This window comes from Typopeltis vanoorti, chromosome 7 (assembly GCF_054136105.1).
Source record: "Typopeltis vanoorti isolate ZY-2024b chromosome 7, IOZ_Tvanoo_1.0, whole genome shotgun sequence".
Taxonomy (NCBI): Eukaryota; Metazoa; Arthropoda; class Arachnida; order Uropygi; family Thelyphonidae; genus Typopeltis; species Typopeltis vanoorti.
The window spans coordinates 86,051,715-86,195,893 of NC_143555.1; the positions used below are offsets into that span (position 1 = coordinate 86,051,715).

At 35.4% G+C, this 144,179-nt stretch overlaps 1 protein-coding gene across 1 annotated transcript; it reads left to right on the forward strand.

Annotated features, from left to right (window-relative positions):
- The first annotated feature begins 292 nt into the window (after nt 1–292).
- LOC150104834 (transmembrane protein 185A) lies at nt 293–98,649 on the forward strand. The gene is made up of 7 exons (XM_090396003.1): nt 293–639; nt 8,703–8,879; nt 33,352–33,559; nt 42,998–43,081; nt 64,922–65,098; nt 82,744–82,867; nt 93,871–98,649. Exons 1-7 carry the CDS (start codon nt 602–604, stop codon nt 94,104–94,106), a joined length of 1,044 nt encoding a protein of 347 aa, XP_090252129.1. The 5' UTR covers nt 293–601; the 3' UTR covers nt 94,107–98,649.
- The last annotated feature ends 45,530 nt before the right edge of the window (nt 98,650–144,179 follow it).

A 144,179-nucleotide genomic window follows, 5' to 3' on the forward strand; every position in this document is an offset into this window, starting at 1 on the left:
CTAGCTTCTTCCGTTTCGGTGAGTCATACAGGACAATATATTTATATTTTTGCTTACTTGAAAGAATGTTTTTTATTCACTCTAGCTGAAACACTTTAAATACCATGATATATTCATTTTATTGAAATAATTTATTCAAGTATTATTAGATTTATGGTGCAGTAATTTATGCAAGTATGTATTATTAGTTTTGTTTCACTAGTATTTTATGATTTCCATAATGAACATATAGGGCGCTGCTATCGTTTTGTTATTGTGATTTTTATAGATGTTTGGCTTCGTGATACTCACGTTGAGCAAGTTAAGGAAAACAAAGTTTATTTCTTAATTTTTAAAGTAGTGCGCACAATTTGTTTCATGAATAAATAGTGATATGTATAATAACGGTATTAATGGGATAAAGTCTCGAAGTCAAGGCCAGTGGACAGCCCATAATCTTGCCGATATTTCAAAATCAGGCAATTTGTCCGACGAATATCGTTCTGAATTTCGCAAATCGTATTTGTTTATTGCATTATATTGTATATTGGCGATAACAGTGACATGATCTGTAAGCAGATATGCCTCCGTTATTGTAAAAGAAAAGGATACGTTTAGCACTATGAACCTCCAGAATCTTTTTCAGGATTTCAATCCGAGGTAATTCCACTAGTTTTCTTTGTGAATTTATGCTGTTGTGACTTGCATCATTAGTTCTGCATATTTTTATGCTGCAGATTTATGTAGTAATATGCAATTTATTGAACAATGAATATATAATATGAAAGCATCGCTGAGATTATTATTTTCTTTCGAATTATTTGACACTTGTATGTTGACCCCTGGACTGTTCACGGGATTCCACTACACTCGTTAAATGTTTTATTTAATCTGCTAATTTTATTTGTTCTTCGATGTCTATCTGCCTTGCGGGAAGAAAAGTTCTGCCGACTTATATGTCATAAGCTGACTGGCTTCGTTTGAAAAATACGGGAAAAAATTGAATATTTCTCACGCCATGCCTTGATTCAAACCTTGGTTACATCAAGTAATTATTTTAATATAGTTTGGTAAAACATATATAAATCAGCAATAATTGTATCTGGTGGTAGAATAATAGTTATATAGTTTAGAGCACATCTGTAAAGGTGGTGAAGGCAATTCAGAATATTGCTGCAATACTAAGATGGATTTTGACCAGTCTTGATAAGAGGTGGTGATTCCATTGTATAAAACTGATCAGGCCACATCTGGGTGTACCAGATCTGGTCACTGGGATTTACAGAGGATAGTTAATTGATAATAAATTAACCTTGCAGAGGATAGGATACAGAAGCAAATAACCAAAACAATATCAGGATTCTACAGTGTTAGTTATGAAGATAGACTGAGGGCATGCAGAGTTTGGTGATGGATAGAAGACAAAGGGGGGGGGTGACATGATTGAGACATTTAAACTTTTGACAGATATTTACAGATTGATACAAGGGAAGTTTTCATATAGTAGAACAAGGACAAGAGGCCATCCCCAGAAACTGCAAAAGGAGGTGGTGGTAGTATGAGGGTGAGAAGTGGCTTTTTTTTTCACAGAGTAATCATATTTTGTTGGATTGTGAAATTCATTGCTTGATAGAGGAGCGGTATAATACACTTTTTTTTTTTTTTTTTTTTTTTTTGTCTTAGATGAGCCTCCTAAGTGAACATTATGACTCCATGGAAGTCTGGAATGATAACTCCTGTATTAAGTAGATGTAAAGTAGTATTATGTAGAAGGAAGGGGAATGTGATAGAAACACAAATTTGCAAGATCAGCAGCAAGAATATTAACTCCTTTTCTCCTTCCCCCCCTAGCATGAAATAAATGAGTTATATAGGCAGTAATAAAATTAGAAAGTATGGTTTTTTTATTATAGTTTTAAACTTTATTTACAGTATTAAACCATTATATTAATTTTTAAAAGAAATCATTCTTATATTTTAAACATTCAAAGAGTTCATTAGTCTCTTCTTCTCCATTTAGTTGTTATCCTGATATGAAGTGGGTGGTTAGGAAACAGGTTTATAAACTTTTCCTTTTAAAAAAAAAATATTTTTTAAGCACTATAATCTGTTTCAAATCTTGTGTTATCTTAGCAGTTGTAGCTATATTTCAGTTCATGTTCCAGCTGAAAATATGGGAATGATCATTACAGAACTGAAACATTTTAGTTTGTCTACAACCTATATAAAAATGCATACATTTGTGGGATAGTGTACCAAAAGCCTCCTTAAAAATTCTTGGTACTGTTAAAAAAAGGTCAGGTTGATTAATTAATGATCTCTTTCTCATGACTTACTTCAGTCACTATTTCATAGGTAGAGGGGAAATATGTATATATATATATATATATATATATATATATATATATTGACTGAGCCAGGGAAGCATGTGGTGAAATGATCTTCAAGGGTAGAAAAATCTACCCTCATAGTGGTCTCAAGAAGTTAGAGACAGTCCTGGAAAAGGGGTATCTGTAGCTTATTTGGGTAATAGAAAATCATATTTATTAAAGACTTCTGTGAGTCAGGGATATATGTAGAATTATAAAGCTGGTGATTATGGAAAGTCCAGATGCTTTGGGCTATAGCATGACATAAGTTGAGTGGAAAGGAAATCAGTGCTGCTTGAGCATTGATCAAGAGCTATTTAACATCAACAGTGTCTGAATGTATTGCAAAAGTCAAAAGACTGAATAAAGTAGGTGTAAAAAGATTTAACATATGGTCTGGAAGAAGAAGAAGGTACTTCATGTTCCAGCTAAGCAGCAGCTAAGATTAATAATGGTAGTAATATGTTTGCATGAAGAGTTCAGAAATCAGGTTAGGAAGTGATGTGGTTAGGGTAACAGAAGTGCATTGTGAACAGAAATTTGCCATTCAGGCCAAGAAAAATTCCTGAAAGTTGTAAATGTAGCCAGTAAAAGAGTTATTTTTATTATTGTCATAAACACACCTTCCATGGAGTCAGCAGACTCATCACAAGACGTTCATTCAACTGACAACATATTTATCATATCAAATCTGAAGATCCTTAACACAACCTGCATTAACAACATCTTCCATTAATGCATTCCATTCATCTACAGTTCTCTATATAAAAAATCTATGCTTCACTACGCTCTTACATAACTTCCAGAAATGGCCTCTAGTTCTTCCTCTCTCCTTCTACTCTTTTTTTATAATTACTTCTGGATTAATCCAATAAAATACCCTCACTAACTGAAATGTCTCTATCATATCACTTCTTTCTCTCCTATTCACGAAATTCTGCAGTCTACATTCCTTGAACCCCCCCCCGCCCCTCAATAGCCAACATTCCAGAACCCTGATATTGTCTTTGTCACTCATCTCTGGACCCTCTCCAATGTTTCCACATCTTGATGAAAAACCAGGTGACCAAATCTGAGCACAATAATCGAAGTATAGTCTGACTACTGCTTTATACAGTGGCACAACCACCTCTTTATCCCCACATGTAAGTGTTCTTCTTATCATAGTGGCAGTACAATGTGTTGTCTTTGCAACACTTGCAATATTCCCTCTAAACTTCAGTCTACCATCACTCCCAGATCTTGAATCTCATCCACTTTCTGCAGTACAGTGCTATCAGTATAGTACACAGTCTTATATTTCTGTACTCCAAAATGCAACACCTTGCACTTAATAATATTAAAACTACAAGCTCACTCATTTGTCTAAGCCAGTGGTTCCCAACCTTTTTCCACTTGTGTGTACACCCTTTTAAATCCATTTCTATAAATTGTACCCCTTGTTTTTAAAATAGCTGTTTTTAAATACTGACACTTTTGTTCAGTGCCTATCTTAATGTAAAATAGCGGAAACGATTGTTTTTCCGCCATTACTGATTATTTTTCGTGTGCCCCTGAATGGCCCAGCATGTACCCCTGGGGGTATATGTACCACCAGTTGGGAACTGATGGTCTAAGCCAAAAGTCGATTCAAATCTTCATGAAGGGAATTAACATCAGCAGTGCTACTTTATAATTCTCCCCACTTTGCATCATCAGCAAACAACTGAACATTCCCCAGTCAGTCCACGTGATATATCATTTATAAACAAGTTAAATAGTGAGGACCAAAGAACAGAACCCTGGGGCACACCACTGGTTACCCTCCTTTTTTGAGATACTGCTCCATCATGCACAACCTGCTGATATCATTCAGAGAACCAATCTCCAATCCATCTAACCAATATACTGTACATTCCCATCCTTTGCAGCTTATAACACCATGCTTTTGCAAAGTACAAGAAGATCACTGTATATGATTCTCCCTTATCTAACACACTCATTACCTTATCATAAAATGCAAGTAAATTGCTAAAACAAGACCTACCATTTACAAATCCATTCTGACTATCATAAAGAATCCTTTGTCCTTAACCAACCCTCTCAAACCTTGGCTACAATTACAGTTATACAGGCTAGTCTATAATTGGTTGTAAGTAATGGAATCTCAAGACGTTATATAATCTATTTTCCAAATAAGCAAGGCAAGAGGGCAGCTGTAATGAGTGTTGTATTGTTTTCAATCTGTAACAGATGTCAGAGGTTAAAGATTTCCTTATACCAAGTTTTACTCTAACCGATAAGCTTAGGCGTTGCTGGTTATTCATGACTTATTTTTCACGGTATTAACAACACCACAAACACTTTTATCAACAAGGATGTTTTATTAACGCTAATATTTCGCTGATTTTCAACTCAGCATCATCAGAGCACAACACACATGTAAACGCGACAGTGAGTGAGTGAAACAATATAATTGCAGAAAGACAAAAGATTTAAAGTCCTATTTTTGGCGCCCTCTAACAAGAGGAAAAAAAAAAAAAAAAAAAAAAAAGCAGCAGTTATCCAGGAGTTTTTCTTAGGATAACCGTCTCCCAAATTTTTGGCAAATTAATGCAACCATATTTGTTAAGGTTGGGAGAATTCTTCAAAGCCATTGCTGACTCAAAAAATAGTCTTTCAGATCTATAACGACTCCTAAATAGCACATTCGTTTTCCTCCATCTAATCCTGTGTGAAGGAGTGTCCAAAGCGTGGTCTGCCAGTCTCGACTTGCCATAATAATAGTAGCGAATGTATCTTTCATGTTCTTTCAGGCGGATGTTCACTGATCTTCCTGTTTGCCCATAATAGGCCAAGTCACAGTCACATGGAACTTCATACACTCCTGGGTGTGCTAAAGGGTGAAGTTTATCCTTTGGTGAGCGGATCAGAGTTGCCAGCTTGACATGAGGCTTGAAGGTGGTGCGAAGGGCATGTTTCAACAATACTTTGGCTATCTTTTCCGATGTACCTCTGATATAGGGAATAGAAATGGTCATGTTGTATTCTTGTGTATTAGGGGGGGGGCAGAGTAATGGGCCTATGTAGTATTTTTTCTATTTTGTAGGGATTGTAGCCGTTGGCTAAGAACGTATGGTGCAGGTACTGGAGTTCAGTGGTCAGAGCTGTATCGTTAGAACAAATGGCTCTGGCTCTGTGTGTAAGTGTTTTTAAAATGCTGTACTGTTGGACTGGATGATGATGTGATTGTTTATGTAGGTATCTTCCTGTGTGTGTAGGCTTCCTGTAAATAGAAAAAGATAGTGATCCATCTGAAAGGCGGGTGACTAATGTGTCAAGAAATGGTAAACAGTTATTTGATTCTTTTTCTACTGTGAAGTGAATTTTAGGGTGTTGGCTGTTTAGGTAGGTGACAAAAGCATCCAAAGTGTCTTGTCTATGGGGCCAGATGGCAAACACATCATCTACATAGTGCAACCATACTGGTGGCTTGTATGTAGCTGTGGTAAGTACTTTGTTTTCAAAGTGTTCCATGTAAAAATTTGCTAACGGGGGGGAGAGGGGGGAACCCATAGCAGTACCATTAATCTGTTTGTAGAATTTCCCCCCCCCATGTAAAGTAACCTGCATTCATGGTAAATTGAAATAATTCAAAAATATCTGGGGGAAATTTAGACTTGATTAATTCAAGAGTGTCTCTAAGTGGTACATTGGTAAATAGGGAGGTGACATCGAAACTAACCATTATGTCTGAATTTTTTAGGATTAGATTTTTAACCAGTGTTTTGAAATGGATAGAATTTTTTACAAAAGTAGAGGAGTTGCCAGTAAGAGGGGCAAGCGACTTAGCTAAATGCCGGGCCAGTTTATATGTGGGACTATCTATGCTATCAACTATGGGGCGTAGGGGAACATTAGTTTTGTGGATTTTTGGTAATCCATAAATACGGGGTGTTTTAACATGAATTGGTTTTATTTTCCTGATGATTTCTTTGGGCCATGATGTCACTTTTTTTAGTAATTTTCGGACTTTTTTCTTTTGCGACATTGTAGGGTCTCGATGTATAATTTGATACGTAGAACTGTCACATATGAGATCTTGCATTTTTTTGTTATACTCTTCTTTATTCATGATAACTGTTGCATTTCCTTTATCGGCTTTTGTAATAATAATATTTTTATTATTGTATAACTTTTTTAGGGCAGTTATTTGCTTATGTGGTATATTACTTTTTGGAGGCTTAGCTTTGTTTATAATTCTTGCAATGTCTAGTCGCACGTTATTGGCCATTGCTGGCGGAAGATCGCGGATACCCCGTTCTACTTTCATCATAATTTCGAGTTTAGGAATTTGTTTGGGCGCGATGGCAAAGTTATGTCCTAAACTGAGGGCGTTCTTGGCTTCTTCAGTGAGTGTTTCCGACGATAGGTTTACGACCACGTGGTCTCGTCGAAGTTGCGGTCGGGACTTCGTATGTTGGCGCTGTTGTAGTAGTACAAATTTTTTTAGGTGCTTGCTTTTAACTTTTGTGAATTCTTTTTTTGCTGCAACTTCGGAGATCTGCTGTAGGACAGTCCATATTTCAAGATTTAACACGTTAGTTAGTTCTTGTTGTAGAGCTGTGATAGAGCTGTTTAGCTTACTAAGCTCTATGCGAGTAGCGACGATTTGTTCTCGAAGAAGCGCTAAACTCGCCCGTCGATAAATACGATGTGCCTTTGCCGATTGCAACTTTTCTTTGAATTTCAGAAAGGATGGAATAATATCGTTGTCGCGGCATCGTTTAAGGAAGGCTAACCGGTTCAATTTTCTGGACAATTTCAGTTTCAACTTACCGAACCGTCGCGCTTTGTAAACAATATCTTCCCCGTGCAGAATCATTAATCTAACCGATAAGCTTAGGCGTTGCTGGTTATTCATGACTTATTTTTCACGGTATTAACAACACCACAAACACTTTTATCAACAAGGATGTTTTATTAACGCTAATATTTCGCTGATTTTCAACTCAGCAACATGTGTGTTGTGCTCTGATGATGAGTGAAAAAAAGTAGAATTCATTTTCCAATTGTGTCCACATTCTATTTTCTGACTATTGTGGATGGCATGTTCCATGTGCATATGGGTTGCGGTATTTGCAACCTGCCTATGATATTACACAAAGGCCACACTTGGATAAAGTGTGTGCACCTAAGTGCTGCTGTATTCTTATTTTAAATTTTCTTTCTTCCTCTTGTTTCTGCCTTTCTATTTCTATGTTGATGTTTTTAATGATGTTGCTGCATTCTATATCATTGCATTGGTTTGTTATGAACTAGCTTCTTTTTCCTATTCCTTTTCCCCATGCAGTCATATTTTATTTTATTCTGCTTGTTTGAATTTTGACCATGTACCCTGGTTCCAGGTAATATTATTCTAGTTTGTGCTGAGGATTTGGAGTTTGGTTGAAAAGATTAACAGGGAAGGATTTACTCAGGAATTTTCCCAGAAATAATACCTAATTAACAGAAAATTTGGTGGAAGTCTCCATCATCTGGAACTAATCTCTTCTTGTTCCATGGAATGTAATTTAAGTAGAACTGGATTACAATCTGACATGCTGATTCCCAAGATGTTTTATCTGAATTACCTTAACCGTTTATAAGGTAAGAAGAGATATAAATTCCATCAAGGCAGGAATCAGTATCTTGATTCATGTGTAAACCTGGAATTATGGTCATGAATCCTTTATATGGCTGCTAGTTGAGTATTCTGAAGACTTTTTAGCTGTGCATATCCTACTTTTCCACTTCTTGGGGTTCTCTGTTTTGTCTAATGTGAGGTTTTCAGTATTATTCCAATCTTCACTTGCTGCTGTAATGGATGTAGTAGGCACCATATAAATATGACTACAATTCCTGGAAGAATTTTTGTTTAACTTTTCCATTGGATGGAGCATAAACATTTATAAACCTTATTACATGTCCACAGTATTTCCGGTCTATAGTTGAGATTTGGCCTTCTGCATTCCTTTGGTTATTACAAAATGGCCTATGGATGGGCAAGAATAAGAACTCCTACATCTCATTTATAGCTGCAGAAGTATTTTGGAGAAATGAAAACCTGATATTGTGGCATGGCATACTTCTGCCCAACATTACTCCCACCACTGTTGCATCCAGATGGTATCATTGCATTTTCATCCATAGAAAAAAAAAATTATAAAAATGTTGCCTGCATGTTAAAAATGCATAAAACAAAACTATTTTTTGCAATATATTTTAATCCATTCTTATCTAGTATATTTTTAATGGATTTATAAGATAGCGTAATTTGTTTCTAATTGCTTTTTCAGTTTAAAAAACAAAAAATCAATTGTTTCTCTTTTACAGCAAGTTCCTGGTTTACCTGTGCCTGTTAGTATTTACTCTTCTTTTTGCATTACGTATTGATGCTATCATTGTATGGAGTTTTTGGGCTGTATTTTTGCCTTTATGGCTCTGGAAAGCAATGGTGATTACTGGGGCAAGCATTGGAAGTTATGTGTGGTGGAAACATCCACAGTATAGGTAAGTATAATGAATGTAATTCTTATTAATATACAAGCAGAGCATCTCGTAATCAACAGGTTCTTATAATTTTATTGTCATATTTGTATGAAAACACCATTATCAGGTGTTTTCAATCAAATGGTGATTTAGCTAAGTTCGTCTCATATGGAGGTGGAGGGTTTTTCTCCCAGAAACTTGAGTTTTTCATCCTTAAAAAGAGGCAAACCAGCCAGAAGAATACACATATATATACAGACATAGAACACTTCAGAAATAAGGATTAACTAGCCTATTCCTTTTCTAATACGTGCATGGTGAAGTGTGGATCTATGTGTAAGTGTAAATCAGGAAGAAAGGAAGGATTTTTAAGTTCAGTAAATGTTTTTTTTTTTTTAATACATGTTCTATGGAGGTGCTAGGGATTTTTTTTTCTATTTTTTATCAATTTATATATATATATAGGGAGGCTGTTCAATAAGTTATAAGACTATATTTATACAGAAAACAGATTACCTTTAATCGTCATCATTTACATGGTCATTTTCAAAGTAACTACCATGAGACGTGATGCATTTGTCCCAGCATTGTGTCCAGGTAAACAATGGTAAACAATGCCTTCTTAAACACATGTGAAAGTCTGTTTTTTGAGAGTTCTTTCAAAACCGCCTCCGCAGCTTTTACACATGCTTTGTTGCTTTCGAAATGGCGGCCTCTTAGTGGTTTCTTGAGCTGAGGAAACAGCCAGAAATCGCACGGTGCGAGATCAGCAGGACTGTATGGAGGGTGTGGTAGGATACCTAGTTCTTCTGCAAAATCCACGACACCACCAGCAATATGTGGCCTTGCATTATCGTGGTGCAATAAGAAGCCATTCTTCAGCAATGGATGCTTCCTTTTGACGTGCTGTACTATTGTCCGTAAAACATCTGCATAGTATGAGCCGTTTACAATATTCCCGGGTTCTACAGCGTGTTGGTAAACAATGCCTTCATAGTCAAAAAAACATTATGGTCATAACTTTACCAGCCGATTTTACAGTTTTTGCTTTCTTGGGGGTAGGCGCAGACGGATGCTTCCATTCACTGCTTTGTTGTTTCGTTGTAGGGTCATAGTGATACAACCAAGCTTCATCTGCTGTAATGATGCGTTTTAAGAAGTTGTTACCTTCTTGTTCCAGTCTTTCTTTCCATTTTGTGCACGCATCCACTCGATCCTGCATTTGCTCCGGTGTCAAGAGTTTGGGAATCCATCGGGCGCAAACACGTTTCAGTCCTAAATGTTCAGCCATGATTGAGTGAACACTTCCCACAGAAATATTCAGGACAACATGCAGCTGGCGTACTGTAATTCTGTGATCCTCCTTGATGATAATCACTGTTGTGTTGATCATTGTCTCTGTGATGGACGTTGAAAGTCTTCCCTCACGTTCAAGATCTTCCTCATTTTGCCTTCCTTCCTTAAAAGTTTTATGCCAGTGAAAAACACTTGCCCTCGACATTGCTTCATCTTGGAAAGCTTCGCGTATCATGTTAAAAGTGTCCAATGCCGATTTTTGCAAACGCACACAAAATTTAATCGCATAATGTTGTTCCAAGGAAGCTTCCATTTCGACGACTGGTCGCGGTTCGAGGCGCGCCGAAACAAGCTTGCATTTAGTCACGTGACACTCTGGCATATTAGCCCGTATATGCCATCTATCAACCTCTTTTGTTAATACAAACAGCAAAATTTCTTTATTCCGCAGAAATTAATATTGTGATGAGTGATTTCACGACAGTAAAATTAGTCTTATTACTTATTGAACAGCCCTCGTATATATAAATTGGTAAAGTTAAATGGTGCCGTACCAGAATTTGGTTAATCTGCTGATTCATTTAAGGATTGGTCAACTGTGAGGGTTTGGTTATTTTTCATTTACATAATCTGGTGTAGCTCAGTGGATGTGGCGTTTGCCAACCACCGCGCTTGGCCGCACGAAGGAAGACTTGGTTTTGAGTCTAGTTGGCGACTAGAAGAAATTTTTCTAAGCCTTTTTTCGACCGGTTCCCGAGTTAGTCGATCTCTGGCACGGGCAAGCAGGTTTTTCCTCCCGGAAACTCGGGTTTTTCGTCCTGTAAACTCAAGAAAATCGACCGTAGAACCCACATTATTTCAGACATTAAATATATTGTGTTAGGGTCAGGGACCACGAGATGGCGGCACATTTGAGCCGTCTCTCTTCACTGAGCACCGCTTAATTAGTGATAGCCTTGGGCCATCTATCTCTGATTGGTACCAGTGGAGATTGAACTGCCCACTCAGTCTCCAAAAGTTAGATAGGGCTAAATGGCTTCGCCTACTCCCCGTATACGGGGAATAAAAAGGCGTTAGCTGATTTTTTTTTTTTATAATCTGGAAATCCTGTTAAGGAGAACAAACATGAAACTTTTCAAGCCACTTCAGGCCTCCAATAAGTGGGATGGTGGTCTCACATTGGGTGATGACATTCATCTCCCCCCCCCCCCCCCTAAAGGCAGTCACAAACATCCAGTGTCCACAGCAGGATTTGAGCCCGAAGCCTGTTGGTTGGAGAGTAGGTATGCTAACCACTCAGTTAATCAGACCAGCACTGTAATTTTAATTTATGGCAAATGCCATTCTTATTCATACAGTAATTCTTCAATTATCTGTTTGTAGTGGAAATTTGGGCTGATCTAGTAAAAGTATGATTAATCAAAGGTAAAGTTAAATGGTGCTGTACCAGAATTTGATTAATCTGCTAATTCATTTAAGGATTGGTCAACTGTGAGGGTTTGGTTATTTAAAAGTTGGATAATTGAGAGAACTGTATATTTTACACACCACTACAATACTGATTCAAAAAGGCCACCAGTAAAACTATTAATCATGCGCCACCAAATATTCTGTTACTGCCTGTCAGTGAAATAGTCAAGCAGATATTCGTAATTTATTGATGTCTTTGACCCATTTGAATGCCATCTAATAAACATTCTAAATATTAATTAATCTAAATCAGCTATATACAAATATATATAAATTTTAATATAGTACTTTACATAAGATAGCAAGGTATATATCTACAGTATAATAGCAACTACTACCAGTTTTGCCATTGAAACTAGTAGGCATCTAATGGTTTCAAAGGCTTTGTGGCCTGCTTCAGAATAAATCTAGCATAAACATACACTTAAAAGATGTTAAATCATTACAAAACATTAACTACATTATTCAAAATGTGATAAATTGTTCCAGATAGTTTGGCACTACATTTAAACTTTATGAATACAACCAGGTACAAGTACAAGTGTCATTGCTTCTGGTTGATATATTTTGTATTCCATCTCTTCTAAGTTAAACTTTTATAAGAACTGACAACCAGACACTTTTGTAGCTTAGTCAGTAAAAATTGGAAATACCTGGCTTTAAATTTCTATCAAGACATAAACCTTTCTAAGGGCTTTTCATCAGTAGATGAGTTAGCTGGGTTCATGTGGAATTGGCAGGATTTTTACCTCCAGAAGCTCATGTTTCTCATCCCAAAACTAACTCTGAGAATATATGCATTTGATAGATGTAGCACATTATGGCATATAGGATTAACTACCCTATCAAAGTATTAAATAGGTTGATGTGAAGCGACGTTACTTGTCATGACAGACCATTGAGCCTAACATGTTAAGAAGAAGATGAATGTAACCAGTAGCTGAGTATTAAAGCTTGATTCTTTTGCACTGCATGGGCGAATAAATCAATTCTTATCCTTCTTTCAATCTTTTCAATGTAACTGTTATATGAAATGCAAGGCATTTTGGTGTGCTACTAAATAATGCTATATCTCACCCTGGTTTCATTGGGGTAAAACAGATTTATGTGCTTTTTTGTATAAGTCAAAAATGTTCACCTATGTAGATTTCTTATAAGCAGCCTGTGGGTTTTTCTTAAACAGGGTATAACAAATACCCCAACCAAAGCATATCTTGTAAGCTGATGTCTTTAATGTTGGATGACATGGCATAGAATCACTTCTCTTATCAAAATTAATACATTGTTTGGAGGAGTGAAAGCAACTTTCATGTTTTTTTTTGTTTTTGTTTTTGGTATATAGGCTATTCCAGTGGTGGCGAACCTTTTTATGTCCGCATGCCAAAAGTTTACAAATCGAGTTGCTGACGGCCTGGCATGTCAGCAACTAATTAATACAACACTAATTAATTAATTAACATTAATTAATACAAAATTAATTGCAGAATTTTATTGAGACAAGTTTAAAAATTAATATAGAATTTCATAATAATAAACACATCATTTGACATACACATTGTCATATATAAATCAATATTAACCTATTATCAATTTATTAATTTATCAATATGAATATATCAATTTATTAATGAGATTTTTACTGTTGTACATTAGATGCCAAATGCTTTATATCAGGTTCATATTTTGTCACTTTTAGTAATACTCATGCGGAACTAGATTCATCAGTCATTCTATTTCTTAAACTGTCTTTTATAAAAATTCATTTAAAAAAATAATGACTCACAAGCATATGTAGAGGAGAAAATTGATAATATATCCATTGCAACAAAAGGTTTCAGGAATGGCATTCCAAGTTCTCAATATTTCCTCTTCTGCATTCTAAAAAGGGCAATTAAAAAATTGCCCCAATAATCGATCATTTTCCATTATTTTCAAGTCATTTCTCAAATCGACAAACTTTTGTTTCCATATAGAACTAGATTGAAAATCGATTAGTTGCATTTCTATGCAACTAATCGATTCCAAATTCAGCCACTCGAAAATCTCCGAATTGAGTTTATCTGTTGATGTTGTGTCCGGATGCAAAATAAATTTTCATGTCTCTGCAAATTGCCTGAACTGTGTAAATCTTGAAGAAAATTCATTGATTATCAACTGAATAACTGTAGAAAACTCTTTTGTCAATTTAACTTGATCTGTTTTTTCATGGGATTCTAGATCTGCAAAGACTTTTTTTGTATTTGGAAAATATCGGAAGGTATTGGAAATGACATCATGATTAAAAATTGGTAATTTAGCTTCGAGTGCTTTGATTAAATCAAACATGACAATAATTGTCTTGTTAACACCTTGCAGTTTAACATTTAATTCATTTAAATGTAAATACAAATCATTAAAAAACATTAACTTCAAAAGCCATTCGACGTTCATTAATTGATTGTATTTTTCAATGATTTTCTCATTATGTAAAAAAAGTCCGACTTCATCTAAACACTCAGCAAATCTTTGAAGAACTTTCCCACGACTTAACCATCGGACGTTGTACATAAGTAAACCATTGTACACCGAGTTTACCTCACTTAATAATTCTATAAATTTTCGTTTATTTAAAGCACGTGCCGATATAAAATTGACCAATTTTGTTACAATGCTCATAATATCTTCCAGTGGCTTGAAACTAGCCTTTGCGCATAAAACCTGCTGATGTATAATACAATGAAAACCCAGAACTGAATGTCCAATATATTTGGTAAATAAATTGACGAACTCATTTTCCTCTCCAGTCATGCTGCGAGCACCATCAGTAGTTACTGATGCAATTTTGGAGGGATCTATATCTCTTTCAGCAAGTGCATTTACAACTGCGTTGCAAATATCTATTCCTTTTGTTGATGTTGCTAATGATGTTAAATTTATCAATTCTTCTTTGATGTTATTCCCAACACAATAATGAATAAAAATTGCTAAAACGAGCTGATCCAGTTATGTCAGTACTCTCATCAAGACAAAAAAGAGAAATTAAACCAGAAGATTTTATATCTGTTTTTTTTTTTTTTTTTTTTTTTTTTCTGATGAGTTATATTTTTAGCCATTTCTGTGATTCTATCTTTCACCGTGTTTCTAGCCAAAGGCATATCTTTTATTTTTTGAATAATTTTTTCCTTGTTTTCAAAATTTTCAAAGAGAACTGGTGTGCATTTTAACCATGCTTCTTTTATATATTCCCCATCACTAAAAGGTTTCCCATGTTTAGCAATTACATTTGAGGCAAAAAACTAGCAGCAGTTATATTTGAACGACTGCATTTCATTAGGGTTGTTGACACTGGATATTCCTATTTTTAATTGCTCGAGCAATAAATAATTTCTGTTCGTCCTTGCTTTTCTCAAGGAGCGACTTATGGTTTGTCTCATAATGCAGTTTTACTGACGATGTTCTGTACACAACTGTCCCAGAACATAAAATGCATATTGCTTTATTGTCTTTATTAATCATGCTGCCATACTCTTCAGTCCTCCAACTTTGGAACTCTCTGCTGCTTGACTGTGATAATTTTTGTTTTTTATTTTCGCCAGCCATGTTTGGTAGAACTGTAACAAAATAATTCAAAACTTAAATCAAATGCATTTTTTATAGTTTCAAAAAGATCAACATTTTATTATATGCCTAAATTAAATTATCTTTATAATTCCCATTAACAGTAGCAAAAACAAAACAGTGTACATACGCAACAATAATGCACTTGCCGCTGCTTATTTCTGCCTACTGGCGGATGCGCGGTACGAAATGCATAACGAACGCATGTGCGATTAGAAGAGGGAAAAGTCAGGGAATCCTAAGGATCAGTCATTCTCAATTCTTTTTCTATAGACTGTATTTTTATTTATTCTTACTGTATTAGAGGGCTCAGTCCCAACAAACTTGCTCGTAAATACCATTCCCATTTTTTTAAAGTTCACACATTAAACTAACATAAGTATTAATATTATATAAATTAAGTGGATATTAAATCCAACATTATTTCAAAGCCGACTACAGTAACTATAGAATTTTCATGGGAAATTTGACCATTTAACTTATGGGAATACACTCGCCGCCATACTGCCAGTTGCTCTAGCAGCTAAGGCAACTTGTAGTATGGCGGCGAGTGTATTCCCGTAAGATCTCTGGTCAAATTTTGCAAGAAACATCTATAAAGTTCTGTCGGAACGATAAACGACACCCCGTCGGGAATGTCTTAAAACTAAGAAATATATAGCGAATGTTGTTATGACAGATGCTATGGAATTCGGTTGAAGAGAATTAGCATTTCAACTCAAAAAACTGTTCCATTTGTCTTTAAAGGGTTGCGTGATCTTTTGTTAATACCACACCAATCAAATTCATGTCTTCATAGCTGCGCTCTCCTGTAAAACAAAATTTAACTTGTAAGTATTGTAACAATTAAAAAAAAAAGGCTGAATAATTTATAAGCGTATAAAAGGATATTACATGTAAATCGTTGACGTGCCACCTCTGACGCACGTGCCATAGGTTCGCCACCACTAGGCTGTTCTGTGAGTTAAGTTTCTTATGTAAGGCTAGCACCTCTGTAGTTATGATTTTCTCGATTATTATTGTTCTTTGGGTGGTTGTTATAAGATAATGACAATTTTGGGGTGGTAACCATTTTTAATTAAGATATCCTTTAGTGATTCAAATTCTGTTTTTTTTTTTTTTTTTTTTTTCTCCTCGTCTCTTGACAAAGCATATGCTCTGTCTTTCAGGGTGCTGATGCCACATATCTATTACTGGCTGGTATAATGTGGCATATAGGTATCTTTCTGTGCTAATTTTCTTTCTGTATTCTGCATATGGTCACTGTCATGGAGATTAATATGTCCAGAAAAGGGATACCTTATTGTCTTCTGTTTTTAAGCATAAAACTGATTCTAAGAATTTATCTTGTTGAATTTACTTTCTCCTTGTTTAAGTAGGAGGCAAATTCAACAACTGTTCCTAGCTATATAAAGAAAATGCCATTATCGTATCAGATTCATTTTTGGTTTTAGGTGTATCCTTTCAAGGCCTGTTATTTGAAGCATTCTGTGCAGAGGATGTCATGCTATGGTTGAGATTAAGTGCCCACCACCAAGTGTTCATACATTTTTTATCCTATCAAGAAAAGCACTATTGTATATATGCTGGAATTCTTTCAGACATTCTTATGCAATTTTTCTGCAGATAAATTTTATGATGATTATTCATTTAGAATAGGGCAAAACATAATGTAAAAATCATTATTTTGTCAAAATAATATTTTGTATGAGGATCAAATAAAACCATCAAACTAGGTAGTGAATTCATAAGATGAGACCTCATAGACCGTGTATGAAATTTAGCTTCAAGGTTTTGAAAAATCAGCATGGTATAGCTGTCTCATAGCATCATTAAACCTAAAATATTTTAAAAACTTTTCTGCAATTAAATTTCAATATTATCATCAAGAAACTGTTCATTTGAAAAACAAAAGAAAGGAAGCTATATTGCTCAGACTTTGTTTAATCTGAACATCTGTGTAACAAGCTTTACCCACTTTTCTATTATATTGTGAGCAGGAGACTGTGTCCAGGCTGGTTAAGTAGTTAAGAAATCTGTGGGTCCTAGGGATAAAATCTCCGAAATGAATTTCTCTTTCCAGTGTGTGTAGGGTTAATAGTTTGTATAGATAAGATGTATACTAGGGAAGCTCTAGCATCTGGGTGCAATAGCCTGCAAAACTAGTAGTTATAAATAAGTTATTATTCTGTTCTCGGGATACACCTTGATGCTATGCTGAAGTCTTATGAAATATGGACAAAAATCATAGAAATTTGAAGATGGCATGCTGAATTTGCTTTGAGGTCTAGATGTAAAAATAACAAGTGATATTCATTGGATGGACTTAAATGAATATCGACCCAAGCTTTGGAATAGTGATATCCTAATAGAATTATGGATTGTGAGAAGCTTGTTTAGAGTTGGTACATTTCAGAACTTACACATGAATTAAATAGATATAAAATGGATGTAGTAGCAATACAAGAGACACATGATGGACAAGGGAAAACAATTTGAAGAAAAGCAATCTTTTGCTACTTTGTTGTGAAAACAACTGCGATAAACATGAATTTTTTGGAATGGATTTCATCATCAGGCAAAAATTAATGTAATCTCATTGAATTTGAAGCTTTTAATGGAAGAATAAGCAAGCAAAATGATTCAAGATAAGTTTTATTAATGTTGCACCCACAGAAGCTGCAGAAGAGGAATTAAAAGATACTCTATGAAAAACTGGAACTAATTCTTGAAAAAAAATCCACAACAGGATATAATTATCCTATTAGGAGATTAGTGCAAAAATTGGAAAAGAAGAGAAAGATAAAAAAAAAAATATTGGAAGCCAAAACCTTCATGAAGAAACAAATATTAATGGAGAAACATTGACTAATTTGGCCATATCTAGAAATGTAATAATAAGCAGCACTATGTTTTATGAGAAAGAATATACTCATACATATAAACATGGAAATCTTCTGATAGATATACATTTAATCAAAACATATAATAATCAGTAAAAGATATGGGAGTTGCATCCAAAATATCCACAGTTTCAGATGAGCTTGGTCACCATTTTCTAATTAGTGCTATTCTTAAAGTCAAAATAAATAGTAAATATTTTTCAGCATATGCAAATCATCTGAGATACAATATCCAAAGTAAATTTAATTTTATGGTGGAATTCATACTCATTTTTTCCTTATGTTCTGTTTAGTTTGTAGTGTACATAATCACTGAAATGTTTAATTTGTTCTATACATTGTTCTCCATTCAAAATGCAGTTAATATTTTTATTGTTCCTGTCTGTTTTCATAGTCACTGTCTTTTTATTGGTAATTTTCATACTAAATTTATTACAGCTGTTATTCAGTATAGTTAGAGAAACCTGCAGAACATCACTTGAAAAAAGTAAAGAGCTTAGTTGAATATCTCTCCAGGCATCAGGCCTAATTCCACCTTTCTTCATAATGTGAGCCATCTAGATAATGAATAACAGTGCAGATAATATGCATTCTTCATTTTGATAAATTATGGTGACTACAGCTATGTTAAGAATAATTCTTTAATTCACCGACGTTTCGACAATCATATTAAAGTCATCGTCTGGAATACACACACACACAGTGTGCTCTTTAAGTAGACTGATTTTTTACAGACAGCCCTTTGAATAAAAGTAACAAATGTGTTTATAGTTTCGACTACTAGAGTGTGTTATAATCGCAGGTATACCTTTCGAGTCGGGTGATGCATTTGTTTTCTTGTGGCAACTATTCAAGTAAGAGTGTGTGAGTGGAGCATGTCAGAAGTTGCTTTATGGAGCAAAGAGCTCCATAAAGCAACTTCTGACATTGTGATAAAATTTTACTGTAAATTAGGAAAAGCTGCTACAGAAGTGCACCACGACCTAAAAAAAAAACGTTTATGGTGATGACTGAGCTGTGCACAGGTGTTCTGCGGGTTTTAAATATTTAAAGAGGGGAGGGAGTCCCTGGAGGATGAACCAAGCTGTGGACGGCCATTTTCTACCTGTGGTGAAAGCTAAGGAAATTGTTGCCAGTGACAGGCAAATAACCACTAGGCTACTCTTTATACAGCTTCGTGTCGGTAAGGAAATGGCAGGATTAATCTTAGAAAGAGATTTGCACAATTGAAAGATTTGTTCATGGTTTGTGCTGCACACATTGATATATGAACAGAGAGATCACTGGGTTGCATGTTGCCAAAATTTCATCCATGCAGTTGATCAAGATTGTGATGTGTTGCAAAGAATTGTCACCAGTGATGAAAGTTGGTGTTTTCAATTTGAGCCAGAAACAAAGCACCAGAGCATGGAATGGTGTGGATATCTTCTCCCTGGCAGAAGAAAGTCAGGTTGCAAAAATCATGTGTCAAGACAGTGACCATTGTTTTTTATTTTCAGTGCTGCTGGAATTGTCCGTTGCTTTCAGATTCTCCTTCAATAATATTGAAGGAGAATTTAAAAGGAGAGAAGTTGTTGAGGAACCCATGATAATGAAAAGTGAAGTGATATCAGCAATGGAACAGCTGCCAAAAGGAAAAGCTCCTGGAGCTGATGGTGTGTCAGTGGAAATATTCACTACTTCATCTCAGCTAGAGACGAAGTAGTGAATATATTGACTGAAATTTTTCAACAGGTTTGGAAGAAAATATACTGGCCTAAAGATTGCAAAACATCAGTATTCATTCATCTTAATTTAAAAAAAAAAAAAAATTGAATCCCAGAGATTCTGAGAATTATAGAACCATCACTTTAATTTCACATACATGTAAAGCTATGCTGAAAGTGATCCAACAAAGGTTGGAGCCATATGTGAATAGACAAATGTCACAAGAACAGGCAGGCTTTAGGAGAGGTAGAGGAACTAGAGACTAAATAGCAAACATGAGCTGGATTATTGAAAGAACAAGAGAATTTCAGAAGGAAGTATTCATCTGTTTTATTGATTATAAGAAAGCTTTCGATTGCATCGATCATCATAGACTGTGGATGATTGTAATAAGATCAATAGGAATACCCGAATATCAGACCTTTTATATTCACGACCCTTCACTCTTAAAGATATTAACACTGCTCTAATGGATATGGAACCAGTTTTCATCGTGTTGAAGACAGGCCAAAAAGCTCGACAGTGGTTGGCTTGCTTTTTCTCTGACATTCTCCAGACTGGTAGACTTTCAAAAGAATTAAAGAGGACAAAAATTATCCCCATTTTAAAACCAGGAAAAAGCAACAACAAACCAGAAAACTACCGACCAATCGCCCTGCTTAGCATCTGTTATAAGCTCCTAGAAAGGCTCATCCTCAATAGAATTGCACCTAAGATAATAGAACAAGTCCCAGTGGAACAGGCCGGATTCAGACATAAACGAAGCTGCTGTGATCAGGTTCTGTCACTCACCACACATATAGAGGCAGGCTACCAACAATGCCTGAAAACAGCTGTAGCTTTTGTAGATCTTACTGCAGTCTGGAGGCATGGCGCAGTCTGCAAGTTGCTTCGGGCACTCCCATGCATAACAGTAACAAAATTAATCGATAACATGCTAAGCAACTGCCTGTTCCAAGTGTGTATGGACGAGAACAAAAGTAAACAAAGAACATTGGATAATGGATTACCACAAGGGTCAGTTCTGGCTCCCCTCCTTTTTAACTTATTAGGCAAATCGCAGATTTGCCTAATACAGCCTTCAAGAAGTTTTACTACACTGATGATATTGCTCTAGCCACCAGACACACCAATTACTACAATAGAAGATACACTAACAAACGACCTTGCAGTCCTAGACGAATACTTCAGTAAATGAAGATTATGCCTAAATTCTAGCAAAACAGAAGTTCCATGCCTCCATCTGAACAATAACCAGGCTAACAAGGAACTCATGGTCTACTTCAACCACAAACTGCTATGCTACAACAGATTCCCAAAACATCTGAGCGTCACTCTGGATAGAACACTATCTTTTAAACCACATCTCATTAACACGGCATCCAAGCTAAAAACAAGAAACAATATACTGCAAAAACTATGTGGAACAACTTGGGGTGCCTCAGCAAAAATGCTTTGCTGCACTGCTCTTGGCCTTGTTTACTCTACAGCTGAATACTGCTCACCCGTATGGCTGAACAGCGCCTATGTATATTTGGTTGATGCCCAACTGAACACTACTATGCGCCTTATTTCTGGAACTTTAAAATCAACCCCAACCTACTGACTCCCAGTGCTAAGCAACATCCTGCCTCCACACATCCACACATCCAACTTTCTTCTACATGAATACAGCAAAATCATGGAAATCCAAAATCTTCCAATCCATGAAGACATCCCACCCCTAGAAATAAACAGGCTAAAGTCAAGGCACCCTCAAATCTTAACAGCAAAAAATCTTGCAGAGACAAGTTTCAACATGAAAGAGAAGTGGAAAGCATCCTGGTGTAACACTTCAACAGGGGTCTTCCACGAATTAGTGGACCCAACACAGATACCTTTGGGTTTTGACCTACCTCGGAAAACTTGGTCTGCCTTTAACCGAATCTGCACCAACCATGGCAGATGTGCAGACCACCTTTACAAATGGGGCATGATTGCCTCACCCAGATGTGACTGTGGGTCGCCCTGCCATACAAATAATCATATTACAGCAGAATGTGTCCAGCATGCATACAGTGGAAACCTGTCTGACTTCATCCATGCTACACCAAGTGCAGTTGACTGAATAATCAACCTAGACATTCAGTTGTAGCCTATTCTTGAGTGTCTCTTTTATGGACTATATTATGTCTTGTACATATGTCTCTTACTATGTCCATATATATTAAGGAATAATGCAAACGTTACTTTTCATGTGTGGGCCATATGCTAAATAAATAAATACCTCAATATCTAATTCTCTTGATAAGAGAGCTGTATGACAAACTAAGAAGTATTAATAAAAACAGTCTTTGGAGAAACAGATAGTGTTCGAGTCAAAAAAGGGCTTGTCAGGGTTGTATACTATCACCTTACCTTTTTAACCTTTTTTAATATTTATAGTGAATATATTATGAGAATGGCTGATTTGGAAAAAGATCCAGCTGGAATTAAGATTGGTGGCAGAAAAATAAATAATTTAAGATATGCAGATGATATAACCATCATAGCAGAAACTAAGGAAGATCTGGAGCAGTTGATTCTGTTGGTTAAGATGGAAAGTAATAAATCCGGGTTTAATTTAAACATCAGAAAAACAAAAGTGATGGCTTCTGGCAATTTAAATGAATTTATAATAGAGGGAGATAAAATAGAAATTGCTGAAAGTTATGATTTACTGGGGTCCAGAATCAGAAATGCGAAGATGAAACTAAAGAGGGATAGTCACGGGGGGAGAAAGTGATGTTAAATCTGGCAAAAAATTATCTAATCTAAGGTCTGCGCGGTTAGCCTAGTGAGTGTCCTAGGTTTGATTCCCGTCGGTGATGTGAGGAGCTGAAGGATCTTCCTCAGCCATAGCCAATTTATCCTAGGGTTTTTCATCCTGCAAAGCAGGCAAACCGGCCTTGAAAACTCAACATTACAGACATAGGATATACAGGGGCGTAGGGATGACTGCCTTATCCTGTGAACAGTTTGAGGTCTGATGATTAATAAACTCTCAACACTGCAAGGTAAAAGAGGGAAAGGAAGATGAGATCTAATCTAAGCAATGGTATTTCCAGTGGTGATGTATGGATGTGAAAGTTAGATTATTAAGAAGAAAGACAGAAAGTGAATTGATTCATTTGAATTATGGGTGTGGAGGGGACTTAAGAATCCCATGGACTGCAAGAATGACCAGTAAGAAGGTTTTAGAGAATATAAAGACAGAATGCTGATTGGACGAGATGATCGCCAAACAGAAGTGGATGTACTTTGGACCTATTATTTGAGCTGATGAATCATTGGAAAAGGCAATTATGTTGGGGAAAATTGAGGGAATGAGAAGAAGAGGAAGACCACAAAAGAGTTGGATGGACAACATAAAAGAACTTACCAACTTGAACTTACAATTACTGAAAGAAAGGACAACAGGCAGAGTGGGATGGAGAGTTTTTATTCACAGGATCACTGAGAGTCGGAATGACTAGATGGCACATAACAACAATGCAACATCTGTATGCCTGCATGCGATGTGTCAGAAAAGAACTGTTCCACACTAACAGTTAGTTGGTTTCTGTTGCATGACAACTTGCCTGCACATTGTGTGCTGCCTGTGAAGACGTTTCTGGATTCGAAGTTGATCCCCCCCCCATTCACCAGATATGACTCTTACAGACTTTTTCCTCCTCCGAAAGATGAAGTGTGCCTTGAAAGGGGGAGTGCTTCATCGATATTGAGGACATCGAATGCAGTGTGACCCAGACACTGAAAGTCCGTTCTGGACTTCCACCGTACCTTTGAACACCTGTACAACAGATGTAAATGTTGTGTGGAGTTGGAGGGAGGTTATTTTGAATCTGTGTAATGGACAATTCCAAATATAGTTCTTTGTTTTGATGTAATAATTGTTGTCGCATTGCCTAACGGGGCACACTGTGTATATAAAGACAAGCTACATTTCATTTCAAATAGTATGCGAAAGTGATTGTAATTTGATCAACCAGTTATTTACTGACCTGACTGGTGGGGGAAAAAAACAAACAAACATATATCCTGTTTATTTATAACATGGTCACAGAACAAATTCAAACTAATGCTAATGCTAATAATTTGTTTTCTGACCATGTTATAAATGAATAGAATATATTTGATGATTTTTCATCAGTGGTTAGGCCAGTAGAATAACTGGTTGATCAAATCCTTGTCACTTTGGCAAACTGTTCGAAATATAATGTAGCTTCTTGCTCTCTATCTCTGTGTGTGTGTATACTCCAGATGATGATGACCTTAATATGAAGGTCAAAACATTGGGAAATTAAAGTAATTATTCTTAACATGGTTGTAGCTTCCAAAATTTATCAAAATGATTGTTGATCACCATGTAACATTAAAGGAAAGAAGCACCCTTCTCTTATACATCACACCATCTTCCTGTACCTCTTTCAGTTCTAACTGCTGACTTACAACTTGAGTCTAGACTATTTGATTACTCAAATAGTAATGAACCTTATTATATTTTGAATTTATTTGAACTGATTCTGACAACTTCTATTTGAATTTATTTGAACTGATTCTGACAACCTCTATTTGAATTTTTGTGGTAAGGAAGCTTACCACAATTTTTGCTAGCACCTTTTAAGTTTGCATAAATCTTACCAGGAACACTCAGTAGTGAAATTCTTCTGTAATTCTCACATTCAGTTTTATTTCCCTTTTTTTTTATAGATGGGTACTATGAAAGCTCTACACCTTTGAATTTTCTGAATTAGGCAGTGTAGCCACTGTAAAGCGTTTATATTCCATATTTGAGCATTTCTGGTTGAAGTCAATGGTCTTCTCACTCTGAATGCACTGGTTCTCATCTGATCACAGAAGTTAAACAGCATTGAGCTCGGTCAGTACTTGGGACAGTGACCATCTGGGAGCCTCAGGTACCATCGGCAACTTTTTTAAGCATCTGTAGCGCATTTGGAAGAACAGTGGAACATTGTGCCCTTTGATTGGAAAAGTCCTGAGTTTGATTTTTATCTTGATGAAAGAAATCGTTACATGAGCTTTTTCATTTGAAGTTAAGTTAACCAATCGGATACAGAAGTAGTAGGGTTTTTCATCCCATGGGAAAGCAAACCAGCCATGAGAACATACACAAGTTATAAACAGAAAATATTATCGTTGTTAGTTGTGGTGGGTTGTAGATAGCATTGAAGTAGTAATGTCATTGTGTATAATTGGAGGATTAAATATTGGAGTAGAGGCCCCCCCCCCTTCCTAAGATAAGTCTTAATTAGACTCCTTTCCACATTTCAGGTTTTTGATATTTTTCTTCATGTATTGATATGTATTCCTGAATGCATTCGTGTTCAGTGTTTTCAATGACCATGTTGTCACTGCTTCTGCAATAATTTGTTTTCATCTTGATATTTATTTTGTATGTTCTTAATAAATTTTTCATGTGTATTTTGTTTAGGTAGTTTTACACACTACTTTGCTTTCTTACATTTTTCTTTGTATTCTGTCAGAGTACATGCTGACTTTGCAAGGAATTTTGGATATACCCTCTTCTTTTCCTTCATTACCTCTTAACTGAGTGCACCATGGAGTTCTGTATTTTTTGTCCTGGCAGACAACTTGACTACATGCTCCATTGATTAATTTTATTATTTATTATTACTAATGTTGGCTACCCTTTGGTTGGAAAGACCTGGGTTCAATTTCCATCAGTGACGTGAGGAGCCTTAATCTGGTCTCTTTCGATGAAAGGTGTAGCCTGTCTCATATGGAGGTAGGGGATTTTTTTCGTCTGGAAACGGGTTTTTCATCCCCCCAGAACAGGCACACTGGCTCTGTGAACACACATCTACAGACATAGGACACACACACCAGGAGGCATAAGGCTAACCACTTTATCCTCGAGTTATGGTTACAGTTGCAAGGTCCAAGAATAACCTCAACACCTTAAAAAAAAAAAGGTAGAAGAGGAAGGATTAAGTAAGTAAAGTAAATCAAGTGAAACCTTAAATATCATGCCAAGCACTATCCAACATTTGAACAATATCTATCGTACTTTGCTTTGAACTTATTCAAAGTCATGGCACTTACAACAGACTCTGGCAACCTATTCCACTCTCCAAGCAAAAAATCTAGTCCTGACACATCCTAACTACACCCTTGCTCAGTTTCAAAAGATAGCCCCTCATTCTCCCACAAGACTGTTCTGAAAAATTTTCTCTGTATTAATCTTATCTTGTAAAAACCCTTCAGTAATTTGTATGTCTTAATCATATCATCCCTTTTCTGCCTGTCAATCAATTTCTGTAATCCACAAATTTTCAACCTGTCATCATAAGGTTCATTCCATCGACCTGCTACCATCTTGGTGACCCATCTCTGGATCCTCTCTGCTTCCTCCTCCTCATCCTCTAGAAACTCAGGTAACCAAATCTGCACACATTAGTCAAGATATTCCCCCCCCCCCTCCCCAATATACCAAGGCTCTGTAAAGAGGTATAATAATCTACTTGCCTCTGTTGATTTGTCTGGGTATTCTTCAGTAACCAAATAATCTGATGTGCTTTTTTAGCCACTTTTGCAATATGCCCTGTAAACTTTAACTCGCTATCCAATAATACCCACAGATCTCTGGTTTCATCAATTTCCTGAGTACAGTTCCAACAGTGTGGTACATCTTTTCACCCCAAAATACATAACCTTACATTTTACCACATTAAACTGATGTCCATTCTCCTTTGCCTATACTGGAAGTCTATTTAAATCACCTTTATTGACTACTGTTTTATCCAATTTTGCATCATTGGCAAACAGCTGAATAGTTCCTCTCAGAACCTTTCTTATATCATTAATGTACAAATTAAATAGTAATGACCAAAAAAACAGAGCCCTGTGGCACACTGCTAGTCAGGATTCTACTGAATTCTAGTCCCAAATAAACTATTCTTTGATATCTCTCCATCAATTCCCCTCCCCCTCTACTTCACTAACTTTAAATCCATCCCCCATGTGCTGCAGTTTATTGATTAGAATTCCATGCGGCATTCTGTCAAAAGCCTTTGTAAAGTCCTGCAGTAAACTCATTACCTTTTTTTCCCAACGTGGCTGTCACTGTATTATAAAACATGATCAACTTTCTGAGGCATGACCTGCCTTTTACAAAACCACATTCCTTCCTCAATATAGTATTTTGCTCTTAACCAACTTCTCCTGTACCTTGACAACAACTCCTGATATGCTGATTGGTCAGTAATTTGCTACATCAGTCTTAGAGCCTCCTTTATGCAATGGAACTTTTCCCCTCCTCTTTCCATCCCCTTGAGACTTAACTCAAGCTGAGACTTAGATTAAGCAATGTGGTCAAGGCAACTGACAATTCCCTTGCAGCTTCACATAAAACACGAGCTGGTATATCATCCAGTCCCACAGCTGTATTCACATTAAGGTTCTGTATATGCTATACACCTCCAGTTGATTTACCTCAGTTTCCATATAAGCTTTTACCTCTCTTGTTACTACAGTATCTTTACTGGATGATATACTTTAAAAGCATTCACTTAGTATTCTACTATTTTGTCTGATTCATTTGCCTCCATACCATTGGAATTCATTAAAACCATTCTGCCATGAGCATTCTTCCTTTTATTTGCAACATACCGAAAGAATTCTTTGGGATTATCTTTGGCTTCTACTTGTAATTTCCTTTCGTATTTTGCTTTTGCCTTTCTTACCACACTGGTTACCCTTCTAGCTTATGCTTTGTACTACTCATGGGGCTGCTGGTTACCTTTCTCCTTCAATTCACTCCACAGATTTTTCCTTTTTGTAGCTTCAGCTTAATGATGGTATTTATCCATTTAACTCCCACTTCATTAATTCTTCTGATTCTAGGTATGCAGTCTGCTATTACTTCCTTCACACACTCCTTTATCACTTCCCATGCCCTTTTAACATCCAGCCCTTGCTGTTTTACATGCCATGGCACATCATCATCAAATTCCTGACATGTACCCTCAAGAGTTGTACATGATATGATAGTACTACATGAAAAATTACATCATTACTAACTTCCTATCTACAATTTTAATCCAAATCAGTCTGTTACTTGTCAAGACTCCAACATTATCAGATCTTATATTTCTGTCGTCTAAGGTACTTTGTACTTTATCAATCCACCTATATCTTGGTCTTCCTCTGGGTCATTTATCATTACTAACTTCCTATCTACAATTTTCCTCCAAATCAGTCTGTTATATCATACTGTCAGATTAGGTATCTGAAGGCGTAACAAACAGTAAGTATCATTATCATCAAATTCCTGCCATGTACCCACAAGGGGTGTACAGGATATGATAGTACTACATGAAAAAATTATATCATTACTAACTTCCTATCTACAATTTTCCTCCAAATCAGTCTGTTACTTGTCAAGACTCCAACATTATCAGATCTTATATTTCTATCGTCTAAGGCACTTTGTAGCGTATCAATCCACCTATATCTTGGTCTTCCTCTGGGTCGTTTTGCTGCCAACCTGGCAGAGAATACTTGTTTTACTAATCTTTCCTCGCCCATTCTGTTTAGGTGACCATACCACCTGAGATTAGCTCTGCTAACGCATTCCTGGATGCAGACAATGTCAAGTTCTTTCCTAATATCTTCATTTTTAATATGATATTGCCATTGATGCCATCTGTTCACGCCTATAATCTTTCTCAGGACTCTCATATCTGCGGTCTCTAGTCTTTGGTCAAGTGTTTTACTTCTGACCCAGCTCTCAGATCCATAAGTTAAAACTGGTTTGAACACTGTCTTGTATACAGTTAATTTAGTGTTCCGACTAATTTCTCTCTTATTCCATATGAATTTATTCAATTGACTTCCTACCATACCAGCTTTGTTGATTCTGTTGTTTATTTCCATATTTAATGTACCATCTTGAGTAAAAATTGTGCCTAAGTAGCTGAAATGTTTTACTTGTTCCACAGGTTCCCCGTTCACAACACAGTTGACATTTTCAACAATTCTACCTATTTTCATTGTCTTTGTCTTTTTATTGCTGACCTTCATACCATATCTATTACAACAGCTATTCAATTTAGTCAGAGAATCTTGCAGACTTGTAGCGGATTTATTTAGAAGTATAACATCGTCCTCATAAAGCAAAGAGCCGACAATAACTTCTCCAATTTTGATATCATGTTTAATACCACTTTTCTTCATAATGTGATCCATATAGATAATGAATAATAGGGGATAATGTACATCCTTATCTGACACCAGATTTAACATTAAGCTATCGTCCTGTTACTTCCTTCAATTCTAACTGCTGACTTACAACTCAAATAAAGACTAAGTATTGCTTGATATAATGCCCCATTCACACCATATAACCGTAGCGTATTGAATAGCTTCTCTCTTGGCACCTTGTTATATGCCTTTTCCAGATCAACAAAACTTAAATACAGATCCTTGTTATATTCCCATGCTTTCTCAACTATTTGTCGTAAAGTGAAGATCTGATCCTGACAGCTTCTGATTGGTCTGAATCCATCTTGTTCTTCACCAAGCTTTTCTATCCTTGCAGACTACCTCACCACATGTCTCTCTGGCTGAATCATTCAGGGTTTTCTTCAAGGCTTGCAACTGAATCTCCAAGGTTTGGTTCCTGTTCTCAAACTCTTTCATTTTTTTCTTCAATAATCTTTGTGTATTTTAGTCTACAGTTCACATCTGAGAGCTGCTCAACTTTTATTTGCTTTAAAACTTTCTTACATGTTATTCTTTTCAATATGAAATTCAATTTTATCCTGCTCAAGACTAAATAGTGATCACTTCCAATTGCAAATCCTCTGTACACTCTGGTGTCCTGTACCAGGGAGAAAACATCACTATCAACAATAACATAGTCAAGGAGATTTTTCTTATTCCTAGCCTCTTCTCTCCATGTGAATTTGTGCACATTTTTATGTTGGAACATGGTGTTAGTAATAACCAGTCCATGTCCTGAGCAGAAATCCAACAGGTATTTGTCATTATTATTAGCTTTGCTCTTTTCTCCAAATTTTCTCAAAATATTTTTGTATGTCTGACAATCATTTCCTACTCTGCTATTTAGATCCCCAACAAGGACCAACTTTTCCTCTTTCATTGTGTCAGTTGCTTTTTCTAAAGCATCAAAAAATTCCTCCACTTCTACCTTAGTAGAACCTTCTGTGGGGACCATAGGCACGAATAAGTCTCATTGTTCAATTCCCCATTCTGATATTAGCCTCATCACTCTACTTGAGACTGCCTACATTCAAGAAGATTAGCCTCGTATTTAGTGTTGAATACTATGGCTACTCCTTTTCCTTGATTGTCATTTCCTGAATATAACATTTTGTATTTATTGCTCAGAAAGATCTCACCAGTTTTGGTCTTTTTTGTTTCAGTCACCCCTATTATGTTGATCTGGTACTTATTTAATTCCTCAGCTAGCTCCATTTCTTTGCCATTCAGACTTCTTATGTTGATCTTTAACTCTGGTGATGTTGAGTTGGGGTGTGCTTTCAGATTTGTTCCAGTAGCTGACTTTTTGCTGCTCACACTGGTTGCCTTGCGAAAACAATGGGAGCCTTGTTTAACCGGGCAAAGACCCAGTCAGCATGAAATTTTGTCATGTTGTACCATCATTTTGTATTTTGGTTAAGCCAACAAGAATACAGTTTGGTCGGCTAAATCTCAAATTACCAGCCCATCCTCGTTCGTTCAGTATCCAGTACAACTACGAGAAGGTGAGGATTGGACATTAGGTCAGAAGCCTTGGTCGGTTCTCTGCATTCCTTTAAAGGCTATGTGGAGGTCTCCTCTCAGTTATACAGCTTTGACTCTTAAGCACTCCAAGCAATCTCCTAAGCTTGTCATACTCAGCAGTCCTGTAATTCCTCATATATCCCTTCCCCCTATTAACTGAAAATTCCACAGATTTAGCGACCTCCCAGATCAAGACCATATGATTACTCTCACAAGTTGGTAGCATTATGGTTAGACAAATTCTCTGACGCAGTTACTAAATCTAGCTCTCTCAAAACCTTCTATTATTCCATTTCCCTCTGCCAGTGTGTTCTTTCCTCCTTCCAGCCTATGTCCCATAGTTGAAGTCCCTAATAATAACACACTTTTTAATATTTTATTCAATTTTTATCTTGCTGAAAACTAAATGATGTTTACTTCCTATTTCAAATCCTCTGTACTCTTTTGTATTAGTGTGAAGATATCTTGCTACTAACAATAACCTAGTCATCGAGACTGTCTTATTTTGCGTCTTTTCTTCATGTGAATGTATGCACATCTTAATGCTGGAACATGGTATCAGTAATGACCAATCCATGTCTTGAACAGAAATCCAGGTGGTATTTACCATTATTATTAGCACTGCTCTTTTCTTCAATTTTTTCCCCAAATTTTTTTGCATGTCTGGCATTCATTTCCTTGCTGTGCTCTTAAGATCTCCAACGAGGAACGACCTTTCCTTTTTCTGTGTGTCAGCTTCTTTCTCTAATGATTCAAAAAACTTCATGCACTTCTTCCTTATTAGAACATTCTGTGGGACCATTGGCATAAATAAAGCTCATTATCCAACTCTATTCTGATGTTTGCCTACATTACTCTGCTTGATATTGCTTACACAGAAGCTTATGAAATAAGCATCTGTTTAAGAAGCTTTTGAAACTTGCACAAAAAATCATATCAAAGTGCTTTAAAGCTACAAAATTGGATCTATGAGATCCAATTGGATATATTTTCAATGCTATTTCATTAAAAATATGCTAGTTGCAACCTGTAGCTGTTAAAAACAAACAAAATAACGCTGCTCTATACCACTTTTTTTTCTGCATATTCTCCTGTAGATATAGACACCTACTTTTTTTTATTTTAATGATCAGTATACATTATGTTATGTAATGAGCAAACAATGAATTTGAAACTTTAAAAGTATCAAAAGTGATTGTATGCATGATAAGTGCCTCTGTAGCACAATTGGAAGAACAATGGTATGATGATGCACCCTTAGATTGGAAAAGGGCCTAAATTTGATTCTCGTTGTGATGAGAGCAATCTTTATATGGGTTTTTTCATTTGAAGGTGAGTTAGCCAATCTTATACAGAGGTAGCAGGGTTTTTCATCCCGCATACAGACAAATTGGCTTTGAGAAAACACGCAATTTACAGACAAAAAATACTATTGGTGGTGGTGGGCAGTAGATGGTGTTAGTGTAGATGATGGTAGTTGCGGTTTGCTATAGTTGGTGGATTAAGTGGTGAAGACAGAACTGTAGGGTAGGTACCCTCCCTCGATGAGTCTTTGGACTCCTTGGTGGTGTTATGTAATAATAATAATTGTACATATCTGTAAATTTCTTAGGTTATTAATAGTTCTAAGATCTTCTTACATTATCGATTGTTCTATACATGAATCTTTTTCAAACTTTTCATATCTGAATAAAAGTGTTGGTTCAACGTTTGATCCCTGGGAATGTGCATATGTATGAAGGGAGAACAGAATAGAGAAATTTACCTTCATTAATCAGTCATCATTCTACATTTCAACTTAGATTTAGATGACCAATCAAATAGTTCAGTTGTTCTCATTGTTTCCTCTTCAAAAGGAAATTTTAACACATTGAAAATTTCTCTGGTAATCATTCCAGTTAGGTAGTAATGCACCTGTGTGCATGCACACACACATGCATGGTATTTTTTTAACTCTACCACTTTGTAATGGACAGAAATTGCATAGTAACGCATATTGCATGACATTACTTATCAATAGTGCCATCTGCAGAATGAATAGTGAATGACTCACCATATTCTACTCTACCTAGATCTGACAGAAGTGCATTTTGCTGAGTTCATTAGTGTTATTTGGCAATCATGCTAGAAATTAATGTTATTAATGTTATTTGGCAATCATTCTAGAAATTAATGTTATTAATGTTATTTGGCAATCATTCTAGAAATTAATGTTATTAATGTTATTTGGCAATCATTCTAGAAATTATTGAATATCAAGTATGTTTTATTTTATTTTATTTTTCAGATTTCTCACTTAAAACTAGTGAAATGCAATTTGATTAATAGTACTGTGTATAAATGAGTTTGAGTTGTTGATATTAGAGCACTATAGCACCTCTTAAATATTGTATCATTTCTCATACCCAGTACATAATATAATTTAATGTTGTATAAGTGAAGTGAATATTAGATCCAGCATTATTTCAAAGCTGAATGTAGAAACTATGAAAGTTTCGTAAAAACAAGTTCACCAGAGAGTTTACGGGAATAATTTAATGTTGTTTATTGAGTTAACCAATATGTTATTCAAGGTTCTTTTTATTGCATAACAAAATGCTTTTTATTATTGTTGAGAGTTATTTAATATTAAGAATTTTCCTTTTTCCTATTGTATAAATATTATTTTATATTTGTGTCTAATAAAGTTTTTTTTTTTTCTCTCTCTCAAGAGTTGAAGGAGAAGGATATGTTCACTACAAGGCAATGCTTATTAGTTTAGCACTCCAACTACTACTCTTGATGTTTGAACTATTAGTTTGTGATAAATTAGAGAATAAACGTCATTTATGGATTCTTGTTTTTATACCTCTCATCTTTATATCCATTATATCTGTTGCAGTCTGCATATGGGCTGTCAAACATGATCGTTCTTTTGAGGTAAGTGGCAAATAATTACACTGAAAGAAATTGCTGAAATTTACTAAAACTTGCTTTTACTCACATATGAATCTTACTAAATCAATCACTGGTTTCATTTGTGTAAAGCATTCTCTCACACAACTGAAGAGCAATAATTCTATTTTTTCAATCAGTTGCTTGGAATTTTCATTGTAATATGTTGATTACTGAAAATATACAGTTTATTTATATTTATTAAACATGTTTGAGTCAATATCAAAGAATTTTATTAATGAAGAAATAGAGCCTGGAAAGACTCTTGGCAGTGAACCATATAAAAAGGAAAGAGATAATAAATATCCTTTATTATGTTATGTAATGAGCAAACAATGAATTTGTGTATTGAAACTTTAAAGTATCAAAGGTGATTGTGAGATTATGATATTAAACTTTCTGCATCAGATGTTTTGGTTTTGAAACCTCTACCTGTAAGTCCTAAGATATTTGTGAGATCCTTAATCAGAAAGCATGAATAAAGAGATAAATATATATGTATACAGACTATGAAAGCAGATCTTTTAATCAGTTTCAGCATGAGTTGCTTTGAAATATGAAGGTAACTCATTCTGTGAAGCTTTCAAAGTGCATAAGCATTTATGGAGTTGAAGGTTGTATGGAGCGGCCTCCCATGATGAATTCCTAGACTCCTTGGAGGTGTCACATAATAATAATGTCATGAATCTCCTTTGAAACTTATGTTTCCATGTACTGACATTGTTTATTCATTTAGTATGAAATAATATATGTTTATTCTTTTTGATTTATAGCATTAAACTAACTCCTGAAGTTTGTTCAGAAATTTTTCCACACATTTTGAAGTGTGCACCATACATTCTGAATGAAACTAGACAGTTTATATATGAGTAACAGATAAGCTTAGATGTTGAAGGTTATTCATGACTTATTTTTAATGGTATTAACACCAAATGAACTATTTTATAAAGATGTTTTATTAACTTGCTTACATTTTGCAGAATTTCAAATTAGCATCAGAGCACAAGCATGTATATATATGCAACAGTAAGTGAAACAATACAATGTAATGGACAAAAGAACATTTTTTGTCTGTTACAACTGTATTGTTTCTAGAATAAGCAGGATAGAGTGTTCAGCTAGGACTTTAGGACCCTGCTAAATCTTTCTTCAATCCCCCCCCCCCCCCCCCCAACACACACACACTGCCTGCATGCACGGGTATTGGTATGCATATTTTTGTGTCCATGAAGATGACTTGGTGACCAAGCTGGAACATTAGTCTGATTTTATAACTAAATAAGGTTAGTTAGTTATTATTCTTAGATGTGTATTTTCTTCTCTGAACAACATGAGTGATAATTAGTGTCCAAACATTTATACCAGACTAAATGAAGTAGGAGTTGGATGAGCAACATCATACAGATAGAAAGTTGTAGAGGGTATATTAAAGAGAAAGATGACCAGCAAGCTCATAAGCAGTACAGATTAGAGGCAAGAAAAAATATTAGATTATGAGAGGAAATTAGCCAAGCTCACTAAAGGAAATCCCAGAGTGTTCTTTTGCTATTTGGTATAGATAGGGAGATTGACTATGGGAGAATGACTTCAGTGAATGCAAATGGCAGGAATGTGACAAAAGCAGATGAAATTGTTGCATTACTGAATGGTTACTTTGTTAGGGTTTATTATCATTCACATGAGGTATTTTAGTGGCAAATGACAAGAACTGATGTGGAAATAGATGTAGATTAATTAGATGTGATCATTGGAGAATATTGATGAGAATTGGACTATATTGGCCTTTATTAATCGTCTGGAATTTGCAGTGCTTCTGACTAGGCTTTCTAATCCTATATTCTGGTAAACATCCCAAGGAAGTTAAGGAGGGGAAAATGGTTCTGTTGCATAAAGGAGACTGAGACAGAGGTAGCAAATTATAGGGTCAGTATCTCAGGAGTCATGGTAATGATATTAGGGAAGATGGACAAAGGAGCAGAATTTAGGAAGGAGTGAATAGGAACATAATACTTTATTGAGGATAGCATGGTTTTGTGCAGGATAGGTCATGCCTTAGTTATTTATTCATTTTTATAATAAAGTGACGTTTGAGTTGGATAAAGAGAATAGCTACAGATTTGCAGAGACATCAGAACAAGATATCACATGGAACCCTGTAACACAAATTGGGATGGATATGAGATACAAAAGATTAATATATGGAGGAATAGAATCCAGGAGAGGGCAGGTAGCAAGCAGTGTGGCCACAGGATTCTGCACTTGGACCACTGCTATTTAATTTTCACATTAATGGCTTAGGAAATTATTTGAATGGATATATTCAGTTGCATTTTTAAGTGACTCTTGCCCACAAAAGATTGTAAACTTTACATTACTACAGCAAATTATTATCTATTTATCTGGAAACCTTGCTTTAGAGACCAAACATGGAACATTTTCAGAACCACTTCAGGCCCGTAATAAGCAGAGCAGTGGTCTAGCACCAGGCAGTGAAATTCATTTCCTACTTAAAGACATTTGAAAACATATCCATTCCAATGATAAGGTTCCAAATCCCCCCCCCCCCACAGCCTGTTGTTGGAAGTGGTTATGCTAACCGCTTGGTAATTAGGCTATTAGCTACTGATTCACAGTTAGATATAGCAGTTAGATAAACAAGGTGATGTAATGATTCTGCGGATTGACAGTGTGGTCCAAGGATAACGGGTGCCCATCTAATGTGCAAAAGTGAAAGGATTACTAGCTGTGTAACTAAATTGACAGAACTGGACAGAATGGCGTGCCTCAGGAAAAATTGCATGCATTCAGGCATTACCAAAAATTAGCTAACTATCTGCTCACTAACAGATCTTCTCTCCATCTAGATCAGGGGTGTCCAACCTTTTAGCTTCCCTGGGCCACATTGGAAGATGAGTTGTTTTGGGCCACACATAAAATACACTAACGATAGCTGATGAGCAAAAAAACATAGAATATATAGTTAACACATTTAAGTAATTTATCATCATCATCATCATCAAATTCCTGTCATGTACCCTCAAGGGGTTTACAGGATATGATAGTACCACATGAAAAAATTACATCATTACTAACTTCCTATCTACAATTTTCCTCCAAATCAGTTTGTTACTTGTCAAGACTCCAACATTATCAGATCTTATATTTCTATCATCTAAGGCACTTTTTATGCTATCAATCCACCTATATCTTGGTCTTCCTCTGGGTCATTTTCCTGCCAAAGAACACTTGTTTTGCTAATCTTTCCTCTCCCATTCTATTTAAGTGACCATACCACCTGAGATTAGCTCTGCTAACACATTCCTGGATGTTGACAATGTCAAGTTCTTTCCTAATATCCTCGTTTTTAATATGATATTGCCATTGATGCCATCTGTTCACGCCTCTAATCTTTCTCAGGACTGTCATATCTGCGGTCTCTAGTCTTTGGTCAAGTGTTTTACTTCTGACCCAGCTCTCAGATCCATAAGTTAAAACTGGTTTGAACACTGTCTTGTATACAGCTAATTTAGTGTTCCGACTAATTTCTCTCTTATTCTATATGAATTTATTCATTTGACTTCCCACCATACCAGCTTTGCTGATTCTGTTGTCTATTTCTATATTTAATTTACCATCTTCACTAAAAATCGTGCCTAAGTTGCTGAAATGTTTTACTTGTTCCACAGGTTCCCCCATTCACAACATAGTTGACATTTTCAACAATTCTACCTATTTTCATTGCCTTTGTCTTTTTAATGCTGACCTTCATACAATATCTATTACAACAGTTATTGAATTTAGTCAGGGAATCTTGCAAACTTGTAGCAGATTTATTTAGAAGTATAACATCATTTGCATAAAGCAAAGAGCTGACATTAACATCTCCAATTTTGATATCATGTTTAATACCACTTTCCTTCATAATGTGATCCATATAGATAATGAATAACAGAGGGGATAATGTACATCCTTGTCTCACACCAGATTTAACATTAAACCATCTTCCTGTACTTCCTTCAATTCTAACTGCTGACTTACAACTCAAATAAAGACTAAGTATTGCTTGATATAATGCCCCATTGACACCATATAACTGCAGCGTATTAAATAGCTTCTCTCTTGGCACCTTGTCATATGCCTTTTCCAAATCAACCAAACTCAAATAGAGATCTTTGTTATATTTCCATGATTATTCCACTATTTGTCGTAAAGTGAAGATCTGATCCTGATAGCCTCTATTTGGTCGGAATCTATCTTCACCCAGCTTTTCTTCCACAATTCTTCTCAATCGTTTCTCAAGTATACTTGCATAGATCTTGCCAGGAACACTTAGTATGGAAATACCTCTGTAATTCTCGCATTCAATTTTATTTCCCGTTTTATATATGGGTACTATGAAAACTCTACTCCAGTCATCGGGAATTCGTCCCTCTGTCCAGGCTTTCTGAACAATGCAGTGCAGCCACTGTAAGACTCTTATACCACCATACTTCAGCATTTCTGGTCGAATATCATCTACTCCTGCTGCCTTTCCACATTTTAAGCCTTTGATGGCTTTTTCTACTTCAAGTATGGATATGTATTCCTGACTGCATGCCTGGTCAGTGTTTTTTACCACTGTGCTATCATCGCTGCTTGTTTCATTTAGCAGTTTTTCAAAGTAATTACTCCATACTTCAAGGATATCTTTTTCTTCTGTTTTCATGTCACCTTTATCATCTCTAACTCCTTTTACAGCACTCTTTCCTCCATTCCTAAGCTTCTTCAACACCCTCCAGAATATTTTGCCACTTTCTTGATATTTATTTTCTATATTCTTACCAAAGTCCTCCCATGACTTTTGTTTAGCTAGTTTTACACAGTGTTTAGCATTCTTGCATTTGTCTCTGTATTCTCTAAGAGCACAAGCTGACTTATTTGCCAGGAACTTTTGATATGCTTTCTTCTTTTCTTTCACTGCATGTTTAACTTCCTGTGTCCACCATGGAGTTCTAATTTTTCTATCCTTGCACACAACTTCACCACATGCCTCTCTAGCTGAATCAATCAGGGCTTTCTTCAAGGCTTGCCACTGAATCTCCAAGGTTTGATTCCTGTTCTCAAACTCTTTCATTTTTTCTTCAATAATCTTTGTGTATTTTAGTCTGCAGTTCACATCTGAGAGCTGCTCAACTTTTATTCACTTTAAAACTTTCTTACATGTCATTCTTTTCAATATGAAATTCAATTTTATCCTGCTCAAGACTAAATAGTGATCACTTCCAATTTCAAATCCTCTGTACACTCTGGTGTCCTGCACCAGGTAGAAAACATCACTATCAACAATAACATAGTCAAGAAGACTTTTCTTATTCCTAGCCTCTTCTCTCCATGTGAATTTGTGCACATTTTTATGTTGGAACATGGTGTTAGTAATAACCAGTCCATATCCTGAGCAGAAATCCAACAGGTATTTGCTATTATTATTAGCTTTGCTCTTTTCTCCAAATTTTCTCAAAATATTTTTGTATGTCTCACAATCATTTCCTACTCTTCTATTTAGATCCCCAACAAGGACCAACTTTTCCTCTTTCGTTGTGTCAGTTGCTTTTTCTAAAGCATCAAAAAATTCCTCCACTTCTACCTTAGTAGAACCTTCTGTGGGACCATAGGCACAAATAAGTCTCATTGTCCAGTTCCCTATTCTCATATTTGCCCACATTACTCTACTTGAGACTGCCTGCCATTCAAGAAGATTAGCCTCGTATTTTTTTGTGTTGAATACTATGGCTACTCCTTCTTTTCCTTGATTGTCATTGCCTGAATATAACATTTTGTGTTTATTGCTCAGAAAGATCTCACCAGTTTTGGTCTTTTTTGTTTCAGTCACCCCTATTATGTCGATCTGGTACTTATCTAATTCCTCACCTACTCCATTTCTTTGCCATTCAGGCTTCTTACATTGATAGTACCGATCTTTAACTCTGGTGATGTTGAGTTGGGGTGTGTTTTCAGATTTGTTTAAGTAATTTAAACTTCATTAATTCATGAATTTTTTATTATAAAAGTAAAAGACAAGATAGCAACATGAAATTAGTGAGATGTTTGACATTGTTTTTGAGACACTAATGCTTTGATATTTGGTTCGATAGAAGTACTTGCCATTCTCAGTGAGTTCTCAAGTTGCTTATCGGATATTTTGGTTCTAGTTTTATTATTCATGTGCTTCATCCTTGAAAATAGCTGCTCACAAATATAGGTGCTTCCAAATAGCAATGACATGATTGTGAAGTGAGGGATATTTTTCTCTGGGAAGATATATATCTTATAGAAGTCCAGTAAAGAGACATGATCAAACTTTTCTTTAAGTTGAATGTCAGATTGTAGCTCTATGCGTTCTATTTGAAAATTGGCAGGTAATATGTTTATGTCGACTGAAAATGGAATCGCAAATATACCAAAAGATTGATGATTTTTCCGGAAATCTTGAAACCTGTTCTCAAATTCCTGTATCAAATCGAAAAGCAAGGCTGCATATTTTTCATTGTTCACAGGACCGTGTTTTGCCAACGTGTCGAAATGCATAAAATTGTTTGCCTTAATTTGAGATTGCCATAGTTTCAGTTTCATTTTGAACACTGTTATAATTTGAAACATTGTATTGATCAGTTGGTTTTTCACCTTGAAGACGCATGTTTAACTCATTTAAATGAGCGGTCAAGTCTACTAAAAATGCCAAATCTGTGAGCCAGTTTTCATCGTCAAGTTGTGGCACAAATTTTGTTTTTGATTCCATAAACGACTTGATTTCATTTCGCAAATCATAAAATCTTTTCAACATTTTACCTCAACTTAACCATCTTACTTCTGAAAAGTAAATGATGTCTCCCATAGTCAGCATCCATAAATTTAAGGAATTCCTGGAATTGATGATGATTCAATCCCTTGGCCCTTATGAAATTTACAGCCTTGATGACAATCTGCATGACGTTATTCATCTTTAAAGTTTTTGCGCACAAATTTTCTTGGTGTGCTATGCAGTAATATTTCATCATACGTAAATTTTGGGAGGCAATTGCATCGTCTTCTATTAATTTTACAAGTCCATCTCTTTTACCTATCATCGCCAGGGCACCATCAGTAGCTATACTAGATATGTTCACAATGGACAAAGAAAATCGCTTTAACATATTTTTCACTGCTTCATATAAATCTCTTGATTTAGTTTTGTCTTTTAATGGCACTGAAGAAGCCATTTCTTTAGTGATATTATATTCGTCATCAATACCTCTAATAAAAATTGCCAATTGAGCTGTATATAGTAGCATCAGTACTTTCGTTTATTGCCAAAGCATAAAATTTAAAATTAGCAGCTCTACTCTCCAAATCTTTTTTGATAGATTTTCCTATTTCATCAAGTCTGGTGAGACAAACTGATTTTAGAAAAATTCCCTTTTTAATCAGGGCAAATTATATCCTGCCACGCTTTCCATACATTGCTTAATAAACTCACCATCGGCATATGGCTTTGATTTTTTTGCTATCAGGTTTGCAACCACATAACTAGCTTTTACAATAGAATCCGTTTCAGTTGTTATTTTTTTAAAAAAACTGTTGAGATGATAGACTTTTTTTCAGTTCCACTATTTTGTCTTTATGACACATTCCTTGATGTGCACTAAATTTCGCAGCATGTTTTTGCGATGTAATGCCTTTTCAAATTGTAGTCTTTGAAAACTGGCACAAATTCCCTGCAAATACTAAGCAGATTGCCTTAGTATTTGCCTTTACAAAAAAAAGTAGTCATCTGTCCACTTTTCGTTGAACAATCTTCCTTCTTCTATAATTTTTCTTTTTTTTTGTTCGGTTTTCTTTGGAGATGCTGTGGAAGCCATGCTGGAATTTAAAAAACAAATAGATTGAAAATTAGAAAGCAAGGTTTAATAATCACCAAATCGCCAAATTTTTACTACTAAAAAAATGACTCGCCAAATCGTCACAAACACACGTAACATCTGCACCTGTCTTTGGTATCAACTCGACTGTTTACATTGAAAGCCGTACCAGCGTACCCATGGAACAAATAGAGAGACATCTATTGCATGGTAAAAGTAGGAGGCAAGAGTGCTAGCACGCCATTTATTATGTCGAGAAGTAACTACTCGCATGGGTGGCAATTTTGAATAAATACAATTATTTGAGAATGCCTTTATGAATCTCTCATTGCTAAAGAACATGTTAAATTCAAAAATTCATCGCTTATAAATTAATAACATGTTAAAATTGTATTTGTAGTATTATTAATGGTATTTTTAGTCACAATCTCATAAAGTTTATAAGTTTACAATTTTTTGTTGTGCCGCATTCATAGCCGTCCTGGGCCGCAGGTTGGACAAGCCGGATCTAGATCATCATTGGGGGGGGGGTCTATAGTATTCTTTGCTCTTGGTGTAAATATTTAATTTAATTATTAAATTATTTATTTTCATTCCTGTTCTACATAATCATTCTTCTAGAAAATTTGGATATGAGTGGTATACATCCTTAATCTGAAATTTTATTAAAATTCCACAAAGCTAGAGCAAAGTTATTGTGATATATAACCTCAAAATGTTTTATGCTTTTTGAATAATTTAATTGAAATAAAAATCAGAATATCTGATGAAATGACAAATTTTCATAATTTCAAAGTTCAGTTAAATCTGTCAACACCAGTTCCCACAATTTTGGACAGATGAATGACTGAAACAATTTAATAGGCATTTTGCAAAATACACTATTAGGAGGAGGTAAGATGCCCACATAGCATCTGACCTCCTAATATTTGACTCTCCAGTTACCTGACATTTTCAGTCTAACCGGTGAAATTATTTCCAGTGTCTGTTAATTGCAGTTTACCAATTCAAATTCTATCCCATATAGCAGCATCTGAAAGGTCAGAAAAAAAAAAAAAAAAAAGGATGATGTCATTTTTAGTGATTATCTGAATACGAAACTTTTATGTAACATCAAAAGTCCAAAAAGTGATAATTCCCATGTCCATAGTCAGACCCATACATAAAAGGTTTGAAACTTCTAACACATTGGTGCAGTGTGTGAGAACGAAATTTCAGTTTTCCTGTTTTCTGAACCACTCCAACCTCATATCCAGTGATTTCCAACAGCTAATGGAGAACCAAGAGAATTAGATGCACATAACTGTCTGCACTTGAAAGAAAAAAAAGACTTTCTTTTTTTAAAAAAAAGTCATTTTTTTTAAAAAATGCAAATCCTTTTGTTATGTTTTTATGCAGAAAACTTAATTTTATACTTTTTTACTGGTGCTTTTTTTTAAGTTAAAAGAATAACTAGAAGACATTTTTATTCTAGTTCTATATTAAAGATTGCTTAACAAAATATCTTTAATTTTTATTGTTTATACAGCATTAGTTTTTATCATTTCAGATGGAGCTGTTTTGTTCTGTTAATATTTTGCAGTTTATTTTCCTAGCTTTGAGGCTAGATGAATTCATTATGTGGAACTGGGTTGTAAGTTTCATTTAATATATTTATGTTTAACTATATTCCTAATTTAAATATTAGAGTTTTTCACTATTAAATTATCGATTCTACAATTATTGTTATAGCAAGACTGGAAAGAAAATGGAGATGATCATTGACAACACTGAACTGTGGTATGATTTTCTCTCTGTCTCTCTCTGTCATATGTCCACCATTCTATATTGGACAGGCTAGTGACACTAGTATATTCAGACAGGACACTGTAGTGTATTAAATTAGAAAAAGAAACAGCTATATCTTAAAGGATGTGTTTTAAAATACTAAAGAAAAATTGACACTCTAAAGATTACTGTCAGCTATTTATCTTAAAAGACTCATAGAAACCAAGAAAAAAAAAAAGAGAGAATGGAACTGCATGCAGTTATTATTATTATTACAGGTGTCTCTATGGAGTCAGTAGACTCATTGTGGGAGACCCAGACTATCAAAACAAAATCTGTCATACGCCTTCTTGAATTCATTTACAGACAAAGAACTCACAACTAAGTCAGGCAATGAATTCCACTCGTTCACTACCCTCCAGGCAAAAAAACCTTGTTCTGACACCTTTGTTAACCACACTCTTGACCTCTTGTTCTTCCATCACTATCACACAGCTGAAATATTTCCCCTGCATCAATCTTATAAAAACCTTTCAGTAATTTAAATGTTTCTATCATATCCCCTCTTCTCTGCCTATCAAACAACCTCCCTTTGCAATCCACAAGCTCTCAATCTATCAATGTAGGAGGCATTTTTTACATCACTCACCAACTTAGTCACTCTCCTCTGAACCCTCTCCACAACCTCCTCATCTCCAAGGAATACAGGTGACCAGACTTGAGCACAGTAATCCAAATGTGGAAGTATCAACCCCTTATAAAAGTGAACAATAACCTCTTTATCTCTGGATGTTAGTATGTTCTTCAATAACCAAGTAATCCTATGTGCAATCTTAGACACCTTAGTAATGTGCCCCCCTGAACTTCATCTCCCTATCCACCAACACCCCAAAGTCCCTAGCCTCATCAATCTCTTGGAGTACTGTTCCATCAATGTGGTACACAGCTGGTAATCTTTTAATCCCAAAATGCATAACTTTACACTTTTCCACATTGAATTGATATACGTTACCTTTTGCCAATTTTCCCAGCTTATTTAAATTATCCTGCAAACTCTTAACATCAGCTTGATTTTTTATTGTGCTACCCAACTTTGGTACATCATCAGCAAACAACTGAATATCTCCTTTCAAGCCATTTCCTATATCATTTATGTACAAATTAAACAGTAATGGCCCAAGCACAGAGCCCTGCAGCACACCACTGGTCACCTGCCTCATCGTGGACTCTGTCCTCCATACACTACTTTCTGGTATTTCTCCATGAGCTATTCTCTTATCCATCACCAGTTTAGTATCCATTTCCATCTGCTCTAATTTGTGCAACAGTATTCCATGGGGTATCCCGTGAAAAGCCTTAGCAAAATCCAGAAGTAACACTGTAGCCATTTTCCTTGTTCAACTCAGATGTCATTCTATTATAAAAAAGTTAATCAATTGCTAAGGCAGGATTGACCTTTAACAAAACCATGTTGGCCCCTATAGAGTATCATATTCTGATCCACCCATCCTTGAATTCTGTCCTTAACTAACTTTTCCAATACTTTTACCAGCACTTCTGAGATGGTGATTGGTCTGTAATTAACTACTCAGTCTTGAGCCACCTTGATGCAAAGGAACCGGTAGAACTTAAGTTTTAACTCCTACCAGAGTTCAAACTTATGTTAAATAACCAAGTAAGAGGCATTGACAATTCCTTTGCACATTCATGCAATGCCCGAGCTGATATTATTATTATTATTATTATTATTATTACATGACACCTCTAGGGAGTCCAAAGACTCATTGAGGGAGGGCACCTACTCAACAATTCTTGGTCTCTACCACTCAATTCACCAACTACAACGAACCACAACTACTTTCAACATCTATACCAATGCCACCACTGCTAATATTTTTAAGATAATCGCAAACATCCATGCCCATGGTGGGATTCGAACTCGCAGCCTGTTGGCTGGAGAGCGGATACACTAACCACTCGGCCAACCAGGCTAAGTGGTTAGCGTATTCTGCAATATACTAAGTACCTCTGATTTATTAACTTCAATTCTCACATTAGTTATTGCTACAGGTACAGAGATATCCTCACTTGGGTGATAGACTTTTGAAAAGTGATCACTCAGTAACTCTACTATTACATCTGAATTTGTCACTTCAATACCTTCAGCACCCACTAAGGTTATCCTTCCAAAGTCATTCTTCCTTTTACTTGCCACATAACAGAAGAACTCTTTGGGATTACCCTTGGCTAAGGGTCTTCTCATAATTTGATTTAGCAATCTCAGGTTATGGGGGAAGGAAATCAGTACATTGCTGATTTACCAGTTAGTGGAATCAGAAGGATTTTGTAACATTCTCTTTTATATTTTTTATTACTTTTTTACATTATCCACAAACCCTGCACTAAAGACCAGATATCTGATAAGCAGGGCAACATTTATTTTATACCTAAAGATAATGACAAGCATCCATGTGCACAACAGGATTGGAATTCTGTTGGTTTTCAGGTACTCTAACCCTTTGGCTCACCAGGTGAGTGAATATGAGGGCTTTTTATAATGTTCTTTAGATAAAGTCTTTATTTTATAAAGACTTTTTATCTGAAAGTGATCAAGCTAGTCTCATATGACAGGGTTTTTCCTTCACAAAATTCTTGAAGCATTGGTTGTCCTGTTCTTTTTAAATATTATATTTCTGAATTATATAGTAAGTCACCTATTACAATTAGTATTGGAGATAAAATAGTCTATTCCTTCTATATGTTGCATTAGACAAGGAGATCCCTTATTATCATTTATCTTCAATATTGCTATTGATGACTTACTTTCATCTGTTCCACCATATATTGGTTTTAATTGGAATGGATGCCAAATAAATGCAATGGTATTTGCAGATGATTTGATACTTGTTTCTGAAACTAAGATGGGTCTTCAGGAATTGTTAGACTATGCTGCTCGTATTTTATTCGCAGATGTCTTGCTATTAATGAAGACAAGTCTTTTGCCATCAAGTCATGATCGGAAAATGAAAGTCCAGGATTACATCATTAATGTTTCCAACTTCCCTCTTAAACCTATCAGTATTTTGGACAGTGGAGGTCATCTTATGTTATGCTTTCGCTCAAGCCTACACATTTTACCACGTAAGCTTCCGTAACTGATAATCCCGCAGAATAGGTTGATTGCTTCTTATTCCTGGTAGTGTCCCATGTCTGTCAAAGTGTGTGTTCACGGGCCGATTTGCCTGCTTTTACAAGAGGGAAAACCCCAGGATAAACGGGAGAAAAAATCCTGCTGTCCATTCCCAAGACCGGCTAATTTGGCTATGGCTGAGGAAGATCCTTAAGCTCCTCACGTCATCGACAGGAATCGAACCTAGGACACTCCTTCCCCAGGCATATGGTTTGCGAAGTGCACAGCCACTAGGCTAGCTGCAGGGCAGTGGAGGTATGTGGGATTAATGTTTTTGGCTGCTGGACAACAACCTTGGTCAACTTTCAACATTTCTGGATAAGTTTTGTAAAACTCCATTAAAGCCTCGGCAGTGCATTGCATTATTAAATCAATTTATGTTACCTAAGTTATTCCATTCTTTAGTATTAGGAAAACCACCTTTAACTATCCTGACTAGACTAGATAAACAAATACATCAAGTAGTTACATATGACAGCCTTCTACATGATGTAGCCATTAAATCTGGTGATTAGGAATTCCTGCAAGGAGATGAATGGTTTCTTGCTTAAAATATCTAAGGTTACATAAATTCCAACATTCATCTTCATCTTTTACCATAGCTGCCTTTAGAACTACTTTGATTCACTGAAAATTAATTAAAACACTATGTTGGACTTTTGATAATGAAATGCATATTGTTTCTAACTCTTGAAAGGAAGAGATGGGAAAGATTTCTATATCTTGCAGTCAATGGGAAGCTCGCCCTTCAGTGGCTCGGAGAGGATTCCATCTCAACATCTTTAGGTACATGAAGGAACAAGAATGTTGCCTGGATGGGAGTATATAGATCTGGTTAGAGTAGGCATAATACATATACTTCATGTAGGGTTGGATGTGGGTTCAGAGAGACTATGGCATATATCTCAATGTATTATTTCAAGCTCTTCAAGGAACTTTGGTTGAATGAAGAGCAAATGATGAACAGGATATCTAGGAAAGGTATTGGTTAGACTTCGACATATAATTGTAAAGTTTGCATCAACGGTATGCACACTGTGTGTGTGTGTGTGTGTGTGTGTGTGCGTGAGCGCATGTGGTTGATATGCACTAGTTAATGCCCTAGCATTAGGGTACTGTAACACGAAGAATTAAAAATAAAAATATGACATTAATTCCTTTTCATCTACAATTTGAATTGTTTCTACAGTTCAAATTAACATCCTAATCTGATATAATCTGGTATGAAGAAAATCTTCAGAAACTGTTTGTTTTTACCTCTTATACTTTGATTTGTAATAACAGTTGCATTACCCTTATCTACTTTGGTTATAATATTTTTTTGCTGTTTAAGTTTTTTAAAGCTAATATTTCTTTAAGCAGAATGTTGTTCTTGGAAGGTTTGGATTTTATCGAGATTCCAGTCATATCTACTATATAGTTTCCACTGGTTGCGGGATAGATATATATGGTAGTACCAAATTCATTTGCTGGTCATTATTTCTAAAACAGGTCTTGGAGTGATGGCAAAATAATGGCCTCGACTGGAGCATCAATAGCATGCTTTATAAGGTGACAGTGATGATAAATTTACTACTACTATGCAATCTTGTTGTAGGTTTGCTGCAGGATATGTTTCACTGTTGGAGAGCCTCATGTGTTTTCATATGATGGTGTTTGACCTTTACAAATTTTTTAGTTGCTAAAGTTTTGGATATGATTTCTTTGAATTAACTTGACTTTAGTCCATCTTTTCTAAATTAACTTTGTTTTTATCCAGATCCTACAGGGCACCTTGGTAAGACATTCTTTTTTTTTTTTTTTTTTTTTTTTTCATTTACAGTTTGAATTTCTTGATGAAGAAATATGGATTCCACATCACAAAATATATCTGTTGTGATTACTCACAACAGATATATTTTGTGAGAAGTTCTGAATAAATTTATTTCCATTTCGTATTAAACTGGAAAATAAAGGACGAAACCATGGCTGAGAACAGTAAACAAAGGAAATGGCAGAAATCGTTCATTAATGACAAAACACAAAGGATTAGCATGAACCTTGCATAAAGCACATAAAATGACAACATGAAAAAGTACAAATGCAAAAATAATAAGAGATATAAGAATGAAGAACTAAACAGTAAAATTATAAAAATGAAGATCTAGAATTAATGTTCGAATTTCAAAATGTTATATTAGTTTAAATTGTCACCTACATCACTCCCATACATGAGAAGCAACAGGACCTATAGAAATAAATACCATATGTGAGCTTGAGTCAGTAGCAAAGTAATCTATTGATATTCTTTTAATTCTTTTTGAAAACTGGGGGTTATAGTCTGTGGGGAATATTTCACAAGGAGAAAGGTTCCACAGAACAGACAGAGATGGAAGTGAAGATGAATGGGATTAGTAGGTTCAGTGAGTCAGCATTTTATCTGCAAAAAAGATGTTGGGCAGCTGTTATTCATGTTGCTGTCAGTTTAGCAGAAATTGGGGGAGGGGGCATGATGGATGTTAGTTCTGCTGAATGATGCTCATAGAATTGAGCAGAATCCTCCATCATGCCTATTTTGAAGAGTTATTATCAGTGAAAATTGATAATAACTCTTAATAAACTAATTGAAAGAGAAACTGAACTGCTCTCTTCTGAACAGTATCAAGAATTTTTAGAGAAGTTTATAGATGTGTGATTCCACTGTGAGAGTAGTATTCCAAGGCAGTTTAGATTTGAACTTGTAATAGAATAAGTGGCTGGACAGATAAATTAACATCATCAGCAAAAAAAAGAAGCCAATTTTTTTTAGAAGCAGAGGTTGCTATAAAAGTGATGTGATTATCATAAAAGGTAAGGAGAAAGTCAATTTGAGAAAAGTGATTTAATCTTGACTGTTCATTTGAGCATTATCAAAAGAAAGGGGAGAAAAGCATCTCTTTTTTTGCAAGATAAGACAGAACTCTGTTTTGGAAGCTTTCAAGGTGTCACTAGATTGCTATTGCTCCATTGAAGCATGGCATAGAGATCAATGTTTAGGACCCTCTTTGTGGATGATTTTGAAGCTTGAGATGTTTGAGCACAAGGTCTGTGTCAGTCAGCATTCCATATATTGTCAATATAGCCATTAGGGTTGCTTTTCTTTTCAAAAATCATAACATCAGAGTGACTTTCAAACCAAGCTACACAGGTTTTCTTTTCACCTATTTTCACAAGCATCTGGGAGTATATAGAATACCATGCTTGTATGGTCTGGCCTGTTGGGCAGATAGGTCTAAAGGGAACATTCAAGATTAGCCATCCTCTGCAAGGATTATTGCACAAAAGCACAGGAATCATCCTTATGGAGAAAAGAATTATACAGGGCATAGCTCAAAATTGAAATGGGTTTTGGCAATAATTTGGGAATCAGTGAAAAACAGGGGATAAGTTTGGATGTCATCAGGTGATGGTGCACATAATTTATTTTATACTGTGAATGCAGAAGATTTGTGTAAGCTTTTTTTTTAGTTAAAAAAAATTTTTTTTTTGGAGGGGGATATTTAAAGAGGTTTTTTTATTTTTACTTCAGTGACATTGTTCATTGTTAAGTTTGCTCTCATGATTTCGGAGATGAAGAGAAAAATAGCAGGAAAACATGCAATGAGAGGAGATACTCTTAGACATTCTCCCCATACAGAGAGCATCCAGTCTCCATGCCATGATGTAGCCTCTTCACATATCACCACACAGCCTCTCTCCATGTATAATTTGGCAGTGAGGTTATATGCAAACTGATCAGGAAGTGTTGGCATCAGGTTATGTGCTAGTGATGTGCAATACAACCTCTCCTGGTTAAGTCAATCCCACTTTCTCAAAGTGTGGCTGACTGCCACCAAGGAGCTTTGGCAATATCAATCAGCATTCCCACTGTAAAAGAATATCTTTCTAGTTGGGGGAAATGCCAACTAGACTTACTAGGCGGCAGATGACCTCCATTATCCCACCCCAAAATCTTCTAACTTGCTTAGTGATAGATAGATATCCTTCAAGGGCATCCCTTTAGTATGTTTGGCATGCCCTTGAAGGGTATCACACACTCTGCATGTTAGAAGATTGGGAGAGAATGGTAAGTCCAGTTCGTATCGCCAGAGCTCCTTGGTGGAAGTGGGCCACACCTTGAGAAGTTGAGTGATCTTGACCAGGAGAGGTTAACATAGTTACCCATATATGTATGTGGTTTGTGCTATCCACATCAAAAATAACCCAAAAACATGAACAGTCAGTCAGCTTTATAATTGGTCACCTTTAGTTACAAAGAGAAAGGGACATAAGTGATGAACACCTAGCCTGCTGTTGGAACGTATTTCCTAGTTTTGAATCCGCCATCTTGTTGTAAAGTTGTTCTTAATAAAATCAATTAATTGCTGGTTGATTACTATTCAAAATATCTGGAAATTTATACTGTGCCACCCTATATTTAGATTAGCATATGTAAAATAGTAGAATCAATCTTCAATTAATTTAGCAGTCTCATTAATCATATAGGCCGAATTTAATATTTTACACTTAAGGCTCCCACAAGATCCGAACTTTTTATGAACGGTGCAATGAAAAAGAATCAGGCACTCACAATATTGAAGTTAATAAAACAAAACATTTAATACAAGGTTCTATGACAAGTACATAAAATTACAACTTCGAAAATAAGATAATACAATTAACTTAGTTCTTCCGGTCAAAACATTCACATAGAATCAAACATCATATCTTCAGATACTAAATTCATAGTTCTTCTAATAATAAAAATTGTTCGTACAGTTCAAAACTTCAGAATTTCTTAGTAAATAAATTTACTAGTATCACTCAGTTGCATTCTATAATTTAACACTTAGTCAGCAAGCACTTATTGAATTATTAATGGCGGCAGTTATTACTTCAAGGGGAATTACTTTTAAGTTTCTGACTTGGCTAAACTCAGCAAAACTCCACATTAAATGTTAGGATATTCGAGACAGAGCTATCACTTAAATCTTTGCACTGAAATAAAATAAAGCAGACTATTCTTACCGGGATTAATCCTTAGCACATCAGATTCGATGTGAGCACATTTTAAAACTATATTCACTTATTACTCCGAAGCAACACTATTCAAAAGAATTCTTCACAGAGATAACTGAATTATTATTTATCGCGCTGCTAAATCTTGACGGACTTGCTATAAGACAGAATAATTATTCCATGTTTACTACTGCATAACAAATGGAGATTTGCATAATCCTTCTTCAAAGCAACAAAGGAATAAGTAGTAATTCTAGAACTTAGAGGAATTATTCTGGATTGCCTATTAACCTTCCGGTTTTTTGCTAATCCTATTAAGGCACTAAAATTCCTATTACTGCTACTGCTGACTTTTCTCTCAGCCACCTATAAGTTTTCTCCTGGTCTCCGTAGTGTTTTGAATGCTCCTGCCCTTGAGTGTCCTTCTTTACTTTCACCTTCTGTTTATATACATTCCTTCTTCCTGCCTAAACTTGTTCACTCGTCCAACTCATATTAATTCCTTACTTCCAATTACCGCAGCTCACGCCCTAAGCACGCGCATTCTATTTTATTTCTATCTCCATGGCAATGATCAAAACAAAACGTAAACATAAGCATTACATAAGATTATACCTTTACACTCAGTAATGAAATATAATAATAAAAAATATTACAGTTTACATAAGGCACATAAAAGTTACATACATAGAATATCTTATAATATTACTGAGGAAATATAGCAATAAAATAAATGGTATTTTCTACAAAGTCCTTCCATTATCATGACATATCTTAAAATTATATAATTAAATAATAACTGATAAAATTCAAGGAAAATACATGAATAATAAATCTTAAGCAAAAGACTAACAAATAATACATAAGAAGTCTTGCTTAGGATATGGTAGATTATGTTAAATGTGAATGAAAAATAAAAAACATACAAAATAATTTCATTCACAGTTTAACACCTGCATTAGTCAGCCTAAGGGGAGGGGTACAAGTGATTGGCACAGCTGATGTGAACAAGTCATCTTCCTAAAGCCAAGGCTGGCACTAGTACTCATAGAGCAGTGCTTCCAAAACTTATGGATGTTTTAATGCCCCTCCCCCCTTTTGGAAAAATTGAAATATTTCATGGCCCCCATTGAAAAATAAATTCGTAATACAGATATACATATGCTTTTCAATAAGTTATAAGACTATATTTATACAGAAAACAGATTACCTTTAATCGTCATCATTTACATGGTCTTTTTCAAAGTAACTACAATGAGACGCGATACATTTTTCCCAACGTTGAGTCCACTTCTTAAACACATGTGAAAGTCCTTTTTTCAAGAGTTCTTTCAAAACCGCCTCCGCAGCTTTTACACATGCTTTGTTGCTTTCGAAATGGCGGCCTCTTAGTGGTTTCTTGAGCTGAGGAAACAGCCAGAAATCGCACGGTGCAAGATCAGGACTGTATGGAAGGTCTGGTAGGATATCTATGTTGTTCTTCTGCAAAACACTTCACTACACAACCAGCAATATGTGGCCTTGCATTATCATGGTGCAATAAGAAGCCATTCTTCAGCAATAGACGCTTCCTTTTGATGTGCTGTACCACTGTCCGTAAAACATCCACATAGTATGAGCTGTTTACAGTATTCCAGGGTTCTACAGCATGTTGGTGAACAATGCCTTCGTAGTCAAAAAACATTATGGTCATAACTTTAACCAGCCAATTTTACAGTTTTTGCTTTCTTGGGGGTAGGCGAAGATGGATGCTTCCATTCACTACTTTGTTGTTTCATTGTAGGGTCATAGTGATACAACCAAGCTTCATCTGCTGTAATGATGTGTTTTAAGAAGTTGTTGCCTTCTTGTTCCAGTCTTTCTTTCCATTCTGTGTACATATCCACTCGATGCTGCATTTGCTCCGGTGTCAAGAGTTTGGGAATCCATCGGGTGCAAACACATTTCGGTCCCAAATGTTCAGCAGCCATGATTGAGTGAACACTTCTCACACAAATATTCAGGACAACGTGCAGCTGGCGTACTGTAATTCTGCGATCCTCCTTGATGATAATCGCTGCTGTGTTGATCATTGTCTCTGTGAATGACGTTGAAGGTCTTCCCTCACGTTAGATCTTCCACATTTTGCCTTCCTTCCTTAAAAGTTTTATGCCAGCGAAAAACACTTGCCCTTGACATTGCCTCATCTTGGAAAGCTTCGCGTATCATGTTAAAAGTGTCCGATGCCGATTTTTGCAAACGCACACAAAATTTAATCGCGTAATGCTGTTCCAAGGACGCTTCCATTTCGACGACTCGTCGCAGTTCGTTGGACTTCTTACAGGTAATAATAATATTCTTTCTTTGTACTGTTTCACTCCATTAATCCTCAACATGGGTAGTCAAAACATAGTCTTATCAAAGTCTTGGGAAGTGAGAATAAACTTCTTATTTAAATGGAAGATGAATTTCATTGCCTAATTTGAGACTGCTGTCCCACTATTATTGAATCCATGAAGCAACTAGTAAAAGTTTCATGTTTACTCTCTAGAGCAAGGTTTCCAGACTATGTAAATAATAAAAATGCAAAAAAATTAATAAAATTAACTTAAAAAAGGAGAAAAAAAAATCCTTATCTCACCTATGATACTAACATAATATATGTCTACAACCTTTTGTGGGTGGGAGTAACAAAAAAAATCCTAAAAGTTGATCTGTTATTACTCTTGGATCCGTGACTGCATTGACCACTTATAACAATTTATCACTGTTATAATACACTGCCTGCAATGTCAGTCCAAAATGAATAATATTGCGCTTTCATTTGTCATAGAACCAATTTAGTCAGATCAACATACAAGGATTCTGTATCTGATTAGATCCCTTATCACCTTCTCCAACTTTGTATTTTTGAAAGATAATTGCATCTTACTATCCAAACCAATCCCAGTATTATTAATTTACAAGGTTCAAATAGTAGTGACCCATGTATAGATTGCTTTGGTACTTCACTGGTGAGTCACCCTCAACACCTCCATAAATCACTTCCTAATACCTATCAGTCAGTCAGTCACTCTTTCTTCTTTTTCACAAGTCTAACTTGCATACCCATCCTTTATATATAACAACTTAGGTCAGGCCCCAAGGCTTGCTGTGGTGCAGGTATAGCATCTGGGGTAGTCCTGCCATTCCATTCCCAAGTGCAGTCATTGTATGCTACTCAATGGACATCCATGTGTGGCTCTGTGGTAGGCAGGGAGCTCTGGTGCTGAACCTAAAACCCTTGAGCATGAATTCTTCATCCTCAAATGTTTCAGGGGACCCTAACAAGGTCCCAACAAAGTACTGATCCCTTAGTTTTTCTGTTGGTAACAGAAGTAAGAAACAAAAGATACATGATACCAGTATAAATGCACCAATATTTCGGAACATCCATGCAATAGGTGAAAAGCCAGTAAGGAAAATATCACCCTTCTTTTTTCAAAAAAGTTTGGAAGGAATGGCAGGATATCTCAAAATTGCTTAGAGGTGGTATTCCTATGTAGAAACATCATTTTAGCAACGTTTTGAGAAAATGCCGAGAGCAACATCAATGGGTGAAATACCAATCACAGTAACATCTCATGAAACAATTCTTGTAGAGGAGTGATATCAGAATGGGGAACTCCTTTATGTCCCTGATAAGGCGGTTCAGATCTTAGAAATCAGGGAGTGACAGATGTGAGGTGCATCTTGATTGTAGCAATGGTCACTTGGTTCAAACAAGTAATATCATTCTTACTATTGATACACCTAAGTCTTCAATATCTGTGGATATCTCAGCTGTCCTATTAGGCTGTACATCCCTAATCCACTGAGATTTCATTTGTCAGAAATACAGACATGCCCAAACTGCCTGATGCAGAGTAAAGATGATGCCATCTTGCTCTGCAAAGAAAGCTAAATGTGTCAACTAACAGGGAGATAATCTAACTTATACTCCCATGCATGTCAGAAGTGGAAATATGAAAAAGAAATACAGGAAATTAAAACAGAACAAAATATATCATATCAGGGTGCAAAAAGAAAGTTAACCATCTCTGCACATGTCCTGAGATCCTCTTATGCTGAGAAGGTGGCAGCTAAGAAAATATCAACAGCATCTCAAAACTATTCCACCATCTGATAATTTCACCATACCTGAACTCTATGATTGTGAGTGCTTCTCTGTTGAGCACATCAATCTCATGACTTATGGTCTCATTCTAATTCCAAAAACCCCCAAAATGGTTCCATTCAATGAGAACCCACTTGTCAAAAAAAAATTGGAATATCCTTATTCCAAAGATATCGCCTAAAGATAAAGATAAAGAAGAATCTTCAAGTGTCCTACAGAAAAAAACAGATATTTCAGTATCCAATGAAAGTAAATTAAACTTTGCCATCTGACCCTGACACACCAGATGTATTGAAAACTTTACCAGAGGATGAGATGGACACTAGCTATCTGTACTTCCCAAAATCAGTTGATAAATATATATCTGAAAAATGTAAGCCCTCAACCTCCTGAAAACTGGACAACTCAACAAATCCAAAACAACAGGAAAATTTTTGCAATAGAACTGTTGTGGGTTTTGGAAGAATATTGATATCAAAATTTTGCTGCAGAAATAACCTTTCTGTTTCTGTCTGCAGGAAACACATTTAAGATCCTGTGAGGATCCTACCTTAAGGAATTTTGCTATTATACATGAGTATAGAACTGGAGGTGGTCCTGCTCATGGAAATATCCTAGTGGGCAGTCATACTCCTTTCATTAATGTCTTATTACTGCTCTGGAAGGAGTAACTATTCGCTTATCTCTGGGATTTCTTATTACAGTATGTTCAATTTATTTACTACTAGGTGCTGAGTTAAATGAAATTGGTCTTGATAATGTTATCTTGCAACTGCCTGAACCCATATTTCTTATGGGTGACGTTAATGGGCACAACACTCTGTGGGATAGTGCCAACACAAATGGATGAGATCATATCATTGAACAAATCCTTGACAATAATGACCTCTCCCTTTTGAATAATACACTCAATACTTTCTTCCATATATGAAAAACAATCTGAAAAATGACTTTGTGCAACATCTATTATGAAATATTAATCATGGTCAAACCCTCCACCACCACACGATTTTTTTAGAAGCATAATATTCAGAGTGAGATTTCATTGTTGATGAAGCGATCCACTCTGAATTGAACGACCATGGAGTGACAGCCATAAGAAGAATCCTCATATGTAGGAATGGATACTGGAACAAGTTATCTCAACTGCCCAGTAATGCTCTACATCTCAAACCCTTTGTGCTTCTTTAAATGTCAGAAGTATGGTCATTCTCAGAGTGCCTGTCATGGCTCTGCCAGCAAAGATTATGAGAACAAAGATTGAGTGCAAAACACTGAAATACCCCAACTGTGAAGAAGATCAAGCTGCATACTCCCAAGCATGCTAAAGGTGGAAGGATGAAAAGGAGATACAAAAAATTAAGATGGAGCAGAGCATCCCTTATCAGGAAGCAAAGAGGCTATATACCACAAAATTAGCAACAGCATCTGGTAAATCCTCTTATGCTGAGAAGGCAGCTGTAAAGAAGGTATCAACAGGCACCTTAACTCGTCATTTCTACCTTCTCGCAACTACAACATTCCCAAGCAGAGCATCCCTTATCAGGAAGTAAAGAGGCTATATACCACAAAATTAGCAACAGCATCTGGTAAATCCTCTTATGCTGAGAAGGCAGCTGTAAAGAAGGTGTCAACAGGCACCTTAACTCTTGTCATTTCTACCTTCTCGCAACTACAACATTCCCAAACAATATGATTTGCTTGCTGTTTCTTTAGAGTGTATTAAATATCCCAAATATCCCAATGCAAAAAAAATGGTTGGTCCCTCTACCTGAAAATCTACTAGTGAAAAAAAAAAAAATATGGATGTGCACTGCAGGGAATCAAGGATGTGCCTCTAGACATGTTAGTAGATGGGATTGATATTTCTGTTCTTCCAAGAAGATAAAACAGTTAATATACCTGGTGTCCTAGAGGTAGTGCAGTTCGATCGCATCTTGGATATTTTTCCTGAGAAAGAAATGATGGACACTAGCCATCCGTAATTTTCCAAAAAGGAAAAAACTAAGACCAATCAAAACAAGACCTCACAATATTTGATGCCAGATGACACTACCAAAAATAAATACTGAAAATATTTCTAAGATGAAATTGTTTGTGAATTCTCAAAATATAAACATCAAATCTCTCTCTCTCTCACACAGACATATATAGGCCAATATGCTTTTGCCTGCAGGAAACAGGACCACATTTCATAATGATCTATCATTATGAAATGTGGTCATCATTTGTAAGGACAGGATAGGGATGGACCTACCCATAGAGGAGTTGCCATCCTTGTTTGAACAACCATATCCCCTTCAAGAAAGTCTTACTTAATACAAACACAGATGCAGTCGCCATCTGAGCCTCATTTGAATCTCTTATAACAGTATGCTGCAAATATCTTTCAGGACCATCCCCTTTACTTTTAATTTGGGATAGTGGCCGAACTAACATTGGAGGAAGAGTTGTAGAACATATGCTCAACAACAATAATCTCTCCCTCTTGACTACATGAAGCAAACCTTCTTCCTGAACTCTGTCATTGACTTAAGTCTGCTCATCCTCTCTCTTTCCACTATATAAGTAGGAAGCTGATGACAACTTATTTGGGGAGTGATAATTTACCTGTTTTGTTTACGTTTTTGTATGGGCAATCATGTACTACATCACAGAAAGCACAATGAAAAATCAAGCAAGTTAACTTGCTTTTCTTTTCTTTTCAGAATTCGATTTTGCAACAACTCATATCCTATTAGCAGTGCAGTGAATCATATAACACTGCATTACACAGCTCTGCCACAACTGCAATTTCTAAAACATCTTGTTGGTTTCCACTTTTCACTGATACCATCGTGAAGCACTGATTGCACAACAGCCAAATAGTTCATAGAAAAGCCTTGGAGCATCTGCAGATACCCCACAGTAACAAACCTCATTGTTTTCAAATGTATGTTAAAATGGCATTCATCATCAGAGCCAAAAGGATTAATGGATCAAATGCACATATTCTATAATAAGAGCAGCCAACAACAAAGCAGTCTGGCATAAAATTCAGAAAATGAAGGGCAGCTATACTACCTGCCCACTTTCAATCCTTACAATTGCTAACCCAACAGCAATTGCTAATACTCTTGGGAAGATTTTTTTGTGAAAACATCAACAATATATTCTTATGCCGACCTGGTTGGTCGAGTAGTCAACGCATTCACTCTCCAGACAAAACGCTGCAGGTTCGAATCCTGCTGTGGGCATGGATGTTTGTGATTGTCTGTGAAAATACTAGTGGTGATGATGGATGGTAGATGGCGTTGGTGTAGATGATGATGGTAATTGTGGTTCGTTGTAGTTGGTGGATTGAGTTGTAGAGTAGGTGCCCTCCCTGGAGGTGTTACTTAATAATAATAATAAAAATCCCTGGAGTGACTTTCCCAAAAATGTAAAGCAGAAAAACAATAAATCTGTTTTCTTCAAGTGGTATGGAAGATGTCAAAAGACTTTGCAAAATGCAAATTGAAAGCCACTTTGCTTAAATGTTGCCTAACTGCTGTTGGACCAAATAATATCTATTATGAAATTGAACAGGCATCTGCCATGAATCAGCTGCTGCCTATTCAGCAGAATTTTCTGTGAACATGTTTCTGGATAACTAACAAAAGATGATTATTATTATTGCCTTTCCTAAGCCAAGGTTGATCTAAAATCCCCAATAACTATCAACCAACTGTTCTGACGCCAGCTGCTTCTGTAAGTTTCTGAAAAAAAATAGTTAACTTTTTTTTTTCAGAACATAATCTGGCTTGTGCAAATATCACTCAACAGCCAACCATTTAGTCCGACTGGGAGCATCCATTAGAGATACCGTCCTAAAACATGAGTACTTAAGTATCAGTTTTCTTTGATATGTGAAAAACATGACACTGCTTGCAGATTTGAAATGGAAGACCTGCACCACTTTAGTTTCAGAGGGACCCTCTCTCTTTTTATCAAGAACTTTTGTCCAATTGAATCTTCCAAGTCTGAGTGGGAACCACTCTCTTTCTTACTTACTTTCCTTCCCATATGCCAGTTATGAGATAAGTGCTGTAAAGCGATGAACATCCATTGCACTGACTAGATTGAAAAGTTGATTATGGATCACAAGTCTGCTTTTCTGCCAGAAAGGAAGAGAGAGAGAGCATACTGCAATGATTAGACCCTGTCCACTATCATACCTTAAGAATTGTAACAGGAGCATATTTTGAACTTCACCAATCCCTAGTCCCTGTGCTGAGGCAAATTAACCACCCTCATTGTTTTGATATTGACAGCTGTCTCTGTTATGTGCTACCAAAATGAAATCCATGTGGCCAACTATTTTTTACCCATGGTTGGAGAATCTACAAAACTCATCAGACTGCCATATACCCTTTTGGCTTGCAAACAAAAGTGCTTTTAGAAGCTATTAGACATAGATAGTACTGCACAGATGTCATCAAATATTACAACACAGGCTGCATTCAGCTGCATGGTGGTACATATGAGGGAGTATCCCTCCCCCCCCCCCCCCCCCCCCCAAAAAAAATTTTTTTTTAAACAAAACTTTATTAAAGTTTATACCATATTCTAGTCTCCTTCAGTGTACTCGCCATGTGAGTCAATGCACTTGTCCCAATGTTTTTTGGAAACAGTTTTGGAACTGTTCGACTAGAATACTGTTTATGGCCCTCCATTGACTTTTCTTTCACTTCATCCACATCAAAAAATCGCTACCCTTTTATGGTTTTCTTTATCCATGGAAATAAAAAAAAAAAGTCACATGGAGAGAGAAAAAGAGATCGGGGCAAGTAGGAAGGGTGGGGAACATCCACCATGTTGTTTTTTTGTCAAGAACTGTTGGACAAAGAACTTGTCATGGAGTTCACTGGCATGAACTCCATGACAAATTCGTCTCATCAGAAACTTGCTCAGTGGTCTTTTGAGATCTTCATTGATTGCCTGGCAAACCTTTTCAATGTTTTCATAATTTTTGCTTGTTGAAGGTCGGCCAGATTGTGGTTGGTCTTCAACTGATATGTCCCCATTTTTGAAATGGGAAACACTCATAGACTTGCGTTTTACCTAAAGCATCGTCCTTATAGGCTTGCTGAAACATACCAATAGTTTCAGCTGCAGTTTTACCCAAAAGAAAACAATTTTCATGTGCACTCTGTGTTTTGTGGTCAGCTATCACAACATCATCAAACTTGCTTGTAAGCACTAACAAAAAAAAAAGCAGCCAGAACAACGAACCAGTTCACACAAGATGACACTACTTGCCAGACTGGTACGGAAAACTGAACACTCACAATGCCTAGTGGCATCACCCATAACTAGAAAGTGTGTGTGCGCGCGCGTGCACCAAGTTCAGATTCTGGTTATTTTTGGGTACCCCCCCCCCCCCCTCACATATGGCATTCATATGTACCACTGTGCAGCTTTTCTTTCTGCAGACTACCCAAACATTACACACCCTCCTATTGTTTACCATCCTTTCAAGAATGTAGAGTGGAATACTTTTATTTTTGTGCTTATCAACACACGTGGTTCAATATCATAAGCTCTATCTAGTGGGATCTTCTGCTCAGATCCCACTAGAATGTAACAACTTGGCTGCTGAGGTTGTCTTAAACTACATAAGATTGCAACGTTACCAAAGGTGCAAAGCTGGAACTTGTAATTTGTGGTGATGTTGAATTCATTAAAATGGAAATGGGAACTAACTATGCAACTTGTGGATATATTTAAGTTCACTGTATTAAACAAAGATAATCCTTTAGAATGCATGTCACAAATTCATAAGAATAATAAAAGTTTTTTAAAATAAAAACTAGCAACTCTGGCTATATCATATCTCAAGACTATCATTGTAGACTATCTCAAGAAATTGTTGTGTTGATGAAATCCTCTTATTACTTATTTTGGAACTTAAAGAGAATAAAAAAATATATTCTTTCTGACCTTGAGAATAACTTAAGTATTATTCTTCAAGTTAATTTTCAATTCCTCATATCTTTATTGTTCTCTTGTGACATGGTATTTTTGTTTTGTTTTGCTGTCGCTTTTATTATTTATTCCTTCCCATGTAGTATTATACTGCTATATATATAGCATTTGATAAAGTGAAAGACATATGTTTGATATATTACAAAGAATAAATATACCAAATATTTTATTATTATTATTATTATATGACACCTCCAAAGAGTCTAAAGACTCATCGAGGGAGGGCACCTACTCTACAACTCTTCATCTCAACCATCCACCAACTACAGCGAACTGCATCATCTACACCAATTCTATCCACTCCCCACCACTAGTATTTCCACAAACATCCATCGATGGTGGGATTCAAACCCACAACTTTTTGGATGGAGAGCAGATATGCTAACCACTTGGCCAACCAGGCTGGCAATTATTATAGGCAATATTGAATATATATACAAAGATAATGAAATAAATGAAAAAAAAATGTTTGAAAACCACTCTATAAACTAAGATGTATGACAGGAATGTCCTGTCCTGTCTCCAACACTTTTTAATATTTATATTAATGAAATACTAATACAGTAGAACACTTTAAATAACCTAGGTATAGAAATTTCCCAGAATAATTAAATAAATGTTATTTGCAGATGATCAGGTAATAATACAAATCAGGAAGACAATTTACAAAGAGCAATATATAATTTAAACATTATGGTAGAACAGTTCAGAAGGAAAATATCTGTGGATAAAACTAAATCAATGGCATTTTGCAGACAACTCCATTTAGAAGTAAAATGGCCAAGTGGTTAGATATGCTAACCACTTGGCCAACCAGGCTGGCAATTATTATAGGCAATATTGAATATATATACAAAGATAATGAAATAAATGAAAAAAAATGTTTGAAAACCACTCTATAAACTAAGATGTATGACAGGAATGTCCTGTCCTGTCTCCAACACTTTTTAATATTTATATTAATGAAATACTAATACAGTAGAACACTTTAAATAACCTAGGTATAGAAATTTCCCAGAATAATTAAATAAATGTTATTTGCAGATGATCAGGTAATAATACAAATCAGGAAGACAATTTACAAAGAGCAATATATAATTTAAACATTATAGTAGAACAGTTCAGAAGGAAAATATCTATGGATAAAACTAAATCAATGGCATTTTGCAGACAACTCCATTTAGAAGTAAAATAATAATTAATAATAAAATAATAGAACAGATAAATATTTTTAATTATCTTGGTTGAGAAGTATCATAGGAAGCATAAAAACGTCATATTAAAAACTTCAACATTTTTGTCGGTATACATATAGGGATGATAAATAGAACTTGCAATCCGAATCTTGTACAAAAAAGAAACATGCTTAAAAATATGTGCAATACTTCGCAATACCTACATTATTATATGGCAGTGAAATTTAGATTTGTGTGCTAAATAAACAACAAAAAAACCATAAACAAACAAACAATATTCATGAGAAGAATTGCAAAAAATATACATTATTAGACAAAAAGAAAAAAACAGAAGAATGAAGATATTTTAAAATAACTAAAAATAAAATCAGTAGAAGAAAAGTGAAACAAGTAGTATAAACAAAATCGGATTTAATGTGTAAACCAAGTGACCAACACCCAATATCCTAAACAATTAATAAAATATAAACCATTTGAGAAGAGAAAGCTGGGTTAGACCTGAAAAGAGGCTGTTAGATTAGAAATGAGACTGGAACAGATCATAAGATCTATATCCATATTTAGCATGATGATTAATATATATTTAATCTTTAAAGGTACCTGTGGCATGACTATAAACAATAAATTACACGATAACCACAGTAATTAATTTTAATGAAATGAAAGTACAGATATTTTCTACTGAAAATAACAGTACATCATCAGCGCATAGAAACAAGCCAATCAAAGAAACAGGAATACAAGGTACATACAGCAGTCAGTGGTTCATGTGGCAACAGTTTTTAATTGGCAAACCACCAACTGCTGCTGTATTTACCTTGTATTCCTGTTTCTTTGATTTGCTTGTTCCTATGCGCTGATGATGTACAGTTATTTTCAGTACGAAATATCTGTACTTTCATTTCATTAAAGTTAATTACTGTGGTTACCATGTAATTTATTGTTTAGGTGTATATGCATTTATGTTTATTTATTCATTACTTATTTTCTCTGTTTCAGATGTTTATTTCAGTTAAGTTTTTTTTCTCATCTCACATTTTAAAAAAATGTTAATTCTTCATGCCCTTTGTAAATGTCGCTTGGTAAGAATGGGTATGTCCACGTGGTTAGCCTAGTGACTATGTGCTTTGCAATCATATGCCTAGGGAAGGAGTATCCTAGGTTCAATTCCCGTCGATGATGTGAGGATCTTAAGGATCTTCCTCAGCCATAGCCAAGTTAGCCAGTCTTGGGCATGGACAGCAGGCCCCTCCCAGTTTATCTGGGGGTTTCATCCTGCAAACCAGCCCCTTGAGCACACACACACACGGATATGGCCATGAATATTGTCCTTAGGGGGGATACAGCAGCAGAGGAGTGGTGATCTGGCTGCATTAATAATGCCAGTAACCCCTCATTAGGAGGGGACTCAACCCATCCTAGATGGATGAGAAGGATAGGATAGAAGAATGGATATAAATCAGTCTTTTCCAAAATTTTATATGACAAGATGTATTGTTTTGAATTTGTGAGAATGTGCATATAAAAGAGGACTCTTTAAACTATTTTGGAATATGACCTACAGACTTGAAATACTTATCTTATCAATTCATGAGTTTTTAATTTTTTATTTTTTTTCATAGAATGCAACTGGTCATCTATGAAGACTTTCTGCTTTCTTGTAACACAGGCTTGTATCTCATATATATGGTTTCATGATTGTTGGCTCTATTCTCAATTTATTTTACATATTTGTTGTTTTGCACAGCATCAGTATGGAATGACCAAAGTTCTTGGTTAATATTTATATCATTTACAGATGATCAGGTAATAATCAGATAAGCAAGACAATTTACAAAGAGCAATATATAATTTAAACATCAAGTAGAAATTAACAGATTTCTGTCCATGTTTGAACCTGCCACCAATTTATTGTCCAGCATGACAAACATTTCCTCCCTCATAAACAGGGACAATTTCAAATGTCACTACATGTGGCATTCTGGAATCACAGAAATCACACTGTTTTTGTTGTCACTATGTTTAGAATGCCATAAGGGTGACATCACCTGCTGGGAAAGAAAGATTATTAACACACTAGTATGTTAAATAAGAGAAATGTTGACATTGATTTTTTTTTCTTTATTCTCATTATCATAATGTTAATAATCTTGCTGTTTGTAGGTGGTGTTTGTGCCTTTGTGGATTGTGATGTGCCTAGCGATTATTGGAGTACTTTATGCTATTATTTTTGCCAGTATACTGATGCGCACTCCAGAAGTTAGTCCTGAACAGCGGCGTACCAGCATGCATTCAGCCATTTCATATAGTATGATTGTAGTGCCTCTTTTGATATTTTTGGTGAGTGAATATTGCTCTCATTCTGTTACAACAAATTGGGAAATAAGTGTATCTAATTATGTTTTTTTTAACATTGTAAAGCTGAGCTGTCTACTTGAATGTAAAAAAAATTGGAATTGCACAACATAAAATCCGACTCTTACTATATCCTCATTCTTAAGATTAATAACTCTGCCAGATATTTGAAATTTAATCTTCAAATTATCCCATCACAAAATCAGCCGAACACCATTTGAGAAATGATGGTGCATGTTTTTCACCACATGTTAAAATAAATTGAAATCACTGGTGGTTATATGAAAACATATAGGATGAATGGTTCAGTTCTTCGTATTTGCATTTTAAAAATCATTTAACTTGCTCAGTTAATGGACTAAAGTATCATAGTGCTGGTTGAACAGTCCTACTCGTTAACTTCAATTTGTATTTCTTTGATACGATACAGCATCATTTCATATTGCGATAGTTTTCAGCAATGATGCTCTGGTGTTTTTTAAGACATAAAGACCTTGAAAGAATATTCAGAATTTTAAACCATAGTAGTTTGCACAGAAAGTTAATTTTAATTCCTAATATTTACAAAAATCTGTGGATCTTTTGCATGTATAAAGACCACCAGTTAGGTTCAGAAAAGGGGGGGGAATTAAATGCATAAGAATTAGCTGCCATTCAGACCCATGTTGGAGTAATGGGAATCTCATAAAGGGATAAGTACTGAATGGTATGTATGTGTGCAAAAATTCTGCACACAACCCATGTGTGTATCCTGTAGGATGATTTATCACTTTCCACCTTCACATCAGTTGTAAGCCAGACTCTTGGTAAAAATGTTATATGCTTATTTTCTGTTTCTGGTATTCTTGTTCTGCAAAATGGAGGAGGAATTTGAATCAGCGGTTGGATATTGCAGCTGGCAATCGAACTTTTTATGACGATACAAAGTTGCACATTTCACATGAAGTATCTGATCTTATGGATGACTGGTTCTCCCTCTCTGGTACAGTTATGATATCCTTACAAATTTCAAAATTTGTTCCTAAGTTGAAAGTGCCACTACAACTGAAAGCAAACCTTTTATGCACAGGAATACATGAAATTTATCCCAACATTGGATAGTAGTGATGGCAGAATGGAGATTATATCGAAGGTCTGCAGTTATATTTCATTTTGATATAACAACAATAATACAGTTTGCAGAACTTTTGAATGACCCCATTTCTACCATTCTTGAGAGGTTGTAAAATCTCCAGCATTGATACTACCATATATGGGCAAAAGTAATTAGCAGAATGTGCTACAATCCATGGACCCCCAGTATTATGAAACCAGCATACTACCATTGTAGATATGTAATTTTTTTTGTCTAATTTTGCCACTAAATAGTCTAGTTATAACAAAATTGAAATGAAGTTATCAAAAAAAAAAATCTTTAAATTCCATTCAACAAGAGTAAAATTATTACTGTCATTTAAAAAAAAAAAATATTTGACATTATTATATAATGCACTGTTTGTCTAAGTGTGATCTGTTGCCTGGTACTAGTTCTTGGGAAAAAGTTACTGATCCTTAGAAAATATAAAATTTCAAATATGGCATATGAACTGTTGTGAGAGAAAATTGGGCTATAAATGGTAAAAATTAAAAATAAAATGCAACTTGTTTATTCAAGTTTAATAAAATGCACGTACACACATTGAAATTACTTATTCTGTATTTTTATCGGTTAGATCTACTTATTTATTTCAGAAAACACATGCATGTATATGTGAGGGCAGAAAAAAATTATACTAAAAAAGAATCTATTATCCTGTGAGAGATCAGTGATCTTCTCTCACTAATGTCCAATCTTGCTCATAGCTTTGTTGATGATAATACATTCCATCCTTTGTCATTTACTAAACCTTGTAGTAACTCAGATGACTCAAGCTTCAGGATCTTCAGAGCTAATTGCCTTGAACACTGATCTAGCCATTCTCAAGTGAAGTGAAGATAATTGAATGAATTTTAATGCTACCAAAACTCAATTCTTCCTTATTTCCCAGAAGAAAGATCATGTCTTACTCTTCCTCACTTTTTATAATGCTGAACTTGCCAACCAAGATCAGTTTTTTCTTCTTGGGCTGAATTTCACAGATGTGATGTGTTTATTCCAAGATACTCATAAACCCATCACATCTACAGGCTTCTCTTTAAAAAAAAAAAAAAAAGTTTGGTATTTTTTTTTTTTAACCATTACTTCTCTTGTTTTCATTTCCTAAAACTTTATAAATCCCAAAACTTTAGAATAAAACTCTGATAAATTGATCTGATCTTGATCTCATTGTGACTTATGACATATTGAGGCACGGTCTCAATATCTTCAATGATTTTGTGTTTGAAACTTTTCCATACCTATCAGTTACTAGATTTACTCTATCTCTTTTCTTTTTGATTTTATTTTCTCCTCTTCTTAACTTCGAATTTACAATTGATCTACCAACTTTAAATGGGTGATCCACAGTGGGAAAGACTAGTTTGCACAGTTCAGAAGTTTTTATGAATTCTTGCAGACAAAATAGCCCAAATGACTGCAGATCTTGAGAGGTCAAAACTACTCAAGACATTGATAGCAAACCAGAGTTCCAGACTTTGCACTCATAATCTGGTTCACATTTAACCTAGGAAACAGCTGAGGAATATGATGGGTTCTGCAACATCATCAGAAAAAATGACACAAGGAACAAATATCAAATGGAACCGAATCCCCATGGAAGCAGAAACAAACCAATATAAAGAATGAGTTCCTCCAGTTATCCTATGGATGGCAGTGGTCACAGCCCTAAAAAAAAAAAACTGTAAAATAAATTTTTCAAGCTCAACATAGAGTGAAATTGTAAATCCCTCCAATCAGTAGAAATCACTGGGGGGGGGGGGGGGCATTCCAAACTGCAAATGCAGGATGTACATATACATATTATATTATGTACATACCTTGTACATAACTCTCCAAATAAACTGTTACTGGAAGCACAAATTTTAGATACAAATGATACAGTGCTGGTAGTAGGAGTCCCGAATGCTAAGCACAGCCTGGAACAGTTGAATTACAAACCAAAATAGTAGCACACTCAATGAATTTGCTGCCACTAGGAATGCTGTGATTACAGAACTTCCAGAACCACATACTACAATGTGGCAGGACTCCCTGATAGCCTTCGCATAGTGATACTACAAGCTATTTTGTGTATTAGTACCAAATAAGTGTGGTGAACAACCTCAGCTCCGATCACAATCCAGTATTACTCCAACTAAGCTCGCAATATGAAAATATCCCAGATCAGGTCACAATCATCAGTCAGACAAAACTAATGACTGCTCTACATAAATCTGCTGGCCTAGTTCCAATCATCAACTCAAAGGAAAAATTGACAGGTATTTGAGCTTGGAAAAGCAGGTAACAGCTGCCACCATGAATATGCCATGCACAAACTCTTACTGACTTCTGGATGAGATTAAAAATTTGATTCATGAAAAGAACAGAGCCAGGTGCCAATACTGCAGAATACTGGCCCCAGAACACTGACATATGCTCATCAGGGCTACGTAGGAAGTTCAGTATGCACTTAAAAACTATTGAAATCAACAGTGGGAGATAAAACTTCAGTCCATAAAATCTGACATCTGGAAAATGACAGAGCTCTATGCACAAACTGTAAATCCCCTCCCACCAATCCATGGCGAATGTGATCTAGTTTACGATGACAGACAGAGTTGAAGCTTTTGCTGACAGCCTAGAGAAGCAGTGTAGTCCATCCTACATCCATGCATCTAAACTACTTCAGTAAAGTACATGCCTCAGTACATTGTATGAAAAAATGAAAAACTGCACAGAGCACATAACCAACTAACATTCTCTGCCAAGGTATACATGAAATCATCATGAAACTTTAGAATAGAAAAGCACCAGTCCCAGATAGGATTTCTAATAAAATCATCAAATGCCTGCCACATAAAGCCATAAAGTGCATTGTTGCTATTATTAATGCAATATTAAAATATCACTTATTCCCAGCATGATGGAAAGTAGCTAATATAATCTTTTTATCTCAAAACTAGGAAAAGCAGCACACGCTCACAGAACTATTTCCCAACAGCCTGCTGCTCTCCTGCCTAGGAAAAATGCTGAGAGGGTAATACTGATAAGACTGCAGAAAGTCACTAAAGAATTAAATCTCATCCCTGATGAGCAGTTTGGATTTTGTCTTTTGATTTTGATTTTATCTGCGTTAACATCAATTCACTTCCTGGACGTTGCCAAAGCATTTGACAAAATATGGCATGATAGACTTCTTTTCAAACTCCTGCAGGCCAAATTCTCAATAGGACTGGTCAAACTTACAAAATCCTACTTTGGCAATCATTAGGTCATCAGATCACAAAATCGTAGTAAGTTCCCTTCTTCTCCTACCACCACCGCAACCACCTCCTGGGCTCCCTGCCATTACCTCTGCTCTTTGCTATCTGTGTGGCTGACATCCCACCCATGGTTGCCACCACAATGGCCCTATATTCAGACAGTACTGTAATAGTCACCTAAATTAATGCAAAAAGCTGCAAAATGCAATCTTGGAACTAGATTGCATTTTGTATTCAGAGAAGTGAATTGATGTTAACGCAGACAAAAGCACTGCTGTGCTCTTGAAGATGAGTGTTCCCAGGGTATAATGATCACATTTGGCACCCCATTCCATGGCAAGTACAACTACATAAAGAGTTTTACTTTGTGACTCATGTCTGCTCAAAAGCAAATTTGCCAACCTTGTTGGCTGAATAGTTAGTGTACCCACTCTCCAGCCAACATGTGGCAGGTTTGAATCTTGCCATGTTTGTGATTGTTTTTAGAATTTCATCGGTTGGTGTGAGGCCACTGCCCTGCTTATTGGAGGCCTGAAGTGGCTTGAAAAAAGTTCTGTGTTTGTTCTCTAGAGAAAGGTTTCTGGACTACGTAAAAATAAATTTTAAAAAAATTACAAAAAAAAATATCAAGTTGATAATAAATGGGAAAAAAATCCTTGGCCCATCCATGGTACAAATGTTATTATAGGTTTACTAATAAATTTTCTTGGGTGGGAACAATATTAAAAAAAATAATAATAATAAAAAAAATAGGGCAGTTATATCTGTTACTCAGCCATGCCAGCTAAGCATGGAACTTAAACTACTCCTATACAAGATGCTGATCAGACCAGTCCTGATGCATGACTCACCCACATGGAGTCGCACATTGAACTCAGATGCTAACAAATTACAGATAATCCAAAACAAATGTTTATGAGTAGCATTCCGAAGGTTCTGTAAGAAATGTATAGCTTCATCGAGAAGCTGATACCCTTGAGATCAAAATTTTCCTACACAAAAGGGTTGCAGAATTCTTTGCAATTGCTGCTATCCTCCCTAATCCATTAATCTGACATGCAGTAGACTACAGTGAGCATGATCCTCCAAAATACAAATGTCTTAAAACCATACTGAAGTTAAGTAATTTTATTTTTTAATTTTTTTTTTTCAAACCCACTGCCAGAAGCTGAAAATGGGTGAGCAAGAGGTCCAATAATATCCAAGTCTTTTATGGTCTACCACATAGCAGTAGATTAGTTAGTGTACCCACTCTCCAGCCAACATGTGGCAGGTTTGAATCTTGCCATGTTTGTGATTGTTTTTAGAATTTCATCGGTTGGTGTGAGGCCACTGCCCTGCTTATTGGAGGCCTGAAGTGGCTTGAAAAAAGTTCTGTGTTTGTTCTCTAGAGAAAGGTTTCTGGACTACGTAAAAATAAATTTTAAAAAAATTACAAAAAAAAATATCAAGTTGATAATAAATGGGAAAAAAATCCTTGGCCCATCCATGGTACAAATGTTATTATAGGTTTACTAATAAATTTTCTTGGGTGGGAACAATATTAAAAAAAATAATAATAATAAAAAAAATAGGGCAGTTATATCTGTTACTCAGCCATGCCAGCTAAGCATGGAACTTAAACTACTCCTATACAAGATGCTGATCAGACCAGTCCTGATGCATGACTCACCCACATGGAGTCGCACATTGAACTCAGATGCTAACAAATTACAGATAATCCAAAACAAATGTTTATGAGTAGCATTCCGAAGGTTCTGTAAGAAATGTATAGCTTCATCGAGAAGCTGATACCCTTGAGATCAAAATTTTCCTACACAAAAGGGTTGCAGAATTCTTTGCAATTGCTGCTATCCTCCCTAATCCATTAATCTGACATGCAGTAGACTACAGTGAGCATGATCCTCCAAAACACAAATGTCTTAAAACCATACTGAAGTTAAGTAATTTTATTTTTTAAATTTTTTTTTTCAAACCCACTGCCAGAAGCTGAAAATGGGTGAGCAAGAGGTCCAATAATATCCAAGTCTTTTATGGTCTACCACATAGCAGTAGATTACACAAACAAATATCTTAGGACTAAAATTCCCCCAAAAAATCCATACTGAACAAGTAAATTTTTAAATCCTTAGTTTAAATGAATCTTTAAATTATTAGTAGTGAGGAGTAGTCCATAATGAGTGAGCCAAGTACGCAATAATCTTCCTTAATCCAGCAATTTCCTTGTGTATCTGATAAAGGGGATAAAGGACCACATGTCCAATCGATTCATCATGTCAGAACAGTTAATACTATTCTGACATCTGGGGGTATTGAACCAGAAACCTCTCTCAGAATATTTGATTTTATCCTGAGGAGAGCTGTTTACTTAATAGACAATCTTTCCTTTATTGACTTCCTCCAATCACTCACTTTCCCTATAGATTATTTGTTTTAGAATTGTCTTTTTCTGTAAGTATTTCCATGGACACTGCTCCACTGATCTGATCTCCACTACTCTAATCATGTATGAACATGGCCATCTGGTCAACATTTGTATGTTATTCAGCATCAGCACCAACTTCTCATCTTCTTCCATATAATCTTTGTCCTTTTTAACAGAATTCTCCATAATGTTTTCCCCCTGAAAGTTGCACTCCATCTCTTCAAGAAACATTAACAGATTCTTTCCTTCTTGAGAGAGAGAAATTGTTTGTTTCCTTTGAAACACTAAATTAATGATCCATAATGTTTAAATTCTGCAATTTGTTAGTCTTAAAGGTATTATCTATAGTATTCTCAATGGTTTACGGAAAAGTTGCCCCTAGCATTTCGCCCCATGTAAATAATGAGTAGGTTACAAAAATGTAAATACAGTCAACTCTCGATAACTCAAATTTTTAATAACGTCTCAGCCCCTTTAGTGGAGACTCAATGTTAAACCCTCTCAATTACTTGAACTGAACTTCTGATAACTCTAACTTTTCTGAACAAATTTTCAAAATTACATTCGTGTACAAATTGTCACATAGCTTTTAAACTAATTTCTCCTTTTTTGTATGTCATCAGGGTTCTCTTTCCATTGTGTAAGTATTAACTGGAACTGTTAATCCTTTCACAATGGAAAGAATAGATACTTGACCACGAAGGCAATAGTCGTGGTTAGTGATGGACATGGGGGGAGAACAGTGTGTTTGCTGTTTTTGCCACCTCATTATCGGCGGTGCATCGCATGAACAGGCTGACCTTCGCAGGCAGTACAATATCTACATATTATTTTTGCATCTTGATTGATTAATCCTTTGTGTACAATGGCAAAAAGTGTTCCGTCAATAAGAGGCAAAAGAAAATTGGCAGATGATGACAACCACATTTACATGTTTTCAAAGAGAACTGTAGATGAACAACATGGAACCTGGGTTTGTGAAAAACATTCCACCTGCAAAGGGCGTGTTTGGACTGAGGGCTTGGAAGGCCCAGTTGTGAAAGTTGTAACTAAACATAACCATGCAGTTCAGACTGCAAGGTCGGAAGCTTTGCAATTGATTGGTCAAATACGGCAACATGCAACAACCACGGACAAACGGCCACAGCAAATTGTTGCATCAGTAATTACAGAGGCTTATGCCAATGTCACGGCATTACTTCCTAAAAAGGATTCACTTAAACAAACTATTCGTCATGTTCGATGCAACAATGGCACTCCTGCTTTACTGAACAATCTCCAGGACCTAGTAATTCCACAAAATTATTAAGAAATTATTATCGATGGCAATGTACAACAGTTTTTGACATATGATTCTCAGGACGAACTGCTCCTGGGTCTTTTTTTCTTATTTTTTCCACTAGTAACAATCTTCAGTTATTAGCACGTATCCAGGTTTTCTGATGCAACTTTTAGAACAGTACCCTGCATTTCCAGCAGCTTTATACAATTCATGTGGTTCAATTCAATGCAATTATTCCAGTGGTCTATGCGCTTCTGCCAAACAAAACTCATGGCACATACGTCAAGTTGCTTCAAGACGTTAAAAATCTACAACCGGGTCTCCAACCTCAGCAACTTATGACAGATTTTGAACAAAGTGCCATGCAAGCCTTCCAACAAGAATTTACTAGTATTGTAAATACCGGTGGTTTTTTTCATCTTTCCCAAAGCGTTTGGCGAAAGGTACAGAATGAAGGTTTAAAAGCCCGATACGAACAAGACCATGAATTTGCTCGTTGGATTCCGGCATTGACATTTATTCCTCCTGCTGATGTTATTCAAGCATTTGAAGATTTAGTTGAAGCTGATGACTTCCCCATTGAAGCTATGGTAATTTCAAACTACTTTGAAGATACATATATTGGAAGACGACAACAGAGAGGCTGGCAATTACCCATTTTTGCCATTGAATTGTGGAATGTTGTTTACACATGAACACTGAATGATCAGCAATGTACCAACAACGGCATGGAGAGGTGGCACAGGGGATTTCAAGAAACTTGTGCTACTTTATTCCCAAATATTTACCGATTCATTGATTCTTTAGAGAAACAATAAGGGCTGCACAATTTCGAAATTACACAACTAATTGCCGGTAATTCAGGCAATCAAAGAAACAAGAAGTATGCTGCAATTTCTGTCAGAATCAAAACAATAGTCCAAGATTTTCAAAATCGTAATGTAATTGATTACCTTAGAGGCATTGCATACAACTTCAAGTTTTAAACAATAATAATGTGCATTTATTCTATTAAAACAAAATAAATTAGAATTATTAAAAAATTATTTACATTTTTGTAGCTTACTCATTATCTACAGGGGGGGGGACTTTTCCAGATCCCATTCTCAATATAGGGGCAGTGTTCTGAAAGTCACCTATGAACTAATTTCTAAAGCTAATTACCAGACTGAAATTCTGATAATTTTTTCCTATTCAATTTTGTATGTTTAATAAAATAAAGAGCGAAAAGGCTTCATTTCGGCAATTCCCAATTATATAAATCAAGCGGATATTAAATCCAGAATTATTTCAAAGCCGGATGTAGAAACTATGACAGTTTCGTAAAGAAGTTGACCAGAGAGTTTACAGGAATACACTTGCCAGTATTTACAAGTTTCCCTAGCTCAGACCATATAGAAGACATAGGTGCTGCCCAAGCGTCTGTATATATTTGTATTTTATTGGTCCATTTTGATAAGGTTTCACTGGCCTGACAGCTGTTTCGAACTGGATGGTTCTCTTCAGAGACCAATAAACCTTAAGAGAGCAAAAACTCTCATTCAGTACTAAGGAACTCAAAGTATCGGAGAGGTGTATTTTTTTGTAAGCAAACTCTTGGTTGATGCATAAATTATTTTATAAAATTAAGAGCCAAAAGGCTTAATTTCAGCGATGCATAATTTTATAAATCAAGTGGATATTAAATCCAGCATTATTTCAAAGCTGATATAGAAACTATGACAGTTTCATAAAGAAGTTGACCAGAGAGCTTACAGGAATACAATACACTCACTAGCATTTTCGAGTTGCCCTAACACAGACCATATAGAAGACATAGGTGCCGTGAAGGCATCTATATATATATATTCATCTTTTATTGGTCCATTTTGATAAGGTTTCACTAGTCTGACAGCTGTTTCAAACTGGTTGGCTAGGGCAACTCGTAAATGCCAGCAAGTATATTCCTGTAAGCTCTCTGGTCAACTTCTTTATGAAACTGTCATAGTTTCTACATTCAGCATTTGAAATAATGCTGAATTTAATATCCACTTGATTTATATAACTGTATATTTAAATCATGGTTCAGTATTGTCATTTTCATTAGAAAATGTATATCCTATAAAATTACGATTGATTGTTTTAAAATAAAATCAGTGCCTTCTCTTAGCATTGGTTGTCTTGCATTAAATATCTTTGTAGTCAAAACCAGTCACATAAATAGACTGTACTGTATTTTGTTACCCCCTTTTTTTTTCTTATTAAATTTATATTTTAGTTGCCAGTTGTGCAAAGATTGGCAGAAATAATCAAAATTTTGCATAGTTGTTGGATAGAATAAGTTGGATTCATATCCTTGGTGGCAAGGCATTGAATCCTAGTGATGGTGGCCTGGAAGGCAGGACAGTAAAAAAAGACTCCAGAGAAGTAGAGTGAAGAATTCAAGAAGAAAAGTATAATAAAAGAATAAGAATGAAAAGGATTGGTACCCTCATTAAGAGATCCCACCACCATGAACAGCTGTCTCTCACATGGAGCGATGCAACCTAACTTGGACTATTCGGTGCAGGTCTTGTCTCCTGGCTTTCATGGTGATGCTGATTCAGTGGGGAGGGGGGGTGCTAAGACAAGTGTTAAAGCTGATATCGAGATTGTGGATTACAGATTATGAAGAGTGATGATTTATGATGGACTACAGGTACTAGTAAACAGGAGAAAGAGGGATGATGTCATTGATATCATCTTCTGGCTGTCATTTAAATATTAGTAAATGTAAACTCATGCATTTTGGTGTTATGAAATATCCAATGTCATTATATTGGTGGGATTCTGCTAGAAGAAACTGATCAGGCTAGAGATCTTGGAGTTTTAGTAGGAAGCTTGAACATCAGGAAGCTGATGTTCAAGCTAGTGTAGGTGATGTGTGGCTTTTCTCAATGAGGCCCTTACTCCCTGAAGGTCTGTCTTAATAATACTCACAGAAATGACCAAGTAAATATGGCTCCTTAAATAATGATGCAAATCATTTATTTAATTATGCAACAGTGAAAATGGTACAGGATTTACTATTTAATCCTTAAGATATATATCCAAAAATCTATGTTTTTTCTTTTGTAAATGTTCATGTAACATGATAAGGGATTTCTAATTGTGCTCAAACTAGTGAGCTCCATTCAATAATTGCTCTCAGGAGTGGAATGCCAGGACTACTCTGAATGCTGTACTGGCACCACAGCAAGCTTTGTGCCCAGTCCGTAGACCACAGGGAAAGATACTACAACACTGTTCATCCTTGCTTGTTGGAGATTAGTGAGTGCCCTGTGTGGCTTTGTGGTAGGTCTGGAACTCTGACACTGAATCCAGCCATTGGGAATGAGTCATCAAGTTTACCAGGGATCCTCAACAACCCCAGTCATTCCCAGAAACCATAGAATTGTCAATTGAACACAAAATAAAGCAGAAAACTCAGAGGCGGCAACAAACATACCAAAGTGTCACTAACTGTCACCCATCTTTATCCAGAATTGTTTGAAAGATTTGGTAGGATCTCCAAAATCAGCAAGTAGCTCTATTCAGGGGACATACTTGTGGAAACTACAGTCAGATACTGTATTTGGCAGTACAACATATGGTTTTGCTTGGATCTATACAGCATACCGTCTATGGGAGAGGACATGTGATTCATTAGTTAGTGCCATTGTTACACCTGGTATCTTAGGAATATAGTATTCTCAGCTATCATGGTGTAACATGAAGAATAAATATCATAAATTAAAACCCCTGCATGAAAAAATGAATTATTTAATGGAAAATTTCTTGCATCCAGTAAAATGTATAAAACGTAAGGGCTGTTGTTAAAGTAGCTGATAAAGGAAGGAATGTATTAACATTGTAATATGACTTAAAATAAGGAATTCTAACTAAATAAGTAGCTAACAAAGGAAAGTATAGATTAATATTGTAATACGATTAAAAATGAGAGAGTTAAGTAAATAAGTAGAAATGGGTGAGTCATAAAATACGTTATGTGAGAGATTAAGTTATTAAGTAGAATTCATAGAAAAAGTTTGAAAGGGGATTAAGTCAGGCTAGCACAAGAAAAGCAAGCTATTGCTTAGGGCCGATCCCCGGATTGAAACATTGAGAACGGGCTTGCCGATCAAATGACGTTTGGCGGGAAAACGCCACCCTAATTGGTCGATGATTAATAAACAAGTAGAAGGAGGAGAAAGGAAGTAAGAAATGGTGGAGCAGTTGGGGGAGCAGCTATAAAAGGGTTGGTAACCCCCTGGAAAAGACTTTTTTTTGGATAGGCGCTTTTGGCCTTGGAGTTTGGTTTTGGTTCCGGTGGAGTTCACGGGGTTTTCCTGAGTGGCGACAGGGGTGATATCTCCTCGTCACAACACGGAAACGAAAGTGAGTGGGATTTCGATTCCTGTTTTCCCGAGTAGGAAGCAAAGAAAAAATTGCCATAGAGTCCTAGAGAAGGAGGGATCTTCTTCGTTTCGACGCTAGTGATAACTACGCAAAGCAGAAAGCTGTAAAGAGATTGATGTCCTCGTTGCTAATAGTAGAGCAAATATATGTGTGTTAAAGTATTCCAGAGTTACGAGAAGTTATACCAGAGGTTCATTAGGAAAAGGATAAAGGCCCATACGAAAAGCTCAAGAAAGGTACTGTAAATCATAACCTATGTTAGCTAGAAATTTGTCTGCGAAAAGTATCGTGATTCCAATACAGATCTGTTGAAGTTATACTAGGACTTTAGTATATGATAGAATGTGTTATGTGTAGATTGACTAGTGTTAAAGATTTGTGAATGATTAAGAGTCCTAAGGTATTTTTGCATGTCTATTATATTGCACAAGATATTTAAATGATATATTTGTGTGTTAATGCAAATAACGGTATAACAGAATAGTGTGAATTAAGTAATTACGTATCCTAAGAATTGAATGCCTAATGTAATGTATAAAATAATTGAAATGTCACAAGTATGTGTTAGCAGTGAATGATTTGTTAATCTATTTCAGTATGAATAATCAGATAGTGTGAATTGATCTAATTTATTCACATCAGGTGAATTTATGAATTAATGTGTATGGCGGCATGATCACAAATAGCCATATTGCTTGTAATAATTTAATGTTAGTCTATAAGTATTTTAGTTTAGTATTTGAATTGTACCATGTTTAGAAACTTAATAAACCTTTTGTTCAGTGATAAAAGAGTTGTCTGATGTTGCTAATCCAATGCACTGCTTAAAATCATCGTACCTAATCACGCGGGAAAATTTAATGTTGAGGAAAGAGATTAAGAGTCACGACTGCAATAATATTTAAATACTAAGAGATATATTCGAGATTGACTTTCTCCCTATTTATGACAACATAAATGGTGCAGTTGATAACCACTTGAAAATATTGTACTTAGTTACGCGGAAAATTTAAGTTGAGAATCGAGTTAAGTGTCACAACTGCAATAGTTACACTTTCAGATATATTTGAGTTCTTTCTCCTTGTTTATGTATGTAATATCCTAAACTAAATATCCCAAAAGGCGTAGTATAAATACAAATATTAGGGGTACTACGGGGAGCAATAACTTAGATATTGGTATAAGTTTTGGTAAAATCCCGGGCATAGAAGTTAGAAGAATATAGATAAAAGGAATTCGTAAGATTAGAGTAGAAATCGTAAATTGGGACACAACACCATTTTTATCCTAGTTGTCTCTAATTAATATATGTATTGTTAGATCTTAAATGATGGCTCCATCAAGAATAGAACTGTTCCATTCAAGATTTAACAAGAGAACAATATCAAGCAAGAGCACACTTGTACTCTTGACAAAGCAGACATAATATGTGAAGATTGAGATATTAACCTTGCTTAAAAAGGAATTAAAATATAAAAGAAGAGGTTGAATCTTAAATTAAAATGAAATTGAAGGAGGAAAATATTAAATTGTACTATGTTTAAGGTTATTGTCTAAAGTAGATGGAATCTTAATTTGTCAAAAATATCAATGTTAAAATATGTCATGTATAAAGTCGTGTATCATCGTGCGAATGAAAGTTCAAAGGTTGTAGTTTGACCACCAAAGATGACGTAATGAGCGATGAGTAGGCATTCGTGGAAGGCACAAGAAATTCGCGTTCCCTAAAAAAAGCGATGCGCCAAGGTGGTGACATCACTCAGTGACAGCAAATGGGAGAGTGTCAGCAAATGGAAAGGGGGCGCAATAATGGGGTTTAAAACGGATTCACATCGTACAGAGACCCTTTTTGCTTCCTTTTACGTTTTTCTCCTGGTTCCTGTGGTGTTCCCCAGTTGCCTGTGCCCTTCCCGTAGGTCTTCTGCTCGAAGTTCCCGAGCGGATCAGCATGCCTGATATCCGACAAGACGGCAAAGCGCAGCATGTTTCCCATTGCTGAGCGATGCGAATCTAAGAAAATATAGCACGAGATGATGGCAGTGTTCGAGTTTTAGACCATCAGTGTGGATCTAATTGATGAGAAAGCAGCAAAGGATTCCTTTGAAGGTAAATCGTGTTAGAAGCGACGCGAAAAATTCGTATGCCCGGAAGAAACAAGTGGCTAATTCGGGGCGAGCACGTGACTCCCACGATGTCGGCAATCCATCATACAGAGGGGCAATCTATAACAAAGAACAGATGAAAGGATCGAGAAATCATCTAACAAGGTGGTAATGTACAAATCTTCCCTTTTTGTGTTATCTATTGGTGACGAAGGTGTAAAATGGACAGAGTTTAGAAAAGAAGAGAGAGAGATTTTTGAGACAGTTTCCTGTGTTATGTTAATTGGCTTGGACTGGTAGTCTACGTTCATAAGTTGTCTAGACCAAGTTTAATGTGTATGGGTCATTAGTAGCAGTGATCTAGTTTAATACCGACATCCATGTTTGTGATATAGATGAACATAAGAGTCTCATGAGTATGTTTGAATAGCCTGTCTGTTTGATTATTATTATCATCCTGCTTTACTTGTATTTTAGTATTAACCTTGATTTCCTTGATTATATGTGTTGTTAATTATGTTTTCCCATGTATACCTGAGTTTGTCTGAGTAAGAGATCGAATTTTACCACTCACGAAAATATCGAACCTATGTCTAGGGAAAAAAAGGGGGTAATTTAAGATGATCTAGGCCATGACTGTATATATACTGAGAACTCAATCTACCTAACTACTTAATCTATATAAGGTATTACTTGAAATCTGGGAAAGTTTCTTCGGATGAGAATTCCTATCCTAGAGTTCTGACTAGTGCAGCATAAACAAATGAATTTCGTCAGAGCTCGAAAAGAGAAATGGCTCCAGAAAGTCAGTTTAGAAGTCAGATCTCAGTAGGCACAAGGAGAACAATAGAGGTAAAATATTTAAGAAAACAACGACGTAACGATGTCATAGCCGGTAGGATGTGTTTGATCCAAAGAAATTAAAAGAACTGGATCAAATACCATGAGTTGGTCTTCGGTCTCATACTCAGCAATCAGGACATTTTGAAAATTTTGGAAAAAGAAAAAGGGAGGGAACTTTGAAGTTTAATCTTTATATAAGAGTATAAGACAAGCGTACAAGAATGTATCTTCCATCAGTTCAGATCTGAGCGACCCAGAATTTTTTAAAAGCATAAACCCCCAGAAGATTTTTCCTCAGTTTTCTGGAATGGACTCTGATGATGTGAATGCCTTATTTGACTACATAGAAGAGCTTAGGAAGATTGGGCGATGGAGTGACTTCCAGCTGCTTATTCTGCTTTGCAGTAAGCTAGTTGGAAGAGCAAAACGTTTCTTTTACTCCTTGCCACTGCTAACAGAGACATTGGATTACCAGAGGTTTAGGGAAATCCTTATTTCCCAGTTTTCAAGGGTGAAAGGTGTGGGACCCAGCCTCTGGAAGCTCCAAAAGATAGTGCAAAAGGAAGGAGAAGGCGCCCATGACTTTCACAATGGGCTGCTCTCATTTGCTAGTACTATAAATGTGCCCGACGAACATTTGTTGACTATTTGTTGACACATAACAGTGTCAACAAATAGTCAACACCGACTATTTGTCGACAACACTGCAAATGTCTTTACCTTATTCAGTGATACAATAAAACTACTTATTTTTCTCACGTCTGCAGTATGGTGGCTGTTGGGAAGGGTGGGTTTACCGTGGCCAGCAAATTGCTATTGCTCCAATGTGAACATGTTTAAACTATTTTTCATGTGTGAGGTATACACAAAACTTTTTACTTTCTTTTTCCATAAAGTAAAATCAGGGGGTATGTTATATGCAAGGGCGAGTTACATTTGAGTAGGACATGAGAGCAGTTCTTTAAACTGCAATATTGCTTTGAGGAACCCTATTATGTTAAATAACTTAGAATTAGTATATAAATTTTGATCCATTCTATTAAGAATGGGTAGAAAGATTAAGCAAATAATGCAGGATGGTTGTTCCAAAGAAATAGACTGATTTTGATGAAATAGTTATATGATTATTCTCACGAGAGGTATTGAATATGTGAAGTGTAATGAAGGTATGTGGTAATTGAAGAATTAAAGCAAATTTAAAGATTTTAATCTTGCATTCTACAGTGCAGTAACTGCAAGCATTGGGAAGAAGGTACAGAAGACAAGCCATGTGTAGGATTAGAAATAAGTCACTCAAAGGCAAGTGCTGTTATTAAGAAGGGAAATCATTAGTAGAAGGAACTGGTGAATCTGATGGTGCAGAAGATATTCACTCAAGGTTGAAAGGTAGCAACTTAAAGGTTGGAACGAAATTCTCATAATTTCAAGAAGAAAATTCTGCTATATTTCCTGATTATGTAAGGGTAGCTGGATTTTGGGTGCAACTTAGTTATGAACACTTAATTTAAAAGTTCATCCATACATTAAACTTAGAAATTGATTGTGTATGTGTGTGTGTGTGGGGGGGGATCTGTAGTGGAACATCTAATTATTGAATACATTTCCTCCTTCAGCATGGTTGGCCAAGTGGTTAGTGTATCTACTCTCTAGTCAAGAGGCTTCGAATTCTGCTATGAGCATGGATGTTTGATTGCCTGTAGGTGGAGGTGAATTTCATTGCTTGGTGAGAGACCAGGTCTGAAATAGCTTGAAAAATTTTCATATGTGGTCTTTTTTGTGAATATGGGAATCATATAATCAAATCAAATCAAATGACTGCTGGAACAAGCTTATATGAAAATAAGCAGGAAATTGAAAGCATCAACCGGCATCCTTGGGGATTGAAGTAGTAGAAGCAAGTGGATCAAATTACAGAGCTAAACAAATAAGAGAATAATTCAGAAAATTTTGATAGGAAATTATTAATAAAATCTTGTGTTGGATTGTAAGTATTCTTTTACATTTCATCCACACACTATCATCATCATCTTCATTTCCTGAAATGATGAATAGTGGTCAAAATATTATTTCTAGCATTTAGTTACTTTAATGCATGCACATTTTGTCCTATATATATATATATAAATACGCACTCGCACGCACGCACGCATGTGACAAATATATATATTCTTTTCTGTTATAGGTTTTGTTGTCCAATAAACTTGATAGTGACAGCAGTTTGAGTTATACTGCAACTTGTATTCCTCTCTACTTCACTTTTGTTGTGCTCATTCTCCTTTCATTTGGATCCAAAGGAGGTAATCACTGTAAGTGTGGTTTAGTTCAGATTTTTATTTATCAAATTGTGAATGGCATATCTTAAGCATTAATGGCAAAATCTAGATGATTTTTTTTGCACTTCATTTATAAGATTATGTGTGTGTGTGTGCTATTTAACATTTTTTGCTATATGATATATGAAATGTATTTTTAAAAATGACTGATTATATTGATTTCTTCATAGCAATTTTATATTTCTGTATAGTGAAATAGCAGTTAAAATGCCATCATTTTAACGACACACACACACACACCACTAAATATATTTCTTTGTCACATGCTAAATTCTTTTCTATTTCAAAGTTGGGTTAGCCATCTTAACATTTTAGTCCTTTCCAGTTTTATTAATCTTATAGATACATATCTAAGGACTTTTAAAACAGCTTTAGAACTACACCATTGGAGAGGCTCCAATATTTCACTACTTTGTCTCTTCTATTGAGAAGTGGTGAAACATACAAGAGTAAAACTTCTAGAACACAACACAGAATGAAAAATCATCACTAGCATAAGTCACCTGAGTCTTTTTATTTATTGTATTATACATATTCATAGATAACACCTACTGATCTTTGTAAAACTACATCACTGCAATTGTGTGCACTAGTAGTGGTGGGCTGACTCCCTTTGCTTTGAAAGAAAGTCAACTTCTTTCCTCATATTAATGATATTCATTTATGAGATTGCTATCTTAAATCTTTAATTTAAAAAAAAAAGTTATGGTTATACAAATTGTATCTCAAAAATTTCAGATAAGGACTTTTAAGTCAGTAGCTTGGGGGAAGCAGTGCATCTGAGAATAGCAGTTAAAAAAAAAAACTCATGAAAAACATAGTTGTGCATTGAAGTGAAATAAATATTTCAAATAGATGTGTGAGAATCATGGAAAATTTTGTCTGGTTTTAGACATGATACGATAAGGTGCCAAAAGAAAAGCTGTTGGAAACTCTACAGTCATATAATTTAAATAACATTGAGAACAGCAATATATACTTAAGAGAAAAGTTTTAATTGAAGGATGTACAGGAAGTTGTTTGATAGGACTTCTTAATTCATCCAGTATATTTCTATGTCTTCATAGTCCACCAGATCTAGTTGTTTGATGTAAAAGCACTATGTGCATCACATTATCAAGAAAACTGGTATTTAATCTGAAATCAAAATCTGAGATATTTAATTCAGATATTTACTTTATGCAGATGATGTAATACTACTAAAGAAACCCAGTACAAGTTTTCAAGACTTCTAAGTAAATTGAATAACTGTAATGGGCAATAAAGACTATAAAAATAAGCAGCTATTTGGGCACAATTTTTAAGTAGGTTGGCAGATTAAATATGGAATCAGATGATAATATAATAAATAAAGCTGGTAGAGATCGAAAGAGATTGAAAACAAAAACCTAACCTTGGAGATTCAGTGGCAAACTGAAGAAAACATTGATCGATTTAGTCAGAGAGGCATATGGTGAGGTAATCTGCAAGAATAGAAGGAAAAGAAGAAAACATGTTAAAATTCCAAGCAAGTAAGTCAGATTGTGTTCTTAGAGAATACAGAGAAAAATGTAAGAGCATTGTGTAAAACTAGCTAAACAAAAATCATGGGAACACTTTGACAAAAACATAAAAACTTAATATCAGGAAGGTGGCAAAATATTCTGGAGGCTATTGAAAAAGCTTAAAAGTGCAGGAAAGAATACTGTGAAAGAAATCAAAGGTGACATGAAAACTGAAGATATTCTAGATGCCTGGAGTAATTACTTTGAAAGACTGCTATATGAAATAAGCAGTGTCAGCACGGTGGTAAAATAACTCTGAGCAGGAATGCAGAGAGGAATACATATTAATAATTGATGTAAAAAAAAGCCACATTACCATGATTTTTCTTTAATGCATTAAAACAAATTCATGGTCAAATCAGCACAGCTGGAATTATTTGTTTTTTCATTTGAAACAATTGTAGTTTCATACTGCTATTAATGACAACTATGTACTTGGGAGTGGCTGTGTTGGTTCATTAGTTGATTTTTGGCACAGGTAAGTAGCATTTTCCCTCTCAGAAATTCAAGTTTTAATTCCACAGCTCAAAAATCATACTATTTCAGACATGCCTGTTGAGTTTAGGGTCACAAGCATGGTCCCACTTGTCTGTTGTGATCTGTCTCTCTCTTGAAATCCACGATTCATTGATTCAAAAATTCAAACTCACTATCAGTTGAATGGCTGAAGGGTTGAGCCTAGCCATCCACTGATTTTCAGGAAGTTATGACTCTAATCTTTACCTACTCCTTTTACCTGAAGGAATAAACAGTGTTAGAGGATTTATTTTATTTTTCTTTATGTATTCGGGAAGCACTAAACCCACAACATCATGCCGTAAAATAAATATTAAGCAGAAATGTTCACTCATATTTTTTCATGCCCACTAAATTTTGAGATGTTTTCCTTTCCAGCTATTGAAAGCAATAAAGAGATGACACTGTCAAGCGATTGCACTCAGAGTATCAAGAGACACACATCAGTCAACTCTGAAATACGTTATCATTAGTAAGGACTTGTAGAGCATGTAGATAGTTCCATAAAAGTGGTTAAGCTAAAGAGGAACTTTTACTGTTTCTTAAAAGACGTGACTGAATGTTTGTAGATAGACATGAAAAAATATAGATGTGCTGACAGAAAGAAATTGATTTGTGAGAGGAGAATAAAACATCCTTTAGTCATGTGTCACCCATGAAGCTGCTAGATTCAGAGTACAAATATGTGCATTTTGGGATTTTAGAGCATCTGAACAATTTTATGAGATTTAATGATCCGGTATACTTTTTTGAATTGATGAATTACTTATCTAGTTAGGATGTCATCACAAAAAAGAATAAAAGATACTGGTGAATCTGTTTCAAACAAAAACAGCACTTGTGATCAGAAAGTTTATGGATTTGAATATGAAACTTCAAATTATTGAACAAGCTGAAAAAGGCAAACATATTGTCGATATTACACATCATTTTAATAGATTATGGTGAATGAAAGACATCAGTAAGGAACCCACAGTGCCGAGCAGCCAAAGCAGATCGAGATGGAGCTGGGGTTTATTTCATAAATACCCAAGTATAACAAGCTTAATAGCTTTTAAATGTGCTCAGTATATTATGTGAGATGTTAGAGTCAAAAACAATTATAGATCCAATATACATCATCGATTAATGAAACAACCAGTGCAAAAATTGTATGGGATAAAATCTGGAAAATGAAAGGTAGATACAGAATACATCATTTGTCTATAGTGGAACATAATGGATATATTGTTGCTGATCCCAAAGCTATTGCAGACACTTTTTGAGAAAACTTTGCCAGAATCTCAGCAACAGCTTCATATCCTGATTTTTAAATATTGAAAGAGCAACAAGAGTAATAGTGGCTAAGCTTTTCTACTAGTGGGTTAGAGCTGTACAATCAGCCATTTATTAAGGAAAAAACTAAAAAAAAAAAAAAAATATTACGATCTCATCCTGGCACAGTAGGTTTCTGATGACATCCATCATTAAGTATTCTGTTGTATAGTAAAAGAAGTAGATTCATAAAAGATAATGAAGAATGTTTTTTCTTCATTACCTTCTACTGTCAGGGGCTCACATTGGTGAGTATGGGCATGGTAAACCCGAGATACCCAAGCTAGACCTGATCTTACTTCATACAAAGTACACTTGGTATATCATATCTGGAGAGTGGTCTTCTACTCTTCTTTCCCTCTACTCTCTCTTTTTACCCCCCCCCCCAGTGCTATTAGAGCAACTCGAGGGCGAGGGGGTAATTCTTTCCTCTCAAACTGTAGTTTCCACTATCTACTAAAAAAAAGCTGCTGAATTCAGATCAAGGAGTGGTGGTTGACACTTGACGAAAACTTAACCATTGAAACCGAATGAACTCTAACCAACCTAAAGATACATGCCGGCTCGACTGTCGCCTAGTCAAACAAGGGTTGCTCCCACTATTAGGGAACCAAGATAGTGAAGGCAAAAAATGTGCTATTGGAAAAAAACATCACCTAATAGACATGAAAAACATAATAAGCATAGGAACGTGGAATGTAAGAACTCTTCATCAGGAAGGAGCATTGGAAATACTACTGCATGAATTAGACAACTACCAATGGGAAGTGATTGGACTCTGCGAAACCAAATGGACTGGAAAAGGAGAATTCCACCATGGACAGTACAAAATCTTAACTTCAGGCAGGGAGGACAACAAACACCAAGAAGGAGTAGCACTTATATTAAAACCAAAGGCTCAAAACTCTATTGTCCTACAATCCTATCTCACCTAGGATCGGATCACTAACTATTATTCAAGTATACTCACCAACTTCGATATCATCAGAAGAAGACATTAAGGAGTTCTATATAGATTTGCAAAAAGCAGTACAGCAGACATCAAGTCAAGATCTCCTAATTGTAATGGGGGACTTAAACGCAAAAGTAGGCAAAGACTGGGAGGATACCTGGCCAAGAGTAATCGGAAAGTTCGGATATGGAGAAAGCAATGAACGTGGCAAAAGACTGCTAAACTTCTGCTTAAATAATAGACTAACAATAACCAACACTCTCTTTAAACATCCAAAACCCCCAAAAAAGACATGGATATCACCAGACAGACAAACCAAGAATATGATAGACTATATTATTGTAAACCAAAGATGGAAATCAAGTATTCTAAACTGTAGATCCTTCTCTGCAGATTTTTTTTTGTAATAGATTTCACGGTTTGATAGGAACACAGATGGATAAGAAAATAACTATTTATTAACTTAAAAGCTAATTTTTTGCTGGTATCATATCCAGCATCTTCAGAGCACACAACACAAAGTTTGTTATAAATGCAAAACAACCACAATCTAGTATAACAGTGGGGCTAGTAAAAGTAATTGCAGCGTGCAACACAAGACTAAAGTCCTAATATGGCACCATCTAGGTTTAAAAAAAAAAAGTTTTGAAATAGTAGTCCAAATGATAGTCTTAGAAAGTTTGAAAAAATGAAATAAAATAAAAGTAATAAATATTAATTTGATCTTAAGATGACTGTCTCCCAAATCTTTGGTACATTTATACAGCCATACTTGTTAAGGTTTGGAGTATGTTTTAAGGCTTCTGTTGATTCCAGGAACAACCTCTCTGACTTGTAGAAGCTTTTGTGCATTACTTTTGTTTCTTTCCAATTGATCCTGTGTGCAGGGGTATCCAAAGCATGGTCTGCCAGACCTGACTTGCCATAGTGAAAGTGTCGGATATATTTTTTGTGTTCACTGAGGCGGATGTCCACAGTTCTTCCTGTCTGTCCGTAGTAGGCTTGATCGCAAGAACAGGGCACTTCATAGACTCCTGGATGTGATAAAGGAGTGCATTTGTCCTTAGGTGAACGGATGAGAGTTGCTAATTTTACATAAGGTTTAAATACTGTGCGTAGTTGGTGTTTGTTAAGCACCCTAGATATCTTTTCAGATGTGCCTTTAATGTATGGGATGGTGATAGTTTTGTTGTAGTAGTCTTCTGTGGTAGATAGAGGGGATTTCTGGGTAGCATTTAGTATGTTATCTATTTTATGGGGATTATAACCATTGATTAAGAAGGTGTGTCGTAGGTGAGAAAGTTCAGCAGCGAGAGCAATGTCATTGAAACAAATTTCTCTAGCTCTATGGATTAGTGTTTTTAAGATACCATATTGTTGAGAAGGGTGATGGTGTGATTGTTTGTGTAAGTATCTCCCTGTATATGTGGGTTTTCTATAAACTGAAAATGATAAGGAACCTTCTGGAAGACGTGTGATCAGTGTGTCCAGGAAGGGTAGGCGGTCATTGGCTTCTAGTTCCATTGTAAAGTGGATTTTAGGGTGCTGGCTATTTAGATGCACTAAAAATTTATTCAATGCGTCTGGGCCATGTGGCCAAATAGCAAACACATCATCAACATAGCCTAGCCAGAGACTAGGTTTGAGAGTGGCTGTGTTGATAGCTAATTTTTCCAGATGTTCTATGTAGAAATTGGCTAAGAGGGGAGAAAGGGGCAAACCCATAGCTGTCCCATCTAATTGTTTGTATATTTTCCCTTTCTTTTAAGGTTAATAAATAGTTATTTTCTTATCCATCTGTGTTCATATCAAACCGTGAAATCTATTACAAAAATGTCTGACAAACACAAGCCTATCCACATGTATTCTCTGCAGATTGTGGATCAGACCATAAGCTAGTATTAGCAAATCTAAGAATAAAGTTAAAATCTGGAAGCACTTTGAGAGTCAAAAGGAGACTGAATGTAAAAAAACTACAAGACAACAATATTTTAAGAAAATATCAACTAGAACTAGATAAAAACCTGAAGGAACTACCAAAATAGAATATAAACATCGAAGAACGTTGGTGCAAATTAAAGGAAATAATATTAAATTCGGCAGAAAAAACAATAGGTTGCATAGAAAGAGAAAGTAAAAAGGATTGGATCTCGAATGAAGTAAAAAGGTAAACAATCAAAGGAAACGCATGAAACTAAAACAGAAATGAATATAATAGATTAACCAGAGAAATTAGAAAACTAGTTAAAAGAGACAAGAATAACTGGTTAGAAGCAAAATGCAAAATGGCAGAAAAGCTATCAAAAGAAAATAACCTTCATGGATTATATAAACAAATAGACCAAATTAGTAAGACACGGACAGCAAAAATTATAATGATCAAAAACGAAGGGGGACAACTAATTGAAAGTAAAACAAAAAAGAATAGCCAGATGGGAAGAATACTCCAGAGATTTATATAATAAAAACAGCTCCCAGGATGTTACGATTCCAGCCACTGAAATGGAAGAGGAAACAAATATCTTTACCAAAGAAATAATAGCACACAACATAGAAAAACTCAAAACTAGGAAAGCACTTGGCATTGATCAAATACATGCAGAATTCTTAAAAGCAGGAAAGGAACAACTTTTGGAACCATTAAAAACATTATTTGAAAGGATCTACAAAAACGAAGCAGTGCCTACTGATTGGACCAAATCAGTCATAACTCCTATATACAAAAAAGGAGATAAAACAGAATGCAATAATTACAGAGGCATTAGCCTCCTCAGTATTCCAAGTAAAGTTTTTACAAAAGTACTCCAAAAACAAATTAAGCCATATATAGAACTGGTACTAGGAGAAGAACAAGCAGGTTTCAGACCAGGATGAAGCACAATTGATCAACTATTCACCTTAAGACAGCTAATAGAAAAAGACACTAGAGTACAACCAAAGTTGCTACGTAAATTTCATAGACTTTCGTCAGGCATTTGATTCAATCTGCAGAAGAGAACTATGGAAGAATTTGGAATTCCCAACAAAACCATAAGAATAATAACGAATCTGTATGAGAAATCTGAAAGTGCAGTACGAATGGAGGACACCTTAACCAATTGGTTCTACACAGAGAGCGGAGTAAGACAGGGATGCAATCTGTCACCAGACCTGCTCAATCTTACAGTGGAAGAAGCAACCAATAAGGCCTTAAACAATGAAGACTCCAGAATCAAAATATAAGGGAAAAATGTAACACATTTAAAATTTGCAGACGACATTACTTGCAAGCACAGAAGAAAATCTACAGCGAATTTCTGATAAAGGAAGAGTGTATAAAATCTGGATTAAACATAAATATAGACAAAACAAATTATGCAAATAGGAAAAGAAGCACCAATCTGAAAATTGAAATTGATAGTGAGAATCTAGAGCAGATAGAAAACTTCACCTACCTTGGAGGAGTTATTGAGTACAATGGTGAAATTATAAAAGATATAAACAGACGAATCAGTTAAGCATCCCAAACTTTTGGACGACTTAAAATATGGAAGTCAAGAGACATCAAACAAGTAACAAAAGTAAGAATCTATTAAACAATGGTCCTCCCAATACTCCTCTATGGAAGTGAATGCTGGAATCTCAAAAAGGCTGAAGAGAAAAAATTATTAGTTAATGAAATGGGTTGGCTAAGAAGATTACTTGGAGTATCTCTGCTGGATCGACTAAGAAACGAAGACATAAGGAAACGACTAAAACAAGAAATAACAATAATAGGCAAAATCCAAGAAAGAAGACTGCAATAGTTTGGCCATGTGACCAAAATGGGAACAGAAAGACTACCATCTAAAGCCCTGAATACAACAATGGAAGGTAAAAGATCCAAAGGATTTTTAGAGGACCTGAAAACCAAATCACAACAAGCGACACCAAACTGGACAGAATTGTTCGGACTCTCCCATGGCAGACAGAAGTGGAAAAAGTTCATTCGGCCTCATCATCATCATCCACATAGATGATGGAAGAGAGAGAAGAAGATCTTCTCTGAATCTACTTCTTTTATTATACAACAGAATATTTACAGAGGAACAGTTTCTGGATTCTTGGCATAAGTTTCTTGACATGTTGTCATTGCCACCATCCCAAAACCAGGGAAGGATTCAACACAAGCAAAGTTATCATCCTATTGCTCTGACCAGCTGTCTTTGTGAGATATTAAAAAAAATATAAATGCAAGGCATCTCTGGTACTTAAAAGCAACCAACTTCTTTCCAATATGACACCGATCAACATTGAACCATTTGGTATGTTTAGAAACATGTATAAGAGACGATTTCCTGAAATGAGAACATCTGGTTTCAGTCTTCTTTGACATGGAAAAAGCTTATGATAGAACCTAGAGATATTGGAATATTAAAATACCTCTTTAATGTTGGTCTGAGGGAACACCTTGTTTTTATTAAAAACTTTCTATCCATCAAAATCTTCAAAGTCCAAACGGGAAGCATATTATCTCATCCATATCATCAAGAAGAGGGTATCCCTCAAGGTTTTGTCTTAAGCGTGACACTCTTTACTGTCAAAGAGTGCCACTGTCTTAACTATGCCCTAATTCACTCAATCACAGAGTTGATCACTGATCAGCTTCCTCCCAAAGTATGTAATGCTCTTTATGTCAGTGACTTAATTTACTGTAATATGAGGGTAATTGAAAGACAACTTCAACAAGCAATCGATCTTGTCTCTTCATGGGCTCTTAATTAATAGGTTCAGGTTTTCAGCAGTAAAAACTGTATGTACACTTCTGCTGAAAATGTATTCTACACCCAAATCCTGATTTAAGAATGGGGGCAAAGTGCTATTCCAGTAGCAAGAATGGTCAGGACTCATCCTTGACAAAAAGCTTATATTCATCAATTTAGGATTAAAAAAAAAAAAAAAAAAAAACGAATATCCTTCACACTCTATCCTCTACAGATTACTCTGCACTTGTATGTTCAAAGCTTGATTATGGGTCCCAGATTTGTAGTTCCGCAAGATAGAGCATACCTGATGGTTGGATCCTGTCCATCATTCAAAATTTATATAGAAGCAAATGAACCTGCTCTATCACTTAGATGGAAACAGTTATCTCTTAACTATGCCCTAAAAATAAAGTCTCTTACAGGGCATCCTATGTGCTATGTGGACTAGTGTCTTTTCTGTGTGTTGGGAAACTCAATATGGGAAGCTCAAGGATGATTGTAGTGTGACACATGCCCCACTGTACCAAACATAACAACATTCCACTATGGCATATTTACACTTCATCCTATAGCCTCTCATTATTAAGGAAGTCTCATATTCCACCAACCATTTACATGCAGTTATTTACAGCACACAGTGCACTACACTCTGATTTCCTTCCCATCTATACTGATGGTTCAAGATTTGAGATCTCTGGTTGTGCTGCTGTTTCTTGACATTACTATATCCCACATGATTGCAGTAATTATATAGCAGCATCACATGCCATTCAGCTTGTGCTTGTGCATGTAAAAGAAAAATGCTATCAAAAGTGTGTAATTTATACAGACTCATTGAGTTCTTTATAGGCCATCTCATATCATCCCACATCCATTGCTTTGTGAGGTATTACAACTGTTATACAAAATTGAAGACCCACAGTTTTGACATTTAGTCGTGCTGAATTTCTAGCCACGTTGAAATTGAGGGAAATAAGATATTGCAGATTCACTTGCTAGATCAGTTCATACTTTTTCATGTACTGCTTGACATTCTCATATACAGACTTAAGAAGCTTATATGATCAAAGCTAATTACCCAATGGCAGTCTTCATGGCAGGAAGCACTGACAAACAAACTGCATGAGATTAAGCATTAGCAGTCTAATCAACCTAGAAACAAACAGGAAGTTGTTCTTGCTAGGCCCTGCATTGGTCACTTTCATCTTGCACATTCTTATTTACTGAGGGCTGATGACCCACCTATGTCTGAAAAGTGCAACATGCCTCTCCATTCTTGATATTATGGTGGCATGCTTACATTTCGCATGAGAGAATAATGAAATTTTTACTTTTCTGGCTGAGCCATATACACTCAGGCAGATGTTATCAGACTGACAAATTGCATGTTTTAAACTTTTTTTTACAAAGCATTAATTTATACAAACATTTCATTATAAATTTTATTTATATGTAGATTCTTCATTTCATAACTTAATTTTTTTGTACATAACATATTTACTAATTTATTTCTATCACTATGTATTAATACCTTGTGTAGTGCTCTAACCTTAGATATGATGCAGTACGACCTGCTGTCCTGGCTACCAATAAACCAGAAATCACTTAATCAGTCATTATAATAGACACATTTAGATAACTTTATATCTCATTTGATCCCATTGCTGACAAACTTCACACTGCTGATGGTTCAAGATTTGAGATCTTTGGTTGTGCTGCTGTGTTTCTTGACATTACTATATTCCCAAATGATTGCAGTAATTATATGTTTCTCTTACATGTTTTTTTATTGTGGAAACTAATTAGTAGTTCATTAAGTTTGAAAAGGCCCACTTTCCTTAATTAAGTCATGTTACTTAAACTAATTTTTGTGTGCATTTATTACTTTAAAGTGTAGTGTGTGTTTTATTTTTTAAATTTTTTTAGGGTGGTTTGGCATTCGAAAAGACTTTTGCCAGTTTCTGCTAGGAGTTTGTCCTCTTTTACAGGAATATGGAAATATTTCATATAGTTTACATAGTAATGAACCAGAAGAAAATGACCCTCCAGATAATATAGCATGCCGGAAAGCCCAGTGTCCACATTCTAAAAAACGATGTCCTTCACCCCATTCAGAACCAAGAGCTGTAGTTCCTGCCCTGTCTATTGAGACTCCAGATTGACAGTATCTTATATATATAGATCTAGTCAGTGGCTATGAATTTGTTTACATGTGGAACAATATTACACGCTTAAATGAGCTTTGACGAGGAAATGAATCTCCAATTTCTAGCTGTGATTTCCAAACTGGTTGTACATCAGAAAATTAATTCTCTTGTGTATATACAAAAATACAACTTCCCGTTGGCTTTGCCATAAAATTAATTTAATAAATTTCCACCTTCATTCTATAACAGACATAAGTTTTGTATTATTCTTTATTAAGAGCTCTTTTATTAAAATTTTTATTTAAATTGTGGTGAGTAAATATAACATGTTTTGAAAATCATCAGCCTAATTTCATATAGATATGAAAAGAAGTCAGCATTTATAGGTCTTCTGCTGTATTGGGCCTACATTTATGAAAGCCTGTAATCTAATCTTTTATTATTGAATAACATATTGTAAAACATGGAACATATTTATAATATGCATTTGTAAAAATTATCTTTTGGGTTTTTCCTTTTCTTTGATTGTGTGTGTGTGTGTTAATAATGAAACTAGTACAATGATATTTTCTGTAGAAGTTGTAAAAATTATTTAGACGAGTCAAGTCACATAGTAAATCCAATAATATATTGTGATCATGCTTATGATAACTAAAGCAGATAATATATAATGGTCTGCTATATATATCAGTTAAACTGAACACGGTAGGCTGCTTCAGTCATTAACTTTATCTCAATTGAAAAACACATTCAGATTTATTCATTTATAAGCTTGCATTTTAATTATTAATTCAATCAGTTGAATAGAATTAGTGATGACTAATACCTTATACTTTAAAAGGGAAATACAATCCAACTCAGCATGCAAGCTTCTTATGCTTTCTTCCCTCAGGCTTTTTTTTTTTTTTTTATCGTTTTAGGACACACATTACTTTAGATCAGATCAGATTGTAGAATCAAACTTTATTTGAATTGCAGAATGTACTGTAGTACTAATGAAGTGTTTACTTTCTGACTTGAGAATAGGAATTAAGGTTTTTGTTGGGCACTATTTCTTTTTATTAAAATTCCTGCATTATTGAGTTAGCTTTCTCAGCTACATGACAGTGAAGTTCCTAGGAACTTTTCAGTTGCTTTTGTTTTATGGACACTCTAGAACATGCACTATCAAATACAACTTTTTAAATAAAGGTAGGCTGTACTCTTCTTCCATGCCAGATAGAAGAATAGTCCAGTAGGGTGCACTTCTGTCAGAAGCACATCTTGTTCAGAACTCATAATTTGAGAATCGTTGGGAAGAGTATGGAAAACTCTAGGCATTGAAGGAAACGGGGTGATCTATATATATCCATTTCTCTTCCTTCAGTCACAAACTTCCTGGAAAAATGTATGAAATAGAGCTTTCATGATCCTGACAACCAAAGTAATCTTTTCTATTCCTTAAATATATTAGCTTCTTTCAATAAACTATTGCTAGATTATAACCCTTTATAACATTCATCCATAAAGTAATACATAGAAAATTCCTTTTCAGCTCATTGTGAGTGGAAGTTTTTTCTGTTATTAGTACTATAGACTTGGATCATCATTGTTACAAGAAAGTTGCATTCAGCAGTTCTGTATATATCTGCATTGTTATTATGCAAAGCATGGCAAAATGAAATGCTATTTACTAGCCACATATAACAGTTATTACAGCTACCTTACCAATATTATTGTTGAATAGGAACTTATATACCAATCTGTTCATGTTCCCAGCAGTTTGCTCTGGAACCATTTAAAATTTTCATTTGTGATAAATGTGAGTTGTCACAAATGAAATCTAGAATGTTTCATGGCACATGAGTGAGAAATATATGAAACACAAATATATCGTTTAGGCAATAGAAACAGATTTTGCACCCCATTTCATGCTATAGAATGCAGAACTAGTATGCATGTTTGCAGGGTTCTGTAACTGAATGGTGCAAGTAATTAGCATTCTTACTTTGAATTTGGTGTGTGTGTGTATATATATATATATATATATATATATATATATGTGTGTGTGTGTGTGTGAAAAAGTTTTTTTTACATATATATAATTAATTTACCTACCTTTACAATGAGTTGCCCTGGTGTTGCACCACCTTTAGACTTGAACTACGTTCAGGATCAAACTTAACTGTTTGCTTACTTGGGATTAGGAGTAAAATAACCAAGTTTATTTATAAAATTACTTGGTAACCCTAATATATATATATATATCAGCAATCTGCTGATGCTGAATTCAGTTCCTCAGTTATTTTACAGTATCCCAAAAAATCATTTTATTCCTGTTTGTATTTGCTGTGTGTTAATGAAATGGAGTACTGAATATTAAAAATAGTTTGTCAGTAGGAAATACAGAAATTCTCTTCAACAGTTATTACAGTGACATGATTGCATTAATATTATGCAAGTTGGCCAGCACTCTGTCCATTAAATCTATTCCCTTGATATGATCTTTTGATTTAATGAGTCCTAAAGATATCAGAATTTAGTTGTGTGAATGCCAGTCCACTTTGCTCTAAAAATTTCTTCCGTTATTCATCAAATTATTTAGGCATATCAGGAGTCTGTTCTTTTTTTGCTGTAGCCCACTCAGATAAGTTAGTTGCAGATGCAGAACAAACGCATTTGTAACATTACCACAGAAAAAAAAAGTTCAGCAAGTGGTTTACACTAATCATCTTGAATATCCCCTTGAGGGTAGATATCAGGAGTTTAATGATATCCTGAATAAAATATTGATGAAAAGCAAGAATGTAATTTATTTTCAAAGCATAATATACTGTTGAATTCAGTGAAGAAACTTGCATAACTATCTGAAATCCAGATTGTAATTGAAATATGCTTGTATCCCTTCATTTTTTTGAATACCGAAAAGTGACCAACCTATTAGGTTGATTTGTAGCACAGCAACTCACTATAGCAAACTCCTAGGGTTCCCACAGGAATTTAGTTACAGTGGAATGTTTGCTATAGTGAATTTATTTTAGCATTGCATCTACTTTTGAGCAGGTTTCTAGAGTGAGCTATTTTGTTATGATGGTGTGTTTTCTTATAGTTGAGAGTACACTATCTCCAGATAGTTACTTTCTGAATGAAGATATCTTAATAAAACGTAAAACATGTCTAGAAAGTGAATCTCACTGTAAAGCAACAACATACCTCCTAAGTGTTGACATTATAGAAGATACTTAAGACAACTTTTGAATTTAACTGCTCTTGTTATAATGATAATATTTCTTGTTAAGTATAAACTGTTTCTGCATTCATTCACGACTGACAGTATTCTTTGATCCTTAATTACAAAAGGACTTTTATTGGTCAATTTTCATCTGAAAAAATGAGAAGAGATTATTACTTTGAAAATTAAATTATCACTGTTTTAATCAGCATGTTCTATGTTGGGAAAAGACTTTTGCAATTAGCCATAGATTTCACATTGCATGCTTTTTTCTTCCAGTATATTAGGAGGAAGTCTATGAATATTAGGTCTGGAAAATGTCTTGATTTCATTACTTTGTATTAACTGGTTATGATCAGTTCAGAAATATAACATATGATATAACAGCAATAAGCAATAATGGGTTGAATGCCATCTGCTGGGGAAAAAAAGTGTTTATTACCAACATTCTCTGGTGGGCTCAGAGGTGGAACTTTGTTGTCTCTTCTAAAGAAAAATACAGGTTTAGGTTACTGTGAGATCAGAGAACAAGAAAACAGGTAATCATCAATGAAGCCATTGATGATTACCTGTTAAAAATAAAGGGTAGTGAATCAGAGGATAAAAAATATTAAAACAGCTACAGAAGACAAAGTGTTGTCTTCTGTAACTGTTTTAATATTTTTTATCCTCTGATTCACTACCCTTTATTTTGTATTGGGTTTCAGATCCTAGTTCCAACTGCAGTAATTTAAAAATAAGAGGTATGTACATAGCATATTATACTGTTTTATGGGATATATTGTTTTTCTCTGCACCTACTTTATGGAGATCGCAGGGCTCAAAAAACGTGCTTGCTTCTCATCTGTGATGAGTGAGAATTTTTAGTTAACAGGTAAAAAAAATCATAAGGTTTAGTTTTATTTACGTAATGCTGATTCTGTTTCATATTTTATTGCGTTAAGCAGTTTTTTGTAAGTTTACCTTATTACTGCATCTATTGGGGAATGCTGGTCATTACAAATGCCTATATTGTCAATTACCACTGATTTTGTCTTAATGGAATATAATCAATGGGAAGATAGAATATGCATGCATCAGTTTATCTTTAGAGAGCACTCAGTTGTACTGCGAGATAACTAGTTAATCAGTGCACAGTGGTAATTAGCTTATTTTCCCAAAATATTTATTTATATTGATTATAACCTCATTTGTTTTCTAAGTTGCTGCCACAAATTTTATAATACTGAATTTTCAACATTTGTTTATAATGGCAGATAATCGATTTTTTTTTTTTTTTTCAATAAAAAAACCATATAAGTGTTAGAAGTGAAAATGTAGTAAAAAATAGTGTCTTTAATAACAAATAATAATAATAATAATAAATGGTCTTGTATCACTTATGAAATGTGCAAAGGTTTTTCTTCCTAGACTGTTAAATCATGTATTTAACATATTTGCCTCAACACTGTAGTTATATAGGGTAAACATTAAGCATTAACAAAAGCCCATAAATTGACCACATCTGGGATTAAGCACAATTGATATATTTTGGCAACTGTGATACACCTAAGCTGACATCTGACTAGTTAGACTTGCCTGACTGGTTAGCCAGTACAAAATTTTTCAAGCCTGAGATTAGATTAAAAATAGTTTCAAAAGAACATATAAAGATTATGCTTATCTACACAATACCACTTAGCAGACTCACAGTATCTGTTTGTGACTATTCATTTTAAAATTTATCTGTCACAGAAAAATTTTCCACAACCCTGCAAAAAAAATAAAAATAATAAAATAAAATAAATTGAATATTAAAAACTTTTTTGCTACTCATCTGAAATCCCTTAAAAGAATTTCAGACGAGTATCCCAATCCACTGAGCCTGAGACATGCTGGTGATTTTGAGGATCCATGGGTTGAAAAACACTAGTCTGGACTATCCGATGACAATATTTGACTTGGGCATTCAATTTATTCATCCAAGCTTTAATTCATATATTATTACTAAGAAATGATTAAGAAAATGAAAGTTAAAAAATTGTGGTGCGAGATATATGCAGGGATTTTCTGAAACTAAAATTTTTCAGGAAAAAACTAAATTGACATTTATAATTAAATCTGTATTTAAAAATAAAAAAACTGAAAATGGGTTTGGCTTACTAAGAATCTCCTATTCACTATCGCTACTTCCAGTCTCGAGAGTGGTTCCTCATGTATTGTCAAGGACATCTACCCAAATAGTGTCATCTTTGCTCCCATCCAGGACATTAGAGATGCCAGTTTTTAAAAAAAACTCTTGGCAATTATTTCTGGTAAAATCATGTCCCAGGCTCTCAAATTTAGTTGCACAACAGTTCTAATGATGGTCTCTTAATCTTCCCTGCCAGAGTCCAGTCATAGCTGTTTGCTGCTATCCACTCCATGTAGAATTTTCGTGCATCATCCTTGAATGGTTTGTTGACTGATACATCCAAAGGCTGTAGACAAAGTGTAGGACCACCAGGAATAATGGCTACTTCACATCAAAAAGTTGTTTTACTATTTCAGGTCCTAAGTGTCTGCAAAAACTATCTCATAGAAGGAATGCTGGGTGTCAAAATAAGGTCAAAACAATTGTGAGCATCGCTCATAATTGTTTATTTGAGTAACATTGTGCATTGCTGTTTTTCTCTTCTAGTTGTATGCATTATCACACTTTTTTTACCATTTTCTTGTATTGTTATTTGGTGCAGCATGTCAAAATTGAGGGGGTGTTTGATCGGCATTGGCTATTTGTGATAACGTATAGTTATTGCTTTTCCTAATTTGAATCACATAGTGATGAAAATCCATCACTTTATCCTAGAAATCTTTCAGCATTCTTTGGCAAAGGGATGCTCTTCAATGAAGGGAATTTCTCTTCATGAATCTTGTGATCCAACCTTGGCTCACTTTCAGATCTCTGTGACTGATGCTTCATTTTGTAGCTAATTTGCTCTTTGAAACGTAACATTTTGTGTGAAACACCACAACCATCTTTATGCAAACCTAATACATATCCAAATAACTCATCCTCCAATTCAGGAAACTTTCCATTTTAGGTCCTTGGAAGGCTTTTCTTGATTATTGGTGTTTTGTAATGCAAGTTTCTGTTTACGCCATTATCACGCATTAAACTCAGTCACTGTAAACTCATGCTCTACTGCTTGAGTGCCATGTTTTTCTGCAAAATCATTAACTTTGAGTTTAAAACCAGCACCACAACTTGAACATTTCTCCATATTTCAAGCAAAAATTACCAGTAGTTTACAAGACTTGAGATATGTTATGAGCAATCCTTCACGAATAACTAATAAGTAAAAGTGGAGTGTGAAACTAACAGCAATGGTAGGCCGGTAGAGATAGCGCAACTGTGAAGACATGCATATGATTAGTGTTGTATTAACAAAAGATCGCATGACTCAGCAACAAAGGCAAGCCAACGATTGTTGAGTTGAAATGCTGATTCTCTTCAACCTAATTCCAAAATATCTGAAACTCATAACAGCATTCATTATCTATTTCTTAAAGTTTTAAACTTTTTCGTGTGTGTGTGAGGTATATACAAAACTTTTTAATTTCTTTTTTTGTAAAGTAAAAGGAGTGTAAGATATACGTGAGCGTGAATTATATTCAAGTAAATATGGTAAATGAGCTTCTTTGGTACTTGTTCAAATCTTACACCTGTGCACTGCCATGTTGCATTTATGTATGTTTTATATCATACTGTCAGATTAGGTATCTGAAGGCATAACAAACAGTAAGTATCATCATCATCAAATTCCTGCCATGTACCCACAAGGGGTGTACAGGATATGATAGTACTACATGAAAAAATTATATCATTACTAACTTCCTATGTACAATTTTCCTCCAAATCAGTCTGTTACTTGTCAAGACTCCAACATTATCAGATCTTATATTTCTATCGTCTAAGGCACTTTGTACCGTATCAATCCACCTATATCTTGGTCTTCCTCTGGGTCGTTTTGCTGCCAACCTGGCAGAGAATACTTGTTTTACTAATCTTTCCTCGCCCATTCTGTTTAGGTGACCATACCACCTGAGATTAGCTCTGCTAACGCATTCCTGGATGCAGACAATGTCAAGTTCTTTCCTAATATCTTCATTTTTAATATGATATTACCATTGATGCCATCTGTTCACGCCTATAATCTTTCTCAGGACTCTCATATCTGCGGTCTCTAGTCTTTGGTCAAATGTTTTACTTCTGACCCAGCTCTCAGATCCACAAGTTAAAACTGGTTTGAACACTGTCTTGTATACAGTTAATTTAGTGTTCCGACTAATTTCTCTCTTATTCCATATGAATTTATTCAATTGACTTCCTACCATACCAGCTTTGTTGATTCGGTTGTCTATTTCCATATTTAATGTACCATCTTGAGTAAAAATTGTGCCTAAGTAGCTGAAATGTTTTACTTGTTCCACAGGTTCCCCGTTCACAACACAGTCGACATTTTCAACAATTCTACCTATTTTCATTGTCTTTGTCTTTTTATTGCTGACCTTCATACCATATCTATTACAACAGCTATTCAATTTAGTCAGAGAATCTTGCAGACTTGTAGCGGATTTATTTAGAAGTATAACATCGTCCTCATAAAGCAAAGAGCCGACAATAACTTCTCCAATTTTGATATCATGTTTAATACCACTTTCCTTCATATTGTGATCCATATAGATAATGTACATCCTTATCTGACACCAGATTTAACATTAAGCTATCGTTCTGTTACTTCCTTCAATTCTAACTGCTGACTTACAACTCAAATAAAGACTAAGTATTGCTTGATATAATGCCCCATTGACACCATATAACTGTAGCATATTGAATAGCTTCTCTCTTGGCACCTTATCATATGCCTTTTCCAAATCGACAAAGCTTAAATACAGATCTTTGTTATATTCCCATGCTTTCTCGACTATTTGTCATAAAGTGAAGATCTGATCCTGACAGCGTCTGATTGGTCTGAATCCAGCTTGTTCTTCACCAAGCTTTTCTTCCACAATTCTTCTCAACCGTTTCTCAAGTATACTTGCATAGATTTTGCCAGGAACACTCAGTAGGAAAATACCTCTGTAATTCTCACATTCAGTTTTATTTCCCTTTTTATATATGGGTACTATGAGAGCTCTACTCCAATCATCGGAAATTCGTTCCTCTGTCCAGGCTTTCTGAACTATGCAGTGCAGCCACTGTAAGACTCTTATACCACCATACTTCAGCATTTCTGATCGAATATCATCTACTCCTGCTGCCTTTCCACATTTCAAGCCTTTGATGGCTTTTTCTACTTCAAGTATGGATATGTATTCCTGCCTGCATGCCTAGTCAGTGTTTTTTACCACTGTGCTATCATAACTGCTTGTTTCATTTAGCATTTTTTCAAAGTAATTACTCCATACTTCAAGGATATCTTTTATTCCAGTTTTTATGTCACCTTTATCATCTCTAACTCCTTTTACAGCACTCTTTCCTCCATTCCTAAGCTTCTTCAACAACCTCCAGAATATTTTGCCACTTTCTTGATATTTATTTTCTATATTATTGCCAAAGTCCTCCCATGACTTTTGTTTAGCTAGTTTTACACAGTGTTTACACAGCAGATAAACTGGCTGAAAAAACCCTACTGCCTGTGCCCAAGACCAGCTAACTTGGCTATGCCTGAGGAAGATCCTCAAGTTCCTCACGTCTTTGAGGGAATCAAACCTGTAATCTCTAAGAGCACAAGCTGACTTATTTGACAGGAACTTTTGATATGCTTTCTTCTTTTCCTTCACTGCCTCTTTAACTTCCTGTGTCCACCAGGGAGTTCTGATTTTTCTATCCTTGCAGACAGCCTCACCACATGCCTCTCTGGCTGAATCAATCAGTGTTTTCTTGAAGGTTTGCCACTGAATCTCCAAGGTTTGGTTCCTGTTCTCAAACTCTTTCATTTTTTCTTCAATAATCTTTGTGTACTTTAGTCTACAGTTCACATCTGAGAGCTGCTCAACTTTTATTCGCTTTAAAACTTTCTTACATGTTATTCTTTTCAATATGAAATTCAATTTTATCCTGCTCAAGACTAAATAGTGATCACTTCCAATTTCAAATCCTCTGTACACTCTGGTGTTCTGCACCAGGAAGAAAACATCACTATCAACAATAACATAGTCAATGAGACTTTTCTTATTCCTAGCCTCTTCTCTCCATGTGAATTTGTGCACATTTTTATGTTGGAACATGGTGTTAGTAATAACCAGTCCATGTCCTGAGCAGAAATCCAACAGATATTTGCCATTATTATTAGCTTTGCTCTTTTCTCCAAATTTTCCCAAAATATTTTTATATGTCTCACAATCATTTCCTACTCTGCTATTTAGATCCTCAACAAGGACCATCTTTTCATTTTTCATTGTGTCAGTTGCTTTTTCTGAAGTATCAAAAAATTCCTCCTCTTCTACCTTAGTAGAACCTACTGTGGGACCATAGGCACAAATAAGTCTCATTGTCCAGTTCCCTATTCTCATATTTGCCCACATTACTCTACTTGAGACTGACTGCCATTCAAGAAGATTAGCCTCGTATTTTGTGTTGAATACTATGGCTACTCCTTCTTTTCCTTGATTGTCATTGCCTGAATATAACATTTTGTATTTATTGCTCAGAAAGATCTCACCAGTTTTGGTCTTTTTTGTTTCAGTCACCCCTATTATGTCGATCTGGTACTTATCTAATTCCTCACCTACTCCATTTCTTTGCCATTCAGGCTTCTTACGTTGATAGTACCGATCTTTAACTCTGGTGATGTTGAGTTGGGGTTTGTTTTCAGATTTGTTCCAGTAGCTGACTTTTCGCTGTTCGCCCTGGTTCCCTGGCGAAAACAACTGGGGCCTTGTTTAACCGGGCGACGCCCCAGCTGGCATGAAATTTTGTCATGTTGTACCATCATTTTTTATTTTGGTTTAACCAATAAGAATACAATTTGATCGGCTAAATCCCAAATTGCCAGCCCATCCTCGTTCGTTCAGTTTCCAAGTAGATACCTAACAGGGTGCACCACGAGAAGGTGAGGATTGGACATTAGGTCAGAAGCCCTGGTCAGTTCTCCGCATTCCTTAAAGGCTATGTGGAGGTCTCCTCTCAGTTATACAGCTTTGACCCTTAAGCAGTAAGTATCAGTTTGACCCTTAAGCAGTAAGTATCAGTGACTGGATATTCAGGTGGGTATGAAGCCACCCGAATATCCAATATATGGAAACATAAGTTTCCATAAATATATGTTGCTGCATTTCGACCTGAATATCCAGTATCACTAACACACTGCTCAAAAGACAACTCAGCTACTATTTCATCTCTGGCTGTGTTAGTTAGCTGATGAAAACATTTTACTAATTGCATTCTAATGGGCATTTCAAATAAGATCCACCTCAACATGTGGCTACTAAATTTTGCTTCATGAATTTGTAAGTCAAGATGTAATGTAATAAGATTTTTCTAGGAAATCTTATATTTACATCATAAAAAGTAGGAATGTTTACTTAGGAAAAAAGTGATTGATGTTTATAATAGTTATGTGTATGAAATATTACCGAGGTCATCAGCTACACATTAAACTTTTTTAAAAAGAAATACAGTTCCATACATTGCATATATTTACAGTACAGTATATATATGCAATTATATATACTGTAATAATGGACAATAGTCCATTAATATGCTTTAGTTTTTTTTTTTTCTCCTCTAGTAGTTTCATTCAGTATGAGAAATAGAAGTGGGGGGGGGGAGTTTAATTTGGCCATTCAACCTTCTGTATGAAATGATCACAAGATGACTGAACAGCATAATCTGTTTTCTTTTTTTTTTGACTTTTAATACTATGGGGCATTAGGAGCCATCCTCCAGTTGCTCTCTCCGCCTTCATAATGACATTAAAAATCTTTAACTGTATTTACTGGTGTTATCCAGAAATTTTTGCCATAAAAAAAAGCATTAAAATACAGACGTGTCACAAGTGCTGCATGCACGTGGCAAAGGGAACCTATGGTAAAGACATTTTTATCTGCCGTAACACAAAAATCAGCTACAAGAACTTCTAAATATGTACCAAGATTCTGTACCAGGTACATTGTATAATATGAATTGTGTATTTGTCGAGCTCTATATATACTTATATAACACACGCATGCACACATACTCTCTAAAAAAATTTTAGAAACCAACTTGTAAGGCTAAAAATCAATTACTTATTCTGATTAAAATTTACTTTAGAAAGAATGCCAACCAGAAGATGTACCTGAATATTCTTGAAGGAAAAGATGATAATGATATTTGGAAAACTTTTCTAATTACAAAGATTTTTATCTTTCTTTTTATTATTTAGCACTAAATTTAATAATGGGCTGAAAGTAATAAGAGACAAAGTAATGCAGGAGGTGAAGAACCAATAAATATATGTAGGAATATAAAATATTAGGAATAAAACACAAAGTAAATGTCAGACAGTAAATTTTAGTAAATTTTGTAGTTTTTTCTGGTGCTAAATACAATTTTATAATATAGTATTTGATGATACATTTGACTCTTTTCGATGTTACAAAAAATTCCTATATAAGAATTTTAAGACTACGAATTTTTTGATAATTTTTGCTTTGGGATAAGGGGAAATGATTTTGGAGCTGAATGGATGCCATAGTCTGTTAGTTGTTGTGGATATTGCCTACGATAAAATATCTTTGATTTCTTTGTGTGATTTCTTGGTTTAAGCAATGGTTGACAGTGAGTACTTGTAAGCATTAATAAACTCTTAATATGGCTGACCTTTTTTTATGTAGTAAGAGTGATTAGAGAAGTAATTTCCAGTAGTTGCATGCTTATGATATATTCTTGTTGATTATTCTTGTTGAGAGGCTTATACGCTGGTTAAACATGATAACTAATATTTAAGGAACTGACAGCGTATACTAGAAATATAGATTAAATAAACTTTAATATATACTTTCCGATATTTCGGCGAACGTCACGTTGCCATCTTCTTGGGAACTTACTACAAAGACACGTGCACACAAGTACTAATAACAGCAAATGAGACTGAAGCTAGGAAGCTAGCGTTTTCCTAAAGTCCTGATGGTGCCCCCTGGCGGGCTATATTGGTAGTTCTTGGCCTTTGGGCTGAAGTTCTTCTGATAAAAGTTTCCCAAATTTGGGACAGTCTCATGCATCCAAATTTGTTGAGGTTTGGCATGCTCCTAAGGGCCGAGGCTGATTCCATGAATAGTCTTTCATACTTGAACTTGCTGCGGTGTATTACTGTGGCTTTCTTCCATCTTATTCTGTGGCGAGTATCCAGAGCGTGGTCTGCAAGCCCAGAGTGGCTGTACTGGTGAAATCGGATGTAATCCTTGTGTTCTGAGATTCTGATATTTGCTGTCCTGCCTGTTTGGCCAAAGTAGGACAGTTTACAGCTGCAAGGGACCTGGTATACACCAGGTAGGTCTAGAGGAGGTGGTTGGTCTTTGGTGGAGCGGATAAGGGATGCCAGTTTTCTATGTGGTCTGTAATAAGTGGTCAAGTCATGTTTTTTTAAGATTTTATTGATTTTTTCCGAGGTGCCTCGGATGTAGGGAATGGTGATGGATTTAGAGTAATCTTTTTTGTGAAAGGGAGGGGGTGGTGGGTTGTGGATAACTGGGTTAAATATTTTTTGGAGGGGGTAGCTGTTGGCTGAGAAAGTGTCACGGATGTGATTTAGTTCAGTGGTTAGGGCTTGATCATTAGAACAGATTATTTTTGCCCTGTTGAATAATGTTTTAATAACTCCATATTGTTGTGAGGGGGGTGGTGGGATTGTTGGTGAATGTATCTGCCTGTATGGGCGAGTTTTCTATAAACTGATAAAACCAAGGTTCCATCAGGTTGGCAGGTGACTAGTGTGTCTAGGAAGGGGAGGTTATTGTTTTCCTCTTTTTCCAGGGTGAATTTGATTCTAGGGTGTTGGTTGTTCAAGTGTGTTAGGAAGGAGAGGAGTGAATCCGGGCCATGTGGCCAAATAGCGAAAACATCAACGTAGCGAAGCCATATGGTAGGTTTTTTGGGGCTGAGTTTAAGGCTTTCTCTTCAAACGTCTCCATGAAGAAGTTGGCCAAGGGTGGGGAAAGTGGTGAACCCATGGCTGTCCCCTCTATCTGTTTGTAGAATTTTTCCTGCCAAACGAAATAGCCTGAGTTCATTGTAAACTGAAATAGGGCTGAGATATCGGGAGAAAATTTAGCTTGGATTAGCTCTAAGGTTTCTTTGAGGGGGACATTCGTGAATAGGGAGGAGACATCAAAACTGACCATTATGTCATTATGTTGGAGTGTAAGGTTTTCTATACTGGCTTTGAAGTGGGCTGAGTTTTTTATGTGTGATGGTGTATTGCCAGTATAGTGTGAGAGCGCTTTGGCTAAATGCTTGACTAGTTTGTAAGTGGGGGAATCAATGCCATCCACTAAGGGACGTAATGGCACATTTTCTTTGTGTATTTTTGGGAGCCCATATATGCGGGGGGGGGGGGTCTAGAGTTATAGGGTTTTAGTGTGTTGGTAATCTCCACAGGCCAAGAAGTGACCTTCTTAAGGAGCCTATGGAGTTTTCTAATTTGTGAGTTGGTGGGATTGTAATCAATGGGGAGGTAAGTGGAACGATCTAATAATAAAGCCTTGAGCTTACCTGTGTAGTCTTTAAGATTGAGTACCACAGTGGCGTTCCCCTTATCCGCTTTGGTGATCACTATTTTTTTGTTTCTCTTCAATTCTTGTAGTGCCTTGTATTCACTAATGGATATGTTAGATTTTGGAGGTTTTGCTTTATTGAGAACACAGGCTACATCCAATCTAATATCGTTGGCGATGTGGTTTGGAAGTTGGCGAATCCCGCGTTCAATTTGGATCATTAATTCCTCGGCCGGTAATTTCTTAGGAGCAATGGCAAAGTTGTGACCACGTGACAGAGCGTGGACTGCTTCTGGCTTTAAGGTAGCTGACGAAAGGTTAACAACAGTGTTGGTTTGTAGTTTAGGTTTGGACGCCGAGTTCTTTATTAATTTATCAAACTTGTTGATATGTCGGCTCCGTACTCGTTCAAATTCTTTTTTAGCTGCCGTACACGAGACGTCATGTAGGACCGACCAAAGCTCGTGATTCAGCGTAAGTGAAAGCTCATTTTCTAGCGTTGAAATAGCTCTGGTTATGTCGGCTAGGGAACCGCATGTAGCGGTAATTTGCTCCCGAAGTAATGCCTGGCTAGCGCGGTTGTAAATACGGAGAGCTTTCTGTGAGATGAAGCGGTGTTTAAATTTAACACAGTTCGGGATGACTTGATTATCCCGGCAGCGTTTTAGGAATGCCAGACGGTTAAGTTGTCTGGATAATTTCAGCTTCAGTTTGCCGTAATGGCGGGCCTTGCATGTGATGAGAGATCTCCGTGGATGATCATTATTCTTGTTGAGAGGCTTATACGCTGGTTAAACATGATAACTAATATTTAAGGAACTGACAGCGTATACTAGAAATATAGATTAAATAAACTTTAATATATACTTTCCGATATTTCGGCGAACGTCACGTTGTCATCTTCTTGGGAACTTGCTACAAAGACACGTGCACACAAGTACTAATAACAGCAAATGAGACTGAAGCTAGCATTTTCCTAAAGTCCTGATGGTGCCCCCTGGCGGGCTATATTGGTAGTTCTTGGCCTTTGGGCTGAAGTTCTTCTGATAAAAGTTTCCCAAATTTGAGGCAGTCTCATGCATCCAAATTTGTTGAGGTTTGGCATGTTCCTAAGGGCCGAGGCTGATTCCATGAATAGTCTTTCATACTTGAACTTGCTGCGGTGTATTACTGTGGCTTTCTTCCATCTTATTCTGTGGCGAGTATCCAGAGCGTGGTCTGCAAGCCCAGAGTGGCTGTACTGGTGAAATCGGATGTAATCCTTGTGTTCTGAGATTCTGATATTTGCTGTCCTGCCTGTTTGGCCAAAGTAGGACAGTTTACAGCTGCAAGGGACCTGGTAATGGTATGGTATATGGCTTATGGTATACTTTTGTTTTTATGTAATGCTCTGATCTTATTAGGATCCAATTTAAGATGTTGATAAATTTTTCTTTTTTCATATTCATTAATGAATTATAATATCTAGCTGAAGGTGTTCAAAGAATAAAGTAGTTTAATGTTGGCATCCCTCATTATCAATTCTTCTTTCACTGTGCATTATTCCTGCTTCCTGTGCAGGGTCCGCATGTTACTTAGATGCGACTACTTGTTAGTACCACTCCCAACTGACCTGTCGCCTAGTCTACTGCTGGGGGGGGGGATATATTTTTGGCTGTAGAAGCGTATGTTCACGGGGCGGGATGAAAAACAGCAGATAAACTGGCTGAAAAAACCCTACTGCCTGTGCCCAAGACCAGCTAACTTGGCTATGCCTGAGGAAGATCCTTAAGTTCCTCACGTGTTTGAGGGAATCGAACCTGGGACACTCCTTCCCCAGGCATATGGTTGTGAGGTGCAACGCCACTAGGCTAACCGTGTGGACCATCCCTCATTATCAATACATCCACATATCTACCATAATAATAAAATGCATTGGGAAGTAGGGATAGATGTGGGGATTCTGTGCAGGTGAGAAAAAGTGCTGCGAGTTGTCCACAAATGTTTTGGCTTATTGGAGGCTTATTGGAAATATTTATGACCAGATAAACTGGTCATAAATATTTCCATTGTAATAGAAAAAAAATCACTGAAATGATTTATATTCAGTGTTAAAGAATATCCGGAGGAGATAATTTTTAATTTTGTTATTAAAATGTAATCATTTATAATTCTTGAGAGATACTTGTGACATTAAATTAAGAAATATAAACACATCAGCACAAGAATATTTTAATATTTGCCAAATATTTCAGTCTGAAATTATCAGACTATCCTCAGTGGCTTGATAGGAACAGTTTTTACAAGGTGGAATATAAACAATTGATCATTCAAAAGTAGAATGAGCCATATGATGTTACATTGCTGGGTACTAAAGAGAGATAAATTTCATCAGTGATGAATAAATTATAAGTATTAATTCACAATTTCATATAATAATCTTAATTTATAATTTCAATTAAAGATAACATTATACTAATGTAGGAATTAGAAGGTCTCAATTTAAAAAAAAAGAGAAAAAAAACCCTAGTGTGTTATCCAGGTTAAACTTTCCCATATTTTTGACAAGTATAGGCAATAATTTCGATTCAAGTTAGGGTGTTGAAGTAAGGCCTCAGCACTCTCTTTGAATAGGCATTCGAATTTATAGTGACATCTGTGTAGAAGGAGAGTCCTGGACCAGAGAATGTTGTGGCTTGTCTCTATCCTGTACTGTGCCAATCCAGACTTATTGGATTTGTTGTGAAGAATGTACAATTGAAGTTTTTGTATTCTTTTTTCTATAGAGCACTTGGTTTGTCCAAAATACAATAGATTGCAGTTACAAGGAAATTGATATACACTTCTAAGATAAAAGCCCAACTATAGTTGGGCTTTTATTTTAGAAGATGAGAAATATGTGGATATTTTGTTAATAGGGATATAAGTGGCTGTTAAATCATATTTCTTCAGAAATCTTGAAATTGGTTCTGAGATTCCGGAAATATATGAATTGGAACTCGATGTATCGATTCTTTGTTCTTCTAAATAGGATTATAGGAATTGAACAGATGTTGTGTAATCTTTTTGGAAGAGTCATTTAATTTCATGTGATGTTTGATAGTTGAAAATTCTTTCTGTAATTCATGGGGAGTTGAGCAATTAGCTCTAGCTCCTCGAATTAATCATTTTATAATTCTGTTTTTTGATAAGGATGATGAGTAGTTTGTTTGAGAATATAACGTCTAGTAAAAGTGGGTTTTCTGTAAACTGTTGTCAGAATACCTGAAGGTGAGCAGATGAGAAGGATGTCTAAAAAGGATAACTTGTTGTCTTTTTCAATCTCCATGGTAAACTTAATATGAGGGTGTAGAGAATTGATTTTGGCTAAAAAGGAAGGTAAGGAATCTCTGTTGTGAAACCACATTGAAAAAATGTCCTCTATATATCTAACCCAAAAGGATGGTGAGGGTATATAGATGAGAAAAGGATGTCTTCTAGATGTTCCAAATAAAAGTTGGCTAGAGCAGGTGAAAGTGGACTTCCCATGGCCGTTCCTTCCACTTGTTTGTAGAATTTGTTTTGACAAGAAATCCAGAGTGCATCACGAAATCGAATAATTTTACAATATCTTGTGGGAAGATGTCAGCAAGTAAACGTAAGGTCTTTTTGAGAGGCACATTGGTAAATAGAGATTCTACATCGAAGCTCGCCATAAGATTGGTAGGTTGTAATGAGATATTTTTTAATTTGTTTAAGAAATCGGAAGAGTTTTTCAAAAAAGAGCATGATTTGCTTATGTGATTTCAATAATTTCGCTAAATGTTTGGCTATGTGGTAAGTAGGTCAATCAATAATTTCAGACCAAAATATTTGCCAAATATCAAAATATTCTTGTGCTAACATTTATATTTCTTAATCATTTATAAGTAGGGTGTGTGTGTTTCCAGGATATTGTAAACATCAATATTGGTATATAGAAAAGAGGTAATAAAAGGAAGAGAGAATGTTTTGAGGTGATGTGATTATTTCTTTAATGTGCCTGAAAGAGGCTGCAGAAACAGTTGATATGATATGTTTCTGCTGAGAGAAAGAGATTAAAGATAAACGTCACTGTGAGAAGAAAGATGTGATTCTGTCTGGCATATATTATCAAAAGGAAAGGCGAATTAAGATATTTTTTAATGTGGGGAGGGGAGGAAAGCAGGACTCCTTCCCCATCAGAGAATAGCATGAAGATTTATGTTTAACAAAGTTCTTGGAGCTTGGGATGTTTGGGTGTTGCAGTATTTGTAAAATGAGTAGGAGGAATGAAGTGTGCTGTCATCACAGTAAGAGGACGTCATTTATGTTATATAGGAGAAAAAGGACAGGTGATGGAACAGTGTTTCAGGATACTCTTGCATTGGTAGGAAGGTCTGAAGATGTGAAGCCATCTGGAAGAAAAGCTAGTTACACAATTATTAGACCAAAGAATGGTAATCTGTTGTAAAGACCTCATCAAGATTTGGCTATTGATATACAAGATGAAGTAAATCAAATATTTCAGTTAAATGAGTTGGTTAAAAAGTTCCAGAATACAGAATGAGAAGGATTAACCTATTATGTTGGTAAAGGAAACAAGATTAATCATTCTATTTCAGCTTAGTTTTCACTAGTGATTAATTCCATAATTGTGTTCCTTCCAGTTTCTGTTGGTTGCCATCAATTTTTCTGTCTTTGTAATGAATAGGTTGTAAAAAAAAGCAAAACTTTCCAGAGAAGGAAGGACTATGATATTCTAAAAAGGTTATGTTTATATCACACCAGTGGTAGTCCTATGCATAAGTTATAAGCAAGAAATGCATTGTTACATTACTGAGAATGGGCAGGCATATTAAAAACAAACTATAAAACAGAAAAACATGTTAAAACTTATTTGTAGAATTTTTGCCTGTTTCATAGGAATCTTCAGTGCAATAAAATGGAATGACAATTAAACAGTAACAGAAAATTCTAAAAAGCATCACTTTAGTAGCTAATGTGAGACAACTCGATATTTTCCTAACTGGGGGTGGTGGTGGGGGGAATATATATATATATATATATATATATATATATATATATATATATATATATATAAAGTTAGTACTTTTTTAAATCTAGTGATCTTTCCTATTTTCCATAACGGGGATAGATATAGACCACGCATCTATTTATGTTAGGGCAATGTTTCACACTTTTCTTTATAAAGCTGTTCTGTAAGGAATCAATTTTTATGAAGGATTCTTGTCTTATTTTGGTTCACTCTATACTTAGTATAGAGTGAACTGGACTTACTAATCATACTTAGTAAGTCCAGACTGTTGAGAATCACAGTATCTAATATAAGACTATATTCTTCGTGACGAAAGTAGGTCTTCCAGTTTGCCCATAATAAGATAAACTGCAACAGCAAGGAATTAGGATCTGCTTGGAAAACCAAGAGGAGGAAGTGTATCCTTAAAAAATATGAAAAAGGTGGAGATTTTTCTAATGGGACAAAAGGCAACAAAAATGTTCATTCGTTTTAAAATTTTGCTATGTGTTTGGCATGTAAGGGATAGGAATGCAAATTATTTCTTCTGTAGGCAGAGATTCTATAACTGTTAAATGCTTTTTTGATGAAGAAATCATTAAAAATCATTTGATAAGAAGGTTGGTTTAATATATTGTGATTATTTCTGTAAATATTCATCAGGAGATTGTAAGGAATGAGCATAATATATTAAGGTTATAAAGTCCCAGTCTTTTGGCACGGATGGTGGTGAGATGCAGCATGGATATAGTTGGCTGTATGAGTTTTCTTCTGAATAATTTAAAATTGTAGGCTACCATGTGGTTGATGAAGAATTAGTAGATCCATAAAAAGCTATTTGGGTATCTACTTTTCTGTTTTTCCCCTAAGGTGAACTGAATCCTAAGATGGAGTGCATGTATTTTGGAAAGAAACTGCTCTAACTCAGAGGAAGAGTTATTCCAAATTGCAAGAATATCATCTACATATCTGTACTGATGTGTCAGTCTAGGTGAAATATTTTGTAAGAGATCTTTTTCAAAGTGTTCCATAAAAAAAGTTGCAATGGTTGAAGAAATAGTTTATTAAGAGATGCACTAAATATTCTCATTAAATATTATTCCATATCATTTGCTGACAACGATTGCATATTATATTATTACAGCAACCTCCATTGAATCAGTTGACTCATCAAGCAACATATTCATCAAAAATCAAATGCCTTAAAGCTCTCACTATTTGCAACTAAATATGGTAATGCATTTCACTTCGCCACTCCTCGCATCCCATCTTTTACCACACCTTTACACAAATTACAAGGATGGCCTCTCATTCATCTCTTGCCTTCCACTCTTTTATAATCCCCTATGCATTAATCCAGTAAACTCCTCTCAATAACTTAAATGTCTCTATCATATCAAATCTTCTTTCATTCCCCCAACCTCTACAATAAATGTTCAATGTCCTGATATTGCCTTAGTCACTAATTTGTGGACTCTCTCCACAGTGGCATAATCACCTCCTTGTCCTTAACTGTCAATGTATTCCTTATCACAGCAACAGTGTAATGCATAATCTTTGCAACACTTAAAATGTGCTATCTAAACTTCAATCCACTGTCAACCATCATCTCAATTCTTGAATCTCATCCACTTCTGAAATACAGTTCCATCAGCATTGAACACAGCCATATATCTCTTCACTCTAAAGTGCAACATCTTGCACTTATTAATATGAAAGCTACAATCATTTGTCTAAACCAAAAGCAACATTCCTTATAATTCAAAAATTTGCATCATCAGCAAACCACTGAAAATTCCCACTCAATCTACATAAAATAAACTTCAGTGGAAGTAGTAGAAGAGTGGTTAGTAAGGCTACTAGAACTATGTTTATTGCTTGGCGGGTAGTAATGTGGGTGCTTCATCAGTGAATAAGTTTAAGAAGTATGACAGGAATTGTGTAAATAAATGGATCTCCCACAATGAGTCTTCTGTCTCCATGGAGATATCTGTATAATAATAATAATAAAGTTAAACAGTGGGAGCTCAGGGACAGAGGCCTGTGGCACACCACTGGTTTATTTACTCCCGTATTCTTCTCCAATCTATCATGTAATCTTTCAAATGCTTTTGTTTTACAGCTGAAGAAGTTAAAAGCTACCAAGTGTGTGTTATGTCTGTGAATTGCATGTACTCTTTGCCAGATTGCCTGATTTGCAGGATGGAAAAAACAAAAAAAAACAAAAACACATATGCCTTTGCACAGTCCAGGAATATCAGTGTACTTGTTTACACCAATATCCCTTATCTGGCACGTTCATCACCTTATAAAATGCATGTAGATTATATCAATTCAAACAGTCCTGTATTCTATTTCTAACCATCTCTAAGCTATCAGGACTACTACTGCAGACTGCTCTTCCATTAATTATAGACTGGTCTATAATTAGAAATTTCTCTCCTAGAAGAAGAACCATGCTTGTGGAGTGGCAATGTTTTGTCTTAGGAACTTCTCCTACTGAAAAACAAGGGAATAACTAAATCTTTTGTACATTCTTTAAAAATGTATGTCATCCATACCCATATTATTCTTAAAGGTATATTTATTATGATACTCATGTTGCTTTTTCTATTTTCTAACTACTTGAACTTAAAAATGAAATAAGTAAAAAAAAAAAAAAAAATTATTTAAATTAAGGGGATATTAGATCCCACATTGTTTTAAAACCGAATAAGAAACTCAAAGATTGGAATCAGAGAGTTTCATGCCGAATATAGTATATAGTATAAAAAACTATAAAGGTATCGGCGAATACTAGCATGAGCTAATGCAAGTAGTCCTAGAGCATAGTACAAACACGGGCAACTCGTTGCAAAGGTGGGTAAAGTTATGGTCGCTATTCTTGGTATTTTCCATAATGTAAAAACACTTTTACTTTTATAGTGTTTTATACTATATTCGACATGAAACTCTCTGATTCCAATCTTTGAGTTTCTTATTCGGTTTTAAAACAATGTGGAATCTAATATCCCCTTAATTTAAATAATGTTTATATCGCCGAAATGAAGCCTGTTGGCTCTTCATATTTAAGTAAAAAAAAAAAAATTTTTTTCATACAAAATTTATAAAAGTTTTAAAAACTGTTCCGAAAATATTGATACTGAAAAATTTTTAATTGTAGTTTTCTATTCCTAAATTATGCATTTGGCTATAGAGGAAACATCTGATGACAAACAGCAATAATATTCACTATTGGTTACCTTCTCAAAAGCAGAATTTTCTGATTTCATGCAATATATTCTGAATAGTGGAGGGCTTTTTTGTTTCATGTCACTCTTAAAATCCGAGATGTAAATAACTCAGATAACAGAAGATATTTTTTTATTTTTTTGACCTAATTTGAGCAATGGTTTGTAAACTTAATACCAAGAACAGCATTCATTTCCCTTCTATTTCACTGGTTGTATTAACTTGTCAAAATTTATTAAATGTAACCAGAACAAAGTTGAAAGTAAAATCAGTACATACTCCATCTTCATGGGTCATGTTTGTAGCACTGGCACATCACACTTTTTAGATGTCACTGATCAGTAAAGTTCAGTGAATTTATCAAATAGTACTCCTGGCTCAGTGTGGAATTGTTCCATAAATACGTTACTAGAATTCTTTTATGGCCAGATAACATGCTGCTTTTATTTTCTTTGCAACCAACAAAATTGTGTGCAACAAACTTAGCTGAATGGAAGTTATTATTAAAATTCTACTGTTTCATCTTATTTTAAAAAAAAAAGCAACTGCTCTTAGAATTCTATATTGAGAAAATTCAGAATCTGAGAAAACAATTTTTAAAGATTAATACCACATATGAAAGGTTGTAGAACTATTGTGCCTTAGTACCATATTTAAGTAGGGGTTAAAAGAGAAGGAATGCACTGATGTTTTTTTTTGAAAATAGCTCAGAGGTTGTGTAGACCTTGTGAAGCCTGGTGAGGAAGGTTATTTCAGACAGTAGGGAAATGCCATGAAAGAGGAGGAGTTTGGCAGTTGGACTGTGAATGAACATAAACTGCTGTTGTTGCTTGTGTTGTTATAGGCCTAGTAGAATGTGAAGGAATGATGGATTGCTGTGTGATTTCACCTGTAAGCACTTGAAAGAAATGGATAAGACAGAAATAGACTGAGAGAGGGGAAAGCAGGAGCAGCACATGGCAATTTTAACCAAACTGCCATGTGGTTTTGTTTTTCAGCTGAAGAAGCTAAGGCTACCAGGTGAGTGTTATGTCTGTGAATTGGCATGTTTCTTACTATAGAGTAGAATGCTAGCTAAATGTGAAAAAGAATAGAGATAATGTTCAGTACCCTTTTAAATATCATTTCTATTTCTGAACTAGAGTGGTGAATGCCTTTAGAGAAAGAAAAGGACCAGACTTTTTTTTTTTGTATCTAGTTTATTTCAAGATTTTTCTCATCTTTCTCACAGAAGATTAAAAGAAGTATGCATCACACTGTTTGGTATAAAATCATAAAGGAAGTGATTTGCTTTATCTGCAGGATTTTGAAGGAGAAGAGTTATACAGTAAGGAGGTTAGCTTTTGTCTTTAGATGAAGTTAGGTTGCTATCATATAGCTGTTATAGAGGTGAATATGAGCAGACAAGAGGTGTTATGAGCAGAAATCAAACTTAGTAAGCATTGCAAGGGACCAGAAGACACGATGGCTATTTGAATAACATAGTGTTCTGCATTTGGCCCATTTGCAGTTGGCATTTTGTATCTGTTGCAAGCTTTCATTGCAGACTGAGTATTGGAGCTGGCATTTATCTCCAGCCACTTTGCAATATACTGAATTTTTTTTACTAGACACGTGTTTGTAAATTACGGCTTGGGCAGTGAATGGGGATTTTAAATGTGTCAAAGGATACTCTTTCATTTGAGCATGAATATTTGCATAACTCGATAAGAAGTATGACTTGATCTTATTAAGAGAGTAGAAACAGTCAATCTGACCATAGAAAAGAAGAGAGTAAACATTATGAAGATCATTCCATTTGACTGTTGGCTAAGAACTTTGTCAGAAGGGAGTTACATAGGGGAGGAAATTTGCATGGTGTTATGGTCTGAGTTACATAGAGAAGTATTGACCTAGTATACAAATACTAAAAGATGGAAGATGTTCATCTTGTGGAGAAGGAAAAGAAACTCTCTCCTACCTACTAAAGTACACATTTTTCATTTGTGAACCTTCTCCAGATGTGTTTCCTTTCTTGGGGGCGTAAACTTTAGCCTGTGACATCAAATTTTAAATCCAGCATTTTTGATGAGTAAGCATTAATTCCTACTGTGGTATTCCATACCACAGTATTTGCTTACTATAGTATTTCATACTACAAATGCATGGCATATAGTGCACCAATGGTGTGTAGTATAGTCAACTTTCACTATAGGAAACTTACTGCAACCAGAGGAATAGTTTGTTATAGTAATTTCTTTAACATGGCATTGATTTTATGGCTAGGGACTGTTCAGTAGCTTGTTATAGTAAGTACATTTAGTATGGTGTTTGCTATAGCAAGAGTTGGAATGTATTTATAAACTTCAGTCAGTATTTGCAGCACAGCACACCACCACTCACTCTTTCCATGTTTCCAAGTTATTTTACATACATGAAATAATGATAAATGCTACAAAAGCTTTTCTAGCAACTTTGTTATTAATAACATAGTTATTAATAAATAACTGTCAGATATTTCCTGTAACACAGGAAATATTTGACAGTTCTTTGTGTGTGTGTGTGTGTCAAATTTATCATATTGCTGTTTGTTCTATATTTCTCTAATTGAGTGTTTTCTGTATGAATACTTCCAAAGCTAAATATCTTTACTGACAAATTTATGCCATTTATATTAGCCAAAGGAAATATTTTTTGTAATTTTCATATTCATGAAAGGAACTCAATAGGATTTTTTGCCCAGGGTATAGAATTAATTAACCTTAGGTAATACTATCAGACCATTTTTTTATCAAAAAACTGTTTTATCAGAATCACTTAAACAAAGTAATCTTTTAGAATCCGTTTTACTGACATATATATATGAAATGGGTCATATCTTGAATTGTCTTGTTTTTTTTTTTGCTAATGTAAACAGCACAACTTAATCATCTCTCTCTCTCTCTCTCTCAGATTTTTAATAAGCAAACCATTTATCTCTCTTGAGTAATTGGAAACATTTTACATTCCTCAGTGGTCACTGTCTGTGATCTCTATCTAATTTAAAGTTGTGAGCTCAATGTATTGTTACCTGTATATCTTGAAGGAATTTTTATTGAACAGTTGATTCTAATACAAATTTTTTGAGACCACAAATAATTTCTATATCCACTGAGTATACAACTTCCAAAATTAGTTATATTATTAGGTAAATAATGAACCATTTCTGCAAATTTAAAACACCACTTTATTGTAAATTTGAAAAATCAAAAATATTAGCTTGAACTAATTAGTAAATGTATATCAAGTCAATTTTGCATAATTTGAAGTATTTAAATAGCGTCTCACCCAAACAGCAACATGTTGAAAAATTGGATGGAGAAAATTATTTAATAAATACCTTATATCTCAGTATGTTGAGAAAGAAATAGGAATTCTTTATGCAATTTTTTTTTCCATATTAGAATCCTTGTATGGAATAAAATTACCATCGCCCTCAAAATGACATTTTCATTCTTTTGAATTAAAGCAAATTAAGTACACATTTATCACTCATTATCTATTCTTATTGGATGATGAGTGATTCTCACCAAGTGTATGTATGCATGCATTTTCAGATTACATAGAATATATATATAGAAGCAGTCAAAATAGCCGTAAATATAATAGTTTGTTAAGAGGAGTAACATGGGAGTTATAATATCCATAATATATATATATATATAGTTGGCTTATTAAATTCAGTCCAGTAGTGATTTTTTACCAAAATGACAAAAAATCATAATTTTTTTTGACTGGGGACTCATAAGTGGGCTATTCATAATGCATAATATTCCACTGTGCACTTTTATTAAAATTCTGTTTAATAACTTTCTAATTTGATATTTCAAACTACAGTATTAAGGTTTTAAAAACCTTGAGTTTTTTAATTTTCTGTTTATTACAATGGACATTTTGAGGGAGCAACTACATCTTAGTAAATGAATAGCAGAACACCTGCAATTTACATGTCAATTTTATTTAGGTACACTTTCATTTATGCTAATTTTTGTTATAACTTGTCCAGAATGTTTATGTAATTATATTTCTTCATCTAATAAAAGAAAATTTTCTGTTACTGTTAATAGAATTTTTGTGATTAAAACCATCGTGCGTCTTTAATCATATCTTTATTTAATAGCATATTTAATTCAGATTGTAAGTGAATATAAATTTGGTTTTAATTTCATTTCTTCGCAGCATTTTTATTCTTTGTTAGTTAAAATTTTTTGTTTTATGAACTTCATAAGAAAATTATTTATGTTCATACCTCATAAGGATTTTGGAAATACCCATTGGTTACATTTTTTTTTTATCTTTTATGAAATTCATAATGTATGTATTTCTTTTGTATTTAATACGAACCTGTATTTATATCAAATGTTTTCAAAATGCCATTTTTGTAATTTGATAAGCAAGATTCTTTTATGTTTTTTTGGAATAGAATAGTAGTTTCATGTGATATACATAGAATTCAGAACTGTGTGTATGTGTGTGTTTGTGTGTATATATATATATATATTTAATAAATAAATATATAAATAAAGTAATTATTTAATGAATGATGAAAATATATATATATATATACACATACATTTTTTTATTACTTTCTTTAAGAAAACAGACTATAATTAAGTTAAGGGGATAATAAATCCCTCATTATTTTAAAGCTGGATATGAAACTCGGAGATCGAAATCTAAGAGTTTCCTGCCGAAGAACTATCAGCGAGTCCAAGCGTAACTCAGAGCAAAGGAGGAGCAAGCTCCATCCAGCCTTAATATTTTCTCATAATGTAAAACGCAGCTCCTAGGAGATGTATTACTGTTTTACATTATGAGGAGAGGTCAGTTAACTCTCACTCAGTTATTTTGTGGACGTTTTCAATACATTTAGTCCAAAAACACATTTGAATACAAATCCATTTGGATTTGTATACAAAAAAAAAAAAATTGGTGATTGATCATAATAGGAAAAGTTCATTTTATTCTTTGAATTACTGAACCAATTAAAATGTATCAGTCATATATGGCATTCAAAATTCTATTTAGAAGTTAAAGTGGAATAAACTGTTTTTCAGCCTTCATTTTCTATTTGAAATAGTAAGATAAAATGATCTCTTTCAATGAATAGCATATATTCAGAGATAATATATGAATAATTGAAAATTAAATTCAGAGTTTACAGTGCTAAAATACATGAATTCGTGAATATCTTGGATGCCAAGAAAAATTCACAGTTTTTTTCCCTACACATGTATGTTTAAAAAATGAAATTGTCTATGCAGGCCTGTAAGAATACAATCACATTACTTTCCTGGTATTTAACATACTCATCCTAAGCCATTGGGAAAAAAAATTAGTGTTAGTGACAAATACGAAGTATCAAGATTTATATTCTGTGATAATTTTGTTTATAGATAAATTTGTGTATGTATTTTATGTAAATCATTTAGAATGGTAGCCAACTTTGTCTTTACATGACTTTGTGGCCACTTTGACTTTATGTGACAAAATTAAATTTGTACTTCATTAAGAAAATAAACTGCTCATTTAATTATTGCTTTTAGATGTGATAAAATATAATGTGTCATATCATAAACCTACATGGAAGACTATATTTGTATTGTACATGTGTGTTCCACTTTGTCAGTTTTCTGCAAATGAATTAAGGCAAAATGAGTTGGAAATTGGTCTGTTTGTTTGTGTAATTTGATAATTGATCAGTTATGGGAATATATTTCAGTGTGAAAGACGAGCTATATTTAATTTAAATATCGTGTATTTAAAAAAAAGTAAAACATGATACTGTATTGCTTATAAAGAGAAGGGGGTGACTTTTTCTGTGAAATCTTGCAAGGGCATTGCATGAATTCAAAGTAATTCTTGTAGATTCTCAAGTGTTATCTGAAAAAGTATTTTCTCATTTATTATTTTATTTAATGCTAATGATGATTCAGTATGTTTAAAATATTTTTGTTGTAATTCTTCACAGCTTTTTTTTTTTTGGGGGGGGGTGAGACAAAAAAAAAAAGCATTACTCACTCAATGTTAGTATTAGTGGATCTTTTAGATTTTCAGTGTTTCATGACCAAAAAAGCAACTTGTTACGTATTTATTATGGCATTCATGTTATGAGTGATGGTTTTCATAAAAGATCCTTGTTATGGTACAAAACTTACTAAGAACTTATCTTGTTTATTTTTTTCAAGAAAAGATTAAACTTCCTCTTATGTTCTTATTGCAACCTGTAGATGCTCATGATATTGTTGATCATTGTATACTGGCAGCTTGTTTGTTATTATTTTTTGTTTGTTAAGGTATGCAATGCTATAAGAATTGCTATTTTCTTGGGTAAATATTTAATAAAGCAATATTACAGTAGCTGATTTAATTGTTTTTGCAAAATTTAAAAAAAATTAAGAATGAATCTAAAATATGTGTAATGAGAGTTGCATTTTATTACTTAATATTTACATATTGCATGGCAAAGAAAAATCCTATTTATATGAGAAATATTGAATATATTTGAAAAAAAAATAAAAGCCTAAAAATAACTTGAATGGAATGAAACATTTTTTCTGGATATTTTGCATAAAGAAATAAAATTACAAATTTACATGGTTTTGTTATCTTACATATTTCCCAATCTTCTTTGTATGTGTGTGTGTATAATATATATTATACACATATACAGATTCTGTTCATGTTATACAGTCTAATAGTGCCAGCATAAGGGACTTGTCATCATGTAGGTTAATCATTTATACGAAGGTAAATGAAAACTATAGGATGTTGTAAAATGATAATTGTTATACTTAAAAAATTTATTTTTATGCGAAGTAGTATAGACAGAATTGATTATGTCCATGTAAGACAAGTTCTTGAAATGACACATGGTGAGTATCAAACTCTTTGGGTCTTGCCTTCATTGAATTTAAAAAGCATTCTTACTAGCTGCATTGACATTAGCTATTTTAAAAGTCATAAAAATCAGTATTTAAGCCCAACATACAGGGTGATCAAAATTAAAGTATCACTGTTTAAGACCTTGTGGAGTGCCACCCAGCAGTCGAAATTCTTCAAAACTTTGCAGGAATACATTGTGTGTCCTGTGGAAGTGATCTGAGAAAAAAAGTTCAAAAATTCAGCACCAGGGATGCTTTATGATATACCAGATGGAGATGTAATTTTTCTATGTGTGTGTAAGAAGGAGAAAAGCAACACAAGCATAAATAACACATTTTTATTTACTTCCATTATGCATTCACAGGCTGTACTGTTTAATGTATGCCACAAACTGTATCCTTTGCACTATGTGTTCAATGGCAGAATGCAGCTAATCGGGACTTATGTTGCGCGCACACACACCACATTATGCTATCTTTCAGTACTCACAAGTTATCAGGATGATCCTGATCAACCGTTTTTGAGAAATTCCCAGAGCCAGAAGTCACAGGTGTCAGATCAGGTGAATGAGGTGTCCATGCAGTGGGAAATGCATGGCTGTTCATTCTGTCTTCCATGAAATGTTCTCCAAGAACCTCCTGTACGGACTGACTGATGTGTGGAGAGGGGAGGCATCCTGCATGAAAACGACTGAATCCATGGACAGGTGCTGCTCGGAGCTGTGATACAACAAAATTGTTTATCATATTGTGATACCTCTTGGTAGTAACTGAGCAGGTCACAGGACTTGACTTGCAAATCTCCTCAAAGAAGAATGTCCTAATGATAAACGAAGCCATAAACCTGTGCCAGGCAGTAACTTTGGGTTAATGCAAAGGAATTTGTTGGATTGCATGCAGGTATTGCATAGCCCATGCCTGGTAATTGTGGGTATTCACAGCTCTGTTCAGGTGGTAACAGTGAGCCTCATCTCTCTCTCTCCACAAAATCATCCAGAGCCATGCACTGTCCAACTTCACTCAAGCAAGGAATGTCAAAGTGAATTTTGGTCGGCTTTCAAGTCCTGTGGGTGCAACTCCTGTGTTAGGGTTATCTTAAATGGGTAGAAATGCAGAATCTGTAGAATTTTCCAGACAGTTGTGTAAGGCATATCCATGTGCCTTGATACAGCACGTGTACTGTAGGAACCCTGCTCCACAATGGCAGTAGTAACTTCATTCACTTGTGAACTGATAGGTCGGCAACCCCTGCCAGGTCTAACTCCCAATGATCCTGTTGCTTCAGAACGACTTTTCATTCATTGCAAAGCAATGAGATAGTGTATCTTGTTGACATTTGTTCAGGAGACAAAATTGGCAGGAGTGCAGCAACAGCATTGCAATTGTTCAGGTAGTACAGCTTAATGAGCAAAGCACATTGGAGCAAGGTTAGTTCCATCACTGTGAACAGTATTAATAGCACAAATGAAGGGAAACCCTTCATTTGTGTTGTTTTTTAAACCCTTTTGGCACCTGCAGGAAAGTTTAGCATATGTAGTTAGCAAATAATATATTGCTCATTAGTAGATAATATAACCAATAATGAATGTTAAATCAAGACATTCCTGAGCATTCCAGGAATGTCTGGCCATTCCATGTTTGATCATCTTTTGAATAGATCACACACACACACACATGTGCATATATATATATATATATATATATATATATATAAATGACAGGTGTGTACTTAGAATTTTTCCTAAAAAAGGGACATATCTAAGATGTTTTGAACCAACATAAAATTAAGAAAGGCATACCCAGCATGTTAAAGATTACTTATGACTGCTAATAAACAAAAGGCAAGAAGATAAGTGTGAGATTACATTCACTGGGTGCAATTAATAGCCCAAGCAGTGGCGGCCCGTGAAGTTTTAAGTGGGGATGCTGTCTATACAAAATAATTTAAAAAGAATTTTTTTTTTTTTCCTAATTAGTAACCAACCAATTTATTTTATTTATTAATAAATTGGTTACTAATTAGGAAAAAAAAGAATTTTTTAAAAATTATTTTGTATATGCAGCATCCCCATTTAAAATTTCATGGGCTGCCACTGATTCCAAGAGTGTTTAAAATCACCATAACCGAGTCTGCTGTGCACCCACAGATTGAGATTAAATCATCAAAGTGGAAAATGTAAGATTTAATGTAATTATGTTCAATTATTGTTCACTTTTAACAAAAATTATCTTGATTTTTCCCCAGTCTTGAACCAATTTTGATAAAAATTAATATTTATTTCTGTTTCCAGAGATGACAAAAGCTAACAGATGCTCTTTGCTTGCAAATGAAAGTCAGTAATCAATCACCATTTTGGTGTATTGATATTTCAAACCCTTAGTAAGAGGTGTTGGGGGGGGGGTCAAGCCTTTTGACTTCAACTCCCTGTCACTGGTATTATATATAGATGTAAAATAACTATATGCACATTATTTCAATGGGTACTATATTTGCCTTTATTGCTGCTTTAGTTGTTTTAGTGCTGTTTGCTTATTTTGCATTGTGACTGTTTTGCTTGTATGAGATCAGGTGGTGATGTCACTTGAGAGAGAGTCTTCTAGCATTGCTATAGTAGTCTTGTGCACTGCATGAGATGATTAAGTTGTTTGCATGAACCATTTCCTCATTGGAAGTTTTGGCACAGATATGCTTTTTGCTGCAAAAGGTTTGTGATTTGTTTATATGATGTTAGTTAATAGTGACAAGGGGTTTGTGAATGGTGGTGCTCATCTCAAATTAGCATAAATGTGCATGCCATCACTACGTTCATAAACACTGAATAGTTCATAGAATCATCTGGTTCTTGAAGAACACACACACACAAGATAATTATCTCTTTTCATAAGTCTTTGATATGATCACACCTAGACTACTACGAACAGATCTGGTTGCATGGGTTTCTTGGAGATAAGGAAATGATGGAGAGGATTCAGAAATGAATGCTAAGTTGGTGACAGTCCTCTAGAATGCTCACTCTAAACAGATAAAAGATTTGTGGGTTGCAGAATTTGGTAATGGCAGAAAAGAGGGAGCTATATAAAATACTAAAGAAGGGATTTAATAATACTGATGCAGAAGAAATATTTTAATACATGACAAGAGGAGAGAGAGAACAAGAGGTCACAATAGAAATTTATGAAATAATGAATTAACAAGGATTTGATTTCTTTTTGCTTGGAAAGTGATGAATGAGTTGCCAAGAGCCAATTGTTTTTGTAAATGAATGAGTTCATGGAAAAGTATTACATGAATAATAATGTGGGCCTCCATCAGATTTTACAGGTATACACATAATATTATTGTAGCAAACTTCTATGGAGTCAGCACTGATAACTCTTCTAAATACAGATGGCATGAAGGTTAGAGATGCAGAAGAGGTTGTTCATCTAATGAGTTCCCATTTTGTTAAAAGCTATTAACCTTGTGTACGTGACATTGAGCTCACTGCTACCTCTTCACTGGATAAAGAAACTCAGGTATATGAGGGCGAGGTATAGAACTTGCAAAACTGAATAAGAATTCATCAATAGGGACTGATGGAATATCAGCATGTGTGCTAAGTGTTCAGCTGAACTGACTATTCATATTAAACTTTGACCAGGCTGTTTAATATGAGTCTCAGAACTGGGAAGATTCTGCTGGAATGGAAAGAATGTATGGTAATTCTATTGCACAAGGATGGTGCAAAGACCAATGTATCCAACTATTGACCAATTAGTATCTCAGGAGTGGTGGTGAAGATTTTGGAGAAATAGGTTAGGGCTCACATTCAGAAATGAGTTCACAATGAATCTCTACTTTGCAATGACCTTCCTGTAGTAAATCCCTACATGGGTTTACTAAGGGAAGATCATGTTTTAGCAACACTTACATTTTATAACATGTTACCATTGAACTAGACAAGGGGAATGGGTACACCATGATACTTTTGGATTTTGCTAAGACAGAATACAGCATGGTACACTGTTGCATAAATTGGAGAATATGGGTTTGGATTATAGAATATTAGCGTGGATAAGAGGATGGCTGACTGACAGATATCAAAAAGTGGTATATGGAGGATGTGAGTCTGCAAGATTTAATGGACATTCTCCTTTCCAGTAAAGTAATACCACCATACTTATGTGCTTCAAGAACTATCTTCATTCTGAAGAAAGAAACTTCAAGCTGTGCATCAGATTTTAGACCTATTACAATCTCCCCTGTGTTACTTAGACTCTATCATAAAATATTAGTTAAACGACTTCAGCAACATATACATCATGATTATAGACATAGAGCTTTTATCTCTTTGGACGGCTGTGTCGAGAATATATATATCTTCTTCTCTTCTCTCTGATTCCCAACACCACCTTAAGCCTCTCTATATAGCATCACTGGACCTCCAAAAGGCCTTTGATAGCGTCTCCCTTCCTGCTCTCCTTCGAGCACTGTCTATTGCTGGATGTCCAGAACCTTTTCTTTCCTATGTTATGGAGCTATACTTGGGTAACTCCATCGCTATCACTACAGGGTCCCGTGCAACTTCTATTTCCACAGTGCGGGGTGTTCACCAGGGTGATCCTCTATCTCCCCTTTTCTTTAACTGTGTCATAGATGAGTTTCTTCATTCTCTTCCTAGCCATATAGGCTACTCTCTAAGCACTTCTTCCTTTAATGCTATGGCATTTGCGGACGATCTTATTATCGTAGCCTCTACTAAGATAAGCTTACAGGAACTCCTTGACTGGGCAGTTGACTTCTTCTCTATTTGAGGCCTTTCTATTAATGTGGAGAAGTCCTGCTCTTTAGCTCTTGTCCCCTCTGGTTGTGACAAGAAGCTTAAGGTTGAGACTATAGAGTTTTCCCTGCACGGGAGGCTGTTGCATGCTTTGACCATCCTGGAAGAGTGGAGATACCTCGGTATTGTGTTCACCCCAAAGGGAAGGTCTTCTGTCCCTTCTATCCTAGAAGCTGGGATCGCTTCTTTGAGGAAAGCTCCTCTCAAGCCCCAAGCAAAGACTGTTTCTCCTTTCCTACTATCTCCTACCTTGCTTTTACCACAAGTTGGTGCTTGGTAGGACATATATCTCGGTACTGTCCCGAATGGACAGGGCTATTCATTCAGCCATGAGATCATGGCTCCGACTGCTGCCTGACACTCCTACTGCATATTTCCATGCGAGGGTGAAGGATGGTGGGCTTGGGGTTCCATCACTTAGATGGCTGATTCCACACCTATGGCTGTCAAGAATCATGCAGTTAGAACTATCTTCTTCCCCATCTGCAGAGAGGCTTTCTATAGCCCATTAATACAGGAAGACTTTAGGCAGGTTAAAGGTTGGTCCCATTATCAAGGTACTTTAATCGATTCAGCACCTACAGAATACAAGAGATGGGCATCTCTGTTGCGCTGTTCTGTAGATGGTGCTCCTTTAAAAGAGTCATATCTGGTGCCTCCCCAGCATGATTGGGCAAGGGGATGGCACCAGACTCCTCCCTGGGTTCAAGTATATTGACCTTATCAGGACGAGGATCAATGTCCTGCCTACTCGAGCCTGCACAGCTCGATGGGATAGTACGACTCCAACTGTAGGGTTGGCTGCCCTACAGTGAGACATTGTCTCATATAGCCCAGTGTTGCTTCCACACCCATGGGATCTGCGTGAGGAGGCAAAATGTTGTGGTCTCCAATCTGAACAACTGCTTTAAGAACAAAAGTTGGGAGACTGCGGTGGAACCACATTATAGGGCCTCCGCGGGTTTGCATAAGCCAGACTTAAAAGACAGATTAAAAGAGATGGTAATCTCTTTTAATCAAAGGTGAGTTAGCCGATCTCATATGGAGGTAGCAGGGTTTTTTCTCCCGGAAACTCGGGTTTTTCATCCCGCATACAGACAAATCGGCCCTTCAGAACACACGCAATTTACAGACAAAACATACTAGTTTTGGTAGTGGTGGAGGTGGGTGGTAGATGGCGTTGATGGAGATGATTCATAGTAGTGGTTGAGACAGTTGTAGGTATCCTCCCGCGATGAGTCTTCGGACTCCTTGGAGGTGTCAGGAATAATAATAATAATGTTTGGGTAGTTGATGCCCTGGTGGTGGGAACAGGACCCACTAGCCTAGCCATAATAATAAAGTAAATTATTATAAAAATAACCAAGATCTAGTTAGTAAGATATGGGAGGAGCATGGGGCAACTCCGAGGTTTACCAGCGCCACCATCTCTTTACACGGTGTATGGAGTGCAGATAGTTATAAGGACTTAAAACAGCTTGGGCTTACGCAGAAGGATTATGGAGAAAGTTCTTTCCTTGAGGGCTCTACAGGGCACTGTTAAAGTGTGAATGATATTATTTTGTATGTTTTTATTCTTCATTCACATTTAACATAATCTACCATATCCTAAGCAAGACTTGTTATATATTATTTGTTAGTCTTTTGCTTGAGATTTATTAGTCATGGATTTTCCTTGAATTTTATCAGTTATTATTTAATTATATAATTTTAAGATATGCCATGATAATGGAAGGACTCTGTGGTGAATGCCATTTATTTTATTACTTTGTCCTTCAATATGCCTTATGTGAACTGTAACGTGTTTTATTTATTATAATTGTAATTGAAGGAAAAATTAAGTAACTGTAATATTTTTTATTATTATATTTCATAACTGAGTGTAAAGATATAATCTTATGTAATGATTATGTTCATGTTTTGTTTTGATCGTTGCCATGGAGACAGAAATAAAACAGAACGCGCGAGCTGCGGTAATTAGAAGTAAGGAATTAATATGAGTTGGACGAGTGAACAAGTTTAGGCGGGAAGAAGGAAGGTATATAAACGGAGGTGAAAGTAAAGAAGGACACTCAAGGGCAGGAGCATTCAGAACACTATGGAGACGAGGAGAAAACTTATAGGCGGCTGAGAGTAATGTCAGCAGTAGCAATAATAGGAATTTTAGTGCCTTAATAGGATTAACAAAAGACCGGAAGGTTAATAGGCAATCCAGAATAATTCCTCTAAATTCTAGAATTACTACTTCTTATTCCTTTGTCGCTTTGAAGAAGGATTATGCAAATCTCAATTTGTTATGCAGTAATAAACATGGAATAATTATTCTGTCTTATAGCAAGTCCGTCAAGATTTCAGCAGCATGATAAATAATAATTCAGTTATCTCCGTGAAGAATTCTTTTGAATAGTGTTGCTTCGGAGTAATAAGTGAATATAGTTTTGAAATGTGCTCACATCGAATCTGATGTGCTAAGGATTAATCCCAGTAAGAATAGTCTGCTTTATTTTATTTCAGTGCAAAGATTTAAGTGATAGCTCTGTCTCGAATATCCTAACATTTAATGTGGAGTTTTGCTGAGTTTAGCCAAGTCAGAAGCTTAAAAGTAATTCCCCTTGAAGTAATAACTGCCGCCATTAATAATTCAATAAGTGCTTGCTGACTGAGTGTTAAATTATAGAATGCAACTGAGTGATACTAGTAAATTTATTTACTAAGAAATTCTGAAGTTTTGAACTGTACGAACAATTTTTATTATTAGAAGAACTATGAATTTAGTATCTGAAGATATGATGTTTGATTCTATGTGAATGTTTTGATCTGAAGAACTAAGTTAATTGTATTATCTTATTTTCGGAGTTGTAATTTTATGTACTTGTCATATAACCTTGTATTAAATGTTTTGTTTTATTAACTTCAATACTGTGAGTGCCTGATTCTTTTTCATTGCACCATTCATAAAAAGTTCGGATCTTGCGGGAGCGTTAAGTGTAAAATATTAAATTCAGCCTATATGATTAATGAGACTGCTAAATTAATTGAAGATTGATTCTACTATTTTACATAGGCTAATCTAAATATAGGGTGGTGCAGTATAAATATAAATTTCCCCATATTTTGAATAGTAATCAACCAGCAATTAATTGATTTTATTAAGAACAACTTTACAACAAGATGGAGGATTCAAAACTAGGAAATACATTCCAACAGCACACTGGTGGTATGGCATTGCCACCAGAGAATGACTAGACTAATGATAACTAGAACATGCATAAGGTAAAACACTTGTAAAGGCTTAGGCCTATATCAAGTCTGGATGAAATGCCTGGACGTGATGTAAGGGTAGTACTGCCCACAACCAGTACAAAGATTAAAAAAATAAAATAAAAAAAAGACCAGTGGTGTACCACAAGGATCAGTGCTTGGTCCACTGTTATTCAATCTGTACATTAATGACATTGGGAATGATTTGACAAATGAAATAGAGCTATTTGCAGTGTAGTCTCTGAATTTCACACCACTGCTGACCATCATTGCCAGATCCCCAATTTTGTCCACCTAATGAGCACATTTACACCAATACAATACATAGCTTTATATATCTGCACTCTTTATCTTGGATTTATTAATATCAAAATTGCAATCTCCACTCATTCACCCCAAGTAAATGCCTGTTTAAATCTTCCAAATAGATCATTGATCAATAAATCCACAATAGTTAATGAAATAGCATATGCCTTACTAATAACATATACATCACTGCTTATAACCCTTTCCATCATTAGCAAACAGCTAAAAATTCTCTGTCAATATGAAATCATCAACAAATAAGTTAAACTGTAGTGATAGTGATTTAAAAACAATTCTATTGCACACCACTGGTTACCTTTTTTTTTGGTATTACTGGTATGTTCTAAGAGCTAATCTTAAATTCATCTAACCAGTCTACTATCTGTCCCACTTTTACACCAACACAATAGTAATATAATATTACTGTTTTTAGTAATAAAACAATAATTTAGGTCATTTGTACAGTTCATGCCATTGTGGTAGACACCTGGATAACTAAGATGTGGAAGCTTGTCCTTTGGAGAAGTGAGAACGGTGGAGATTTTTCTGAAAGGTCGAAAGGCAACAAAAATATTCAGTGGTTTTAAAACTTTTGCTATATGTTTACTAATGCCATGCACATTATTTCTTCTGTATTTGAAGAGGAAGACATTAAAACTACTCAAAGCTCTTTTGATGAAGGAATTCTTATATCCATTAGATAAAAAGGAGGAAATAATATATTGCAGTTCTTTTTGTAACAGATTGTCTGAAGAACAAAAGGAGTGGGCCCGATGAACCAGTGTTTTAATAGTTACTGCCTTTTGACTGGGATGGTGATTAGTTTCAGCATGGATATAATGAACGTATAGCAATAGTTTTAAAACCACTGAATATTTTTGTTGCCTTTCGGTGTGGAAGGACAAGCTTCCACATCTTAGTTATCCAGGTGTCTACCAGATTCCTTGCTGTTGTGGATTATCTATATATTTCAGACAAACAGGAAAATCTGCCTCTATTCGGCTAGAAGAACACAAGTCTTATATTCATTACCTTGAACCTGAACAGTCTGGACTTGCAGAACATGCCATCATCACTCGACATAGAGTTCATTGGAACAAGACAAGAGTCCTTCACAAAAGTCGGTTCCTCATGGAACAGCTTTATAAAGAAACATGAAACTCTACTGTAAAATTTTATCTCTTATTTATTTCAATATGTATTGTACTCTTCGAATCTTAATTACACTTATATTGCACTTGTATCTGTGCCCTTAGTATAATCCTTCTCTAATAAGACTTTATTCTCTTAACTTCTATATTTTCTCTTGGCTGATCTTTACCTATAAGAATGATTGCTAGTGGTTTGGGGGACACAGGGAATACTAATGGTCAATACCAATTCCTTTGTCTCAACACTGGTTCTAATTTCTTTTTTGGATTCAGGGAAAATTTATTTTTCACTGCGCCACCCTGAATCCTAGATTAACAAAGAGTGTAGAATCAAGGAACCAGAACACAGTTTAGCATACAATCTTACTTCACTATAAGTTACTTTTGCAGTCGTAGCCTCTCTATAATTTAATCTCCCGTTGTGGTCTGTATTTTATGAGAAAGTGCAATAGAGAAGAAAATCACGCAAGTCATCAGTTAAACTTAAAAAGCAAAACATTTAATTCAATTGAGACATCTTACACATTATGAATCTACACTGATTAAGTATTCTATAATGGCTAAGGAAATGAGCACACTAATATTCAGATTCTCTATCTCTATCGTAGCATGCATAACAAAGAACTTCATTTATAGATTACAAATTCAACTTGATAGATCAAACTTATTCTTCAATACTAAGGACATTTATTAAACTGAATTACTAAGTTAGCACCACGTGCTCTCGCACTATTTCTTTCACAAAATTCTCATAATTACTCTATTAATTGAAACATTCTCTAGAGTCCTTCCTAAAGTTGCAGACATTCTTCTTATACATATTTACTTATAAAAAACATAGACTGTACATTACCAACAGCTGGGGAACTATTTGGCCTCATCACATATCTCGTCTGGACAATCACTTTTGATTCCAAGTTCATTCTGCTTTCTCCGAGGCATTTTTCAAGGGTTCGAGCTGTATATATCTCTGCTGCCAGAAATAGTAGACGTTGTTCTCTAGTGAATTGGCTCAACATCGTAACGATATCTCCGTAAGCATTGGTGACTATCTTCTGCTGGGCTGATTGCTGACCGGTAAACTTTCAGGAATTCCACGGCAAAGTTCCTCAATCATTGTCTCGAATCCGCGAGGAATGAGGAGGCTCCACACACAACAGCAAGACCACAAGAAGGCACGAGTTCCGGAGCATAAGAGAGTTCTTCTAGGCGCTGCACGACATTTTTAAATTGCGCACCACATATTCACTGCTACGTCATCGATTTCTCCTCCCCTTTTTCCATGTCACCCAGTACTCGGTGCCACACACGGAATCCTAACGTATTCTTTGGAGTGTATGAGTGGGGGGGGCAGCTTGCTTACCAAAAGGGTGCACGTGTACTAGTTGTTGCATGTGTTTAGATTCTGGCTACTTTTACCTAATATTGGATTATCTTTTTCTCCCAGCAATTTATAAGTACTTATACAAAAGCAGTAAGATTTAAACAATTTAGCAATTTACAGTACTTTAGATTATAGCATAAATAAATGAAAGATTCTCAGTTTAGTAATATTTTGGTAAATTACAAGAATTTAGTATATCTAATATACCAATAATTGATTCAAAATGCAAGCCCATGTTAAGTCTGTAGGAAACGTGAATTAATTTAATTTTAGTTTCATTCAGAACTTAACACTACTTCACTCTCCTAACTTAAACAGATCCAATGGTTTACGTCTATCCCCTTTATGGGAGATAGTACTTTATAAATCAGCTAATCTTTCTTAACTTTTTATTGTGTGTGTGTGTATATATATATATATATATATAAATATTTTATTTTATTTTATTTTTTTAGTTAAGAAATTTATGACCTTTTCAGTTATCTTACATTTGCTGCTTAGTGGCGCCCTTTGGAATTGTCAGTTATTGTTCAATTAGCTTTATAAATGTGCTGAAGATGCCTGTGATACACAGGTGAAAATTATACTATTAAATAATATTTTATTATTATTATTATTATTCAGGTTTCCATGTAGTCAAAAGACTCATCGTGGGAGGTCCTTCCTAAGAAACACAAAGTCTATCATACCACTCCTTAAACTCATTGACCATTCTCGCTCTCACCACTCCATCAGGCAATGCATTCCGTGATTCAACCACCCTCCATGCAAAGAAACCGCTCCTCACCCTCTTGCTCATAGTTTCCTTTTGTAACTTCCATTGATGGCCTCTTGTCATCACTCCTTCCCGCTGTTCAACTAAGCAAAAGAACTCCGCAGTGTCAACCCTGTAACCACTTCTCAACAGTTTAAAAGTCTAAATCATATCACCTCTCCTTCTTCTATCCACTAAACTCTGCAGTCAACATTCCCTCAGCCGATCCTCATAACTATCATTGTACAGTCCTGAAACCATCTTTGTTATCCGCCTTTGTACCCTTTGCACAGTTAATTTATCCCCTTCAAATCCTGGGGACCAAATCTGAGAACAATAGTCCAAGTGTGGTCTGATCAGGGTCTTATACAATGGAATGATAACTGATTTATCTTTGCAGGTAGGCGTCCTTCTTATTATTACAGCAATCCTCTGTGTTACCTTCACCACCTTTGCAATATGTCCCCTAAATTTCAGGTTTCTATCAATCATCAACCCCAGATCTCCTGTCTCCCCAAATTCCTCCAGTATAACTCCTCCCATAGAGTATGCAGTGTCCCATCGATGTTTCCCAAACCTCAAGACCTTACATTTTGCTGCATTAAACCAAAACCCCCATTCATTCATTTGCCCATCTAACTAGCTTATTCAAATCCTCTTGCAGGGCTGCTGCATCTGCACTATTACTAATAATCCTTCCCAGTTTCGCATCATTTGCAACAACTGAATATCTCCTTGCAATCCACTGATAACGTCATTGATATAAAGGTTAAACAATATAGGTCCCAGTACTGAGCCCTGTGGGACCCCACTTGTAACCCTCTGCTTCCTTGAAACTGCCCCACCATACACAACTCTCTGATACCTATCGGACAGCCAATCCTGAATCCAGTTGACCAATCTGATATCCAGATCCATGTGCTGCAACTTGAATATCAGCTTATCATGTGGCACCCTGTCAAATGCCTTTGCTAAGTCTAGGAAAATGGCAGTATATGCCCTTCCCTCATCTAATGCTCTTGTAACTTTATCATAAAAGGCTAGCATATTGCTAAAACAAGAGCGCCCCTTCTGCCCAATGCTGTATCTGGTCCTTCACTACTTTCTCCAAGATCTCACTAACTACTAATGACACACAAACTGGTCTATAATTAGACACTTCTAGTTTGCCACCGCCCTTATGCAATGGCACTATCTTGCCTTCCTTCCATTCCATGGGCACTTTTTCCCGCAGCCAAACTTTCATTGAAAAGCCAGGTCAAAGGTACTGTCAGTCCCCTAGCACATTCTCTCAAAACTCGTGGTGAAATACCATCCAGTCCCACAGCTTTACTGACATCCACAGTACTCAGTATTCGAAACACACTCTCCTCCTGTACCTCGAACCTGCCCTATCCCTCTAGCATTAAAACTGACTCCTCCAGGATGAAATACTCCAATAAAGTGTTCATTGAACAATTCCACTATGTCCTCTGCATCAGTCACTCTATTCCTATTTTTATCCCACATTATTATTCTTCCACACAGTCATTTCTCCTCCTACTGGCCACATATTTTAAAAAATTCCCTAGGATTTTCTTTGGATCTTAGGGCCAATCTCCTCTCATATTCCAGTTCCGTCTTCCTTACCATACTAGTCACTCTTCTGACCTCTGTCTTATACTCTTCATGCATCTTCTCTTCACCTATCTCCTTATATCTCTTCCATAGTCTTTTTTGCATGCAATTCCTGTTTAATATTGTTTGTTATCCACTTTACTACAAATTGTGTCCTCTTGTTCACTTGTGGTGTACAACTTACCATTGCTGCTAACAAATATTCTTTCATGTGAGTTATTTTACGTGAGTTATTCCGTTATTATATTTTTGAATTCATCCAAGTGTTTATAGATGAATTCATTCATCTATAAACACTTCTGCTTACGGTATTTTCCTTATTAAAATAAGTAAAAATATTGTTGCATTTCTCTCAAATTTTCACTTCCTTTGTTTATAAATCAAATTTTATTTTTTTATTCTCATTTTTAGCTAATACAGTAATATTTTTGACTTATATTGTATGATAAAATAAATTGTTCTTAATTACTTCATACTTAACCAAACAGCCATATGGATGAAATATATCAGTTAATTTATGCTTCATATCCGTGTTAATGGTATCTAAATGTTATTTCAGTTTCAACAGACACTTTGCATCCATGTATTTGCTGATGTATATACAGATCAAGGCTGGTTTGGTAGTTAAATAATATCACATTTTATTAAGAGTATCATAAATAATTTATATACTGTATATATATATATATATATAAATGTTATTTTCATTATCAGAATCTTCATTGAGTAATGGGATTCTTCCTGTAAAGTACATTCTGGGTTCCACAAAGGTAACTGTACTTTAAAATAATGTACTGTGAACATACCATTCTTTGTGAAAAAAAAAAAAAAAAAAAAAAAAAAAAAACATACTTTCACTTCTCACTTCTTTGCAAAAGCTTACAGGGATGGCTCCTTGTCCTTACCTTATTCTAAACCTTTGGAAACTCTCATCTGTATCTATATGGTAAACAAGTCTGAATAACTTACATCATCCTCCAATCTCCTAAACTCTGTAGATTACGCTTCCTCAGTCTGATGCCATATTCCCAAGTCCTGATATTTTTATTATCCAGTTTTGTACTCTTTATAAACATAATCTCCTCATCTCAATGAAATCCAGGCATGACTAGAAAATTACACTAGAGAAGAAATTATATTCTTGTTTCTATCCTTCATCCAAGTGATAACAAACATAAGTTTGAATGTGAAATATCTTCACAACTGCTTTTAACATAGGTATATAAGTTGACATATTTAGAACAATTAAAGATGGAAACTTAGTCTTACGGAAAAAAAAAAATTATTAGCTGTAAAATTTTTGCCTGTATATCGTAGGCATCCTCAGTACATTAATAATGGAACACAATATAAAATTACAATAAAGAATTATTGTATTATTTTAAAAAAACACCACTATAGCATTAATGGGACAACAGATAGTCAGTAAAACTCCCAATTATTAAAAAAAATTACAATAATATAATAGTCAGAAATTTGTATAAAAATGATATAATAACATTTCCCATAAAGGGAATAACCAAAGTCACCAGATCTATTTTTAAAGTTTAGTCTGTGTAGAAAGGTCTCACAGCTCTCTTTATATAAGCACTCTGTAAGGAATCTACTTTTATATGAAAGTTTAGTTTTCTTCCAAAAAATGCTTTCTTTAGTTGAGCTAGTATGTTCTACTAGGCCAGACTTAGTTCATGATATGCCCTTACTTTGGACAGTCTGGCAGATTTGTGGTCATCCGTTATGAAGAACATTAATCCTATTTCCAGTACCATGAACTGGAACAGTCTGGCCTAGCAGAAAATGCTATCTCAAATAAACATGAGTTTTTTTTTTTTTAAAGAAAACTTGAGCTTTTACATAGATGTAGGTTCCTTATAGAGTGCTTATATAAAGAGAGCTGCAAGACCTTTCTACACTAACCAAACTCAAATAGATCTGATGGATTTCATTTATCCCCCTTTAGGGAAATATTGTCATTTTCACAACTAAGCTACTTGTGTATAGATTGACTCCACATCAAATTTCTTAGTCTCCTGTAATGCACATCACACCTCATTTTGGACATATATATGTTGTCATGCATTATGGTCAGATTATTGACATGGTATCAGCAGACTATATATACAAGTAACCTAGTTGTGAAGATACTTCAGTGTTCAAAATTTGGTTCACTCATACTTGAGTAAAGGATAAAAACAAGAATATCAGTTAATATTATTAACTTAATAGATCAAATATAATTTACTTTCTCAATCAAAATAATAATAATAAAAAAAAAATTGCTACAGGTGTGACTGGATCCATGCATAGCAGTCCATGTCTTTATCATTACAGTGGTCCCAGCATATTCTTCTATCTCCAAATCCCAAAGTTTGAAACTTTACACTCGGTCACATTAAACTATTAATCTCACTAGTTTTACCACCTTTCCAGCCTCTTCATATCACCTACCTTCTCCAAATTATTCCCCATTCACATTATCATTTGCATAAAGACTAAACAATAATGGATCCAGTATTGAGTTCTGCAGACTATCACTTGTTATCTAATCCAGTAATTACACAGCTCTGATATCTGTCAGACAGCCAATTAAACTACTGGCTGATTATGTAAATGCATTCGTTGCAACTTAAATATAAAATTTTCATGTAGCAATGTGAGGTTACTAAAACATGGCTGCTGCTTTTGACAAAATGTTGGTTTCTGTAGAGAATCTTGCCCTCATCCATGCATTCCTATGTACGATCTCTCTCTTACTAAAGGAAATGGAGTTCATACATCTTCTACGAGATAATTACTTGAAACAGCACATAACTGAAGGGACACGTGGTGTGAGAGTGTTGGACCTGGTTATTGGTTCAGAGGTTATATGCATAAGTAAGGTGTCCTCGTTATCTCCAATTGGTGAAAGCGATCATGTGGTATTGACTTGGGAGGTTGCAAAATCTGTGGATTTTTCTGTTAAGAAGGGGTATATACGGAACTACAGGTTAGGCAATTATAACAAGCTTTGGAGTGAGCTTACAGCCATCCCATGGTAGAACATATTGCAGGGGAAAGATGTTAGCAGTGCATGGGATAAAATCAGCAGGTATCTGAGGAAAGCAATATCAGATTGTGTCCCCATGGTCAGGAGGTCAAACAAGGCAGGCGTTAGATGGATGAGCAGTAGTATCAAGCTTGATCTGCAAAAAAAGAAAATGTTATGGAGAATTTACAAGGAGAAAGGTGATCAGTACACCCATGAGCAGTACAAGGCTCAAGCTAGGAAGGTTACCAGCATAGTAAGAAAAACTAAATCAGATTATGAGAAGATCTTAGCCAAAGAGCTCAAGGGTAATCCCAATGAGTTCTTCTGCTATGTAGCAAGTAAGAGGAAGAATGACTTCGGAAGGATAACTTTTGGGTGCTGATGGTATTGAGGTGACAAAATCAGATGTAATAGTCGAGTTACTGAGTGATCACTTTTCAAAAGTCTATCACCCAAGTGAGGATATTTCTATACCTGTAGCAATAACTAATGTGAGAATTGAAGCTAAAGAATCAGAGGTATTTAGTATATTGCAAAATTTAAATGCAAACACTGCTGTAGGCTTAGATGGAATATCAGCTCAGGTGTTGCGTGAATGTGCAAATGAATTGTCAGCCCCTCTTACTTGGATATTTAATTTAAGTTTGAACTCTGGTATGGTCCCCAGGGAGTGGAAGTTAGGCAAAGTGGTTCCTTTGCATAAGGGTGGCTCTAAAACTGCGGTAGTTAATTACAGACCAATCACCATCTCAGGAGTAGTGGTAAAAGTATTGGAAAAGTTGGTTAAAGACAAAATTCAAGAATGAGTGGATCAGGATATGATACTCTGTAGAGGCCAACATGGTTTTGTTAAAGGTAGATCCTGCCTTAGCAATCTATTAACTTTTCATAATAGAATGACATCTGAGTTGAACAAAGGAACTGGCTACACAGTGGTACTTCTGGATTTTGCTAAGGCTTTTGACAGGATTCCCCATAGAAGACTGTTATGCAAATTGGAGCAGATGGGAATGGATACTAAATTGGTGATATGGATAGGAGAATGGCTCAGGGAGAGATACCATAAGGTGGTGTATGGAGGAGCCGAGTCCAGAATGAGGCAGGTGACCAGTGGTGTGCCTCAGGGCTCTGTGCTTGGGCTATTGTTGTTTAATTTGTATATAAATGATATAAGAAATGGCTTAAAGGGAGATATTCAGTTGTTTGCTGATGAGCGCAATAAAAAATCAAGCTGATGTTGAAAGTTTGCAGGATGATTTAAATAAGCTGGTAAAATGGGCAAAAGATAATGGATATCAGTTCAATGTGGAAAAGTGTAAAGTCACGCATTTTGGGATTAAAAGATTACCAGCGGTGTACTACATTGATGGAAAGGTACTCCAAGAGATTGATGAGGCTAGGGACTTAGGGGTGTTGGTAGATAGGGAGATGAAGTTCAGAGGACACATTGCTAAGGTGTCCAAGATTGCACATAGGATTACTTGGTTGTTGAGGAACGCACTGACATCCAGAGATAAAGAGGTTATTATTCCCCTTTATAAAGCGTTGATACTTCCACATTTGGAAGAATCTACTGTGCTCAGGTCTGGTCACCTGGATTCCTTGAGATGAGGAGGCTGTGGAGAGGGTTCAGAGAAGGGTGACCAAGTTGGTGAGTGATGTAAAAAATGCTCCCTACATTGATAGATTGAGAGCTTGTGGATTGTAGAGATTGGTTGATAGGTGAGGAAGAGGGGGATATGATAGAAACATTTAAATTACTGAAAGGTTTTTATAGGATTGATGCAGGGGAAATGTTTCAGCTGTGTGATAGTGATGGAAGAACAAGAGGTCATCTCTGGAAGTTAAAGAAGAGTGTGGTTAACAAAGGTGTCAGAACAAGGTTTTTTGCCTGGAAGGTGGTGAATGTGTGGAATTCATTGCCTGACTTAGTTGTGAGCTCTTCGTCTGTAAATGAATTCGAGAAGAGGTATGACAGATATTGTTTTGCTAGTTTGGGTCTCCTGCGATGAGTCTACTGACTCCATGGAGATACCCATAATAATAATAATAATAATTTTTCCAAAGTCTTAACTACCATTGAAGAAATATAAATAACTAATCTATAGTGATGCTTTCATTTTGTTGCCACTTTTGTGCAACAGCATTATCTTAACTTCTTTCTTCTGCAGATGAACTTGACCAGTTGCAGGACCAGGTCAGTGGTCTGATCATTTCTTCAGCCATTCCCAAAAACACATGGAGAAATCTCATCCATTCCTACTGCTTTGTTGACGTTTGGTATATTTAATATTACAAACACATCCACTTCACTCATATGCAATCCCTCAACTTGTCCAATCCCACAAGGGAGTAAAACCATATCACTAAAATGAAATATGTACTCCGACCAAGTAATTATTAAACAGCTTTACTATATCATTTGCACCAGTCACTGACATCTTCTCTGTACAGCAGGGTCATTCTTCCACCAACTGGCTGCATAATGTAAGAGCTCCTTCTTGACCCACACCACTAGTCTTTTGTAATATTTAAATTTGAATCCTCTCCACCATTTCTTCATCACCAAGAAATTCAGGTGACCAGATATGTGTGCAATAGTCCAAATGCAGTCTTATTAATGTCTTATAAAGTGGAACAATCACTTCTTTATCCCTACTTGTCAGTGTGTTCTTTAACAGCCATGTAATTTGATATGATCTTTTGGAAACCTTTGCAATATGCCCTTTAAACTTAACTTCTCTGTCCGCAATAACTCCCTTGCCTCGTCAACTTCTTGCAGTTCATTTCCATTAATATAGTAAATAGCATGTGATTTCATCCTCCCAAAGTGCATCACCTTACACTTGGATTTACCACGTTAAACTGACAGCCATTTACATTAACCCAGACCGTCAGCCTATTTAAGTCATCCTGCAAGATATCTACATCATCTGAATTGACTATCGCTCTTCCTAATTTTGCATCATCAGCAAACAAGTGAATATTTCCTTTCAGATTATTTCCAATATCATTCATGTACAAATTAAACAATACAGGACTGAGCCCTGAGGTATGCCACTAGTCACCTGCCTTCTCCTGGACTCAGCTCCTCCATAAACCATTCTTTGATATCTATCCACCAGCCACCTTCTAATCTAAATCACCAGCTTCAGATCCATACCCATTTTCTCCAATTTATGCAACAGAGTTCCATGTGGAATCCTGTCAAATGCCTTTGCAAAGTCTGGTAGTATCACTGAGTAAGGATTTCCTTTATCCACCTTCACTGTTACTTTATTATAGAAAGTAAGCAAGTTACTAAGGTAAGACCTACCCTTCACAAAACCATGTTGCTCCTTATAAAGTATCATATTGCTGTCCACCCAGTCCTGAATTCTAATTTTTACTAATTTCTCCAAAACCGTAACCACCACTCCAGATATATTGATTGGTCTATAATTTGCTACCTCTGTCTTGGAGCCTCCTTTATGCAGTGGAATTATTTTCCTCTTTTTCCACACTATTGGAACTTTACCAGAATCGAGGCTTAAATTAAACAGCTTGGTTAGAGGAGGTGCTAATTCTCTTGCACATTCTCGTAACACATGGGTCAATATGCAATCTAACTCAATGGCAGTGTTAGCATAATTATACAAATATTTTGGTTTAAGCTTCTTACACCATCATCAGTGTAACAAAATAGAATTAGGAAATTCAAACAACAATGTAGGTGCATGGAAAATGGTATCTTTTTCTGAACTAAGAAATACAATTACTAATAACATTTCCTAATTTTGAGCATAAACAGTCATAATTGAGGTTGAGGACCTCCACATTTTCTTTTAAAAGGATGTTTAAATTTATGGGAGCAATTGTGCAGTAATTGAGCATCATCCCAGAGAATCCTGTGGCTAGTATTCAGTAAGACCATATTTATGTTTTTTGGATTTATTATGGATTGGTGTTCAGAAACGTGTTTAGTGACAGCTCAGCCTGTTTGACCGAAGTAAATTAACTAGCAGATACATGGAATTAAATTGACTCCAGTAGCAGCAAAGGTTGTACTCTATCTTTGGCAACAAATAGTTGATTTGATTAATAAACATGGCTGAAAGGTAAGTGGGTTTTCTATAGGCATCTAATTTATTTTGTTCATAGGACATTCTTCATAGATGGTAATTTCTCTTTCTTCTCATGAAACATGGGAAGTGTGAATTGATACATGTGATAGCTACATGCCAGCTCATTTCACCATCCTTGCCAGAAGTTTAAAGCTCTAAGCTTTAAACTCAGAATAGGTCAAATTTGATTAGAAATAGGTCAGCTCTTATTCCCTCAGAGAGAATAAGAGCTGCTTGAAAATGAACTTTATTAGCTATGTCTCTTGCTAAAGGAAAGCTACAGTAAGTTGTTCAGGATAGGAAAAATTACTACAGGAAACTCAAAATAATGCTGAAGAATTGTTTCATCTATCATCGGCTTACTGATAATACTACTCAGAGTATCAGATTTAAGTATATTATATTTCCTATTTCGGGATGTTGTTATAGACCTGGTAATGTGGATGGTGGTGATAGTGAAATGTATAGTCAAATAAGAAAAGGGTGATCATTATGGGTGATTTTAATTATGGCACTATAGACTGGAATGAAGAGATAGCAACTGGAAGTAAAGAAAATGAGTTTCTTGAGTTTTTGAGGGATAACTA

Excerpts from the sequence above, each read along its gene's own strand:
- LOC150104834 (XM_090396003.1), top strand. The coding sequence starts at position 602 with ATGAACCTCCAGAATCTTTTTCAGGATTTCAATCCGAG. Across the intron at positions 640-8,702 it reads TTTCAGGATTTCAATCCGAG|CAAGTTCCTGGTTTACCTGT; the intron begins GTAATTCCACTA and ends TCTCTTTTACAG. Across the intron at positions 43,082-64,921 it reads TCATTATGTGGAACTGGGTT|GTGGTGTTTGTGCCTTTGTG; the intron begins GTAAGTTTCATT and ends TGCTGTTTGTAG.